Raw genomic sequence first — 144,179 nt, 5'->3', positions numbered from 1 at the left:
GTTCAAGGACACAGTTGTCAGGTGGCTAGCAGTTTTGTTGTGCACACCGAAGAAGAAAATGCTGCTAGATTTACAAAATATACATACAAAGATTTCTTAACACAGAAAAACTGCGTTCACTTCCAAAGTAAGAATAAACACTACTGTATCATTGGTATTCATTTCAGAGCTTTGTGAGGTTAGGATACATTCACCACTTAGGGAGAAAAATGCATGAATGAACACGGAGACACCAAATAAATAAATTACATAAATAAGTTTGATCAGTTAAGGCATTTTCAGCAGGAGATTCAAGGCTTTTTGAGGGGAGAATATACTTTATCTGAACGCAAGGGTAATAGAGAATTAGAATATTTAATATTGTGACCAGGTTTCTTGTCTAGTAAATGTGTGTAAAGAAATATTGCTGTTCAATGCATAGAAGACTGCATTTACTAAGGGTTTAAATGCTTAATTTTACAGTAAATTAGAATTTCCACAACCAGAAAAATCAACACATTGCAATTTGCCGCATAGCTTATGACGTTCTTGAGTCAAAGTCACTTGCGTGCAAGTAAGAAAAATTACATTTGGGATATTAATTGTTCCTGAAAGCAACTGTGACTCCTGAAGAGACAAGACAACGTTTTGAACTGAGTAATGGCTTGCCTTTTCTGGCATGGGAGCTGCTTTGGAGAAACATCAAGGAAAGGCATAAGAGCATTGACTGTTACTTTTTGCGTGTATGCTAACTTGCTTGTAGTGTAAGCCACAGCCTGGTACCTGATCTAGTGTGCATAGAGGAAGTTCTCCTGCCCACAAACGTTTTCTTGCTCACTTCAATGGAAGGGCAGCCCTACATGTGCAAAGAGCTGTGCCTGTGGACCTGCTACTTGCTTTGAAGTGAATGGGGCATCCTTCAGAATCTCCTCCTGTACATTGTACGTAGTGGATTGGGACACACTTTAGCTTTCTATAAAAGCGTGCCAAATCTTAATAGCAAACATGTTAAAACACTGGATGGGATGAACTTGAAGCCCAAATAAGTCATGGATAACCTGGGACTGGAGTGGAGAAAAGAAAGGAGTGACAAATTATTTTTTAAAAAATAGCTGGATAAAAGAAATGTTAGGGTAGGTGCCACAGCATTCAGCCTCAAGACCTAGGAAGCTGCCTTTTACTGAGTCAGAAAATACCGGCTCAAATAACTGTGTATTAGCTACACTGAGTGACAGCAGCTCCCCAGGGCTTCAGTCAGTCATCTTTCCAAACCCTATGCTGGGGATTGACCTCTGGGCCTTTTGCATATAAAAAGCATGAGAGCAAATACTGACCTACATGGCTCTTCCACAATGGCATCCCAGCTGCTGCTCTACAGGAGGTTTCCAACAAGAAGTTTTATCCCATGCAAATGCAAACACTGAGGCAACGTGAGAACACAGCAAGCACACTTCAAGTATTTAAAAAATCTGCACCTAGGGTACTGAAGGCAGCACACTAAATGAGTGGAAATGAATCGTTTGTGATTTTTAGCAGCTGATATGAGAAGGCACGGTTTTGTATTCTCTAGCTCAGGCTGATCTTCCTCCTAAAAACAATATAATACCACTGATAATAAACGGCAAATTGCCTAGACTTACTAAGCTACGTCTGTAAATTACGTCATATGACTCAGTGTGTGGTGATGCGGAGAAATTGGTGCGATTCTACCACAGATGCAGCAGGGACCACTGGGGGGAAAAATTCGTGCAAGGTTAGTACCCTTACTGGAAACAAAGTTTAAAGACTACAGAATTTATCCTGTATTATATTTTGCTATTTTAAATCCTTATCCAGTGTTCCGTCTAGAAAATAGCTAGTGGTTTCTTATCTGCAACACGCCATTAAACCAGCAGCTGAAAATTGTGCTTTAGTGCTCAGCTTTGCATAAATGCATCTATTCTGCTTGCTCAAATACATATTTGCACGTGTGTGTTGGCTATCTGGCATACATTCCTTTGTCTTACTGGAATTAGGCTTGAAAGAAGTCTTCTCTTGTAGTGTGGTGTGTGGATGGTGCCCACAATGATTTGCCCACATGGCAAATGTGTTCATGGACCACCCAAAAGGTTAGCACAGCCTTTTTAAGGGTAGAATAGCAATTAGTCTTTAATGTCGGTGATCACTTTGGCAGATGTTTTGAAGCACCTGACACTCAGATGCTTCTAAATTGTAGTTCTAATTCTTGCCACAGTGGAAGTATGACAATGAGGATGTATCCACACGAGATGTGGCTTTTTACTATTGGCAAGCAACGTCTGTGGTGCCAGATCTGGGCCAATGCTCCCAGGTGCGACTGACATTACAAATAATTTATAACCACTCAGAAATACTAATAAAACTATTCTCCGTCTCTAGCCTGTGGTAGCATCAAATTATTTCTTTAAAAAGTAGCACTGATTCCCCCCCCCCCGCTCCCAATATTAGTAGTGTCTTTCTTAAAAAGAGGTAAAGTGCAATAAAAGTGCTAAATTTAAAAGTAGCAATTTAAGAATTTATGTCTGTCATGCAAGTAAGGGTTAAGAGTTGGCCAAGGAAACCTGTTCCTATGCACTATGCATGGGAAATATTTTAACAGCCCAGGAAAAGACAATGACATTCCACTGAACTAGTAGTGGAAATAGTTATATTGCTAACTCTTCCCTATTGCTGCCTTTCTTCTCCCAACTATTTCCTTCGGCCAAACTGATGGGCTCCCTATATGGAGTGAGCTTTCAGAGCATTTCAAGATGAAGAATTGGGGGGCTAATTCAAAGAAGCAGAATTGCACAGAATATAGCCTGTATTTCATGTATTAGTCATGTGAAGGGGTTCTGTGAGATTAGCCCCTGATACTGCACAGCTTACCCACACTGGCATCCACACACTGAGCATGGGTGGGTTGCTTGGGGGAGCCTACACATGTAGAGGCTTCCCCACTTACATGCCTGTGTTCAGTGTCTGGGACAGGAAAGCTGTGCAATGTTGGGTGAGCGGGGCCAGCGGTACAGCCTGCTACTCCTTCAGTCAAGGCGAGTCCTTTCCTATGACTGTGTGAAGTAAGCCATAGTGCCTCCTAGGAAAATGAATACCCTGCAGTAGTTCAGAACAAACGGGAAACTGAAAAACAGTTTTGATAAAACGATGCTGTAACAATGATGGAGAAGACTTGTTTGGCAAATGTTTTCCTACAGAGGCTTTTGACTAAAGCTGTGCCAACTGTTCTCCCATTATTACTATTTATTTATTTTTAATAACTGTTTATGGCCCCAGTGTAGTTTTTTGGCCCTCTTGTCTTGACTTGGAGCCTATTCTGCTTCCTTTTAATTTATCAGGCAATTGATATCAAGCCCACTATAAAATTAAACAAAAGCAGCTAATACTTATTGAGAGAAAAGTGACATAAAAATCCACCCCCCCCAAATGTTACTGAAACATCCACACAAGCTATAGCTTTGTCATTCTAAAAGCAAGGTTTTTACCCTTTAAAAACGGCGTAGTATTGCAAATTTAGTAAACCTGATTCCTTCAGCTATCCTGCAGAAAAGGAACAATAAAACACAAGTTATTCCTGCTTTATCAGTATATCAGTAGAGGTCACAGTCAATTAAGCTTTGGAGGTACATTGAAGCCCTGAGGTCTGGAACAGTATTCTCAAATTTACATTCCAGCTTTCATGAAACAGCACATGGAAGGGATTCTATCCGCTCTTATATTAGAAAGGTAAATTTGGCTGCTGTCCTGTTTTGGGGGGGATAGCCAGCATCTTTGTCACTAGGAAGAACATTCAAAATGAAATGCAAAACTCAAACAAACTCCTTAGACCTCAAGGGCACTGGCCTGTACCATGCAGGGAACCCCACATGAGGCTGCCAAAATATATTTTGGTCAACGTAATGACAAGTCTGTCCGGTGCAGCCTCCCTCTGTATTATAATTTCGCATTCAGTTGTGAGACAATGACCATGAGCACCTGTGATTTGTGGAGTATGAAATACCTTTCTTTCTTTTTGCCTAATGAAACAGCACAGCCCACCAAGATGTTATATTTACCACTGTGAAGGGCTACTTCAGGGCCAACTGTACGCCATTTGTGAAGAAAGTGCATCCTGAGATGGCATCCCAATGTTGGGTCAGCATGGCTGATGCACTGCAACATTCAAGACTGATTATCTGCCTGCTGCCCTACTGCAGAATGCACACTACACACGGTCAGAAAACATTCAAGACACAAAGCTTGTCCCACTGCAGCTCTATGTTGGACTAGCTTTGGCTCAGTCATTAGGAAGAAGGAAAGCGGAAGCTGATGTGTTTATAATTCAGGAGAAGTCTGAATAGAGGAAAATGTCATGGAGGGCGAGGTATGGAAACAATGAGACTCATATCTTATTTTTAGCAGATGTGAAGAGCTGGTTGGCAGCAACAAGGTGAATTGAGAAAGAAGGGGGCAAAAGGCAACATAACCATGGTTCAAGCACTGAAAGATGTTGACAATCTAACTGTAGAGAGAAAAGGAGCAGACTGGGAAACACTCCTGACTCCTAGTAAATTTTCAGATCTTGGGGATTACAGAAGCCTGGCCCAAGTCCCAGACAAAGTACATACCTTGAGGGGTTGAGTCCACTGTGGATTCCTAGTTATCTCTCTTAGGACATATTTCAAAAGACAATAGGGTCCGGGAGCAACTGGTTCTTCCTGAGCACTGAATGCCTGGTCTTGATCAGTGGGAAACAGATTGTCTAGCCTTTATGGCAAGCACAATCTGCCCTGCTCTTGCTCCCACAGCTGGCTGTGTAGCGGAATGCCAACTAGCTGGACCTTGTGACAAGAAATGCACTCCCGTATCTGAATTTTTAAAAACTTATTTGGTTTGGTTTTTAAGGTCATGGATTAAACATTTTTAAAGCCCTTTTTTATGATTGTCAGTTATATATATTTCAATAGTTTTACAATTATTCTAATATTTCAAAACTCAACTTCCTTCCTCCTCTTTCTGAGATACCTTAATTTTATTTTTATCATTCCCTGCATATTCTAAGTTAACTTATTCTTTTACTCATCTACTTTAAATATATACTCTTATGAAACTGCAGGTTATTACAATAATCCTGCCAATGCCCTTATCTGTTTACAATTACGAAGTCATTTCTTGAAGAGGTTATGCTGACGAAGATCTGTGTTGGAATCAGGATCAAGCAGATAAGGTTTAAAAAAGAGGAATGAAGCCACAGCAGAAAAAAAAAACCCCAGGCTCAGTCCTGAACGGAGGTCCATTCATCTTGTGAGCCAGGATATTCTTCATTTGATTCTTTACCTTAATGCTCCGAATTTTATCCATTACCCTCTTTCCTGCTGTATTGCTGAATACACTCTCTAATTATCTTGCTTTATGCTGGTGAACAAGGGTGTTATCAAAGGACCTCACTCCTGAAGAAAGATATAATTTTTTCTCCCCCATCCCACTATTATGAGTTTTACATAGATGGTTACAGCAATCTTTATCTGCTCTACAGCTGCCATGGGGTTAATGATTGCTCCTCATTTAAATATACAGGCCTTGCGCTTTGATATTTCTGGTACAAGGCAAGGGCTGCAATGATTGATGGAAGACTAATAATGTGATTAAGAGCAGGCTGTGAGTATTGCGTATGGGATATAGTAGGTGGTCTGAGCTTAACAAGCCCAGGACAATGAACAGCAGTGAGCACAAAATGGTTATGAAAGGCTGTAGTGGAAAGAATTCCTTTGGAGGGAACAGAAACTCCCAAATGCAAAACTTTAATTAAAGCTGTGAAAAAATGTTGCTGTGGGATGTTTACTAAATGAGATGGTAGCCCTGTGCAACCATGTCACAAAAGGTTTTTTCCAACATTCAAGTGCTGACTGACTTCTAGTGATCGCCAGCAAGAAGATCCAGTATCCAAAGAGGGGACAGCAAAGGATACATGTACACACACCCATCAGTCACTTCTGGGCAGCAAGAGAGGAGGCAAGGTGGGTCTGGTACATGCACCGCAGGCATATATTATAGGGGTGTGTGTGTATACACACACAAAATGGTGTGTCCTTTTGTGCACCTTGTTAGCACTGTTGCTGTATAATTACAGGCTTGCACTCTGCATACTGACCCATCTCTTTCATTCTAACAGATTTGTCTTTTAATAATAATGAATTTTATTTATACCCCGCCCTCCCCAGCCAAAGCTGGGCTCAGGGCGGCTAACAACAATCAAAATAATCCAACATTCTAAAAACCTTCCATTATAAAAATTAATTAAAATCAATTTGATGGCAACCATTAAGCAAGATTCTGGGCAGATTGCCAGAGGAGGGGGTCAGGCTGCGCCCTGACCAAAGGCCTGGTGGAACAGCTTTGTCTTACAGGCCCTGCGGAAAGATGTCAAGTCCCGCAGGGCCCTAGTCTCTTGTGACAGAGCGTTCCACCAGATTGGAACCACAGCCGAGAAAGCCCTGGCTCTAGTTGAGGCCAGCCTAACCTCTCTGAGGCCTGGGACCTTCAGGATGTTTTTATTTGCAGACCGTAGGTTTCTCTGTGGGGCATACCAGGAGAGGCGGTCCTGTAGGATGTACAGCAGGGGTGGCTAACCCGTAGTCCTCCTTTTTTTTGTTTGTTTGTTTGTTTGGGGGCAACAGCTCCCCCTCATTCCCAGTCACAGCAATTAGGGCTGGAGTCCAACAACATCTGGAAGGCCTCAGGTTAGCCACCCATGATCTATAACTCTCTACAAGGGTGTGAAACACCCTAGCAGTAATCAAAACTATGTTAAGAGTGTGCAGACAGAAAAGGACTAAATCAAATGATATATTGGGTGGAGAACTGCCTGTGCATTGTTCCTCAATGGTAATACCCGATTCTCTCTCTTATTTTGCCACAATATGACAATAATATAATAGAGTCAGGCCACTGTTGTTGACTATAATGGTCAGCAGAATTTAAATCCTGCTCTCCACTGTTTTAGGAAATTGTGGGTTTTTCCTGCTGTGGTGCGTTACTTTACAGAAGTGTGTTTAGAATGGAGGAATGCACTCGCAGGCTGCAGCTGTTCATTCATATCAACCTATGAGCAGGGAACAAGATTCCTGTTGACTTCTGAACATTCAAAGAGCGATTCCACGAGGCGGGGAGTGGGGAAGGGAGAGAGAATGTTACACTGCAGCTTGGCCACAGAGGCTTGTCATCAACTGTTTCCTAGCCAGAGATGCCTGAGACTAAAACCTGTACATATTTGATATGTGGGATTGAAAACATTCAAAAATTGCACTTCTCATCGAGCTACGGTCCTTATACAAAAGGTGATTTTACATGTTACAGTAGGTGAAAGAACAGCAAAGGTGAAAATTTCTTCCACATGCGTAAAGTGAAAATCAACCCCATCAGAAGGATAAAGTATACATTTTCTGAAATCATTTTTTTCAGAATCCTTTGGAGAAATACTCAAGTATTCAGGAACATTATTGCACTGATATGTTTACAATGGCAGGGGCACTGTGGGTTCTGTGACTGGAGACATTTTTCAGATTTTTGGCAGACGTTGCTGTTTCCTGCATAATTGAAGCTTAGTGTGGCAAGCGATGAGACTGGACAGTGACCAGCTGTTGGACAACGGGCCCAAAGCCCTCCTCCACTGCTTTCTACCTCCACTTCTACCACAACTTCTAACACAACTATTCCAAATTCCTTGCAAAAAGAATGAAGCAAATTCTGAAATTAGGATTACATATAATCGAACACATTTGCCTACTTCCCTTAATATACATCATATATTCTGGGTACCGAATCTGGGATTTCTACCTCAAGGATTAGGTTCCTTGCTGCACGTGCCCAAATGATCCTTTGACATGCAGCTTTTGCAAAGAAATCAAGCTTCTGAATGATACCTGTCAGCGAGCCAGCGCCATGATGAGACTGGCACACATTTCAAAGAAATCCATGGTGTGGCTACCGAGACGAGGTGTCACAGAGGTCATGCTCCCAGTCAAGGAGCCCATGAGAGACCCAGGAAGTGACTGGCAATCAGCGGTGGCGGAATCGAGACTCAGCCTCGGTCTATGCAAGCGGGCTGCGGAGCAGGAGCGCTGAGGTGTAGAAGAGCCTGACCTTTGCTCCATGACATCATCTTGAAGGCACAAACAGAAGACAAAGGTTTTAAACATCTGCTCAGGCTGTTCCTTTCTCCGGCAACTGACTTTGCTTCTATGCTTTATGGCAGCCTCTCTTCAGAAAGTGTGGCTTGCAAGAAGAGTCTGAGATAAGCTTGATACGTGGAAGACATTTCAGGAAACATACAATAAACTACAGCAAAACCCATGCAAGCATTGCTCACCCATCTCCCCCATCCTTGGGCCATGGCTCTCTCATATTAAGTTTGGGGAGTGGGAATGAGCCACAATGCAGGAGTTCCTGTGCCACAAAGATCGCATGAGAAGTTTAGGATCATAAAATTGTAGAGTTGGAAGGGACCCCAAGAGACATTTAGTCCACCCCCTGAAATGCAGGAATCTCAGCTCAAGCATCCATGACAGATGGCCATCCAACCTCTGCTTAAAGACCTCCAAGGAGAGTCCACCACCTCTCATGGGAGTCTGTTCCACTGCTTAACAGCTCTTGCTGTCAGAAAGTTATTCCTGATGTTTAGTTGGAATCTTGTTTTTTGTAACTTGAATCCATTGGTTTGGTTCCGAGCCTCTGGACCAGGAGAAAACAAGCCATTTCTGCCTATCTCCTTCAAACCACACTTTCTCTGCAAACTCTTGACGAGGCTGCCATTGCCTCTCCTTTTGTGCTCTGTACACTGCCAGCTGAGACTCTCTCTTGCTGCATCTTTTTAAGTATTCTTAATCAAGCCTAAGACTATCCTTTCACTCTGTTCCAACTGCCTCTCTTGTGTCCCTAAGGTTGTAGCCTATTTCAATGGAATTTAGTGCTATTCAAGCTTCCATCCTGCTGGCTTTAAAAGGACGCTGCTGTTGGACAGCTGCGTTCCATGTGTATTCACTCAGAAGTAAGTCCCACTGTGTTAAATGGGCCTCGCTCCCAACCAAGTGTGTATATGATTGCAGCCTAAACTGCACATTAACTTGGGGAAGGGGAAGCTGTGGCCTTCCAGATGTTGGATTTGAATCCCCACTAGCCCAGCCATCATAGCCAAAGAGCAGGTGGGAGTTGCAGACTTTTTCTTTGGAATGCACACTTAATAGTTCATATTTGCATCGTTTTATTGAATTTTTAAGGCCCTTTGTATTTTACTGTAAATCGCTTTGGGATGCCTCTGTATGTGGGAAGCAATTTAGAAATATAACAAACATATAGAGAGCCACAGATTGACTATCCCATATTTAACCAGGCTAGTGGCAAGGAAGAGACTGTACCACTTCTGAGTTCTGAGGGGGGGAAAGCACTGGTAGTAATTAGCTGAATATTCACAAGCTTTGACTGTCGTGTTGAAATGTGCAGCTTTGATGACGAAGAACTTTACGTAAAACAGCTAAGAAAATTGCATAAACAACTACAGTATTATTTTGGATACAATGAATAACTGAAGTGATTCTTAGCTGTAATGAAAGTGAAATTTAATGTACTGTAAGATTGCAATGCCCCCAATGGCGCAATGGGTCAGTGCATCCGGCTGCTAACCAGAAGGTTGGTGGTTTGAGCCCACCCAGGGATGGCTGTGGGCAGGATTTCTGCATTACATGGGGTTGGACTAGATGACCCTTAAGGTACCTTCCAACTCTACAATTCTATGATTTTATGAATTCTTAACTGGGTAAAAGTCCAGGGGGCTTACTTCTGAGTATGTAAGGGACTCCATTGTAAAAAATATATATTGTGTCTCAACTAGTAGCAGCAATTGTAACAATTCTACAGAGGTGGGGAAGAATTTCACTGCAAAAGTTCATTATTTGGAACTCCAAAATGGTTTATGGTCAGAAAAGGTTTGCAACAGAATTATCCATTTAAGCGTTACTGTGAATCCTGCTAGGAGTAGAATTCTCTCTTAACCTACCCAACTGCAATTAAATTGTCACAGTTAAGATTAGAGGTGACAAAAAGATTAAGGTAGTGCTGCTGGAACAGCAGTCCTCACTAGGAGATATCATAAAGTAAAATAAAAATAAAAAGAGTAGATGGGGAAAGCGGGTTTAAAAAAACAAGAAAAAAAACTTCCTTCGCGCTTGTGGTTTTATTCTGCAACATTTCCTGCTTACCATCAATGCTTTTAAAGTCCAACAGATAGCTGCGATTGTCAACCTGATAAAGCTGCAAACTCATTTTCACGTAATTTCCCGTCACTGGATTCTTTCTACGGACTCTAAGATGATAGGCATTCACCACCTAAAACATGTAATTGTCTTTCAGGAAAAATGGGTTTATGGCACAGGAGAAACAGTCTTTTTTCTTTCTCTCTTTTTTTGCAATTTCACATTTCAAGAAAACAACTCTGCCTTAAGCATAGGCTGGCAGTGCAATCCTACACGGGTTTGCTCCCAGGTTTGCAGGTCAACGGATGGCATTCCAGCAAAGGTTTACTCAAGAGCAGACCCACTGAAATTCATGAACATGACTATGTTAGGTCTACTCAGAATAAACCTTAGTTGATTATTACCATCAGTGTCCTTTAAGAAAAGAAAATATATTTTCAAAGCACTTCATAACCATCTATCATACCCAGAAATGCTTTTTGTGCAAGGATATCAGATGCAGCCCCTCTTTCCACTTCTGGGTAATCAAGGTTAGGTTTGTCTCACCTAATACACATTTGTAGACTGGGTAGGGGGGGCAGGCTGGACACCAGTCTAGCCCACTTCAGTTCTGTTCTGTGATGAGCCATTTATCGCTACTCCAGTTTATAAGAGACCTGCAAATCCTCCCTTCAATACAATGGTTTTGTTCATTCATGGAATTGTCTTTACCTCCTTGTTACGAAGCATGCGTGAGTTCAGATTAGAAAGGCTCCATCAAATAAATATTTGGCCCTGAAGTCATCCCCAAAGCAATCACTTGGTTAAATAAGCCTATATGAATAACGGGCCCTAACTACAGACTCAGACTTTTAAGTTTTCCAGTAACGCAGCACATAGTATTACTACAAAACGGACAGAAAGGAAGTAAAATGCCAGATCGATCAAGGTGTTCCCTTCTGGGTGACTGTGATTGTGTGTAGGTAGACAGTGGAGTCTCGCCTGCCGGCCCCTCCCCATTGCCCCTTCCCCATCACAGAGGATGGAGCCTATACACATGCACCCAGAAACATTTCTCTCCATCACACCACACTGTTCAGATAGGGCATGAACCTCAGGGGTGTAGCTAGCAGGCTTTCTATTCAGAAAGTCCCAACTGGGCTTCTGCATTGCATGCTAAACCCTTGTTATGTTCAGGCACGAATGGATAACCTGCAACCCTTTGAATGTAGTTGGACTATAAATCCCCTAAGCCCCAGCCAGCATAGCAGGGCCCTTAATGTGCTAGTTAACCCATCCCACTCTCTGATGCTGGTTCTTAGTTTTAAAAGAGACGTTCTCTGAGGGGAAGGCATTCCTGGAAAAGCTCAGGCATGGAACACGGCAGGCTGTTACAGACTCTCTTCCACATGCTCCATTCCTTCTTGTGTTTTTCTTCTAAATATCCTTCATGGAAACTCATCTCAAGCCTTCTTCCCTCCATCGTGAAAGGGAGGGTTTTCAACATGAGGAGTCAGGTAATCAGAGCAGCAGTCCTAGTCCCGCCATCCATAATATAATATATAATAATATTTATTATTTATACCCCACCCATCTGGCTGAGTTTCCCCAGCCACTCTGGGCGGCTCCCAATCGAGTATTAAAAACAATACAGCATTAAGTATTAAAAACTTCCCTAAACAGGGATGCCTTCAGATGTCTTTTAAAAATAGGATAGTTGCTTATTTCCTTGATATCTGATGGGAGGGCGTTCCACAGGGTGGGCACCACTACCAAGAAGACCCTCTGTCTGGTTCCTTGTAACCTCACTTCTTGCAGTGAGGGAACCTCCAGAAGGCCCTTGGCGTTGGACCTCAGTGTCCGGGCAGAACGATGGAGGTGAAAACAATTACAAGCTTCTCTCCTATTGGGCTTCTAGTTAGCAGGGCTGTGTATTAGTGAATGAGAAAACCAACTGTACAAATGCGGAAACTGGCATTGACCACATTATTGGGGGGCGCAGTGTCCCACTGACTATTTCTATAAGCAACAATTTTCTAGTCATTATGGCTCTAACAACAGACAACGTATGGGACAGCTGAATTGTGATGATTAGGAGGCAAGGTTTTCTCTACCTACGTAGCTCTGTGCCCTAACAATGACTAGAAGTATTATTCCAAATAAGCAAATTGTTAGATTATTTCAAAATAAGCAAAGACATGCAATTTTGCCTTCGTTTTAAAATGTATAGGTCAGAGAATTCTCTTTCCTTGGCATGGAATGTTGGTTCAGTTTGTACAGGATATTGGAAGCAATCCTATGCACACGTACCTGGGACTGAGCCCGACTGAAGACAGTGAGACTTACTTTCAAGCATACATACAGAGCATTCACTGAACATTAATTCATTTTAGAACACCTGTACCTTGCTTTTCTCATTCAGCAACAGGCAAAGCAGCCAAGAGAAACAAAGAATCAAAATGCACGCAACAAAACGTAATAAAGGCAGTAACAAAACAACAGCAGCAGGGAAATAATCAACATCTAAGCAAGCAGAACAGGCAAGGAGCACAGGTTCCTTAAATTAAAATTTGTATGTATTTATCTTTAGTGCATACGCGGTTTGTTTTTTAAGCAGCTGCTTCAGTAAACATATCAAATGTAGCATATGTCAGTAAGCAAGGCAGCAGAAGACTGCATTTCCATTTCTTACTGAGGACTTGAAGTTAAATCAGAACAACGAAAGAAAGTGAATCTAATGATGCATCAACACTAATTCTTGCTCATAAACCACTAGCTCAAAAAGGTGGGGTGGAGGCATACATAGGAAAACAGAAAACCTCACGAAGATAACCATTAATCCTCAAGATCAAGCTCACCCCCCAAATGTGGCTGGAAGTGACTGACATTAGGATTGTGAAATGAAGGCACCTTATGTACAGGGAAATACTGTGGAAACCAGCAACTACCATAATCCTGTGGCAAAAAGAAGACTCAGCTAATACCAAGTTATTTAAGACAGATTTAAGGGAACAATATTGCTTTTTTCCCCCTTACCACACGGTTCTTGGATACCATGTAGAAATAACATCTATTTATTAGGAGCTTTCAGTAAGATTATTTACCCAGAAGGGAATTAGCTACTATAATTAGAAATGTGGAGCTCCTGTTATCCCTACCTCTGTGCAAGGCAGAATTATCTGCCTATCCTCAAGCTTAGGAAGCTTAAAAAAGAAAGTATGTTTTGTTCCCCGCCCCCTTTAGGTCAGTAATTAAAAATATACATTATTTAACCGCTTTGAAGGTGCTAATATTCACAAAGAGGATGATGTGAGAGTAAGCTAATAATAATTAACGATGAGACATGGCGAATACTATCATGGCCATTGGAAGACTGCTCATCTATAGTGCAATTCTAACTCCCAGGTGCTGATGGTTGGAAGAGGCTAGAATGGCTTTCGGATGCTTCACTGCCAGCCACTGAACCAGAGGTTCCGGCTGAGCTGGGCAGAAAGCTGCAGACAGCAGTTGTCCCAATGGTGGTAAGGCAGCCAGATCCAAAGTCCTGCACAGACTCAGAGGGGACCTAACCTCAGGCCCCTCTGCTGTACCAGCCTGGGTCTGAAGTACTGAGAAAGTAAGAAAATAAAAAACCATGTGTGTGTGTGTGTGTGTGTATGTAGGCCTTCCACCTTGGGCAGTGTGAGCTAGAAAGGCTTGGGTTGCAGTGGTAGATCTGCTGCTCCACTTGTCCTCCTCAACCCCATTTAGGATTGCTATGCCTGTTATTATTAATACAGCTGGAGACCTGGAGATTGCCTACTTGCCCATGTTCTGATAGTCACTGGTGGCCCTCTTTTAGGTGTTCCCACCACCAGGTGAGGCAGGTGGTCACTGGGCCTCCTTGCTTGTCGTGGCCCGGTCCTGAAACTGCCTCCCTGGGCAGTCTGGCCTGGTGCCTATTCTGCTGTCCTTTCTGCACCAGGCGAAGACCTTTACACTCTACCAGGCTGCGAACCTTTTAACTCTGATTGAATCTTCCTGCTCGCTTTATCCACTGTTTAAATTCCGTAAATATTTCTTGTGCGTTTTATTTGTCCTGTTCTCTTGATCTAAGCTGCTCTGAGAATAATTATATTGAGGGGGCAGCATTTGAATGCATTAGCAAATACATAAAAAAAGCCAGTTAACTGAGAACTTACCAGAGGTATTAATTAATTAATGCATTATTAAATATTATTAATAATGCATCAATGCACAATTAATTAATGCATTGTTTAATCTGAATGTCATTTAATGCAAAAATGGGCTTCTAAGTTGTTTACAAAGTATAAAAAAAACCTGGTATGAAAATAGTAAAATATAAACTTCCATTATCAAACGTTGAATAGCATTCAGAGCATTCGTATTCCTTACCTTCCACTCAAAATCTAGCTGTTTCATAGCACGGTACACTTCAGCCATGATGTCATAAGGCCTGCTTTGACTCCGTATTCCTAAATGCCACTTGGCTTTTTTCACAGTCAACGGCTTTGGCTTAGTAGTATTCAGTGCATCCAAGGGACACTTTCCTTTGGGAGTATCTGCTACGAGAGGAGGCATCCGTTCCGGGTGGGGCTTCACCCCCGGAGGGATGTGCATAGTGTCATCCATGAAAGAGCCAGTGGGAGGGCTGGAAGCAAGGTAGAACTCACTGGCTTGGTTCATGATTCTCCGATTGTCAATAATAAGGTGATAAGCAACCGCAAGCTGGTCTTGAGGATCCCCACTGTACAAGCTGGTCATCACCTCTGACTCAGTGCACTCGAATTTTTCACAAACTTCCCGCACGGCATCGTCGTCAATAACATTGGCGTCGTAAGAAGGATCCTCTGGAAACAAGTAACTGGGCAGTTCTTGTTTGAACCACTCGTGTTCTCTAAAAGGAATCATTAATAATACTGTTGATGCAACATCCCAGATCTGACTCATCATAAAAGACCAAGCATGACACTAAAATGTTAAATGATAAGTGTCAAGCTGGTGTACGTATTCCTGTTTAACCCTTCTGAGTTCAAAGGGCTGAGGTTTCGAAATGCACTGCTCTGGGAAACTACGGACCCCGAGAGTTTAGCAGGAGTAAAACAAGCTGATTAAAGGAGGAACTATAAATTATTTGTCCCTTATAGCACATGGTGTAGTGACCTATGTGCTGTAAGGGACAAAGCAGTCTCAACCACATTCTTTAGTCATATACTACACTGCATGTTCACACAATGGCTCCCAAGGCTTCAGGATATGGCATTCCTGGTGATACTGGGTTGAGCTGGAAACAGGAGATGAAAGAAACACAGACAATACTATGGTGGGTTGTACTTTTGGGCCATATAAATAGTTTGACATGTACTGCTTAGTTGAGGGATTTGGGCCATCCTTGTGACACTTCTGATTATTCAAATGCCCTTGCTATTTCAACAACTGAGGTTGCATTAGGTGATGTTTCATCTTGCTTTCTCCCAGTCACTCCTTATGAAATACTGTAAAGAACATAGCAATAAAGAGAATGTAGCAATAATGTAAGCTGGTTAGATTAGATGTTTTCAAGCCTGTCAGCTCCGTTCCCTGTTCAGCCAATTTCTTTTTTTATTATTATTTCTAAAGGACATATTGGCTGATTTTCTCTGATGATATTCTCAGAGATCATCAAAAAAATATTAGTATGGAACGAGTTATAATTTTGGCACCAGACCTTACCGGATGTCCTTGATAGTTGCTCGTTTGAGTGGATCCACCTGCAGCATGTGCATAAGGAGGGTGGCAACTGAACGGTTGAGGTATTCGGGAATGTAGAAGACACCTCCACGGATCTTTTTAAAGAGGGTTGGGACATGCTCATCATCAAAAGGAAGAGTCCCACAGAGGAGAGCATAGAGAATAACACCACAGCTCCAGATATCAACCTCTGGGCCAGCATACAATCTGAACAAAAGGAAGGTGCCATTAACCAGTTCCTTAAGACATTGCAGTATCTTGCCTGAAGTTCCAAAGGACACCCTAAGCAGCTGGGAGAGGGAAAAAGGAAGCAATGCTAAACAGTCGCCTTGAATCCAAGTGACAACTGGAAGAGCATCTGATTACAATAACATCCTCCCTGAACTTATTTCATAGCCTGTTCGTCATACTGGAACTGCTCAAGCCTCTTCTCTTTGATTGCTCTCCCCTACATTCTCCAAAAATCCTTAACATTTCTCTCGAGTGTTGCTTAGAAGTGTCCACTCTCTTTGGACTTGCCTTGGTGCAGTCAACAGAAATAACCTCGGTGGTCAATTCCTGGTATCTACTTTAAATCCTTTTGGTGCTATTGTTTCTTGCTTAAAAACAAACTGTGCAACCAGAAGGACAGAATGCTGCCATACGAACACTACCTAAGCACATATAAATGACCACGAACTACTCAGCTATATGAATGAATCCCATGTCAAAAACATGCCTCTGATCAAAAGGGTATCCATTGGTCTTTAATGTTCTACCTTCCAGAGATGACTTCTGGGGCTGCATAGTTGGGCGAGCCACAGCTGGTTCGCAGGAATTCGCCATCTGACATCATGTTGGACAGTCCTAAAAGGTTGTGGAGGGGAGAGAGAAAGAGAGACTCATTTGTTGACATTGCTAGAAGAGAGAGAAGGGTGTTTATGTGTGAAATAGCAAGGGAGGCAGAAGGGAAAGATATAGATTAAAAAATTTAAAAAGGCTCTTAGAACTGTGTTGCATTATTCGCTTAAAAAACAATTCCTTACAGGTAGAAAGGTCTTTGTAAAGATCTACTTCAAACTGAAAGCTAGATTCTCAAAGCTTATTCTAAGCATTTCCCCTGGAGAGAATTCAATGGACCATCTTTCCTCAGGTTCCTTCATCTAGGTTACTCAAGAGCTGGAGTAAACTCTGTGCAATGGAGGCCTAGAGAGGGAAGGCATCTGTACACCCCAAGAGGAAGAGAGGAGGACCTCATGTTTCTATATGTCTAGCATGAAGCTGAATATCCGTGCTATACAATCAGTCCTGTCCTGTCTGCTTTAAGGGGCAGTATTATAGTCAATGGGACAAAAATAAATAAATGAAACCTGATAGTATAAGAAGCCACACGGAACTGCATGAAATATTCAGAGGAAATGTTAAAGGTGGCAAAGATCCAAAATAATTTTGTAAATGATTTCTATTATATATCTATAATCACAATGGCAACACCATAACAAGAAAAGCCTGCTTTCCCTAGAGGTGATAAGTGAATGCATGAATTGTATTGTTTCAGTCTGCAGGTGAAGGTTCATATGGCTGAGTGTTCCACCATATAAGATAAAGAAAAAGATGTAGAAAACTAGATGCCAGGGAAATGGCAAGGCTAGGACCCTTCTCCCTGAAATCAACTTATTATGTGCCAGGATTTTTTTAAAACTTTCAATATGGAGAAGCATCCAGTTATGTAAGCGTCCACCTTCAGGTTTAATACTCAGTGAAGAGGAGACTAATGTTTTCGACCTGGGAAGTTTATCACAGTAGCAAAGAAACTGCTAATGGTGATGAAAACTGATGCTGGGTTCTTTGAAGGATGTTAGCCCTGAGACAGTTCAGCAATTGGCATAGAGCTGGTCACATTTCTGGAATACTGCTGGGGTCACATACCAAAATCAGCTATCTTGGCATTCATGTTTGCATCCAGCAGCACATTCTCTGGTTTCAGGTCTCTGTGAACTACCATATGCCGATGACAGTAATCTACAGCTGACAGAATTTGCTGGAAAAGACGCCTGGCTTCGTGCTCTTCAACCTAGAAAAATGCACAGGAAGGGAAACAAGGCTCAGTGTTTTGTGTTTTTTGTCCTGAAAGGATACTCAGCGAGGCAAAATGTGCCCCCTTAATGGGCCACAAGAGACAGAATTACAGTAAGCAACACTAAGCAAACAAGTAAACAGAGGCGAGCCATTCCAAGGAGACATTCCATTGCACTATTCTCTTATAATTAAGTGTGTCAAATAATTAAAGGCCTTTAAGCTTTAAAACTGTGCTGCTCTAACCAATCAATTGTTCAGCTCTGAAAAATTTCTCTGCTACAGATTGCAGCCCATGGCAGTAATTTTCCAAAGGCCTCTGCAAACTGAAGAAACTAGATTGCCCTTGTTACTTTTGCCTTCTACTCCTTGACTGCACCCAATTTGGAAAAACCAAACATGGGGGCCAGAGACAGCAAAGTAGAAGGCCCTGCCTCTTCATCTCACACTTTTGAAATGAGGACTGACCTCTAAGGGTGCCCATACTTGGGCATTGGCCAAAGCCCAAGACTTGGCCCTGTTGTTGCTCCTCTCCATTGCTGCAACTGGTTTGTTTGTTTACTTTTCGTTTTGGACTGGAGGGGGATGAGGAAATAAGTGATGGTGGCAGTAATAATTAGGATCAGCAGGTGCTGCCACCTGCTTGCTAGCTCTTTTACTGGCAAGTCAGCAAAGTGTGGAGGACAAAGCCCACTCAAGGAAACTTGCCCAGGCCAGAACCTTAAACCTAAAGCCAGCACAGTTTAAGATCCGCTCCCCAGCCCCAAGCTATTGGGGATGGATCTACAGTAGAACGAAATAGAAATGTGCCAGAGAGGGGTCACATTTTCACCTTGTCCCACAGCTCCATAACGTACAGTGGTACCTCAGGTTACAGACGTTTCAGGTTACAGACTCCGCTAACCCAGAAACAGTACCTCGGGTTAAGAATTTTGCTTCAGGATGAGAACAGAAATCATGCTCCAGCGGTGCGGCAGCAGCAGGAGGCCCCATTAGCTAAAGTGGTACCTCAGGTTAGGAACGGACCTCCAGAATGAATTAAGTTCTTAACCCGAGGTACCACTGTACTAGTGTTGTTGAAATGAGCCTCATGGTCCCCTGCTCTTATCCCTCATGCATATGAGGAGAGCACCAACTAACTACAGTTTCCTGTCATGCCTGAACTTGAGAAACTATGGTTTATTCAAACTATGGTTTGTTAACAAAGCGGGATATCATATCATGGTATGATCCTGGTTTGTTTAAACTAAACACAGAACAAATCACAGTTCCTTCAGTTCAGACATCACAAACTAAAGCGAAAGTGGAAGTTTTTAATTTCTTCTTCTTTGTGCATATCTTAAGGGAAAGAGAGTAGAATGAGCTATATCAGACCAAGTGAGGGAGATCGTATTTTTTATGGCACCTACCAGGGCCAGATTTAGGTTTGATGAGGCCCTAAGCTACTGAAGGTAATAGGGCCCTTTATATGTCCAGCTGTCCTTTGTAAACAACAAATCGTCACTGTTTTTTTGTGTTGAATATATTATATATGGTAATTTATGGACCTAATAGGTATCTAAAACCATTTGCACATGTTGCCACGCAACCAGTCCATGCAGAATGTAGGCACCCTATATATAGAAATGACCAAACCAGTGATATTTTAGGGAGCAGGCTAGCAGGCGGGGCCCATTACTTACATCATAGGAAACACAACACAAAACACTGTTGCTGTATGTAGGTTTTATTTTATTTGTTTTTTTATCTTATATTTTGGAAATGTACATCCAATTTTTCCTTTAATTTTTTTTTGGGGGGGCCAAGAAAGTGGGGCCCTAAGCTATAGCTTGTTTAGCTTATACGTAAATCTGGCACTGGCACCTACCGATACACCCCGCAAGGAAAAAAACCCCTAGGACAACAAAGACTATTCCATGCTAGACTCTTCCTGATATCCTAGTTTTTATACTTGCAGGAAAGTCTCCCCCTCCCCATTAGAGAGCATTCAAAAATGGCACCCCTAGCTGCAGTCTCAGTCTGTAAGATCCTAGCAGTTGTTGTGAAACAGCCTGAGTTGACTAGGTCTGTTAATAGAAACTCTATTTTTAAACTGAATTCAGGCCATTAATGGATGCGCCTCACCACTTAATCAAAGTGGTAAAACAATGGTAATGATAGTACATACTTAACATTTTACATATTTCTATAACAAGTATAATTATATAGCAGATTATAATATCCTCTCAATAAATTATGAACAAGGGATCAAATTAGGAAATATTATGACTACAGGGTACAAAAATTCAAATACTGAATTTTATGCAGTCCAAGTGGTGAGGTGACAATCACATAGCATGCAGCAGGGAGCATTTCAATTCTGCTAATAGCTTCCGAAGGATTAAAGAAAAAATAGATATGAGATCCTCTCTAACCTGTGAATTGGCGCTATGGAAAGAGCACAATCCTAAGCACGTCTATTCAGAACTAAGTCCTGCTGAGTTAAAATAGACTTATGTACATGTGTACAGGAGTGCAGTCGAAATCTGTTTATTATTACTGCTTTTGCATAGAATTTAGATTCTATGTTTTAAAAAGCATTTAATAATTTCTATTTCAGGGAAAATCTGGGCAACAAAAATAAAACACTGTTCAACCATGAATTGTGCTGATTGGCTGTAAAATGTAAATTTACAGAGGCAAGCACTTCTGTCTTGCTTCTGAGCTTGAACTATCACCTAGACTCTAGGAAATTCTGTGGCTCATTGTCTTTTCTGGGCAATTATATAGTAAACTGATAGTTGCGTGCTGAGGTCCCCCAAAACACCCTTCCCCAATAACTCACACATCACACATGATTTTTGTTTAAGGTTTTTGGCATAAATTTTGGCCACAACTTTATTATCATACAAATTATGAGTGGTTGCTTAGGCATTGGTTATGACTATCTGTCCCCCCCGCCTGGGGACAGCACTGACTCCCGGATTCCAGCGGAAGCCAGTGTGGAGGAACAAGATCAGGGATAACTGGAGCTGCGGCACAGACCCTCAGCTTCTCCCCGCATGCTCCTAGGGGCTTACACGGCCCAAACCCGATTCCAGGGGTTTGGACGAAAGGATGGTAAGCCCCTGAATTCCTTTAACGGAATTCCCGTGCAGCAGCAGCTTTTGAGGGGCAGGCACAGCCAATCCATACCCCTCCACCAACCAATTTAAACCAATGCCTAACCGCCAACCTTACAAGTTGTGACGATTTGCTACGTAGTAGGCAAAACCCGAAAGGCACACGCTAATCAGCCAATCAGGAAAATTCCTACTATGCCCCCGCACCAATGCGGACGACCCCTAGACAGGCGATAGCAAGGTCAAAAGCGCAAGCCCAAACAAGGGAGGGCGGGCGGGTGATCCGATGTCCACAGCGAAAGAGAAAGTAGCTTGCTGTGGACCCTGCTTAAATACCCTCTGATCCCACCCCTAAATTGGCAACATCTATTTTGCCCCAGCAACAGAATCCAAACAGGCCCATTAATACCAACCTGCCTACTTACCACAGAGTGTTTTGACCGTCCCCATCCACAACACGTGCTCTCCTTTATTGAGAACACGCTTTGCGTGCTGAGGTCCCCCAAAACACCCTTCCCCAATAACTCACACATCACACATGATTTTTGTTTAAGGTTTTTGGCATAAATTTTGGCCACAACTTTATTATCATACAAATTATGAGTGGTTGCTTAGGCATTGGTTATGACTATCTGTCCCCCCCGCCTGGGGACAGCACTGACTCCCGGATTCCAGCGGAAGCCAGTGTGGAGGAACAAGATCAGGGATAACTGGAGCTGCGGCACAGACCCTCAGCTTCTCCCCGCATGCTCCTAGGGGCTTACACGGCCCAAACCCGATTCCAGGGGTTTGGACGAAAGGATGGTAAGCCCCTGAATTCCTTTAACGGAATTCCCGTGCAGCAGCAGCTTTTGAGGGGCAGGCACAGCCAATCCATACCCCTCCACCAACCAATTTAAACCAATGCCTAACCGCCACTCGAGCTCTTACGCTCGCCGCCAACCACTCACAAACCCAACCATTCCTTCAACTTGGCCACCACCGAATTCAACCAAATGTCATTCCCAACTGAGGAAAGATGAACCCCATCCATCCTATAAAATTCAACAGCCTTAAATGTAAGGAGAGGGTGAGGAATCACAAGCCCACCCAACTCAACCACCAATTTGCTCACCGCGGAGTTAATCCGCTTCCTAACCCGTTCGGTGGCAGCCGGGCAGGGACTACCCCGCCAAATGCGACGTTGAAGCAACTGTGACCAAACTATTTTAGTATTGGGCAGCAAGGCAGCCAAATCCCTCACATCTTGTAACATAACCGCACGTAGAACAAAACAGGAGGAGGAGACCATATCATTCTCTCCCAGCTGTACCACCATCGCCGTAGGAGGGCCATCCAAGGAAGCACGCCTCTTTATAAGCGGTAAAAGTTCTTTCCACAGCATCCCCCGTCTGGAGATCCAAGACACCCGTACGTGCTGCGGAAGACCAAGGCCGGCACCCAATCCGGACTGTCGAGCTCTGCTAGCCGCCCAATGCACAATACTGTGCCCCACAATCCAGATGCGTATAGCCACAGGGCCTAGGGTGGAAACAGAAAACGTAAGCACACGAAAACACATCATTTTCGAACGTAACCCCTAAAGGCATCCGACTTCCAACGGCCCAGATTCTTAATCCTTTCTGCCGTTAGACCCCAATGAGCGGCTGTCGTAGCTGCCCCAATCCGGAAGGAATGAGGAGCGAACTCAGAAGCCGTAAGGTCGCATGCTGCAATAGCTTTGCGTAATACCTTAGTGAACTGGTGTCTTGTCAACGATTGCCCATTCTCGTGTAGCAACAAGGGGCCCTCACCTGGAGGTCGTACAGCCAAAAACTTTTGGAGATCTTTGACAGGGCAAGGGCCCACCTCTCCAGTTGCCGGGAGCCGAATAACCGCTCCCCTTCCCAGCTGATCAGTTTTTGAGCTTCTGACATTAACTTGCAGTTCGGACGGAGACACCCTCACGTCCTGCAACAATAAACCCCTCGAACCTCCATCCCGTCTAGGTTCAAGGACCACCTCCCCTACCCTTAGGGCCCCAAAAAATGCTAACGAAAAGGCTGCGGAAAATAGCCGAGCCTCAAATTTAGTCCAACAAATACTCCTCAGTTTGCTGCGTATCCTTGTTAGCAAATCAAACGTGATGGGCCGCCTGGAAGTTGGCCTAGATGGACGAAGTCGTCCCCAGCCCTCCAGAGCTTTCCTCACTACAAACTTCCGACAGGGATCCTTATTAAAAAATGCCTTGCTAAAGAAGGAAATCGCTGCCACATGAATTCTCATTGTCCTAGCTGCACGATGCATCTGATACAGATGCGCCAAATACTGCAGTACCTGAGAGGTAGAGTGGGGGGTACTGACCGCCCCAGCAACGGACCGCCCCGTAAACTGCAAGAAATCAGTCCAGGCCTTCTTATAAGACCGCAAAGTGGAGGGAGCGACAGATGCAGCTACTCCCTGTAAAACTAAGTGCTGCCAAGGTTCCAGAGATGATCCGGGAAAAATTCCGGACGGTCTCGAGCCCCTGGCGCCAGGGACCTGAAGCGCTCCATCTGAAAACGGGACAGAGCATCAGCAATCTTGTTAGATACACCAGGCACAAAACGGGCAGAAAACACGATATTGAAACGCAGGCAATGTAAAACAAAAGCCCGTAACAGGGCAGATACCCTAGGAGATCGTGAAGACTGCTTAGCTAGCACGTTCACCACCGCCTGGTTATCAGACCAAAAGCAAACTCGACGGTCCCTGAAATGCTCGACCCACAGATGCACGGCCACTACAATGGGAAAAAACTCAAGAAAAGTTAGGTCCCGAGTTATAGCTTCCCCACGCCATGCCGGCGGCCAGTGCTCAGCGCACCACCTACCGTCCCAAAACAGGCCAAACCCCAACGACCCCGCGGCATCCGAATGCACCTGAAAATCATTCTGCAAGTTCAGAGTGTCCTGCCACAGAGACACCCCATTGAATTCCGCTAGGAATTCCAGCCAAATGCGGAGGTCAGCCCGCACCTGACTAGAGAGGCGCACCCTATGCTGCGGGGCTTTCAAGCCCGACATAAGTCTGGCCAAGCGAGAGCAGAATGGTCGTCCTGGAGCCACCACCTTACAGGCGAAGTTCAGGTGTCCCAGCAACGACTGCAGCTGACGCAAGGTAACCTTTCTCAAAGGAAGCATCTCCTCAATGACCGCCTGTAAGGTGAATATCTTATCTACCGGCAAACTGGAAGTTTGAGCCACGGTATCCAGCAAGATACCCAAATACGTCAGTTGCGTGGAAGGACCCTCAGTCTTTTCAGCCGCCAATGGCACACCCAGCTCCTCCGTTAGAGCCGCGAAGGCCTGCAATAACACCACGCAGTCTCCCGTATCACTGGCTGAGACCAATAAAAAAATCATCCAAATAATGCGTGACTCCTCCCAGCCCCGTCCTTTTACGCAATGCCCAATCCAGGAATGAACTAAAACACTCAAAGGCGGCACAGGCCACCGAGCAGCCCATGGGCATGGCCTTGTCAATATAATATCCCCCATCAAAATGGAAACCCAGCAACCAGAAGTCGTCGGGATGAATTGGAAGCAGGCGAAATGCAGATTCAATGTCGCATTTGGCCATAAGGGCACCAGGCCCAAACCTCCGAATCATCTTGATCGCATGATCAAGAGTAGCATACTTCACCGAGCAAAGCTCCGGGGGAATAACATCATTTACTGATGTGCCCCTAGGGTGTGAAAGGTTATGGATTAGGCGAAATTCCCCAGGAGCCTTCTTAGGAACTATACCCAAAGGGGAGACATGCAAATTAGGAAATGGGGGAACCACGAAGGGGCCAGCCATACGACGTAAGGCCAGCTCCTTCCCTATCTTCTTGCGCGCCACATCTGGCATATCTCTGACAGACTTCTGGTTCGCAGGGTTCCTTGCTACTGGGGCTGAAACTACCGGGATTCTAAAACCGAACAAAAAACCATCACTCAAATAGGCCGCTGCATCCCGGTCCGGGTAGGATTGCAACAAGTTAAGCAATGGCTGAAGCCGGACCGGGGTATCGGCCAACGTAAGGAGAACACTACTTTCCTGCCCCAACCACTGGGGCTTGTGGAGCAGACTTTGAGGGCTGCTGAGCGCCCCCGCCTTTACGAAAAGGCCGCCGTCCCCCAGCACAAGCGGAGGCCGGGTGGCTACCGGAACACTTCTCACAAACATGGGAGTATCTGCAAAATTGCCGTTGGCAAGTGCCCTTATTAAAATCCCAGCAAAACAACTTGCGACCTGGCCGCACAGGGCCAGCCTTAGGTTTCTGCGGTTCCGGTGTCTTTTTGTCGATACTCGGAGCCACATAGGTGGTCCAGACATCCAGATCTTTCCGGTCCCAACGGGCCGTTGGGATCTTAGCAGCCCTGCGCCTAAAGTTCTCATCATAAGATATCGCGGCGGATTGTCCAGCCATCGTAAAGGCCGAACGGACTATAGTCTGATACACCCATAAGTGCAGAGACCTCCTAGGATAATCTGCTGACACCACTCCAGCGAAGACCTGGAAGCTGTCCAACCAGCGTTCAAATGTCCTATCCGCCTTAGCCACAGTCACCCGCTTCCTAGACGAGGCCATGGCCTTCTCCTGCGAGTCCTGACCCTCCGATGAGGGGGCCAGGCTAAATATATCCACATAACGGCCATCCAAAATCCTGGAGCGCCACTTGGCGGACAAGTGCGCGCCAGGAATAATATCTCTGGCTGAATTGGTGGAGACCTTCACTTCAGGCACCAGGACCCCTTCCCGGCATTCCTGCACCGCCCCATACTTTGCCCTGTGTGAATTTGCCCTACGCTCCCACGCCCATTTCGGGAGCCCTGAAGCCTCTCCAAAACCCCAATAAAGCTTAAGAGAGGCTTCCTCATCGCTACTAGAGCTCTGGGACGAAGTACCTGAGGAAGAAGAAGAGGTGTCCCTCCGCCTCCTCTTGGCGCGTCTTCTGGCACTCCTTCTATGGCGCCGACGCCCGCCGGAAGAGGCCTTTGGCGGTGGGGGAAGGCTGTCCTCGACTGATGACTCCGAACCATCGTCATGCCGGGCAGAGCCTGAAACCGACTGAAAGGAGACAACTTGTGAATGACCCGGCACCGACCTCAGGGCTGTTAAAGACTGCGTTGAGGGGTTCCGTATAGCCCTGGCCCGGGCGGAGGCTCTTCGCCTGAGTGCCCTTCTGACTCCCCTCCGCGCCCTTGTCGGGGCTGCCTGGGTCACCGGTAAGACCGGGGACTGAGTCAGTTGGGTATCAGGTAAGAAACCCTCATCCGAAGGATTCCCTCCTTCATCTTCGCTGGAGAACAATGCCGGGAACGATGCGTCCACAGGATGAGCTGGCGTTGCGGAAGGGGCCGGTGACGTTGAACAGCGTTGCACCAGGCCTTCCATCTCAGCCTCCACGTGCGCCAAAGCCACTGGGTCGTCAGCCAGATCAGTGACCATGGATTGAAGACGCCTCAAAGACGGACTTGTTTCCGGAGAACGCAAGGCCTGGGATGGGCCTCTGATAGGTCGCTTCGCTGAGGACAGTGGTCCGGGCCACCCTGAGGCCGCCTTTCTCTTGGGAGCCATTCCTACTACTGTTATAGAAAAATAAAGGAATAAGTCAAATTATGAAATTAACAAATTAAATAAACAGAATTAATAAATAAATAAAACTGTAGCAGAAGCGGCAAACCCAACTGCCCCAGCAATGAGCAGCCAAAACACCACACAGTGATGTAAACTAGTAATAAATGCTTTCCAGGTATCAGCCACCAACAATTGCCCCAAAAACAATATAATGCGGTTCAAAAACGGCCACAGGCAGCCACTACCAATACTGAATTGGCCTGCACTTACACAGAACGGCCACTAAGGGAACCGTTCAAATTCAAAACTCCCTGCCTTTACCCAAAATGGCCGCCAAAGGCCGACGCCACCAAAATATGGGGCAAAATGGCGCTCCCGCCAAAAATGCCCCCCAAAATGGCGCCTCTTCGATGCAGGCTTGTAGGCCCAACCGCGCTCAAGCGCGCCGAAACGCAATCCGCTAAGCGGAGGCGCCCCACAGGCCCTCCTGCTGCAAAACAGCCCTCTGGATGGTCGCCGCGTGGCGCAAAAAACCCCCGCGCCCCAGCCGCCGCCGCAGCGACCGGGGAGCGGCCTGAAAGCCCCCTTCCCACCGACCCTGGTAAGTTCGGGTGGCGAGCTGCCTCCCCAGGCGCCAGGGAACGGGGGTGGGGTGGGGGGGGAGGGGGGGGGAAAGGAGGGAAGCGCAGCCGCGAGGGGGCCCGCTACGGGGGGCGGCCAAACCGCCGCGATTAAGCCGCCGACGCGGTCCGATCCGCTCCCTGCGCCGCGCGGCCCCCCGAGCCGCCCACGCCGCCCCCGCTAAAAGGTGGGCCTCGGTGCACGCTAGCCCAACCAAGGCCCAAAAGGGCCGGGAGACTCCCCGACGCGAGCCTGCGACACGCGGCCGCTAAGCGGGCCGAAAACGGGGCCGGGAAGTTGCCCTGGTGCCCCCCCCCAGCAAGCCCCTAGGCCCGCGGGCCCCCAACTCCTCACGGTAGGCCCAAACTTGAGGGCACGAGCCAGGCCTGAAGCCTCTCCAAAGAAAATAAAATTAACAGAACCGGGTAGAAAAAGGTAGAATAACAATAAAGACAAAAGGAAGGAAAAGGGAAATAAAAGGGGGAACAAGGTGGGGGGGGAAGCGAAATCAAGGGGTTGTATACAACCGATCTCCAGCTGACTGCTCGGTACTGATCCGATGTCCACAGCGAAAGAGAAAGTAGCTTGCTGTGGACCCTGCTTAAATACCCTCTGATCCCACCCCTAAATTGGCAACATCTATTTTGCCCCAGCAACAGAATCCAAACAGGCCCATTAATACCAACCTGCCTACTTACCACAGAGTGTTTTGACCGTCCCCATCCGCAACACGTGCTCTCCTTTATTGAGAACACGCTTTATCGCTAAATTATACTGCAACGGCAAATAAATGCTGAGCATCGTCTGAAACGGCTGTTCTACCAGTGCAGTGTCACCCAAAAAATTGCACCACCATTACAAGCACACATGTCAGAACATATTTAGGACTGGATCACTATCACCAAACTGCTTTCATTTGCCAGAACGCATTCAAATATAAAGAGCCATGGAAGCTGCTACTGGTTATTGCCTTGTTTCTTACATGTTTATTCAAATGATATGCAATTCAAGGCAAGATGGATCAGCAAAATGTTTGCACTCTAAGACTGTGTAGGACACCACAGTGCCATCAGGCCAGTTGCAAGTCATTTCAGATAGGTCTGTGATGAAGCCAGTTCTATTTTTGGCCTTAATAACCTTAAAAAGAACCCTCATTTAGCAAAGATATTATAGATCGGTAGAATTCACTTCCCTCCCGCCCACACATTTATCCTTAATGGAAAAAGTCACTTACATGTCCATGTTTACAGATGTAATCAAACAATTCCCCACCAGACACATATTCCATTACCATGAAAAAATCTGTTGGTGTGCTGATGACCTGGTACCTAACAAAAAGACGCACAAAAATTATGTTGTTTTTTATCTGCATCTTTTTCAATAGTGAGACAAGAGCTGGTGCTTACTTAATCTTACTAAATTAACATTTCCCTTAAAATTAGCACTTCACGCATAACTGCTTTCCACTTCTGAAGGTGAATTTTATTATATTCTTTATGATAAAAGCATATATAAACTGTTTCTGGGCTCTGACGGATTTACCTTTCTTCTTTCGTAAGCTTATTGAATCTCTTGGAATCTTTGCACAATAATTATACCTCACTTATGACTAACCCTCTTTTCAAATTTCCATTGTGGCTACAGATGTTCAAGAATGTTTGAAAAGATGGGAGATAATACTCAGACTCGAGTAATATGGTAAAACTGAATCGTAGTGGCAAGAGGATAGGGAAGTCCAAGTATAATAGTCAAAATATTTTACTTTTCAGAAATCCATTTTTGAACAGAACCACAATATCCCAGAGAGTGAGATGCACATCTAACAAGCAGACTCAGTTGTTTCGCCCAAGAAATTGCTCAAATGCGCATCAAACTCTTCCATAAAATCCAGGAATTTACTTCAAATCCATCAGCAAGTCCAAGTTTATTTCTGTCCCTCAGTGAGCACAGAGTATAATCCAGCCATTGTATGTTACTATCACAAGCTCCCAGGTGACGAGATAAACGTTCTACAATAATATTTTATAACTTTCCCTCTACCCTAGTCTGGTAGTCATAAATTAAAGGAATCCCAATAGAGATCCTGTTTACTGTGCTTCAGAAAAGCAAAGGCTGTAGTTCTAAGTATAAGTAAAGGTAAAGGGACCCCTGACCATTAGGTCCAGTCGTGACCGACTCTGGGGTTGCAAGCGCTCATCTCGCTTTATTGGCCGAGGGAGCTGGCGTAGAGCTTCCGGATCATGTGGCCAGCATGATTAAGCCACTTCTGGCGAACCAGAGCAGCGCACAGAAACGCTGTTTACCTTCCCGCCAGAGCGGTACCTATTTATCTACTTGCACTTTGACATGCTTTCGAACTGCTAGGTTGGCAGGAGCAGGGACCGAGCAACGGGAGCTCACCCCGTCGCAGGGATTCGAACCGCCGACCTTCTGATCAGCAAGTCCTAGGCTCTGTGGTTTAACCCACAGCGCCACCCGTGTCTAGGAAGTAAACTCAGTGGAGTTCAGTGGAATTTACTCCAGAATAAATGTGCCTGGAATTGCATTGCAGGTTACCTTTGAAAATATTAATTCAACACACAGTAAAGTAACAGGAGCACACAGGGTCCCTGAGGGCAGTATCCCCATTTCATGCAACACGCAACAATGGGATTAGTGGCAGCAATACTTACAATTTGATAATATGGGGGTGTCGGAAAAGCTTCAGATTTTGGATTTCTCGTTTGATCTTCCCAACCACATCCAAACTGCGAATTTTTTGCCTATTTAAAATTTTGACCGCTACTTTGTGCCGTGTGAGCTGGTGTTCTCCAACTAAACGAAAGAAAGAAAAGTTTCATGCTTTATTGAAGTACGTCTAATGTATACTGGATAATAATGACAGACTGTCATGAGGGGGTATTTGGCCCTGAACAGAAACAAAAATAACAAAAGGTAATAATATAATTTTAAGTCTAAGGTGAAATGTTCTCCCCACCCCAATTTCATCATCCTCTTCGTGGGTTGTGAAGAGGGATGTTAGCTGCCAGTGATTTAATTTTTTATTTTTATTTTTGCCAACAAGGGCAAATGGTTCACTCCAGTGAGCAAATATGCTCCCGCTGCAGTTGAAAGCCACTTTCTCTCTTTTTTCTCACAAGACACAAATTTGAGATCAGAAATGGCAATATTTCAACCTCACAGAATATGTGTCTGTGACATTAGAGTGGCCAACTTGGGGGCAGAGGAACTTTAAAGGGAGACTGCAACTTGAAACAGTTGGATTACAATGCATCAAGAGTTCAGTGCTATTATTTATGGACTGCATTAAGACAAAGGATTATTTTTTTTTTTTTAGTAAAGTCATGTGTTAATTGGCTTACAAATGCCAGCATGTCTGAATTAACATTTTATGAATCACTGCTGCTAATTACATAATTATCACTGTCTGTGCTTTTCTGCATTTCATTTCCTCTGACCTTACTGTTTACAGCCCTCCCCACAAACATATCTGTAACTCAGAAAAGTGTGTGTCATGTTGCAAGAGACCAACGTGGCCACCCCCTCTGGAAACGAAAAACAAACAAGCGTGAGTTTTATAGAACGTCCCAAGCTGTAAGGTTCTAGTAGAAGCCATTATGCTTGTTACAGCAAACAATGAAATGCCATTTAAGATACAATTCACTGAACTCTCACACAGCTTAGCATTCTAATTTAAAAGTCATGGAATGTTAAAACTAGGCAAGAGACTATCTGTGACAGCGACTGTGGCCCCGACTAAAGAACGGAGCAGAGTCGTAAAAGCAGTAGCTGTATAGGGTGAGCAAGTCGCTATTATTAGCAGAGATAAGAGCAGTCTGAAATTCTTTCCTCAATATGAGTGTTCTAAAAATAAAGTGCTTTGCCACACTTCCAAATAAAAACACTTGGGCTTGTTTCCTTTTTATGTACTTGGCTAGGCTAGGAAATGTTAACAGGATGCTATGCTCTGCATTGCACAAGTGTATTTATTTATTTTACCATATTTTTATCCTGCCCTAATAATGAAGTAAACTACAAAGCGTAGATTAAAATCCATATAACAAAAAGGTTTCAGCAACAAGAAATAAATGAATCAGGTTTTAGATTTAAAAATCAAGAGGTTACATTTTTTTTACTTGTCACCAAAAAGACTGCATGCTCTCTGCAGAGAGCATTCCACAGCTAGGGTACCACTGAAAAAGGGTTTTCCCTCTAGCTATATGACCTATGGAGCAGTGAGCATTTATTCTGATTTGTTTGCAGGGAGGCTAGACAACGGTACATGAAGGCAGCATTATCCACCCTTTCTAGTGCATTTCCCCATTGCGTTCCTTTTTGCAAGAAGTCTGGAATTTGGGGAAGAGGGTTTGTTTCACAAAGGCACTAAATCAAACCAACCATAACTCTGCAACATGAATATGCCCGTATATGGTTGAATCCCACTTGACAATGGGTGCCTCTAGTGAAAATCTATGCCTCTATCTCGACCTTTCTCTGGCAAACATAAACCCTAGGAAATGTTCCCAACCGATTGCTGTGAAACAACAAGAGGGCTAAATAAGAATTATCATTCCTTTTCCTGTTATGGAAATTCACTCTGCTCCATATCCCTCGATTGCCTGCTGCAGCCACTATGCTATTTCATAAACAGCCAAACACAGAGTGAAACCAAGTCCTTCAATATGTTTCTGTGCAAACTTGAGGTATTTGCTTCAACAAAATGGGTGCACATCATATAGCTTTTCATGCCTTGGGTGACCAAGGGTGAAAGAGGATTTGGCTTTTGTGCTTTATGCAGCTGCATAAAGGGGGGGGGAATCTTTTCTTACCATTGCTGCAATATGATGCAGATGCCAAAATAAGAATATTTTTCTTATATCTACACAAACACTAAAACATGCAGGGCCATGTCAGCTTTAGCATCTGGACACCCCTTCATATTCCAGGTTGCAACTATGCTCCCAGGATCCTAGCAAACCCATGTTTAGTAACTTTTGTTCCAGCACTCTATTGCAGTGCCACAGCCAAAAAAATATGGGCCACAAATTAGTCTAGTAACAGTTATCCTAGTTTGATCATTCCTATACCTCTAAGCAGCTTGTTCTGCATACATCTTTACCTGCTACTTCCTGAATGCTACATTTGTATTGTACAGGAGTAAAGCACGACATGTTTCCTGACAACTGTACTGCTAATATTTTGCTCTGGGAGATGAAACAACAAAGATGCCAGCTGTATATACACATGCATGAAATAATCTGGGCCTTAGAAGTAGTGGGAACAGCACTCACTGAGTTCACAGCTTGCTCCTGCAGCTGAACTCACACACATTACACTTTCTTTTGAGGATGCAGCTAAGGCTTGTGTTTTTATACATGGGGGGGGGGGGCAGAGTGAGGGCCTAATCATCCCTTGATATTTTAGGGAATAACTGAGTGGGAAAGAGACTAAGCACATGATAGCAATGCTGGTGATCACTGAGTGAATGGGTGATAGCCAACGTTAGTCATACTCAAAGTAGACCTATTGAAATCAGCAAGCAAATTACTTAAACTTATTGGATTTCAGCGGGACTACTCTATAATTAAGGCTGAATATCACCCAGCGGGTATGAAACATCCTTGAAATTGGAATTTTCTCTCTGCTATTTCTGTCAGAAGGAAGTCTATCATCTTATGCCAGTGTGGTGTAATGGTTAGAGTATTGGGCTACGACCTGGGAGAGCAGGGTTCAAATCTCAACTCAGCCTTGAAGCTCACTGGGTGACCTTGGGCCAGTCACCATCCCATGGATGGTCTAGCCTACCTCACAGGGTTGTGATGAGGACAAAATGGGCGGGAGGGAACCACGTACACCACATTAAGATCCTTGGAAGATAAAAGGTAGTACTGTACATAAATGTAATAAATAAATGCTTATCTGGCATCTCCCAGATCAACAATGCAAATATGTTCCAATGGGACAAAGTCCCAGTTGTATGCTTTGGTGACCACTTTAGGATGATCTATTCTACGACCTGCTGTAGTTCACACAGAACATTTGCTAAACTCCAAACCAGCAAAGCAAACAAACCAAAGCATTAAGCTGCAACTGAGTAGCCCATCTTTCATTTGTTATCAATAAAAAAAACCTCTACATGTGTCTGTTTGTGGTTTTCTTAGTGAGGATACATTAATAATTAATAATAAACAAGTCTGCTTTGTAATCCATCGTTTGCTTACAGCAAGGAACTGATACAGAGATATTATTGTTTCGCTCCCTTGGGACTTGTTAAGCCTACTTGAATGTCTTAAGAGATGCAAGCAAGAGAGACAGTATTATTTGTTGTGTAGTGCGGTAACTCAGGTTCCTAATATAACCATGAAGCAGAGGCACAACTCCCTATGATACACTATTTAACACATTACTCTCTCTCTCTGTGTGTGTGTGTGTGTGTGTGTGTGTGTGTACGCATCTGTGTTTTAATTAAATGGTATAAGGCAGGAATGCTGAAAGACAGTATTTCCCTCTGAGTAGGTCTACTCAGAGGGTGTCCTTAGCAACATTATAGGAAATGGTTCAGCTCAATTATTACAATGGTTCTTAAGAAAGTTAGATACTAGCTACTGTGTGCTGCGCCCTAAGCTTTCATACCCACTGAAAAACAGTGTTTTTCAACCTTGCAAATGAGCCCATTAAAGTTACTAGTCCTAAAAAATGTTTTACTAGCCCACCCACGTTAGTAGTCTGTAGCACACCAATGAATGATGACAACAATCCTATACATATTTATTTAAGACTAAGCCTCACTGAGCTCAGTGGGACTAATTTCTGAGTAAAATATGCATAGGATCAGGCTGTTAAGGGGAAAAGAATAAAAATAATTTCTTGCTTGGGAGCAAATCTTGCTCCCTACAGGCAACTTGGCAAGTGGCAATTGACAAGCCTGGACTTTATTTTGCAATGATTGGGATATGATTTGGGCAGAGTATGACAGATGGGAGGGTCTGTGTGATTAAGAAATCAGTGTGGTTCTGGACTTAAACTGAGGAAACTCAGGTTCAATCCTCATCCAGCGACTGAGTGGCCTTGGGCAGTTCACTACTTTTCCGCTTCAAGCTTTTTGCAACGATAAAATGGGTAGAATTAACCATGTATGTCATCTGAGCTCCTTTAAAAAAATGTAACAAATATGGCTGCAATCCTGTGCATATTTACCTGGGGAAAAACCCAACTGAACACAAAGGGACTTATATCTGAATAAATATGCACAGAATTGTGTTGCATTAACTTCATGCTAACCTTGGAAAAAATACTTCACGATGTGGAGATTCTCCATGGATTTGCAAAGAATCAGACTCATGTATGAATGACATTTTCTGCCATTCAACACTGGAAAATATCTCACAAATATCTCACAACAACAACTTCATAAATAGTAATAATAATAGAAATAGCTTCTAATAGCTTAGCATCTCTTTGGTGATAAAACAAGCTTTTGTGGACTACAGTTCACTTCAGCTTTAACACCTCAAAGTCTGTTGAATTTATAACAGTATAAGCTTTCATGAAGTACAGTCCATTTCAACTGATGATGCCATAATTAAACTGTTAGCCAGGAGTTTTGTGACCTAACACAGCTATTCCTCTTGAAACTGTTTCTTTGGTGACAGCATGCCCATGAAGTTTATTCTAAAAGGCTACTATAGGGCAGCCAAAGACCAAGGTTATGTGAGCTGAAGATGTCCAATGTTGTTGCACCTTGTGCAAATGCTGGAGGGAGCAAGATGTGTACATGCCAGAGCAGCCAGAGGCAGGGCTCACAATGCAGTGCACATCTTACAGGAAGGAAGGGAGGAAAGGCTGTGTGATTCATTAACTGGAGGCCAAGAAGTGTGGGTAACCGCATTCGGCTTTGCCTCTATTTATCCCCTCCTGTCCTTTCCACAGTGTCACGTTCCCTTCTCATCACCCCTGTCCCTGACACTTTTATTTTGCTGAAGCATATATACACAGCTCATGTGTACTGTCAGCACTGACTGAAAGAGAAAAGAGGAAGGTATGTGTGCTGGAGGCTTGCCAGGTGCTCCCGATTTCAAGCCATGAGCTTTTTGTCTTCTAACCCTAGGAGAACTTCCAAATATATCAGTCGGTAGAGCATGAGATGCTTAATCTCAGCATTGGCCAAAAGATTCCTGCATTTCAAGGGGCTAGACTAGATGACCCTCTTGGTCCCTTCCAATTCTACAATTCACGAGTCTTTGAAAAAGACCCTAACGCTCTAAGCCCCTGTCATCATTCGCCAGCATCCTGAAGGCAGCAGGGAGGAGAGTGCTAAGGTGTTTATGGGAGGAGCTGAGGGGGAATTCTGGACTGGGTGCCTGGCTGAATGGAAGGTCAGATGAAAATGCAAAGCAGGGGTGCCAACTTGAATGAAATATTGGGGGGGGGGGCAGGTAAGCCCTGCCACACATAACTGATCACATTCCACGACATAATTGATCACATATACACGTGTGTTTGTGTCTGAATGGCATTACCAGGGGTGCCAACTTGACTAAAATATTGGGGGGCCCAGGTAAGCCCCACATAACCGATCACATGACATGGATGCCATTTGAAGGGCAATGCCCATGAACTTTGAAACGGGAGGGGGGGGGCTCAAACATTTTATTGTGAGTTGGCTCCTATGCCGGTGGCTGCCTCTGATAAAAAGGGATATACTGTGGGGTGGGGGGCACCGGGGTGGGGGAGGTGTTCGCTTCAGGGGGTGGGGAGGGGGCTCTGGGGAGGAAAGGTGCAGGATGGAGACGGAGGGATAACTGAGCGCGGGGCTGTCGCCTGGTGCCTGCGGCGCGTGTGCGTATATGGGGGGGGGGGGGTGCGCGCTGCGCCTTGGAGAGGCGCTTCCTCGCGCGCGCGCTCCATCTCTCTCCCTCCCCTCCTCGGCTGCAGCCCCGAGCCCGCCCCTCCCGCGCCCCATACTCAGCTCTTGACTTTGCCGAAGGTGCCGACCCCCAGCGTGTCCCCCAGCACGTAGTGGCCGATCTTCACCCGCCCGTCGTGCTTCTGCGGCTGCTTCTCAGCCATCTTCGCTCGGCGCTGCTGCTGCCGCCGCCGCCGGCCGGGCCGGACCACAATGCAGCAGGGCAGGGCCGGGAGGGGAGGCGAGGCGGAGGCAGGCTGGCTGGCAGGCGGCGCGGAGAGGGAGGGCAGGAGAGGGAGGGGGCCAGGTAAGGGACGGGGGGCGCTGAGCTTCTGGAGGCGCCGGGTGGCCCCCAAGGGAAGGAACTTATTCTATAAAATGGCATCGAAAGGAGAAAGGGCTCGTGCCCCCCCCCCACACCCCTGCAAGCTTCGCTGGACTAGACTGTGGGTACGGCCTTGCACTCGACACATGCTCAGAGACAGTCTTGCGGTTTTAGGTTCTTTCCTGATCGTAGAAGCGCAGAATCCAGGATCATCTAAGTCCACCCTCCCCTGCAGTGTAGGAATATGAGGCTGCGTTATCAGCACCACGCTCTAACCAAGTGAGCTATCCAGGCTCTCCCTTCCTTATCGTACTGTTACTGTTTTATTTTCGTAAGCCGCCTTGTGAAAGAATCATAGAATTGGAAAGGAGCACAGTGATCATCTAGTCCAACCCCCTACCTTGCAGGAATCTTTGGCACAATGTGACCCTGAGATTGAGAGTCTCGTGCTCTACCTACTGAAAGGAGGTCTATCAATTTGTCACCGATATTGCAGAAGGAACATTTTGTCCACCTTGATCTTGTGCAAGGGAACACAAGCAGAGCTGTCCTTCCATTGTTCCTTGAATAATTGCCAAAGGAGGAGCTCATTCTAAGTCTCCATGCTTGGGTGTTTTTCTTTTCTCGATAACTTCCTGAGCTGAAACTTTGCAATGCAAACCATTTTAGGCTGCAATCCAGTTACACACACTTAAATGGAAGTAAGTCCCGTTGAACTCAAAAGAGGCCTATTTCTGGGTAGACGTGTGTAGCATTGCACTGTTAGACCCTCACGTTAACCCTTGACCAGAAGAACAGTGGTATGTATATATAGTTTTACCACCTTTTGAAAAATATGTTTGGCACGCTGCTGGAGAGGAGTGGTGGCTGCCAAATGTGTGGTTTTGGAAGCATCCATAGGAAGTTGAGTGAGACGGCTTCTGGCGGGGAAAAGGCAAGCTGGCGGAAGTAGATAAAAATCTGAAACGACATTAAATGTGCCAGGCATCTATTTTCGTTCCTCAGGTTTGCTAGTTTTTAGCATTGGTGATCAAGGACGACTGTTGGCTGCATTTCAAAATTTCATTTTTCATTTTCATTTCACTTTTAATTTGTATACCGTCTTTCTCTTTCACAATACCCAAGGCGGTTTCCAAGCTGAAGAAACAAAGAATGTACACCTTATAACAATCTAATCAAATACAAAAATGTGATAATAAAAAAACCCTTTAAAATAAACAACTTATATCAAATAAAGTAATATTCAAAAATCCGTTAGAATAGCATGGAATATTAAATATCAGCATATAAAAATTGGAAATTATTATAATTAAGAGTGGATTTCTGTTTAAACTAATCAATAAAACAACGGCAAGTTGCAGTGCATAAAGTAATACAGTACAATACAAATTGAGAAGCAGAGACTGGAGGGTGGGGCAAGGCAGGTGGAAGAAAGCCTTCCCTGATGAAGTCTCTCCCCTCATAGTTCTAGATCCAAAGATTCAAAAATTGTTCAGAATCTCATTCTTCAGTAGAGGAAACATATAGGCTTGTCTGAAGGCAGCAGTTGATATCCTGTCATTTAGAAAAATGGGATAAAAGCTTAATTGGTTGGTTGGGGGGGGGGGCAGCAGTAAGAGCAAGTGAAGCAGCAAGGGAGTGTAAATGGCAATAAATGTCAGCCCTCCCGAGTTAGTATTAAGCACAGGGACTTTGCAATTTAGAAAGAATGACTGCTACTTGTTGGGATATTGTTAAACACTCTGGTCTAGAGGGAGATAGTAGGTAGCAGAAGACAACAACTGTGTGTTCTCAGTTTGCCTATTTTGGCTCTGTTGCCTATTTGGGCACTCAACACCTGAATTCACTGTTATGGGTAGTGCTATCAGATGACTTGCTTGGAGCACAAAGTTCTTAGACAAATGAATAGAGGGAAAGGTCAGGTGGCTAAGCAGAGTTGGTGCCTTTCCTTTTTAAAAAACAGCTTTGCCTACAGGCATGCGATGTTGTTGGTTACCAAATATCCTCTATTAATCAAGGGAGAGTTTAATATTTCTTTATTTATTTCCCAGCTACCTAGCACCCACGACTCGTAAGTTGCAATTGAACAGAAGTCTGTCTGTTACATTGCAAGGGGTCATAAGTATATTGGCAATATAAGGTGCATTATTTTTTTAAAACACTGTTTCTAGTTCAGCCTGAAACCAAATTCAGATTAAGCACATAACTTTCTTCCTCAAATATAACTTCAATGCATTTTTTGGGTCCTTTGCCTTAAACGTTTTAGGTTTGATTGTTCCTTCTTATACTCCCATCAAGATCTTGTCACTATCTCTTCACACACTTTTTGTTAGTTCCTTGAACAGATTTCCTCGTAGATGATCTTATGCAGAGGTTGTTTTATGCCCCCACCATTTTCAATTATTCTCTTGAAGAATGCTGATCCATCTTCATAAATAATTCTTTGACATGTCCAGAATGCACAGTGACACACATGAGCCCTCTCATTCTTTGATTACTTCATAACCTATTTGTATTGTTTACATTTTTATCCCACCTTTCATCCGAGAATTCCAAGGTGATGTACATTGTTCTGTTCCTCTGTGAAGTATGTTAGCTGAGTGATTGTGATTGACCCAAGGTCACCCAGGAAGTGTCATGGCTGAGTGGGGATTTGAGCCCTTACCTCCCAGCTGCCAGTCCAGCACTCTAACCACGTTTTAATTTTTGTGAAGCACCTTGAAGCCATTGATATAAGCCAGTATATAAATAACTCTGAAGGGAACAAATGCTTTGCAGCAATGCCTTCTTTCCCAAGCTACTATACTTGCAGGGGCAGACTTTGGTAATATGGCACCCTGAGCAAGGACAAATCCCCACCCCACCCCAATATTTCTCATTTTCACAATAATTCATTTTTGTATATTTGAATTTTTTATGGATTTTCTCAGTAAAGGTAAAGGTACCCCTGCCCGTACGGGCCAGTCTTGACAGACTCTAGGGTTGTGCGCCCATCTCACTCAAGAGGCCGGGGGCCAGTGCTGTCCGGAGACACTTCCGGGTCACATGGCCAGCGTGACACCGCTGCTCTGGCGAGCCAGAGCCGCACACAGAAACGCCGTTTACCTTCCCGCTAGTAAGTGGTCCCTATTTATCTACTTGCCCTCGGGGGTGCTTTCAAACTGCTAGGTTGGCAGGCACTGGGACCGAGCAACGGGAGCGCACCCCGCTGCGGGGATTCGAACCGCCGACCTTTCGATCGGCAAGGCCTAGGCACTGAGGCTTTTACCCACAGCGCCACCCACATCCCGGATTTTCTCAGTAGGTACCCATATAATATAAGGTGGGTGGGTTGGTTGGTGCCCCCTCTGCTCAGCACCATGTGCAGGGGAATCACCCACACTGCCCTAAATCTGGCGATGATACTTGCACCTCCTTTTAAAAGGAAATTGAGAGACATAAGGGGGTTGTGAATAACCAGCTATTAAACTTTCAGTCCAGGTTCTTATCTATTGTTTTCCAGACAGGCAGTGTACGTTACTGATGTATTATCTTGGTTCACACACAATTAAGGCATAGGTAACCCACAAAAATTGCAACGGTTTCATTTTTTCCTGGTCCTTCTGCTGCCGCACTACCTATGGCTAGGGACGTATCTGGCACTGTGGTCTAAACTACTCAGTCACTTGGGCTTGCTGATCAGAAAGTCGGTGGTTCAAATCCTCACAATGGGGTGAGCTCCCATTGCTCTGTCCCAGCTCCTGCCAACCTAGCAGTTCGAAAGCATGCCAGTGCAAGTAGATAAATAGGTACCGATGCTGCTGGAAGGTAAACTGCGTTTCCGTGCGCTCTGGTTTCCGTCACAGTGTCCTGTTGCCCCAGAAGCAGTTTAGCCATGCTGGCCACATGACCTGGAAAGCTGTCTGCAGACAAACACTGGCTCCCTTGGCTGAAAGCGAGATGAGCACTGCAACCCCATAGTCGCCTTTGACTGGACTTAACCGTCCAGGGGTCCTTTACCTTTTTTTACCTTACCTATAGCTAAGCCATCATTTGGCTTAGCAGTATGTCTGAACCCGGGATTGTGGTTTGTCTTACTCCAGACAAACTACAAACTATAGCCAGCATCTATAGGTTTTGTTATTTGTTTCTTAAAATATGATCTTAACAGATTGGAGAAATGGGCGCAACAAAATGAGTTTCCATAGGGAAAAATGTAAGGTTCTACACTTAGGCAGGGCGAACCAGTTGATTAAGGGATGTAATAGTCCCACTGTGGTCTGCCTTGGTCAAACCACACCTGGAATACTGTGCCAGTTCTGGGTGGCACAATTTAAGAAGGATGTTGACAAGCTGCAATATGTGCAGAGGAGGACAACCAAGGTACTAAAGGATCTGGAAACCAAGCCTTATGAGGAACAGTTGAGGGAGTTGGGTATGTTTAATCTGGAAAAGAGGAAACAGAGGAGGAGATCTGATAGCCATCTTCAGATATCTAAAGGGCTGTCACATGAAGGATGGAGCAAGTTTGTTTCCCTCCTGCTCTAGAGGGTCGGACCCAAACCAATGGCTTCAAAGTACAAGAAAGGAGATTCTGACTGAACATCAGGAAGAACCTTTTGATGTAAGAGCTCTTCGACATTGGAACAGACTCTCTCAGAATGTGAGAGACGCGTATAAAATTATGCATGCATTTTAAAAGGGATTAAACTACTTCGTGGAGGATAAAGCTATCAGTGACCATGATGGCTGTTTTACGTCCCTCTGTCAGAGGAGTATGCCTATGAGTACCTGTTGCTTGCAAGCACAACAGAAAAAGTGCTGTTGTGTTCATGTCATGTTTGTGGGCTTCCCATAGGCATCTGGTTGAACACCATGAGACAAGGATGCTGGACTAGAGGGCTTCTAGTTCCGCTCTGCCTTAATGGAGGCAGCACCCATGACGGCGGGATATCATTGGCAAAGGAAAAACAGGAATGATTGTGGGTAATCATCCTTACAAATTCCCCCCAGGGATGGGGGGGGGGATGGGCTTCACTCACAGTTCGTCTCGGTACCTGGCTCTTGCTTTGGCATGGAATGGGACGGGGAGGCGCTGAGTGCAAAAGCACATTGCCTGTTGAAAACCTTCCAATGCCGCCATTCAGAAGCAGAGGTTCTGTTAATTAGAGCTTAATTGGGCTAAAGTACAGGTGTGTGCTTGAAGAGATGAGGTCAAAAACTGCAGAACAAACTTAACTGCAAGGACTTTTAGGTTTGAACTTGAGATAAGACTTCATTCGGTGCAAAATATGGTTGGAGGGAGGGGAAGCTATGGTTTATTTAAAGTTTTCTTCTCTACGTTTATGATTTTGTAACCCTCCTCTGAATGTTAGTTCAAATTATATTTGTACAAGCGAGTATGGAAGAAATGGGATTATAAATATGGAATATAACATCAAATGAAACTGTGTGTAAAAAAAGGAAAAAGGAAGGGAAGCTCTATTTTGCAAAAGGTTAATGATGGAAACTTAGAGCTGACTCTTCCCTGGCCTTTATTATTTACGAAGTGACCTGAATAACTCTAAGAAGACTTGGAATTTAATTTAATTAGAAGTATAATTGCTCATATATGTTCAGCTGGATGGAAGGATGAAAGGAGTCTGTGAACTGCCAAGGAACTGAAGGTTCTTTATCGAGTCATCTGCAGTTTCTTCCCAGGCTGAGAGGGAAAATAGTGACAACAGTTTATTTACTGGGACAGAGTGACTTTTGCAGTTGTTGTTAAAGTTCTTGGTGCAAAACAACGAAGCACGGGATGGAGTGATGGAGAAATTTCTGGGACAAAAATGGGATATCAGCTCCGCCCAAAGCATGACAGATAACACTAACAATTGGGGGAAAGACATAACATCTTACAAGGACAGGACGAAACACCACGGACAGAATAATTGTCACACAGAGGAAGAACAAAGATATAGTTTGAGTTCCTCACTTTCAGTTTTACAAATCATTTAAAGTGTCAACACAAATAGAAGTTATGGTATTAATATTGCAGTTGTATAAGGGATTACTATTATGACTGGAATGTAATCAAAACTAATAAGATTTTGGGACACAGAAATAAAGAAAACCATCAAATCTAGCATGTGGGAGGTCACTTAACTAAATTATATAATTTGGTATTTGAATGATTGGTATTCATAATTGTATTATAAATTGGTATTGCTATAATGATGCTTATTATTGGACTGTCATTGAAAACTAATAAAAATTTCTTACAAAAAAGGGATGCTGGACTAGACAAGCCTTTGATCTGGTCCAGCAAGGATCTTATGCTCTATGTTCTTGTATCAACATTGACTAAATATTAAGCGAAAGCCCAGTGACTATTCAAGATCACAATTTGCAAAGTAGAATTTTGAAGAGATATTTTTTTTGGGGGGGGGCCAACTTCATTTCACCAAAAGTTTATAGCAAAAAATTTCTCCCACATTTTAAAAAATACAGTCATGGGAGCAGGGCAACTGTTTATCCCTACCCGCTATCGCCCATTCAAGCAGCATGCACTGTCTCATGTTTCCTTCTCTTTAGGATTAATACAAAAGCTTCAGAAGGAGCACACATGTTCACCACAAACTGAAACCTGTTTTATAGCCATTCGCTCTTCACAGGGAGGCCTCCGGACTGACATTCTGTGAGAGGTGCTGTCAACAAAGAATTATCCGCCCTCTTGCCAAATGACAACTCCTGGGTTTCTTTGAGGGAAGCCGTTGCAGTTAAACTGGTAATAAAAATCAATAAATATTTGTAATAGAGATCTGCCCCGAAAGTACAGGAAGTCTTGTACAATGTCTATCTTAGGCGTTTCAGAAATAGAGTGGGGTGGGAATATTCTTAGGAAATAATCTTGTGAACAGGGCCAGATTTAGGTTTGATGAAGCCCTAAGCTACTGAAGGTAATGGGGCCCTTTATATGGCCAGCTGTCCTTTGTCAACAACAAATTGTCGCTGTTTTTTGTGTTGAATATATGCTATACGGTAATTTATGGACCTAATAGGTATCGAAAGCCATTTGCACATAACTAAATATGTATTTTATCAAAGTAATTGATGTAGAAATGAGCAAACCAGTGATATTTTAGGGAGCAGGCGGGGCCCATTACTTACATCATAGGAGTCTACACAACACCAAACACTCTTGCTGTATGTAGGTTTTATTTTATTTTTATCTTATGTTTTGGAAATGTACATCCAGGTTTTTTTTCCTTTAATTTTTTTTTTAGCCCCCCAGAGAGTGGGGCTCTAACCTACAGCTTGTTTAGCTTATATGTAAATCCGGCACTGCTTGTGAACATACCTTAACTGGTTCACACCTACCTTATTTAAACTTTTTCCTTTTTCTTTTGTGATGCTAAATTCAATTGTCTTGTAAAACCCTATTTCAAGCTGATTTAGCCAACTCAAATTACTGTTTGTTAGCTGTTAATTGTCTGGATCCCTTTCATTTTTTGCCCCAGCACAATTGTGACACTGCTTTCTCTAGTAAAATAATAATAATTTTTTTTAATGAGTCCTTTTAAACGCAGTGTCTCTCTGCTGATTATTTTAAGTGCCATTCCCCCTTACTCTCTCAAAAGAAGTAGTTCTTAAAAAAAAAGTTCACCTTTAGTCAATGGGGTGAAAAAGGATTTATGAATTAAATAAAAATAATACACATTCCTCCTGGAAAGACACATTCCAACTTTTCCCTCTTTGCTCAATAAAGCAGCATTTTTGTGGCAGAATGCCAGCATTTTTATGAATAGAAGCCTTACTTTCTTCATCTGCAAGGAACAGCTCTGAAATATTAATTAAAATGAAAGCCCCACATGAGACGCTCCATAGCTGTGCTATTTTTAGTCAAGGATAAGGCGTTTTTGCAATGAGAGTATTTCTTTGAATGATTTCTTCCAAATATTTTTTTTTAAATACAGGGAAACTGAAGTATAATTTACAGTAATATGCTTACTATTGTTCTCATTATTTCTGGTATCAACTCAACCCCCTCAAAGGATTGTTCTCACAGCATCCAATATAAAGAACATTAGTTGCCTGTTTAAATCCTCAGTGAATATTTCACAGCTAAAGTGAATGGAGGGGGTGCAGGGAAGCAAGCAATAAACATGTCAGTCTAGAAACTAGCTTTTTAAATAAAAAGGTTGAATATAGTGACATTCAGTAGACTGGAAATGGGTGGGAAGATTGTTTTCATATGTAAACAATTCCCAGCAACCTTTTATTCTGTATGACAGTGTATTCACTATCTTACATTGGAAGACAAAGTAGCATCAATTCTTAGTAAAATTGTGGTTTCTCTTATAGGATTTGGAACAGATACCTACATTATTACTCTTCCCTCTGCATCAATAATAACCACGTGCAAGAAACCACTGTTTTCAAGGCAAGATTTCTCAAGCGCAACATTATCTTTCCAACAGTGAAGAAACCATGTGATGACACAACTTGGTTTTCTGGTTTCCACTTTTTATTTTTAAAGGTTGTTGGATTTATCACCGATAGTACATATAGGATAGTAAAATGATATATTTTTTTTTAAAGGAACCCTGTTATACCATTTGAAACAAACATACCTAAATAGGAACAACTCAACAAAGTAACTAAATGCACTAAAGAGATTATGTACAAGTGTGTCCATTGGTTTATCAGCTTAACGAAACCCCGGCCTACCTGGTGGCAAGTCAACATGTCAGGTCCCAAGTCCAGGATCAATCCACATATCCAAAGTCCTGCAGAGAACCTGGTGCATCCAAGCTGAGGACCACCAACGGGCAGTTGAGCAGACACAGCATCTCAGCTCAGCTGCCCTTTTATACATTGCCTGATGAGGCAAGTGACCCTCACCTGTTTGGAGCCTACTCAAACTGAGGAATCACAAACTTCCTCACCAAGCTAGTGATCCCCAGCTGGCCAGCTAGGGAGCTAGGCTGTGGACCTTTGCCTGCCTCAGCCTCCTAAAGCAACCCCTCTTGCTGCTCCCTATGCCTCAGAGCCTGCTGTGTTCATGGAGACAGGGGCCCTTCTGGCTCTGGCGATGGGTCCTGCTTCTCTGGTTCCTGTGCATTGACCTCCATCCCCTCACCATCCTCTGTCACCCCATGAGTACTTCCTACACCAGCCCAGTCCCCAGCTTGCCCCGGTGTGTTTCAGTCCCGGCTAAACCCCTTGCCAGGATCCTCTTCCTTCTCTTCCAACTCCCCATCATCCTGCCAGTTCAGGGCATGCAACTTATATTTGTCCTATATCCTGCTGCAGTCTTCTTGTGAAAGCCCAGTTTGCAATGAATTCTACCTCCAGTCTGACTTTCCTGTGCTAGGTTTATATGCCCTTGCTTTCTCAGTTCTTTTCTTGTCTCTCCTGTGGTTGCTTAGCATGATTTTTTTTTAAAAAAAATTAAGAACATTTTATGTAGTTTGATTGCAGGCATTATATATCTATGCATGTATTTCATACGATCACACATCAATAAATGTACCCTGGGTAGCTTACAAAGAATACAAAATAGAATATAAAATACAATTGTGATGGCTACCATTCTAAGCTTCCTATTTTATACACAACAACCTACCCCAGCCTGATGCTCTCCCATAGTTTTGTACTATATCTCCCATTAGCCCTAATCATCACACCATCAATGCAAGCCAACATAGTTATCCTGGCTGGGAGCTGAAGTCTGAAACATCAGAAGGGGAATATTGCTACAGCCAGCTACCATTGAACTCAAGGGGATTTCTTGCATAGGGTTGCACTGTGAATGCCACTTGATGATAATAAATGAAATATTTGATTAAGGTTCCTTGATTTAATGCCTTTTCCCCCTTCAAAAGATGGTGACTATTGATTTTTTTAAAAAGAAACAGGCTGTCTATCTCCTCAACAGCTCATAAATCATAACAGGGTATATTTGGACAGTGTAGTTATTGTGCCCTAATAGGAAAGGGAGAGCCTATTATCTCTGACACTTGGTGTTAGCTGACATGAATGGAAAAAGAGGATGGTTGTTTTGTTTCCCCCCTGTAAGCAAGAGTGACTAAGGAGGACTAAAAGACAGCAACTTGTCTTACTGCAAAGTCAAGGACAGCTGTGTCACTCTGGATTCGCAGCCTTCATGCTGCACAAGATTGATGTGTCCTGACATTCCAGAGATAAATGAGTATACACTTAGATTATCTCAAGCATCTGTACAGCAATTCTGGACAAACGTTCGTGCTCTGATAGAATTCTTTGACTCATTGAAACTTGCATCATGGTGAACATGTTACTGAACCATGAATGATGAACACTAGATGGAGCATCCCCCACACTATAATTTAAAAGAGCCTGAATAGAGTTTTTTGGGTGGATTTAATTTGTAAGAGCATGACTAATGTAACAGAAGAATGCATCCTGTCCCCCCCCACTTTTTGCCCTACTACACTATCTACATCTGTCCCTTGCTGTCTTAGTTTTTTCAGTTCAGTTTTCCACATTTCCACATCAATTTTCAATTTTTAAAAAGTTGTCATGTAAATTCACCAGCTTTTTAGTTTGAACTTTACCTAATGTGCACATTTGTGCAAAGCGATTTCCATATATATATATATATATATATGCGCATTTCAATGCATACTTTATTCCCCACCCCCAGTATATCCATTTTTCTCTACTTTGCGCAACCATAGAATTGCATTGCCAAATTTGGAGAAATATTACGTGCCATGGGAAATAAATTTCCCATGGTTCCTAGTTGCCCTGGATGTCAGCACACCTGCGTCTAGGGCTTAATAGAAGCTCCATCATGAGCCCCTGCTGCCATGTAAAGGAAGGGGAAATATGATGGGGGCAGTGCTGTCAGTGGAGATGGTTCATGCCAGGTCTGAGCCTAGAGGCAGTTTGCTTTTTTGACTCTGCCCTGAAGTCAACAATTCTCTATAAACATCTAAACTTACCAAAATTTCCTGCTGCTTGTGTGCATGGGAGATCACAGCTCATATATGTGCAGTACTAGGAAAGATAGTTGGTGGAGACTGACCTGGTCTCGAAGCAGGTACAAACTATAGGCTGGTTTATTTTTTAGGACCAAGGTAAGGCATCAAGGGACGCGGGTGGCGCTGTGGGTTAAAGCCTCAGTGCCTAGGGCTTGCCGATCGAAAGGTCGGCGGTTCGAATCCCCGCGGCGGGGTGCGCTCCCGCTGTTCGGTCCCAGCGCCTGCCAACCTAGCAGTTCGAAAGCACCCTTAAGTGCAAGTAGATAAATAGGTACCACTTTATAGCGGGAAGGTAAACGGCGTTTCCGTGTGCGGCTCTGGCTCGCCAGAGCAGCGATGTCACGCTGGCCACGTGACCCGGAAGTGGGCGCACAACCCTAGAGTCTGTCAAGACTGGCCCATACGGGCAGGGGTACCTTTACCTTTACCTTTACTTTGACATGCTTTCGAACTGCTAGGTTGGCAGGAGCAGGGACCGAGCAACGCTGCTCTGGCGAGCCAGAGCCGCACACGGAAACGCCATTTACCTTCCCGCTAGTAAGCGGTCCCTATTTATCTACTTGCACCCGGGAGTGCTTTCGAACTGCTAGGTTGGCAGGCGCTGGGACCGAACAGCGGGAGCGCACCCCGCCGCAGGGATTCGAACCGCCGACCTTTCGATCGGCAAGCCCTAGGCGCTGAGGCTTTTACCCACAGCGCCACCCGCGTCCCATCATGTCAAAGTGCAAGTAGATAAATAGGTACCACTCTGGCGGGAAGGTAAATGGCGTTTCCGTGCGCTGCTCTGGTTCGCCAGAAGCGGCTTAGTCATGCTGGCCACATGACCCGGAAGCTGTATGCTGGCTCCCTCGGCCAATAAAGCAAGATGAGCGCTGCAACCTCAGAGCTGGTCAGGACTAAACCTAATGGTCAGGGGTCCCTTTACCTTTAAAGCATCACATAGCAAAGCACTGATTCAAGTCTCGTCATCTCCCCACCCCAATGTTGCAAGAGAGATGCATAACTTGGAGAGTTACTTCCACAGTCTAGCATACAGCACTCCACCTAGGGCCTTTACTGAACTGAGATTGCAGACAAAACCATCTCAATATCTATCTGGTCATTACTCTGAGGTTCCAGTAAACCAACATTTTATGTTTTGGGGAGATATCTGTCATTATTTGTTTCATTGCTCTATTTATTCAGCCCCAATGATACATGTGTTGTCAGGTCTGCTAGTGAGAACAGCAGAGGCAAATGACTTTTTGAGGAAAGTAAACCATCTGTTGTGCAACCATGGAAAATAGATTACCTATAGGGGAGCTCAATTTGCTACTGCAGCACAAAAGCTGAGAAGAGCCTTCATAAGAGGGGGAGGGGGAGGGGTGGGTTGTCACAAAGATTGACTTTCTTCTATTTATGTTACTACTGCCTACCATTTTCATGGTATTTCCACAGTCTTATTTTCCTGAAACTCTTGCAATGGCTATGCTTCAACTTTTCTTTCTTTCTTTTTTGCTGTTATTAATGATGTCACCCATCATTAAAATAAAAGTGAGCTGCATGATGGAATGGTTGTGAAGACACTTTACATGCTAATGTGCTGTAGAAACAATGGTTCCGAAATTAACAAATCAGAATTCTGCAGACTCAGCTTGCAATGGGCACTATAACTAGAGGAATACACCAGGGATATGTAGTTCAATCGGAGGTGCCTTCAAATCTCAGGCTTTTTAAAGCACAGCCAGAGGCACATGTGTTTTGGTTACATGCCCTGACTAGCATGGAGTTGGAAAAGGAGTTAGCCCTTCAAGAATCGGAAAGGATTCCAGCAGTTCTTTGGACCAGGAATGGGGAATTGGATTTGGCTGGTGGGCCAGATACTTATCTCCCTGCACCTGCCATAGACCAAACATGGCAGGTGGTTGGGGTCGCCCACCTGTCAATCATGCCATGATGTCAGGTGGCCTGTTTTTGCCTGCAGCAGCCATCGGCTGACCATCTGCACTTGCAAGCCTCAACAATCAGCTGCTTGTCAGAGCTTGGGTGCTTTGCACACAGAGCTGTCAGCTGAACATTGGGGCTCTGGAGTCTTGGAGGCTAAACATCCAGAACCAATTCTTGTTCTGCTTTTCTTTGACAGCTTCCTATGAGGTATGGTCATCTATTTAAAACCACTCACGTTCCTGCCCCTAAACATTGTGTCTCCTGCCCCATTACAAATCACTGGGCAACAATTTTTTACTTTTTGAATGTTGTCTAGATTTCTACAACTGATTCAGGGTATTTTTGCACTGCTGAATCAGGAAATGGCATCCGTTTCTCTCCATCAGGTCAGGTTTACTGTAAACTAAATGGTGGGCATTGATAAAGGTAAGTACACGTAAATTGCATGTTGCTTCACCATTTTTCAAACTTCAGGGCTTGAACTTCCGTTTCTTGGAACTCCTGGAATGCTCAGCAGCACGGAGGTCTCTCTTCAGAGTCCAACAGTAGTCAGTCATCATGACTGCGTCCCAGCAACCCTGATACCTGGTCTCCATCTCTTTCATGTCCTGATGGAATCTCTCCCCCTGCTCGTCACTCATTGAACCCAGGTTCTCAGGAAACCGGTCCATATGTGAAAATACCGTAGGTAGTGCATCTTGATGCTCATGTTGCAGCCCAGGTTTCTGAAAGCAGTCAGCATGTTGTGGACAAGTTTTGCATAGTTTCTGGCCTTACTGTTGCCAAGAAAGTTCTTCACTACCAGAACAAATGCCTTCCGCGTTTCCAGTTCCACTTCGTTCATTGAGTTTCCGAACTCTGGATCTCTGATGAGCTGACGGATCTGAGGACCGTCAAAGATGCCAGCTTCCAACTTCTCCATGGTCAATCCTGGAAAAGCCTGGCACAAGTAAGTGAAGCAGTCACCATCCTTGTCCAGAGCCTTGGTGAACTGCTTGATTAAGCCGAGCTTGATGTGCAGCGGTGGGAAGAGTATTCTGTCTCTGTCCACCAGAGGGTCGTTGATGACATTCCTTTCTTTGCAAGGCACCAGTTCCTCCCGCACAGGCCAGTCCTTCTTTGTGTAATGCTGAGCACGGTCCCTACTATCCCACATGCGCAGAAAACATGGGTACTTGGTGAAGCCAGACTGTTGTCCCAACAAAAAGTTCACCATCTTCAGGTCAACACAAATAAACCACTTATGCTGATCATAACCAATTTTCTCCAGCACATACTTCACCGCTTCATAGTTCTCCTTCAGTGTACTCGAGTGAGCCAGGGGTATAGAGGCAAACTGGTTGCCGTTGTGTAGCAGAACACATTTCAGTGATTGCTTGCTGCTGTCAATGAACAGTCTCCAATCTTTGGGTTCGGACTGTGGCACTCCAAGCTTGAGCAGAAGCTGCGCAATATCTGCACAGTACACCAAGTCCTTCTCTTCCAAGAAAAAACGGAGGTACTCTTGATGCCTGTTGTGGAAGAAGCTGATGTGAGCACTGTCAGAGAGGAGGTTTTTTTCCTTCAATCTGGATGCCAACAGTTCGGCAGAGTCCTTTGACAAGCTGAGGTCGCGAACTAGATCATTCAACTCCTTTTGGGAAAATGGATGTGGAGCATCATCTTCAAGAACCACTTCTTCTTCATGTCCTTCAACACTGGAGGCATCTTCGTCACTAATGTCAGGAAGTTCTCTGAAGACTGCCACTGGAATTTCATCACAATGAGCTACAGGATGACGTGCTGATTGAAGATCAGGATACTTAAGGCTGCTCCGGTTCTTTCTGTTGATCCCACCAATTTATGGAGCCGCACCAATTTATGGAAGATTTCGAGGTTTTATGACTTCAAACTGATCCCTTTTCGACATAATCACCCAGAACTATCGGACCTGAATACTTCTTGTCATTAAAATAAAAATTTCCAATCAAAACAATTATTCGACATGGTATTTTACCCCCACCAACTTCTTCTAAAATGCTCCACACAAGCGTACATGTGAACAAAAACGTAAAAAAACGACATGTGGCCATAGCTCAAAAACTAGACCTGATTGAGCAAAACCAATGTGATTTTTGGATTCAGCGCATCAGATTCGTCCTAAATCAACTGAAAAAATGCAGACAACAAATTTGTTGTTGACCAATTGATAGAGGAGGTGGTATTGACAGCACAGGATTGGGCAGTCTTTAGAAAGCCTAAAGACCTATTGGTGTAAATATTGTACATATAAATTCCTTCAGTAGAAAGTAACTAGTGAAGCAGCACTGCTTTGTGGGGGAGCCATACCTTAGTGGTAGAGCATCTGAGCTACACTGGTAGAGAAAATCAGGACATGCCAGGATCAGATCAGAAGCCAGGATGGCTTTTGTAATTCTGGGACTGTCTCTAGAAAATTGGGACACTTGGAGAGTACAGTGATACCTCGGGTTACAGACACTTCAGGTTACATACGCTTCAGGTTACAGACTCCACTAACCCAGAAATATTACCTCAGGTTAAGAACTTTGCTTCAGGATGAGAACAGAAATCGTGCTCCGGCGGCGCGGCAGCAGCAGGAGGCCCCATTAGCTAAAGTGGTACTTCAGGTTAAGAACAGTTTCAGGTTAAGAACGGACCTCCAAAACAAATTAAGTACTTAACCTGAGGTACCACTGCATGTCCTTTAGCAGGTGTTGGCATTGGCCAGTTTGATGTTTTAATTAGGGACTAAAAAGCTGTCTTATACCTAGTCAGACCAGTGCTGGATTAAACCCTGTGGAAGTCCCTAGGTAGTTGAAATCTTGGCGGCTCCCTTGCAAATTATCTCAAATATTATACTAGGATATGGAGTCGGCAGGAACCCACAACCCTCTAACTCAAAGAAAGCTTCGTATCTGGAGCTTTCATGTGCGCTTGCTCTAGTGGGATAACATTGAACTAAGAAAGCTTGATTGGAATTTTCTTTCAAGTGAAAATCAATATTATTTTGATGCATTGTTGCGGGGGCCCTAAATGGCATGAGGGCCCATAGGCCAAGGCTTACTCTGCCTATTTGGTAATCCAGAACTGAATCAGATCTTTGGTCCAGCTAGCTCAGTATGGTGTACACTGACTGGCAAGCGGGGTTTCATACGGGAGACATTCCCAGCCCTGCTTGTCCAATGTGAGGGATTGAACCTTCTACATGTACAGCAGATGCTCTGCCTCTGAGCTACAGCCCTCCAGTAAAGTCTGTTTTCAAACAATTCCCTGGCAAGATTGCAAGGTACCAGGCTATCCTTACAGTGACCTGAAAATGCGGCCTCCGCATCCCACTTTACTCGCTTTCCAAACTTTACTCCTGGAAACCGGCCAGCCTGTAGCACAAAGTCGGAATTTACCAGCCTTTATATAGTCTCTTGCACACATACTATTTCTTTCATTGCCAGCTTACTCCAAAAATGCCTGCTTTGTGTACATAACACATAGGGTAGTATACACACAGCTCTCTAAGGTGAGCTATAGCCACATGAAAAAGAGTTTGAAAATATATACATATGGCAATGTTGTGATTTTGAAAAACTGTTGTTTATCTTCTGCTGGAATGTCTAATAATTACTCTCCTTTTTGCTTTACTTAATAGCCTGCCACACTTACTCTAATTTTGCTCCAGACACTTACATTTGACAGTTAAGCCATTTTGGAAGCCACAAGATAATAATTTCAACTTTTATATCCCATCTTTCTATCAACGTTGAAGCTCAAGTTGTATATATAACTTTAGGTGATTTAAGTCTGCATTTATGAAGAACTGCTAAGACCTACTGTTAAAGTCTGCTGTTTTATATATATATAACAAATCAACCTTTCCCAGATACTCAAAAGCTATGCTCAAACCACACATTTGCCAAAATAAATATATTTTAACCCTAGTCTAGCTTGAGCGTGAGGATTTGAATCAAACAGAATTTAGAAGCACTAGGCTAGGGAAAATGGCAAGAGATTATTTAAGGGCAGGGTAGGGAATTTGCAGTCCTCTAGAGGTTTGGGCGATTCCCAGCTCCCAACACCCCCAGCCAGCCTGCCTAATATTCAGGGATGATAGGAGCCATAGCCTGGAAAAGAGGAGACTAAGAGAATATATGATAGCCATCTTCCAGTAACTCAAGGGCTCTCACATGGAAGATGGAGCAAGCTTGTTTTCTCCTGTTCTGGAGGGTAGGACACAAACCAATGGCTTCAAGTTCAAAAAAGATTCCAGCTAAACACTGGGAAGAACATTGTGACAGTAAGAATTGTTTGACCATGAAACAGACTCCCTCAGGAGATTGTGGACTCGCTTTCCTTGGAGGTTTTTAAGGAAAGTTTGGGTGGCCCATCTGTCAGGGATGATTTAGCTGAGATTCCCGCATTGCAGCGGGTTGGACTAGATAACACTCAGAGACCCTTCCAACTCTGAAATTCTATGATTCTAATATCTGGAGGGCCACGGTTTCCCCACCCTTGATTGAATGTCAACTTTTATTGACTTTTTCAATGGCTTTCAAAGCAAGAGGCTCACATTCATGTGAGTGTTGCCACACCTAGGAACTGACACCTCTCGTTTAGAATCCTAAAGTCATGAATAAATATGAGAAGGTTTCATAATCTGGCCCACTTTTCCTCTGGCCCTGTCAACATCCCTCTCATCTGTTGAAATGAACGGACGCCTCTGCAGGCAGGAACTGAGAGTAGGTGATGGAGCTGAGAAAGGATCAAGAACAATGCTTGCTTTTTTTAATTAATAATAACAAATGTGGATAGTTTTACAGGTTATAGTCTGATGCCCCTACATTTTATGGAGGTGAAAAGATTCTTCACTTTTTCCAGTATTATCTCATGCTTGAGCAGCACAGCTTTCCATTTTATCAATGCAGCTTGAAGATTGTCTGTAGCAGGGATGGCAAACCTGTGTACCCCTCCCCAGGTGTTATTGGGCTACAACTCCCACCATCTCTAACCATTAGGTATGCTGGTTGGGGCTGATGGGAGTCCAGATTTGGTTCCCCACCACTGACATGTACCAGGAACTCCACACACAACTGCCTATATTCCAAATACTCTTTCCTGTTCTTCACTGAAAGCTCCCACCCTGCTTTTCCCTGATTGGTGTGTGGAGATGTGCTGTACAGTGTACAACAGTTTACACACGCAGATTCACACACGCACAACCTGCTGAGATTTCAAGACGTGGGTTTGATATGCACATGAAGCCGCTCATCTGGAGTTTGTTTTTAATCAGAAGGATACAGACAGAAAACACAGTATCACATAGCACTGAAAACCTGAGCACACCATTGTACTGGCATAAAAAAGCATAATACATTTTACAAGATGAGGTGCCATATGTTTGAAAACCCTTAACATTTTGTTTGTTTGCAATACCTGCCGGAGACACTAGATGGTAGCATCTGCTTCTGTTTGAAAATGCAGAAACCTCAACCCTCTAAGAAAGTGGAATCAAATCTGATTTACTTTGTCAGGCAGATTATCAGGGAAACAGCTCAATAACTTTCCAATTACCTAACTATTTATGAAGAGTCATTTTTCACATTGCTAATCCCACAGGCAGCTTGGCTATCTTTCTGGTAACAATAGGTGTGCTTTGCTGCACTTCGACAAACTTTAAAAATAAAATGTACAAAGGAAACCAGTAAAATGTTATTTCAGGTTTTTTGAGGAGAGAGAGGACAGCATTGGCATCTGGGTGCTGTTCTATCAATGTGACTTCAGAAGATGGCAGACAAAGATATTCCTTGCAAGTCTGGCCTCCCTAGAACAGAGAAAGTAAAACTGCAGGTCTCTAGGTGTTGTTGGACTACAATCCCCATCAGTCAGTGCAATCAATGATCAGGGATGATAGGGGCTTTCATCTAACAATATCCAGAGGGCCACAGGTTTCCTAATGCTGCTTTGTTGTTTGTTGTTGTTTAGTCGTTTAGTTGTGTCCGACTCTTCATGACCCCATCGACTAGAGCACGCCAGGCATTTCTGTCTCCTACTCCCTCCCGCAGTTTGGTCAGACTCATATTTGTAGCTTCGAGAACACTGTCCAACCATCTCGTCCTCTGCCGTCCCCTTCTCCTTGTGCCCTCCATCTTTCCCAACATCAGGGTCTTTTCCAGTGAGTCTTCTCTTCTCATGAGGTGGCCAAAGTATTGGAGCCTCAGCTTCAGGATCTGTCCTTCCAGTGAGCACTCAGGGCTGATTTCCTTAAGAATGGATAGATTGGATCTTCTTGCAGTCCATGGGACTCTCAAGAGTCTCCTCCAGCACCATAATTCAAAAAATTATGCTGCTTAGAGGATACTAAATCTTGTATGCAATTTCTGAGCATGTGAAGTAACAGCTTCTGTTAAAAAGGGCAGATTTGAACAAGTGAAAATTGGATTGGCTTGTCCAGGCATGATTGTATATCTCTAATCCTATCCAAATTCACTCAGATTTAATGCTAATTGGGTAGTAATTCCTACTGGACTGAGGGACTTACTTCTGAGTAAACACAACCATGCTGTGAGTCCCACTTTCTTCACAAGCCTTTGCTCCGTGTAAGTTTGCCTAGGGTTACAGCCGTGCAGCATGGTCCCACACATTCTGTTTATGTCCAAGCAAATACTACCGAGTTCCATAGGATTTTACTTACTAATGAGATTGGGACTGCAGAGGGTCTGATCAACTGCCCACTTACTGGGCCAGTAGCCACAGCAGAAGACATACATCCCAATGAAAACAGAAAGTGGATTAAACATTTTGGGTTTAAGCAAACTGTGCCAACAGCACAAGGATTCCTTCTTATACAATGGAAAATCATCTCCCGTGGGTCCTAAATCTCTTCTGGGTTCCCCCCAAAGCAGATTTTAACCAGCAATGGCAGCAGCTTGCCCATGTCCTTCTGGTCCTAATTTAATGTGCTGGTAGTAATGGCTTTCTAATCCCTAAATCGTTGCAACCAGATTAGTTAAAGGACAACATACTTTCATATATGTCAGGCTGTAACTTGAAGACTGTTTGGAAGCTCTGTTGAGATGCCCACTAGTGACAGAAGTTAGGCATGGGCTTAGAGTTTTGTTTTTCTGTCTGTGGTCCCACAGTTGTGGAATATGATCCCATGGGCCACCACACCACATCTCTTTTGCCTTTATGACACTTGTTGAAGGCTTTTCTCTTTCAGCTAATTGTTTTATATGTAATTCTGTTGGTTTTGTCTAATTGCATTAGATATTTTCATCATTGTATTGCAAATCGCTTTGAGATGCCGCAGAAGAAATGATTCATAAATGATATAAATGATTCATCACCTTGATTCTATAATTCTATAGCAGGCTGCATCCCAGAATATCTTCAAATAGGCATTAAGAACTAAGGATTGAATCCAGCGTTTGACTTACTCAAAGTAGACTCCCAAGAAAGTAGGTATTCGTTTGTGATCAGATCCCTCCATTTTTCTGTTGTTTTCTGTAGAAAGTGAGAGGAGGGCATTGTTTCAATAAGAATCCAGGACAAATACAAATGGAAGCCTCAACTCAAAGGGAGCACTAACCTTCGATTCAGAATCAGTTGTGGACTGTCACTCACCTAACATCCAGTGCGATGCAGGATTGATTCTTAGGTAGAGGACGTCCGCCCCATTCTTTCAGACATGGTGGACCTTGGCTTTGCTGACAAGGGTGAAACTTGCATTAACTTCAAAGGGAATGCAAGCCCAGCAGAAATTCAGAGCCTGCCATGTGGATCGGAAAACAATATTTTCATGTATGAACATGCTATGGCACAGAAAGACATATTATAGGGAAGAGTGGCAGCAGCTGCTTCCTTAGGTTCAAGTCCCTTCTTTCCCAACAATCTCTTATTTCCTTGATAGTAAGATTTTTATTTTATTTTTTAAAATAAGAAATAGTACTCCATACCAGAAATGAGTGAAGGAGAAATGGATCTGCAGAACCACTCTATTGACATTCCATTGGGCTCTGTCCTCTCTCGTTCAGTTATCTAACAGCAGCCATTCCATCAAGCTGTGGCAAAGGGAGAGATGGGACATGAGTGAAATAAACACGGAAAAGCTCATTGTTTCTCCACTGAGATATTGTAGTGTTTATACAGATTCAGTGCCACCCTGCCTTAAGTTCTGAAAGCATGATGGTCCCCTAGATGACTTGTCCATCAGATTAGGATGAATCCTGAGTCAAACTGGGTAACTTTGTTGGCGTTGGGTGGATTTTATAGGCAGGATAGGACATATTTTACAATTTTTCTTTCTCATTACTCACATATGTGAGCAGAACATTTAAACTTAGTTAGCAGAGTTTAAAACGCCATCTCTTGCAGCACTGAAGTGGAAACTTTGGGACTAGGCTATGTAGTAGTGTTATTACGATTAATACAGGCTGTGGTAAGAGAGTGATTTCTGAGGTAGGGGGAAGTAGAAAGGCTTAAACCCATTTCGTCTTTTTCCAGGTCAGAAAACTCAAGGGAAGTGACATCACACAGTGCCCTCTTTAGTCATCTTGAACTCTCCATCCCTTCATATTCTTATTTAGCAAACACACATTGTTAGATTTTGGCAGCAAAATATATACAATGAATGGATGACAGAGAGCTACATGGGATTTGTTGCATTTTACTAGATAGAAAGGGAGGAGGGTCAGGAGTTGGCACCAGACAGCTGTTTTACAGTGGCAGACATATGTCAGTCATCACTGTGATAGGGAATTATGTAAAACAGGGTGGGTGAGCATATGCACTTTGGCACGAGAGAAGGGCTATATAGAGCCTGAGAAGACATTAATATTAGTCATACCCATAGCAGACTCAATGAAATCCATGGGTCTTCTGTGACTATGACTAATGTTGGGTATGAGTGTGACTAATATTGAATATCACCCATAATTCTTTACAAATATTTCCTGACATAAAGAGGGGTTTTTTTTCTGCAGGGAGGAAAGAGGGTCAATCACTGGTGTTTCCCTAGAACTCTTGCCCAACTCACTTTCACATTAATGATGCTTAAATACAAGATGCTATAGAACCCTTTGTGTGTGAGCAACTCTCGTTTGTAGGGGGGGGGGCTTTTCCCTGTGTGTTGACACAAGGGTGCATAAAATCACTGCAGGATTCTGTTCTGTTTTCTAAACACATAGTTGTACTTTTTGACTTTGTGCATTTTAAAATTTCTCAGTTGAACTGGACATTGCATTCCCAAAGAGTTTTTGCAAATGCAAGCATCAGAACTTCCTTTGTTGGCTTTGGTTTTTTCCTCTTCAAGGACAGGTAAACTGCTTCTTTTCCCTTTGTTGTGATCATAATAAGAGTTTTTAAACAAAACATAATAAAAAGGCAATTGAATGTAGCCTATCATGGCTTTAAGTACCAGAATTGGCAAAAGCTGGGACACTTGGAAGTCAAATATGAATCACCATAGATAGCTCTGCCGGTTCAGCATGAGCCTCTTAATCTCAGGGTCTGAGACCCACATAGGGCAAAAGCTTCCTGCATTGCAGGGGGTTGGACTAGATGATTCTCATGACCCCTTCCAACTCTATGATCCCAAACCCACAATTCCTTAAGAGGCAGCGCCAACTGGATTATCTAGCAAAGTGGATCTCTAAAGCCTTTCCTCTACCTACAGACTACAGTTTGAGTCCCAAAGTTAGTCACATCCATTTTCTTCAAGTATGCATAAAAAGGAGTGGCCTGATCCAGTATATTCATGATCCAGAAGCCTTTCCCATTCGTTTCAATGAAAGGGGCTGATCTTTTTGAATGAAGACAGATCTCTCCACAGGAACACAAAACCTGTGTGTGAATTCGAGTACATACAGATTAGTGCCAATGTGAATGAATGCACTGCACTACATTATGCAAACCATCTGACATATCTCATCCTGGAGCTTCCATAACCACTGTATCTGTCTGGCTAGCACAGGATGTTCTGATTTCCCTGGTTACTGGGACTTACCTCTCAGAATTCTCTAATTTGTGCTGAATTCTGAAATTCCAAGTTTCAGCAATTTAGAAGCATGGTCGTTTATGACGTTGACGACAACAACAACAACAACATGGCAGTACCTGTCTTCCCAACTTGATAGCACTCTCCAGCTGCCTTGAAGCCCAACTCCCATCAGACCCAGCCCCAGTGCCGGATTACCAGTAGGCAGAGTAGGCACTGGCCTATGGGCCCCATGCCTTTTAGGGGACCTGAAACAACGGGTTGAAATAATATTGATTTGATCGTGAAAGAAAATTACAATCAAGTTTTCTTAGTTCAATGTTATCCCACTAGAGCACGCACACAAGGGCCCCTCTAAGATTTTGACTGCCTAGGGGCCTCCACAGGGTTTAATCCAGCACTGCCCAGCCAGCATAGCCAATGGTCAGAAGCAAAGGGAGTTGCTGTCCTTCAGTATCTGAAAGGCCCCAACTCAAGGAAGGTTGGTCTGCGCACATCTTTGGCACTTATAAGGTTGGCTCATGCAAAAAAAAAAAAAAAGGTTGGTTCATGGAAAAACCCACACTATTTATTTATTTAGGCTTGTGGTGGGAAAATCCCCCATTCCTGTACCAATGATGCAAACAGTTGTATTTCTTAAAAATTCAAAGCCATAAGTGGTCAGTTACACGGAAGCAGAGTGACTATAATGATAAGGGGATTTTTAAAAAAAATCAAAAAAATCTCTGTAATTTCCCAATAACTGATAAAAGCTGTTCCAGGACAAAAGATAAATCAATCAATCACATATTAACAGTCTCAAGCTATGACAACATTAGGGAAGTGTTTCTGTTAATAACCCCACTCTTATAATAATCAATCATTCATGCAGCATTTACAAGGTATTTAGAAGATATCCCAGTTGTGGTCCTCTTGTTAAGGGCGAGTCAAGGCTGACCCACCCATGAGGCAAGGTAAGGAGACCACCTCAGGTGGCTGGAGAACCACAGGGGTAGAAGATTCTGAGGTAAATCTTTATCCCCCCACGCTTGTTTCTCATGTAGATCTTCACTCACCCCAACTTCCCTGGCGGGGAGGGTGATGCCAGACTGTTTTGGGCCAGCCCTGGGCGAGTCTTCTGAATCACATTTCACCATTATAATGGCTGGGGCAGTATGTTCTATGGCTTAGAGTTCGAAAAAGACTCAGCCAATTGACTTGAAATTTGGCATTGTAGGAGAGGAAGGCTTGAGGGCGGTCTGTGCTGAATTAGGGATACAAAAGATTTTGATCAAGTTAAATGTTTGATGAGAGACTCTGGCACGTTGACAGGTGCTGTGTGTTCTTCTTCCATCGACTTTGCTGAGGTGGTTTTTCTGAAAACATTTCCCAGTTTGTCCTGCATGTTTTAAGAAACGCAGCCTCTACTTTAGGTCAAAGGGGAACACTTAGTATAAGATTTTTACCCAGGAGTCGTGTAACAGTGGTAGCCGTATGAGACTTTTACTCTGCTGTGGCCATGCAACCATTTCTGGTTGTTGTTTGGAACCTTGCTATTGCTAGGCAGGATTCTCACAGACCAAAGCTTAGTTTGAAAGCTGAAGGAATTGGTTGGCACCTGGCACCTTTAAAGAAATAGCGATGTGGCCACTCCTACAAATAAAAGCTCTGTGTGGACCCTGAGTACTTAACAACTACCGTTCATCCACAAACGCTCCTTTTTGGGGATAAGGTGCTCAGAAGGATGGTACCAGGCCAGCTACAGATACTTTAAGAGGTTATTGTGGCTCTCCCTCTCTCTCAAACTGTTTATTAAAAAATAAAAGATATAATATTGTTCTACTGTTTTTATGCTTGTATCTGTGTTTTCATTATACTGTTTTACTGAGGGTTTTGTATACCATTTAAATATTTTTTTAAATATTGAGCTGTTTAGAAATATGAATAAATAAATAAATGTACAAATTCCTCACTGCTGCTCATGTAGGCTGAGAAAAGTTAGGTATTAAAGGAGATGGGGAGAAGAAACCAGAGATGAGTACAAATAGTTTGAGACATGGGCATAGCCAAGGGGGGGCAGAGGGGCAGCTGCCCCCCCCCAATAATACAAATCTGATGTTCTGCTCCCCCCCAACAAAAGTCTGCCCCTAACAAAAATACCTGGCTACACCCATGGTTTGTGAAGTGTAGGGGGAGGGAAGGTAAAATATCTCAGAAGTACACAGCAGCTGGACTTCTGATGGCCAGATTTTAAAGGAACAAGAAAGCATTCAGGAGAATGAAAGTGGGAAGAGTGTCTTAGGGGGCGATTTTGTGGCAGTGTGTGCTTTATCTGTTGAATTTCCCAAAGCTACCCACAAGAACTTCATTCTGTGACTCATTCCACAGAATGACTTAATCTGAAGACAGTTGCTACTTGTCAATGTGACCTCACTTGTACGCAGGGGCATTGCTTAATAGACTTCGTGCTCGGGCCCATGACACAATTTACCACCAGACAAATTAAGACAACAAATGGCTGGGGTCTCATCAGGACTGTACTTTACAGAGCACGTAGCCACTCTGTTAGTAAAGGAAAAAATGGTTTGAAAAGAATGGAAGGGGCAAGAGATACGTGGCGGTGCAAAAGACCCAGGGCCATTTCTGCCCTGGATGGATTTAACTTTATGTTGGTATGCCCAGGGCAAGTGTTCAGTTGCTGGTGGGGCATAAACAAAGAGCACAATAACCTAATTTCTTGGGACAAGGAGTTCCTCAAATGAGGTGCCTGTACACTATCACTGACTAACATTGTATGTTTACCCATGTTTTGATCACTTGCTGCAGCGTGCCATTGGAGGGATGGGAATCTGGAGTGTCAGAAAGGCAGGCAGGGAAAGTGTTGAGCACCAATCTCCCAAGTGGCTTCATCCTTATTGCTAAACCATACTGAACAGCCACTTCTTCCAGTTGCCCCCCAAGTCAATCAAAATCAATACAAATCTGAGGTTCTGCCGCCCCCTACCAAAAGCCTGCCCCCCTAACAAAAATCCTGGCTATGCCCATGTCCTGGCCCTCTTCATTTAGCAAGATAAACTCTTAGGTGGAAAATAAAAAGAGGGATGGATAAGGGAACTATAACCCATGCAAGAGTTTACAATGCCATAGACAAAGAGTATTCTCCTAAGCAAGGAGGCAAAAACTAACTGCATACTGTATCTGAAAATTATGAGTCATGAATCACATGAATTTTGTGCAGCTAACCCCATGATTTTGGAATAGACCATAACCGGCATATCTTCACAAATTGGCAGCTATACTATGCTTAGAGGTCAATTTCTAAAGACAGGGTTAGTGAGTTGGTCTAAAAGTCTTCTCCTCTCAAGAGAAATTCATTCACCTTAAAATCCCAGATATATGTGTGTGTGTGTGTTGTGTGTGCCTGCAGATTGGCTGTAGTGGTTAGGGAACGGAATTCTGCACATGCTCAAAGGCTCATATATGTCCCGGGGATGAGCTCTATGAAAAACAGGGCTGAGTCCTACCAAACCTGATATTTTCGCAAACTCTGTTTCACTCTTAAGGCTTCGAAGAGTGTTATCTGCAGGAGCCCACTAAGAATTAAATCCCACGCTCCGTCCAGGATATACCAAAAGGCAGCGGAAGTTTTCAAAGCAAACTTTTCCAGCTTTGCTTCCAAGCAAAGACTGGGAGTGGGGAGGGCGAGGGCGGGGGGAGAGAGAGGAAGAGAGGGCAAATCCAACCTTAGCAAGATTTGCGTCCTCACTGAGCTCAGCAGGCTTGTTTTGAACGCAAGGGGCGCTAGGGGCATGTGGAGGATTTTCTTTTCATTGGGGGGGGGGATGTGGGGTTAATTATCATATGTATATGTCAGTTTCAGGAAAGGGGTTGTACTTGGATAGCCCGTAGCAACCTTTAAAAAAAGAGGGGAAAGAGAGAGGAGTGGAAAAGGATCAGAGGAATTAAAAGTGCAGAAGTAACCCCGTCGGATCACACAAGCTCAGCCGGAGACTGACTTTCGACGCGGCCGGGTGTGCAAGTTGCTTGCCTCTCTCTCCTCATTCATTGGCAAGGGACTGGCCGAGTTGCAAGCTCCGCTCCTGCCGCCAGCCGGGATTGGTTGGCTTCCCGATCACGCTGCGCCAAACTTTCCCAACTTTTTAAAAACTTTCGCTTCCCTCCGTGTTGTGCTCTTTTTGCATGGTCTTCGCAGCCGACGAGGGAGCTGCTACTCGCGCGCTTTCTGCTGCTTGAGAAGAGGAGAAAAACTTCCCTGCGGACGCCGAAGGGCCCTGGCCGAGGCAGCCACAAGGACAAAAGTCTGCAGCCGCCTGCAAATCCCCTTCCTCCTGCTCGCTCTTCCGACGTGAGCAGGCAGCGAGCAGCCCCAGCCTCGGCGCCCGGATTCCCCTGCTGCTCCCGGCCCAGCGCGACCCCCGAGCGGCGAGAAGGAGACGCAGCTGGGAAAGGCGATTCCCCTGCCTGCCATGCAGAACTACAAGTACGACAAGGCGATGGCTCCCGAGAGCAAGAACGGCGGCAGCCCTGCCTTGAATAACAACCCCAGCAAAAGCCCCAGCAAGAAAGCTTTGCTCATTTGCCTCGACCTCTTCTGCCTCTTCATGGGTGAGATTTAAAACTTGAGCGACTCTCTCTCCCCCCTTCTCCCCCATCTTAATTCACTTTCTTCGGATTTTATAAGAAGCCGTTCCAGAGGGTTGCACAACTATTTTTTCCCCTCCTTCCAGCAGTCTCTCTGCTAAAACTAACCAGTCTCCTATTCTTCTTTCCACTCTTGGTCTTTACTCTTTTGGTTGCTCACTTTTGCTCTCTCCTTTCTTGCTTTTTTTCTGTTAAAGAAACCCAAACACCACAAAACTTTGTGACTGGGACATAACAGATCTTCTGGAGCCGCTCTCTGCTTTGCAAGAAGACAGTTCTTCGGAATAGATTCCTCTCCTCTCCCCATCTTGCATCCTGCAAGCTTTTTTTTTTTCATTTCTCCTGACCTTTTCTGCTTTCATGATGGGTTATGATGCCAAAGGATAAAAATGTGGGAGGAAAAAGCAAGCAGAAACAAAGCAAAGCGCTCCACTGCGTTGCAAAAGAGCTCTTAAGTAGCAATATATGCCGTACTGTGTGTACAAAATGCACTAGCTAGGGCAGCCGGGCATTGTTGATGCCAAGAAGTTTTTTGTTTTTTTTTAAGGGCTTCATTTTACTCTAGGAAAGCACCCAGCGAAACCACAGAAACGTATGGAAACCCAGAGCAGCCCTGGTGCCCGTCCAAATAAAATGGATGTCCCAGCAAATGAGCTGAGCCTCATATGTAAACAAAGCATCTCCCATCCCAGCTGGCCCCTGAGGAGCAGCCAGGGAAACAAGGCATGCTTTTCACTTGGCTGCTCCTGGTTAAAGAATAGGCTTCAAAGGTGCCCTCCAAAGGATTTTCTGTAGTGGGAAAGGGAGCGAGGGAGTGTTTTGTGTGCCTTTCAAAAGAAAAAGGAGAAAGGAACTGCAATGATCTCAAGAAAAGATCCAGTTAGCAGCAGTTGTCCTGAAGCTGATTTTGCTCTCACACCAGTTTGTGGCTGAAAGGTCCCCAGTTTTCCCAGGGAAGGGGTAAAAATGTGGCTTGCAGAAAAGCGAGGAGAGGTGAAGTTTGGCTGTGCTGTTTGGTACACACACACAGAGAGGAACACACATCTGTGACCTGTCAGTGTTAAGAGTGGAAAGCATGTGCTGCAGTACTTGATCTGCTTTGAATTCTACCTTGTGGAGTTCCAGGGAAGTGTGTCTTGATTAAAACGGGGGTGCTCCTTCAAACGAGGGTTCCTGTAGTTGTCTGAAAGGGTATAGGAAACAAAGAAAGAGCAAACTTTTCCTCTCTGTTAGGGCTCTTGTTTCTTTTACCCAACAGGAAAGCCAGCAGCGCTAGCTCTCCATGCCTGGAAAGGCTTCACCTCTGACATTTCTGTCTACCATTCAGCTGTTAATGGCACAGAAACCCTGCCTGAGGAAATGTTAAAAGGTGACAATCCTAGCATGTAGCTATGGTGTCTTAGCTAGCTTATGGTGGCTTTCATGCCACCATTCTTGATCGGAGGCATAGAGTATTCCAAAAAGGTGGCAAGTGTGCAGAAGCTTGGGCTGAGACACTCAGGTGGATCAACCAACCTTGTGCCCTTCAGATGTTTGGGACAGCATTTCCACAGGCTGTGCTGGCTGGGGCTGATGGGAATTGTAGTGCAAAGGGCGTGTTAAAGGATGTCTGGATATCTGACAAATATCTGTCTGCTTTAGGAACACTGCAAACCATCCAGGGCAGAAAGATGCTCTCTCGCTGAAAAGATTGTTCCTTTCTTCAGACTGTCAGTGCTCCAAAGAACTTTACAAAACAAACAGTGCTGTTGTCATATGGCGCCCGTTTTCTCTTGATAGTGAAGATACAGTGCTGAATTGCCCCTTTAAATAGATCGCCATAGGGAAAAGTAAAAATGCATGTCTCAAACTTCTTACTCTAAGTAAGCTTGGAGACACTGAAAGGATTACTCCCTTTTGAAGTTCTCTGAGTGTCCTGGCTCCAGTGATTTATTATGCTTGAGGGGTTGTGATGTTTAGAGAAAGAACAAAATAGGGATGTCTGTTCACCTGACTGAATCCAGATCAGGGCCATTTCACATTCAAGACAAAGGTTTTCTAATGAGTGACTTTACGTGTTTTCAAAGCCTTCCTCCTGCTTCAAATGTTTAGGTACCCTTAAAAGTGCAACGTGAGAAGCAACATAGCCATTGGCATTAAGAGGCTGTGGAAGGGAATCCCAGCTGGTACAGAATGGAATGAGACACTGTAGTTTACACTAGTAGCATCTGGCTTTGTTGGGATCTGTAATAATGCTGACTGCTGTCCAATCTGCACAATTTGATGTGTATATAATAACAGTGCGTGTTCAGAGCAATTAAATCCCAAGAGCTGAATAGCTCTACTATAGAAGAACTTCAGTGTAAGTGGAATATTGGCGTGTTCTGCGGCACTTGAGATGCTGCATAGGTGTAAGGCTTTGTTTTGGGAAAAGAGAATCTTCTCTCATTGTTCTCTTATGTATCGTATGATGAACATTTAGTGAACCAGAATCTTTAAAAGAACTTTGTGTCTGCTGCTCATTTCTCTTGAGTAGAAATCCATTGTGTTTGGTGAACCAATCAATAACCACTCTGTATCACTTAAGAAATTCTAAGAGTTTTTGAATGTGGAAATCTTCTTGATGGGTTCACGGTCATACTATTTCAGTTCACGTTAGTTGGTGTTTTGTCATTAACTTTAAAAGACACAATATGAAGAGGGATTGTGCTCAATGAACATTTTCTAACACAAATTTTTTTTCTCCTCTGTCATCATAATGACCTGTTTATAGGGCAAAGTGCAAAAAAGAAAAGGGATATATCTGTAAACAGAGTCTAGGGGGCACTGTGGTGTAGTGGATGGCGTGTAATTCACCAAGGCAATTCATGATGGTACATTGAGTCAAGGACTTGAGTTCCAATCCTGAGCATTAGTTATTGGGAGAGTAACCTAACATTTGTGTGCTATACCAGCTATGCATTGTAAACAACAATGCTTATTAATTTTTGAAGCATTAAAAAAGAGGAAACAGTATTGTGGTAACAGCAGAGGGGGCGAATCACAGTTATAGGAAAAAGTGCATAAGAAACAGTAAGCTGAGTTTGATAGCTGGATTACATCATTTATAGTCCAGGGACGACTCTGAAAGATATAACAGATCTTTTTCTTGGGCCACTCTACTCAATGAAATATGGACATAGATGGTGCATCTTTGTACAGGTATATTACAATGAGATGACTATGGAGTGGCACCTTAGCGGCTAATTAGTTTACGTGATACAAGCATCTATAGGCAATACTTACTTGGATGTCTGAAGATCACTGAGAAAATGCTAGGGAGGTAAAACTCACAAGGATCAATTTAACAAGGTGAGAGCTAACAACAATAACAAATCTCTTGACTACTAGAGCTCTCCATGTATCTACTATTGAATATTTTTAGTGCTTCAGTAATCCTATATTGTCATGAAAGCTTATGCCATAATCAATTTCTTAAAAAGAGTTGAGATCTTCTGGAAAACAAGAGAAAGATAAAAACAAGATACCACAAGACTATGGTTTTTGAAGGCAGCCGCCCCTCTGGAAACACATTAAGCTTACTACAAATTTCACAAAGTGAAATTTTATGCACACTTGCTTGGAAGTAATGAATTCTGGGAGCTTTACTGATTTACTTACCCAAATAGGATCAGGCTGTGAGTTTTAACACTGTGAAAATTAAAGAGAGTTGGGTCTTCTCCTGTGCTTCCAATGAGGCACTTGCCTCAGTTGTTAAACCAATGCACCATATCTTGTCATTCTGCCCCTGTACTCCCAAGTAGCTACCCAAGTAGCTATTGTGAATATTTAGTTGTAACATTGTATGAACATCTAGTATTGGAAGAAAGCTACAGGACTGCAAACAACTTTTTCTATGAATGGTTTACATGCTGAAGAATCTTTCAGTTACACTAATGTCACAAAATGAATGGATTTCCAAGAAAGAAAAGAAGAACACAACAGCATGTGACTTTAATTATCCAGATACCACAGCCTTTTAACACTGATTGTTTCTGCTTAGAGCACATTTTTCTTCATACTGTCAGTTTGGTTTAATTTTTGCATTTTGTCATTCATCTGTTCTTTATTATCAGGCACAAATATATTAGGCAGAGAGAGAGAGAATAATAGCTTTTTGCTTTATAATCCCACATGAATATGGACCTGTGGAAAAAGTTTCATCCTCTAGTGTCTGGAGGAAATGAACTATTTGATATGTACAGCATAAAAGTGATTAGTAGAAACATAGGATCCTTTATCCTAAGAACGTAAGAGGAGTCCTACAAAAGCAGACCAATGGCATATCTATTCCAGAATTCTGTTCCCACAGTGGCCAACCAGATGCCCGTGGGAAACCCTTGAGGAACTGGTATTTTGCCTCTTATACTGGAATTAAAAGCCTTATCATGCATGAAATTGTCTAATTTGCTTTTAGATCTTTCCAAATTTTGGTGGCCATCGATACATGCTGCGGTAGTGAATTCCTTAGTTCAATTAAGGTGCTACACGAAAAAGTACCCCTTTATCTCCCTGCTTCATCTTTTCTCCAGATTAAAAGCCCCAAAAGTTGTAGCCTTCAACCCCCTTGGTTACCCCTTTCTGCATCTTTTCCAGCTCCTTTTTTGAGGTGCAAAGAGAGCATGCAAGGGATCAGACTGCATGACTTAACTCTATTTATCCTTGCCTAGGGATAGCCTTGTCAGCTTTCCAGGAATGCACAAATCATAGAATTGTAGAGTCGGAAGGGACCACGAGGGTCTTCTGTTCCAACCTCCTGCAATGCAGCAATCTTTTGCCCAATATATGGGGCTCAAACCCACAACCTTGAGATGAAGAATCTGTTGCTCTACCGTGGTGTTTCCCAAACTTGGGTCTCCAGCTGTTGTTGGACTACATCATCCCTAACTAGCAAGACCTGTGGTCAGGCATGATGGGAACTGTAGTCCAAAAACAGCTAGAGACCCAAGTTTGGGAAACACTGCTGTGCCAAATGAGTTATCCCAACTGCCATCAATATGGTGTGGGGACCAGGTGTGAGAACCTGCTGGCAGATATTCACAGCTCTGTAGCCAGTGCCTTGTGGTCCCCGTCCCCCTCACTTCACTTGTTCACCGTGCTATAACAGTCACTGTAGGCCTCGACATATCAAACAACATCTTCAGAGTGGTAGTGATGCATGTGCACATGTGAGAAGAACAAGGGAATTTACCACCTGCCCTACGTTTAACTATGCCATTAGCACCTAACGCAGGCAACTGCGTATCTTCTGAGAGATGCACATGTTATTCTTGCATTGGGAGACTGCCAACACTCTTTCACACATCGACAATCCCAGGATGTGCGGAATGTATGCTACTTTGCTTTTAGGAATGTTTCTAAGAGCATTTAGCCAAGCATGCAGACGCTCCCTTCAGACCTCTGCACTCAGCGCAGGAGGATGGATGGACTGGGTTCCCCTAGCGCACCTGGAGACATTGGGGGTTGGGCCAGCATGCACACTGCCATTCCTCTCCCTACTTTGAGCTCTCCATTCCTTTTGAACACTTGAAGAAGACTCAACTCATTCAGTCATCCAGATATGTGTAGCAAGTGCACTACAATTACATAGTGTACGATCAGTGATGGGAATGAATGAGCTTCTTAAATACCTGCTGTGTGGCAAAATTATTCTGTGCTTCAGACTTTAATCCCATGGACACTGACATGGAGTAAGTCCCCTTGAAGGTTTTTGGATTGATTTCTAGATAAACATGGGTAGGATTGTGCTATCAGCTGCATGTCAAGAACAAAGGTTCTTGGGAGCTTTTCAGATGATGAATTGTTAGAAGTGCATTTTCTCCTCAGTGCAGGTTACATATTGGAGATATTCCTGCAGGATTGCAAAAGCACTTGATTCTGATCTAATCCTAACTTGACACTTCGCTTTTCACATGGCTGGTTGAAGCAACAAGTGCTTTTTAGTTAAGGAAAACCAGAGCTTGTTGGAGAAGATCTAGTGTTATGTTAAATAACTTTTGTTCAGAGTTAATGGATTATTGAAAGTTCCATCTGAGTCATAATACTGAGTGGCAAGTTGCTGTTCCTCAGCCTCCAATATCTAAAACAGGAACAATAATGTTGTGAAAATTAAGTAAAGATGGTAAAAGACTTTGCATATTCAAATTAGTTCTCTTTTATTACTTAGCTAGAACATATTTAGCTTTCAGATAGAAACCAGGTATAGAGGCTGGTTGAATATAAGGAATTTACAGTGAAATCTTCTACACATGTACTTAGAATCCGACAGATATTTTACCTGGGAGTCAATCCTGAGCAAACATGTATGAATTGCACAATTATACTTACAAATTTGGAATGATGGGTCTGGTTTGTATACGTCTTCTTCTCCTTGCCATCTTAGTAATAATTCATTTTCTATGTCTCACAAAAGCACCTGAATGTTCCATTTTATTATTCACAGATGCAGAAGAAAAAAAGAAAAAATAATGATTATAAAAATAAATCCTGTGTTGGACTATTGTTTTGCATAGACTACCTGGAGCCAACTAATAGCAGGAAAAACTGAGTCTTAAATTTCTTATGATTGGATGTCAGAAATAAATGGCTACAACTGGTACTTACAAACTTCTCCTAGTGTGAATTAATGTTTCTTCTCATGTTCTACTCCTAATCATTACGAAAACTGTTTAACTGAATGGAAAAGTTGGATTTTGATTAAGAATAATTAAAGTCATTAATAAATCTCCAGGCAAGGAATTTATTTACTTTCTATTGATGAATTGGTTGAATATCTTTTGTTTCTGAAGACCTTGTTTCCTACCAGGATTATTCTTCAAATAGACCTCATCATAGAAATGTTTGCCCATTTGGTTTAGGACTGTTTACAACCTTGTGAGAAGTTACGTCAGAGATGGTTGATTAGATTAAACTTTATTTTTTCCACAGTTTTGCTTTTATTTATATCCTGAATAACTTGAGGTATTAATGGTGGCATTAGATATTCTCCAGGCTTTTTACAACTCTTTGTAATATAAAGCATCTTGCTTGATTTTGTCTGAGGCTTGCTGAAACACTTTCAATGCCCTCTTAGAAGGGCAGTATTTGGACTGGCAGCTTTGTATATCCATGTCACTGTTGCCATCCAGATTCAGCTACTGAGCTTTATTTTATTATACCAGCCAATTACTCAACAAGAGGAGGGATAACGAGCTGATAATGTGCTTGCTATCTCTTCTGCTTGTGTGAGCTCTGCTGGACTTAGTGGTTTGTAAGAATAACTTCCAAAGTAAATGTCATCCTAAAGTGTTGGTGCCTGGAACAGAGGACAAATGCTATATGGGGGATGTTGAGAAATAACAGGTCTCCTTTAAGAATTTTGGATTCCTGAATTGATTTAATAGCCAAAAGAGAAAGAATAGTCTGCAACCTGAAGTATATAAGATCTCATGAAATCAATAATTCACTAATCTAGCTTGTTTTCTATTACATAATAAATCCATTGCTCATAGTTGGTACTGGAGCATATGAAATATTAGTTCTGCTTAGCCCCTTTCTATGTTTCATCATTAACTGCATCGCACCCTAAGGCATAAGAAATGTTCTTCTATTGAGACAGCCGTTTGGTTACTCCAAGGCTGGGGAGCCTATGGCCCTCCAGAAGTTGGACTCTAATTCCCATCAGCCTCAGCTAGAAGGGCCCCTTCTCTATGCTCCATGGAATAGAATGGACTCCCCACTTGCTACTGATGTTGTTATAGCGTTCTTGGGATTGTGTTGCCTGCAGCTGTACTTCCCTACTGTCAGTTATTCAAGCTGTGATCAACCTGGAGAAGCACTGGCAGCCTCAGTCTAAGATTATGACAGATTTGGTATGTTTGATTCAGCATTGATTGCTGGTTCCATTTACATCAGCAAATGCTTGTTCTGTATCATAATAAAACAAGCTTTTTAATATAGATATTGGTTATTCCTGAGAAGTAAGGCTTGTGAAGGACAGGAAACAGTCTCAAAACAGTAAGGAGGAGTTGTGCAGCCCCTGGCAATGTTTCCCAGTTTCCCTTTTTTCCTGCCATTGCCATTTTTCCAGTGCCTTTTCACCCTTCTGTGTACCAGATATAGTGGAACCACAGGATATAAATAGCCCATGCTCCCAGTATTCACTCATGATGTAAGGGAAAGGACTTACCCTCTAGGTAAGCCTGGGAAACCAATCCTGAAATGCTGGCGAGCTTTGCCAATCCTAGCAAACAATACAAATTTCCCAGTTGGATCAATGGTCTGAATTGTTTTAAGGCAGGTTCCTATTGGCACTGTGTTTCCAAGGTGACAGGATATTTGCATGCCTGATTTGAAACCACACCTTATAATAGGTTCTGATAACATCCCAGTGGGCAATCCATTATCAACATTTCCATTTTTACAGGTTGGAAGAAGGTGTTAAAAGACAGGTGTGTTTGAGTGCTCATGAAACAGACTTTATACTTCTGTCAACCAGCTTAATTCTCTACACATATTGCATTGCCACCTTTGAACCCTGAATGGTGTGCCAATATGGTTGCCACTAGGAGAAAATAAAGTCCTTCTTGTTTCAGAAGCTCTGATGCAGTAAAACCTTATATGGGAATGATGACAGCTCCCCAATCATCCAGATTTTCCTTTTTTGCTGGAAGGAGAATGGACCACTGAAACACTGGGGAGAATGCTTTAACACCCAGGGTAGTTTATGTTTGCATATTTGAAGGCGATATCATGAAATAATCTTATGTACTTACATGAACTTTTGAGGAAGGGTCCTGCAAATTCACTGTTGTCGAAATTGATCTGGTGAAATGGGATCAGCACCTGAAGGCCTACATTGCAGAGGCACCGCATTGTGCCGTATTTCAAACATGCTTTCATTTCATTCTGTTTTTTAATCCCTTGCATATCTTGCAACTTTCAGCATACCAGAGTTTATACATTCCCACAAAGTGTAGGCTCTTTTGCTGGTGGGAAACTAAGCCCCTTAATCAGGCTTCTGTGCATGAGGCTTTTGTTTTGACAGCTGTCAAAAGAAATTCAGAAGGTATAGCTTTCACTTGATTGGTGGATGATTCAACTAGTTACAAGTCTAAGGACTCTAATCAGCAGGAGAAGCATGTGAAATTGCCAGAAGTTGTGTGATTGCTTTGAAAAAGTAGGCAAGTGATAAAACAGAGAGTTAAGCCACCTTTAGATGGATTTGGCTGACAGTTTTTATGCTCATGGTTAAGGGAGAAAAAACCCCCCTCTAGTGACAACTTGTAATTAAAAAGAAAATCAAACTGGAGTAGATCAAATGAATCAGTCACTTTCTCAGTCTTGAGCCCCATAAAACTCTACTTCTTATGTTATCCAATAAGCTTTTTTTAAAGATGCTTGTTTGACTGGGTATTAGGCCTGTCAGTGGAAGCTAACCCCAAAAGCCAAACTCAGTCTCCATTTTGAGATTTTTTTTCAGAGCTAGAGCTGATGGAAATTGTAGTCCAAAATGAATGGACTGCACCAGGTTGGCGGGTTGACTCCTTTAGCTCATACCTTGGGCTGGAGTGTAACTATTAGGAATGTATATAGCTATTATTATGTTCTGATTGTGAACCTGCCTTAGGCATCTTGTCTGATCTTTTGTCAATAAGTTTTATGGACCATTGATATATGCCTCAGCCTGAAAATTCTTACTTTACTTGTTCTTGATTTTGCTGGGGAAGTTAATTGATTCAACTTGCAAAATAATGAGCTGTGTGTGTATATTGTATATGATTTCATCACAGAGTGTTTGCTTAGCAAGAGGACTTCCTCAATAAATTATCTTGGGACAATTCGAATTAGCTCTCCTCTGCATTATCAGTGCCTACAGGCAATGTGCTGCTGACAAGGTTTAGCAACATCTGACAAGTGAATCAGTGCATGATTGTGTTATCATTGCGTTAAAAGTTGCATTGTGTTAAAAGGAGTGTTAGTGAAGTAACAGAGTGCTTCTAAAATGATGGAATCAGAACCTATTGGTTAAACGGCAGAAACCTGTGGCTGACATTAGTGGATGATGCAAACCTCTCCCTTTCTTTTCATTACATTCATACCAGACACCAAAGATCAGATGAGTCTTTTATGTACCTTTTGGCCGAGTTTTAAGAAGCAGCATGGCGCAGCCTGCAAGGAATAACAATTTTGATGAGACTGGAAAGAGGCGACCGTTTGGATATCATTGCAGAGTGGGCAGTAGAAGCAGGAAGGAAAGGAGTAGGGTAACTCACCCTTTACAATGTTGTATGGAAGGTCCTATATTTTGAAGACTTTGTCAGCTGTAGTCCTGATGAATCCTGGGAAATAAAATGGATGATGGAATGTTGAGGAGGGCACAGATAGGCAGGGAAATGACAGAGACCCTGGACTGGTGAATTCAGGGACCTCACAAATGAAGTCTATTTTCACCCTGGTGCATTTGACCTGATGCTTGTTTTTAATGAACTAGCCTGCCATGTTAAGTTAGCAGGTGCCTAAAAGGGATGGGTAAGCTAAAATGGTGAGTAGGTGGGCAATTGTTTTGATTCTGAGGGACACTTGCAGCAGTGGGCAGTCAGTTGGAAACTACATGCCAGTGGGCACTGCCTAGCAGTACCCCTCACCACCACATCCTCTCTCTCTCTCTCTCTCTCTCTCTCTCTCAAACACACATGTCTTTGTATGCCTCATACACAGATACACACCCTCCCTGCCTCTGTCACACACTTAAGAGACACGTAACCCCACTCTCTCATACACAAACACAACTCACCCCCACATATGTGCACTGTAACCCATCCCCAGCTGCATTGGAATTGCTAGAAAGGGCGCTGCAGGTGAAAGAAAATAATTGTCACAGCCATCTTGTGTCACTGATGCAGCTAACCATCGCTGCATTGCTTAGCATCTAGTTCACACCTGGGCAACTTGTGGTCCTTGCCCTAATTACTGGACAAAACAGCAGACCTAGTGCTAGACAAAACAGTGTGTCCTATCCCCTCCCATGCCTCTCTCTGTAGAGAAAAGGGAGTGTAGTTCCAGCCTTTAGTAACATTTTTCAAAGTTTCAAGCACATTTATGCTTATCTACGTTCTCTTGTATTACAGTCTGACACCAGGAATGGAAGGGTGCAAAGTGTTATGACGTCCCTATATTGCAGGGAGTACCAGAATAAAATTTAAAAACCACCCCCAAAACCAACAACTGAGCTTATTAGTACATCTCTAACCTTCCTCTGATAGCACGGAGAATGGGCTCAGTTGTTTTGTCTGCCTTCAAGGATCTCTGCATGCTTTGCTGTGGAACAGGGTGGCCCTGGGTTGTGTGAGGAGGGCAGAAAGTAGAAGGCAGTCAAGGTCACAGAGTCCGAGAAACTTGTCTAGAGAGGATCCTGTATTAGTGGTGGTTCAGAGAGATCACCTTCCATTCCTTTCCAAGTTTCCCCTCTAAAATAAATAAATAATACAGACACCTGTCAGTTGGAACTTCAAGAGAAAACAGTGGTTCTTCAGAAGCTAATTTTGTGTTATTTGGTGCAATCAGCTGCCTAGACTGCTGTGCTTCTGTTGATCACCAACTTGAGGTTTTGTGGACCGTGGCTTTAGGAACTCTTTGCCTTGTAATATACTAGTATTTTGACAGATTGCTGCACACACACACCTTTTAGCTACCCACTGCACTATACAACAAGTGAGTGGCAAAACTGTATCCCATGTTTAAATCCCAAAATGTTGTTCTTCTAAACTGGTCCTTAGTGCAATCATGTTGAAAACCTTTTTTCTTTTTTCTTTTTAAAGAAAACCATTGAGTTGCCCAAGGGTCTGATTCTGCCTGTGCTAAAATAGTGTCCAAAGCATGCAAATTAATTCTGTTTCCAGACCTAATGGAGGCAGATTCCCCCTCCTTTTAATGAATTTGGTTAAGCATTTAATTCAAAAAGGGCTGAAAAACGGACAGAACGTGAAGTATGTGTGTGCTCCAGCTCTTTGAAATTTGTTTCAGTCCTGGGGAGGGGAGGCATTCCCCAACCCCACCCCACCCCAGCCGCAAAAGTTGTTAGCAGAGGTCAGTCCCTGCTGTCCGTAATTTGCACAGAAGCCGAGCTCGCTGTCTTTCCCACTGTTGCTTTTCAGTGCAGGCATTGTATAAGCCTGGTATCCATGGCAACCGGCCAAGAACTTCAAGCTAAGATCTCCTTAGCAAAAGAGAGTCTGTCGCCATGGTTTTGAGGAAAGCATTGAGAAAAGAATACCATAATCCCAGAAGGTTTTGGTAAACTGGTCATTTGAATGCAGTTAACAGTATTTCTCGCTCAGGCAGCCCTCATAGATCCTTAGAGGATAAATGCTTCGTTCCCTGAAAGTCTCCCCCCTCATAAAAGGGGGGGGGAGAAAGAATTTTAATTGATTACAGATAAATGATGCGACTCACTAAATCACTTGGGAGTAGTCTCACATCAATCATCAGTGGACTTTGTTCCATTGGAAAAAAATCTGTGGATCCAAGCCAAGTATTTGCCAGTTTTACTTGAGGTCCACTGAGGCCTGTGTGGAAATCCTTCTCCCGCATAATCTCACACCCCCAATTATTGGAAAGACATATGAAGACTCTAGCAGAAGATGGCAGGGAGTGGTTAGTTGGTTGGTTAGTTAGTTAGTTAGTTAGTTAGTTAGTTAGTTAGTTAGTTTGTGGCAATTAAGCATCTAGAAAAGTTCAAACCCTGCCATACCTTACATCCGTCCAGTTCACTACTTCAGTCATTTCTGCCCATTTGTAGCTCACTTCTGGTATTGGGGCCAGGAATGGTGGAAACCTGGCTGGAGCAATCAGCTATCAGGAGGTAAGGCATGAGAGGCGAAAGGTTAATGGCCCCTTTTGCCAGCTCTGTCCCCTACTTTCCATTTGAATAGGGTGGACACATGAATGATAGTCATGTCCAATTTGGCCCACTGAAGATTTGGGTTAAAACTCTGCTAAACTCAGGAAATGCACCAAGACTGCAGTCACACATTTTTTGCCCTGGTTCAAAGAAAGAGGGAAATTGCTTTTCCCTCTCCTTACATTCTGATTGGCACTAATTTGATCAATGCATGCACACTGAGCAATAGGGAAAAGAAGACAGACTCATCACATCTTGGAAAGCCGCTTATCAAAAAACAAGTAAGAGAGAAGGAGAATGGGAAGTTTGGAGGTGGCATAGAGTCTGCTACCTCAAGTACTTCCTATTTTAACAAGACAGACAAACCACAAGCCACAAGTCACCAAAGGTAACTGAGGCACAAACCACTCTGACAACTTGGTGAGCTGAATCTTTTTAGTGCCTGAACTTTCTTCTTTGTTGTGGGTTTGTTTTCTGTTCCTCTTTTACTGAAGTATATGATGGTCTGAGAAGAATGGTAAGGTAGGACAGAGGTTTAGCTTGGTCCTGCTGGTGGACCTTGTTCTTTGAATCTTGCTCATGGTTCTATGTAGAATCCATCTGCCCTTAGTAAGATTGGATGGTGACACTGGTTTGTTCCCGTATTTTGCCTTTTGACATGGATTTCCTGACAGAATGATTTGGGTGTATCATAATAACTCTCACTTCTGTTCCTGGCACACTTTGTACCACCTGGTGTTTGATTAAGATAGACCAACTAATGCATTCCTTGTAGTTAATGAAAGTGGGCATAAGCAACATGGTGCCCCCCATATGTTTTGGATGACAGCCCCCATAATTCCTGACCATGGGCTATGCTGGCTGGGGCTGATGGGAGTTATTGTCCAACAAAGTCTGAAGGGCACAATATTGGCTACCCCTATAGGCACTATCGCTGATGGTGGGAGGCTAAAGTGATAACTAATCTGAAAGACACGGAAGCCCTAGTTTCACTCTAGGATCCCTAAAGACTGTCTTGTTAGCATTGCTCTTATTGAAGGTTTCACTCTACCACCTATGAGACAACACTTTTCAGATCTTGGAAAAGCCAGTGCTCAATTAAATAAATATTGTGAAGTTTACAAGTCCAATTTTGTCTCATTATGATGTTTATGCTTCTTCAGTCAAGTAGAGGAAGGGCCCCCAGAGACCAGGTAAATAATCACATTAATGACTGTCTCATGAAAAAGTAGAACCAAGGATTGAGGGCCAAATTAGACATCAATAAGATAAAATGCTGTTTTCCTCCTGCACTTACAATTGTCACAATACGGAACAAAAACTTGTACACCATCTGTGAAGAATGCACATTGCTATATGTCTATTTTGTCACAGGTACACATTACTGTGTAAAACCTTGTGTGCAGTTCTTCCTTCCTACACAGAGCTGGTACCTATTGAGGACAAAAGTCTTGTGTGTGAAGGAGCGCTTGGTTCTGTGTATTTCAAGGCCTTTGTTGAAATGCCATTAGGGGTTAGAGTAGCGTGTGAGCCAGCTTCTGAGAAAGAATACTTGCTCTCACCCTCCTTTCCCCTAAAAGGATAAGTTTTGTGACGTCCTTTTTGGGGTTTTTTTTAACTCATTTGGCATGAATCTTTCACAAACACAAACCCATGGAAAAGTCAAATAGAATTTTGGAGGGAGCCCATTTAAGGGGAGAGAGAAATATCCTCACACGTTTTAAGGTTACAAAGAAGCTTTCTGAAGATTTGGCTATGTCTGTCCTAGGCAATGTATTCCAAAACCCAGCCTTTTCTTTTTCTGGCATCACAGAGCAGACTGCACACCAGCAAGCATCGTCTTCAACTAATTCCCTGGCATGTGCATGATTAGCCTTTAAAGGTGATCAGTCCGAGGGCCAAATTAGGCATTAAATCAGGCTTTGCATTTAACCCACATGGTTGTTGTTGTTTTTTAATGCAGATAATAGCTGGGGGAGAGCTAATAATTATCAGGATAGCAGCCAGTGGGGAAAGGGATTTTTAACCCTTTCATTTCATGCTGCTTCCCCATAGAAAATCTTTCATCTGGAGGTACTATTTGCATTGGGAGACACTGTCCTCTTGGCGCCAAGACTTAAATCGCACCCCCCCTGCAATACGGATAATTATCACTGCCTGCCACATGATGCTATTTTGAATCTTACCTCTTGTTTAAATGAACCACATAATTCCTGTTTATTTGGATCCTGGAAAAGGGCCTCTGCAGTTGGTCACAAACCAGTGAGTCTTCACCACTGCAAAATTGGCAGTATGGTGTGGATACCAAGAGCGATAAAAACTGTTGGATGTGACTTGGATTTTTCCCCTTGGCTGCGGTTGTTCCTGATTCTCTGAAATTATTAGAGCAGGGAGATTCAAAAGCACAATTCTTTGCAGTGAGAACTGGTATGTGACATCAATAGGCTTTGCATCAGCTGATAAATTAGTTTCAGTGGGAGTAGGAAATGCTTGGAGAGTGTGGTTCCGATGAACTGGTTCAGCACATCCACTGGGGTGCATAGCTCACATCGCTCCCCCAATAGTTTTGATAGCAGAGTGGAAGCATCAGGAGATTAGTGTGGCCTGCTTGTACTTAGAAGGATCTGTTTATAAACCCACTTTAATGTGCCCTAGCTTAGCTTGGACAATTGTTTACATTTAACCATTAGTAAAAATGATGTTAGTGCTGCTTTTGTTTACAAAACCATCATAGCAGACTCCAGCCATCACCTGTGAATGCTTCTTCCTGATTTTGATCTTCCACTTGTGTCACTGGGACCAAAGTTGTTGTAGTTTTGTTAAAGGGTTCCTAGATAGTTGGATCAATGGTTCAACTTCTTTAAGGACTTTTCATATGCAGGAGAGTGACAGGTGCCCTTCCATGTGCAGCCCCACCCAGTAGGAGCAGGTGGCTGGAATGGAAGCAGGTAGTGTTTATGCATGTAGTGTTACAAGTGTGTACCTGGACTCACACGTGAGCATCCGGCACTCGTGTATGTTCATATACATGCTGTTGTGTATTGTAGAATTTGCTGCCTGCTTAGATTGCAACTTTGCTGTCTGAAGCAGCATTTTAATATATTCTGTCACTCCTATTTCATATAATAAACCAAGCTTTCCTTATTCCTCTGTGTGAGAGCTTCCTGTGGGCATAACAAGCACACTCCAGCAAAAGATCCTAAATCTCTTTCAGTATATGGACATACATGAGTGCTGGCTGCACATATCTGAGTCCAGTACAGACTTAGAAGAGTAATTCAGCAGAGTTCCAAGCTGAAAGCATATGTTGAGCTTTTTATTGTTGTTGTTTAGTCGTTTAGTCGTGTCCGACTCTTCGAGACCCCATGGACCAGAGCATGCCAGTCACTCCTGTCTTCCACTGCCTCCCGCAGTTTGGTCAAGCTCATGTTGGTAGCTTCGAGAACACTGTCCAACCATCTTGTCCTCTGTCATCCCCTTCTCCTTGCACCCTCCATCTTTCCCAACATTCGGGTCTTTTACAGGGAGTCTTGTCTTCTCATGAGGTGGCCAAAGTATTGAAGCCTCAGCTTCAGGATCTGTCCTTCCAGTGAGTACTCAGGGCTGATTTCCTTAAGAATGGATAGGTTTGATCTTCTTGCAGTCCATGGGACTCTCAAGAGTCTCCTCCAGCAACATAATTCAAAAGTATCAATTCTTTGGCGATCAGCCTTCTTTATGGTCCATCTCTCACTTCCATACATCACTACTGGAAAAACCATACCTTTAACTATACAGACCTTTGTCGGCAACGTGATGTCTCTGCTAGTTGACTTTAATTAATCCTCATATTTAGTTTCCTATAAAAGAAGATGACATTTCATGTTTGTGACCATTTCTTGGCCTGCACTCACTCTGTGATAGTCAAACCCAGTAATGCAAAAGACCATTTAGAAATGACAACTTTAGTAACTCATGGGAAATTTGAACTGTGTGTTGTTTGGATTTCAAACCCTAAAGCATGTATTTATCAGGTTTGCAAGAAATGATAAGGACTTGAAAATTACTTCAGAAAAAAAAGCAAAGCAAAGGACTTCAGCACAAAGATCTTGGGCCAAACATATGGTTGCTACCCAACGTGGCATCTTTAAAGAAACAAAACAAACTGTTTCCATCTTTATGTTGCATCTTCAACAGATGCTGCTAGAGGCTGATTACCTCTTATCATTTAACCTGGGGTGAAAATGCCTTTAGATCTCTGGTAGTAATTAAGGATAAAAGTTTTTGAAGTTGTTCTGTAATATTGTCTCTTTCTTCCTACTCTGTTAATTTTTCTGTTCTCCCTGCCTGCACACCCTGTCCCCCGCCTCTCACCGGAAAGAGTTCCTTAATAGTAAATATACTCCAGCATTGAAGTTTGGAAAGCTATTATGGGAACCATAGACCTGCTAGCAGACTCTCCAGCTGCCAAGGCCTGTGAGTATTATACTGTACTGCAGGGTTCAGTCACAGGATATGCTGAATTGGAAAGAGATGGCAAACAAAGAAGCTTTTCAGTGGCAAAGTTGAGGTTTGGCTTTGCTCAAGAGCAGTTTTGGGTCGAAGAGGCATCCGGAGCTCTGGGAGAGGAGCAGAAATATATTGGATAGATGCAATGAAGTAGTACTCAGAACAGCATGGTTTTGTTTGAAAGCTTACAGAATCAGCTTTAGCGGTTTTTCTCTCTATTCTTTTTACAGTTTAGCTTCTCTCTTCTCTGCTTTTTGGTGCAGATCCTTCCTTCTTCCAAACACATGCTAGTTTTCAATAAAAAAATTGTTGACTCATTGCATTCTGGGCACATTTCAGCAAACGTTAGACATGATTAACTTACACAGAAATAGTTGGCTTTAGGTTACTCTTGACTAAGCCCCATTCTGTTGATTGCAGAGGGACAGGCTAAGGTCTGCTACATCATGGCAAATGCATTTGCCTTTCTTTTCAATCTGAATCCAGGTAGCAGAACTTGGAAGTACGGTGGATGTAAGCAGGGAGGGAGAAGTTTAATTGTGTTGGGGAGGAGCTAGTAACTAAATTGCAATCAATGATTATGGGAGGAAAGCACCACTCTGTTTTGATTTTTTGTTTGAGAAGGGATGGGGAAACTATTCCCCTCCAGATGTTGTTGGACTCTCATCCCCAGCTAACGTGACCAGTGGTTGGGTTAATAGCAGTTGCGTCCAACAACATAAATTCCTCATCCCTGATTTGGGTATACAGCAGTTATATTATTCTAAAGTTCTGTACTCATGGCAAAATGGTTTGTAGAACATGCAACATAACATATATCTGATCTACTGTATCTGGTACCCTCCAGATGTTTGGGACTGGCTGAGGCTGATGGTACTTACAGTGCAAAACATTTGAAGGACACCAGATAAGCAAAATCTGCCAGAAATTCATAATATGGCACTTGGCATGACATGAGCTTAACAATTTTACTTGTAGAGATTAGCAAGACTACAATTTAGAGAAAACTGCAAGCTATCAAAAAAAGAAAAGGAAAAAAAAGCCAGCAATAAAATGCCAGGCTCATATTTCCCTATTTCTTCCTAGTTTATTTTAGCAAATCTTAATGGTGAACAAAACTCTTTTAAGACTGGTTAAGACTTGCTTCTTTTCAAGCACGCGGAAATGTTAATTTAAATCAAAAGAGAAAAGACGGAAGGGTGTATTGCTCTGAAGGTGTTATGAGGTCAACAAACCATGCAGTGCAAGCTGTTTCTGCGATTTTAATTTATTTTAGAATGTGCAGCTTTAACTGCCCTCCTCCTGGAGCATCTAAGGAATGAAATGAACAAACATACAGATATTAAGTGTTATCTTTGGCAGAAATTTTCAAGGTCTGTAAAGATTTGTTCTTTGTTCAGTCTGAACTCTTCTGAAGGTATTTATATTTATTCACAATTCTGTGTAGTGTTCTGAGTTAGACAGGGGCCAGGCATATGTGATCCCAACAATCTTGCCAAGACTCTTAGAACTGTAGAGTTGGAAGGGGTCCTGAGGGTCGTCTAGCCCCTCCCCCCCGGCAGTGCAAAAATCCTGCCCACATTTTCACAGATGTTTCACCTGAAAAGGACCCTGAATTAACATGTTTACTAGAAACTCAGGACTGCACTGCTGTTCACCCTCTGGGACCTCATCATATATTCCACTCTAGCTATAGCTGCAACTAGGACAGGAGTCACCCCTGTGGCACCCATGGGTGCAGGGCACCCACAGAAGCCTTCCAGGACATGGTCCCCACTCTCTGCTGAATTAGGTTAAAAAGAAGCATTGTACTGTAACCACTAGAATGGATAGCAGTGTGTGCTTGACTGATGTGTGTGCATGCACGCATGTAGTGCCCATGACAGTTTGCACACGGGCTTTAAAAGACTGCTGACCCCTATACTAGGATAAAAGTTGTCAAGTGATGTTACATTGTTTGGAAGTCCCCAGTTGAGCAACTGCCTTCTTTTTCTTTTTCTTCTTTTTCTTTTTGCTGCTGGATAGATGCTGACAGGTTGCACAATTTCACTTAGTCATGTGGATTTTGAGTCCACTGGATAAAGGGAAAACGAACTCAATATGAATTTCTGTTCTGTCTTAATGTTGGAAAAGCAGTTAGAAGTGAATCATAGAATTGTAGAGTCGGGTCCTGAGAGTCATCTATTCCAGCCCCCAGCAATGCAGGAAGCTGATGCCCTGTGCACGGTTTAAAAACTTTTTGTATCAGGAGATGGCCTAGCTGCCCTCACCCCTTATTTTCAGCTTCTGTTGACGCTAAAGATGGGGCAAGGAACCTTTCTCAGACTCAGGGCTGCATTGCCCTAGTGTGGAGCTTTCCAGGGGCCACGTACCTGTGGTGCATGGGTCCAGAGGCAGCAAAAGTGGGTGGAACAACAGATGTGGCTCTTTCATCTTTGTACAATAGGCTGCCGTTCAGTCACACATGTCCGAGGTTTCAGAACATGCCATCACATACCTCTCCGTCCACCCATTCTAGGTAGGCAAAAGCACTCAAGGATGGAACAGAGCAAGGCAGGCGAGTGGTACAGCCTGGGGAGGCAGCATGGCTTAGTCTGATTAAAGGTAAAGGGACCCCTGACCATTAGGTCCAGTTGTGGCCGACTCTAGGGTTGCAGCGCTCATCTCGCTTTATTGGCCGAGGGAGCCGGCGTACAGCTTCCGGGTCATGTGGCCAGCATGACTAAGCTGCTTCTGGTGAACCAGAGCAGCACACGGAAACACCATTTAGCTTCCCACCGGAGCAGTACCTATTTATCTACTTGCACTTTGACGTGCTTTCGAACTGCTAGGTTGGCAGGAGCAGGGACCGAGCAACGGGAGCTCACCTCGTCATGGGGATTCGAACCGCTGACCTTCTGATCGGCAACTCCTAAGCTCTGTGGTTTAACCCACAGCGCCACCCGCATCCCTTAGTCTGATTAGAGAGGCTTAAAAGGCCACATTCAGCCCCCTGGCCTGAGGTTCTCCACCCTGTTCTAAAGATCATTTAGATCCTCAAAATATTGGACTATAGTTTAAAACTATGACCAAACCAGAGTGTCAGATGTGAAAGACTATAAGTTTTTAATGTTTTACTGAGTGTCTTTGGTCAGGATAGTCATTCTTATCCTCTACTAGAGGCAGAAGTTCATAAGACAGGAAGACTATAACAAATCACAAACAGAATAAAGACGACAAGTTCCTTGACTATTTTAACAATTATCTGCCTTATTAAAAAAAAAAAAAAGAGTAGTGACCTCCACACAAGTGGTTTGCCCTGCTATATTACATAGGCACTCTTTCTTCGCTTCCTTGACTGCAGAACATCTGCAAGATTGTTTGAATTGTTTGCTCAATGTTAGGGCTAGCAAACATTCTAACCCGTGCTGAGCTTCCATTGATCTGTCTAATGGCACCCCCTCCAACTCCACTGGGAGTCCAAGGTCCTGTCTATAGCAACACTAATCTGTAGAGAGATACACGTTATCACACATCCATTCTCTTGCTCCCTATCTCCCATGGTATTTTTGTTTACAGGCTTCAAGAATAGTCTGCCTCTCTTAGCTCCGAGGCTGGTCCAATTCCAAGATAGCAGTGGAACTATTCACCAACCAGGCTGATTGGAGTACTGCGGAAGGACAATGGCAGTGTGACCTGTCAGCACGCAGTTCTCATGACTTACAGCTCACAAGCCAGATAGCAGATTTCCTTGCTGTATTTCTCTTTCATCATTGGGTTGATGATCCCTGTTGAAGTGGTTGGTAAATGCAGCATATGGATTGATACGGGTTATCAGAAGAATGCATTTGATGTAGGTCAGCTGCAGAAATACTATACACTTGTTCAGAGAGCATCTGATAAGGAAGAAGATCCTTTGACTTCCCCCTAGGTGGAAACTCTCCTAGAAAATGCACAATTCAGACAGCATAAAAACTAATGGACAGATTTGTGCAGGGTTGGATTTGGCTTTGGCTTTGAACTTTATACTTTCCCAACTCAAATGTTTCAAGGATTCATATATTGTGTATTATGAAGATGGAAAGTTCAGGGCAGAATCCTTTGTTTCAGATTTCTGCCATCGATAACAGCTACATTTACTGTTGTACATATTTTTCTAGGCCATCAACACAGTGTATATATAGTAGATATGCTACGTTATTAATAAAATGCTGTACGAGTCTTGGGTCACTCAACCTCATTACATCCCTCTAAAGAAAGGCATTTATATTCCTGTTTTGCCAATGGGATGTTGAAACTCACTTTTAGGGACTTTCCCAAGCCACATCCCCCCTTTACTTCTTTTTGGATGTACAGAGAAAAGTTCAGTGTGTACGCCTAAGAATGTAAAACCTGTGTGCATCAGAAAGGCATTTACAAAGATATGTACCATGCATGGGGAGTTGCTTTATGATTTAAATAATATTTTGCATTTCCACCCCCATCATTCAGCCCAGACACTGAGGTCCAGCTCTGAGGGTGGTTCCCTCATTGCAAGAAGTGCGGTAACAGGGAACCAGGCAGAGGGCCTTCTTGGTAGTGGTGCCCACCCTGTGGAACACCCTCCCGTCAGATGTGAAGAAAATAAACAACAATCTGACTTTTAGAAGACATCTGAAAGCAGCCATGTTTAGGGAAGTTTTTAATATTTGATGTTTTATGTGTTTTTAAAATTCTGTTGAGAGCCGCCCAGAGTGGCTGGGGCAACCCAGTCAGATGGGCGACATATAAAATTATCATCATCATTATTAAACTGTGATTTTTATAATCTGCTGTGGAGCCACTCTGTGAAAGGCAGGCTACAAGTACAAATAAATAAGTAAAACAAGTGCATCTTTTGGGGACCCATTATTAGCCAATGCTTCCCCATATGTACACACTGAATATACTTGGGGGTCTTGGGTGGTCTAGATGAGACCTAGATCTTCTTAGCTTTAGCAAGGTGGCTGCATCATGTGCCCTTAGATCATGCTTTCTCTCAGTAGAAATCTATGCTTGCTATAATATAATGGTGCAAAGGAGTCTTGTGTTTGTGATAAGAGATTTGAACCTAGCTCTAAATATAGCACTCCCTCCACTTTCTATAATGGGGAAGAACATGTTCAGCATATCAGCATTTAAGGTAAAGGTAAAGGGACCCCTGACCATTAGGTGACCGACTCTGGGGTTGCGGCACTCATCTCGCTTTATTGGCCAAGGGAGCCAGCGTACAGCTTCTGGGTCATGTGGCCAGCATGACTAAGCCGCTTCTGGCGAACCAGAGCAGCACATGGAAACGCCGTTTACCTTCCCGCCGGAGCGGTACCTATTTATCTACTTGCACTTTGACATGCTTTCTAACTGCTAGGTTGGCAGGAGCTGGGACTGAGCAACGGGAGCTCACCCCGTCACGGGGATCTGGAAGTCCTAACCCACAGTGCCACCCGCGTCCCTATATAACAACATTTAACTGTTCTTAAATCTGGGATTTCCGAGGGATTTGTCAAGTATATTCTTCAGAGGGTCCTGTGTTTCAGCTCTTGCCCATTCTGCCAACTAGCCCCTCACTAGTGTCTGTGTCCCCTTCCCAGTTAGAGTCTCACCATCCACAGGGCTTTATCAGCGCTCTTTCTGCACCCCACTGACTATTGGCTGATTCCTGGTGCTTCAGAACAGCTTGCAGCTACAGTATCCTCCAATATCACTGTTCCTCCTCTGAGGCTTGTATGTCCTGCTTTGGTGTTGCAAAGCATATTTTTCCCAGTGTCGGAAATTCATAGCTCCATAATGAATTAATTCCCACAGTATCCCACATGTCACAATTTGCCTGAAGCCTCAAACTGAAAACCTGCTGGGGACGGGGGAGACCATCTGCCTTCTCAGTGGGGGAGGTGGCAATTAACACTGGGAAATGAATTAAAGAAACAATTGGATTAACAAACACACAAGTTTGGTTTGGGAAGGGGGGAAATATTGTTTGAACTTGTGAGAAAACAAAGCCGAGTAGAGAATAATACAACTTCCTGTGTTCTTAAAGTCTGTGTGGTTGAGCCTGGAAGCATAGGGTTTCAATATGGTATTTCATTGAAGTGGTCACTAACTTAGATAACTTAAAAAAATGGATTACATAAAACCAGAGAAGATAGGCCTATCAATGGCTGTTGGTCATGTTCAGAGGGAGTGCGCCATTGAATACAGCTGGTGGAGAATAAAAGCCAGAAAAGCCAGGAATGCACACCAACATAAGAAACTACATTATACCACTGGATCATCCAGCTCAGTCTTGTGTACACTGGCAGCAGATTTCCAGGGTTTCAGGCAGAGATCTCCTCCCAGTCCTAACTGGAGATGCCAGTGACTGAACCTTCTGGGACCTTCTGTAGGCTATGCAGATGGTCTACCCCTGAGCTAGGACTCTTCACATCTCTTTTCCATCATGTCTGGTTTAGTGGCTTTTCCAGACCCATTTGGAAATCAGGGTGTTTGGTTAGACACATCTTTAGTCGGATCTAGTAGGGCTTTTCATATGTTCTTAGAAGAGAGAACAAATGTAGCAATTGTCATTCTTCCGATTAGTCATTTCATTGGGATTTACCGTAGATTGATTGTATCCAAAGATATATCACACTGAAGCAAAAAAAAATTTGCTTACTCGGGTGTCTCAAAATCTCAGATGGTGTAGTATATATCCCCGTGGAGCACTAGGAATTCATATATATATATATATATATATATATATATATGGGACGCGGGTGGCGCTGTGGGTAAAACTTCAGCGCCTAGGACTTGCCAATCGCATGGTCGGTGGTTTGAATCCCCACGGTGGGGTGAGCTCCCGTCGTTTGGTCCCAGCTCCTGCCCACCTAGCAGTTCGAAAGCACCCTTAAGTGCAAGTAGATAAATAGGTGCCGCTTACTAGCGAGAAGGTAAACGGTGTTTCCGTGTGCTGCGCTGGTGCTGGCTCGCCCGAGCAGCTTCGTCACGCTGGCCACGTGACCCGGAAGTGTCTGCGGACAGCGCTGGCCCCCGGCCTCTTAAGCGAGATGGGCGCGCAACCCCAGAGTCTGTCAAGACTGGCCCGTACGGGCAGGGGTACCTTTACCTTTATATATATATATATATATATATATATATAGGGTGTTGGGCAGGCTGCTTCCATAAATGTCAAAACTTATCTACCTGTGAATCTATGAGCAGCAGCTTTCGTTGGTGTTCCCTTTGAAGATTAGAATCTGGCAGCAGATTCTACGCTTAATTAAGAGCCATCCATGGAAAGACATAGGCAGCTAATGAACTTCTGCCAAAGAGAGAGAGACCCCTGCTCGGTTTGTGAAGTTTGACAGGCTTAAAAAAAAGAGAAAAAGAAGCATATTGAAGAGTGACAAAAAGCTCACTTTGGCAGGATTTTAAAAGGGACTAGTTTCCTGGGTTGCACTCGGAGAACTAAATATGCATGTGTATATTCTGAAGTAAAGCAACAGCGGCGGACCTTGGTGTCTCAAATATCAGCGACACCCTGTGCGACACTAAAATTCAGCGGCGGCATCCCCACCCCCCTCACGTTGCATTCAATAACTTAGTTGTGGCTCCCCTGCAGTGCTCCTGAGACTCTCTGGAACTTCCCTAAATTTGCCTCTGCAAAACAGCTTTTAAGCTTAGCTAGGGAGTGGGGAAGTAGAAATAGATGACAGTGATCTGTCATCCATCCATCCATCCATCCATCCATCTCTCGGTCTCTCTCTCTCACACACACATGCACATGTATATCTTAGGTTGCTCTGTGTCTTGGAAGAGAGGACTGCTGAAGCTTTCAGATCAGCATCAGTTGAACCAATTTATTCAGTGATGTGGAAAACGTTCTTTGATTAAGCTCTTGGGGCTCTTGTTGTAAAGTTATTTACGGTTCTTGCTCTATATCGGATAGGTTTATAATGTTGGCAGTGTTATAAGGTAGGCCGTGAGAAATTTCAGAGTGTTACTGCCTGCGAAAGGGATCACACACGTACTTTAATGAACCCGGAGAGCTATATCATGCACTACCCACTTAAGCCGCTACTTGGGCTCCTCTCAGTGGCATTTGCCCAGTACCATGTTCCCAGTTCTGATGATTAGATTTCATCTGAGCGCTTCTCCCTTTTCATGTCTATTTTAACAAAGGGAGTTGTTGAGTGAAAACCATTTCCATGAAAAACCTGCGATTTTCAGGCAAACATACCAGCCTACTCTCATGGCAGTACCATGGTGAAGGGGAATAACGTTATTTGGCACCAAGCCCTGAAGGAGGAAAAAAGTGCAGAGAACAGGGGTGCCTTTGTCGAAAACCTACCGCAATAAAGTGCAAAAGTGGGGGGTGGGGGGTGGAAGGAATGAAAGTGAGAAAAAGAGGCTGCTATTCCCTTAGGTTTCTTTAACCTTTTTTCTCCAATTTATTCACACATTGCCTGACAGCAGGGCACTGCATTGTTACAAGAGCTCTGAAAAGGGAAGCTGGGACTTCTCCATTTTTATTTGTGAACGAACACTATACACATTGTGCCCCAAGAGAACAAATGAACTGTAGCTCTGCTACTGCCTGCTCCATTGAGGATTTATTAATAGGGTCCAGATTGGAACTGCATCTCTGAAAAGCACATACAAGGAATAGCAAAGGATAGTTACTGGAGACTCCGTGAAACCTTTATTTGGTGACAATTCAAGGCTTGTAAATGTTTCCCTGCCCTGGGTTACAAGTACGACAACAAGATGGGATGAGCCTGCCTTAAGAGGCATTACTGTAGAGACTCAGACATGGAAACCCAACAGACAAGAGACTGGCTTTCCACCTAATTGCTTTCAGGCTACTTCCACTCTTCTCAAGATGTGAACCATGAGGAAACATTCTTCAATATTCTGGTATCTTTGTGGGGAGGGCAGCTTAGGGAAAGTCTTTGGAAGCTCTAGGAGTTTGCAAGGCGTAAAAAGTTACTGTTGTGAGTTGGGAAAAGGATTAGAGTTAGCATTTTGTAGAAAAATAAATAAATGTTCAGCTTCTGTTCCTAAGCCCCAAAATGAAATAGCCTGTCTAAGAGGAAATGATCTTTTAAGCATCTTTTGTCTTGATCCAAGAAGCAGATGTATGTGTACATAGAAGAAAAACTCATGTGCATTTTAGCTACGGATTCAGGTGTCATTTGGATGTTCATCTGAGCCCCTTGAGTTGGCAAGATGCATCTTTTGTTGCTATGGGGATGTACAGTGCACACAACTAACCACAGCTGCTAGTTGTTCTTCATGAGAGCTGGATTGGGGTTTCTATTTGGATTCTTAGGGTTAAGACTTTGTTGGAAGCTAATGAAAAAGCAAGTGACTCCTGGGTGGTAGTGGAATCTGGGTAGCTGTGGGGGAAACAACATTTCATTGGGGGTAGCCAGCATGGTGCCCTTTAGATCTTGTTGGACTGCAACTTCCATCATCTCTCCTGGTTGGCCATGCTGGCTGGGTTGATGGGAGTTGCCCATTGGCTTCCCCAGTTTACCTGAATAAGTTTCGAACTATTCATAGCTAACATGGAGAGCAGTGAAAAATTGTGGCTTTACTGGTAGGATAATTACAAAATCAAGAAAGAAATCCCCTCGCCTTAGAATGGAAATAAATGTAGGATCCTTCATGCTTCTTTTTTTAAAAAGGAGCCTGGATTTAACATGCCCGGCCATATTGCTGCTTTGGACCCATACCCCTCTGTTCTAGTGTATGAAGACACACACATACACACACACACACACACACACACACACACTCTCTCTCTCTCTCTCAATATATAAGCACCACAATTTTCTTAGAATGTCAAGAATTGAAACTGTAGCGTGCATGTTAATAAAAAGTGCATAAATAGGGACTTAATGTCCCATCTTGAGAACATTTCACTTACTCAGTAGTCCACTTTGCTTGCCCAAACAGAACAGCCCCCCCAAAAAAAAAACAGTAGAAAGGAAAACCATAAGAAGAAGTTGATTTCGTTAACACCATAGAGCAAATAAGGCTCAGGTACTCCCAAGGTCCTTATTCTTGTTGCAAATTACACGTCACTCAAACATCTGCAGTGAGTACTTGGAGTGAAAAAATCTGGAATGTTGCTTAAGCCAACCAAAATAATATTTTTGTAACAAAAGACCATTGGTTCAGATTTCTGCTAGATACCCCTGATCAGAGCTGAGACTCTCATTTTAAATTCCTAGGCTGCAGCATCATATTTTAAGAGCCAAATCTGCAAAAATATCAAACTGTGAAGGTACCAATGGTAAGTTTATTGTGATGGTTTTAGGAGCCTAGACAGTCAACCAAGACTTTTTCAGCCTTAGCTGTACTCAGTGCAATAAGTTTGGTAGCTATTTTTTCATGACACAGACCAGTTGCTGATGTATGTGAATTCATAAAGGCCAGTGTAGTTTTCCGCAGAACTTGTTCGTTTCATAGAAGGTTATGGATAGTGCTATTTTTCTAGAGGTACCGGAACTCACTATGAATGCCTCCCTCGTTCTCGTAGAATGGCAGGTGGCCACCTGAGAAGTGCCAGAACCAAGTTCCGTTGAGTTCTAGCTCAACTCTAGGGTGAATGGTCAGTACATACTGAGCACTGGTTAGAATCTAGCATGAAGTGCTGCTGAGTTGCAGGAAAATTGCATGGTGATAATCACCTTTATTAACAGTGATGGTTCACAAAATACAGTAGTTGACAACACATAGACATACTGGCTTTGGTAAGCCAGTAGCCACATGTAATGTGATAAAAATCCATTGTGTCAATTTAGTCCACAATGGATAGCACTGAATCTCTTGATGCATTGTAATTCAATGGTTTTACATTGCCAGCTTCCCTTTGAAGTTCCTTTTTTCACAGATAGACAACATAAGGTCAGTCACGGAGTTGCCAGTGCCAAGTTGTCTGTTCTTTTATTAGTGGCCACTGTTAATAGGGTACTTATTTCCATCTGTACTTCTCTGAATTTCATTTCCTTTTGACCTCACGATTTACAGTATTTTGGTCCCTTCCATCTCCACAGTTCTATGATTTTATACCAAGGTGTGACAAAATTGTTCCTTGCTTTACTAAACATGTACACACAACCCTCCCTCCCAAGAATTTCTGCTTGATTCCAATCTTGTCTATATGCAGAGTTGAGCACGGTGCAGAATGGTTTCAGAGGTTTGTTCCCTTGGCTTCTCAACCCAAATTGACAGCATTACCTTGGGTATGTTTGCACAAGCAAGAACTCTGTGTGATTTTAACCACCAACTTTGCATACCGCTCAACTTTGCAGAGCACTCAATCCTTGTTTTAAATGATGAGTTGTACTCACATCTGCCCTACTGTACAGTCAGTTGCCTCACGGTAAAAACAGAGATAATGCAAAAGTATTTTTTCCTCAGTGGAATACTCTTTCTTCTGTTTAACTCGTTGTCTCCCATTTGTAAAACAAAGCAATATATGAATTATATGCTGGGCACATCTGCCCCAACTCTGCCCTGGGGTCACTCAGAGGGTGTGTAAATATTGAACCCCTCTCCACCAAATGGGTCAGTTTAGGATACAAGCCCTGCTTTCCCCAGAAATGGCATTAAGATTGCTCCCTTAGTTAACAAAGCTTAGAGACCACACAACAGAGTAGTAGCAGTTACTGAAAATTAGCTGAGGTGGTTTTGCTGGGCTGTAGTTCTTTCCGTCTTAATATGTCTACAAGGGGCTGAAGAGGCTGGTTCTTCAGTGCTTCATTCCAAAACAAAAAGAAGAAACTTGAAAGTGGGAGAGGCAACTGTGTTTAATTTAGTGCAAAGGTGAAACTTCAGCTGGGAAGATCAGAGCTGCCTGTTTGGGTCACCACAGTAACATATCCCACATGACTTTATCAATGGGTGGCCAATGAAAGCTTATCCTGTCTTATATCCTCCACGCTCCCCAAATCTGCCCAACTCTTAGGTTTTCAAAGGTTCAATGTTTCAAAGCATTGAATTCAGCACAAGAGGCCTTTGATTTTCTATCAATTGCAAGCTGCTCAGTCAATGCTCCCCCCACCTTTTAAATCACCTCCTGTGTCTCTGAGGTTGTTAGGTTTCCTAGGAGGTAAAGAAAAATTAATTGATTGTTAATAAAACAATGTTGCTTCTTTTACATTTAACGTTCAAAGCCTGCCAAGTTCCAGCCCAGCTGCAGTAGCCCTTATTAAAATGTAAAGCAAAATGCAATGTCAGCTCTCCCCTGAAGCAGCTTTGCATAGGACACCAGCCGCGAGGAGTCAGAAAGTCATTTTGACTTCCTCCAAAGAAAAGCAGCATCCTTTTCTTTTTCCTTCCCTTCCTCCTCCAGTGTATGCTGCAGCAAAAGCAGTTCCTATAGGGCCTAGCTGAACTCCTTAGTGCCCACAACCTGTGTAGTCCAGCTACTTATTAATTGATTCATTGGAAATGCTTCTAAACCAGCGTTCACCAACTTGGCGATCTCCAGATATTTTGGGCTGCAGCTATTTTGGACAGCATATCTGTACTTGCTAGAGCTGGCAAGAGTGTGCGGAGCACATCTGGAGGACATCAGGTTGGTGAAGACTGCTTCAGACTGCCCTTCATCCAGATAAAGAGAAATAAAACACTCAACTCCATATAATACAATTAAGGATGAAACAGCATCATTGTCTTTTATATAATGAGTGAGGCAGGATGCTCCTCAGTTTTCAGGTTTTGGAGTTTAAAACATCTGGGCAAATAAGTTTTGACCTGGCACTGAAGCGAAAAGCCATTTCTATCGTTTGTTTACTTATTCAAAGCATTTCGTACCTGCTCTTTGTTGCAAATGTAATTCTAAAATTACAGATTAAAGCAAATCTGGATACGTCATTCAAATACTAAAGAAGAGTCAGATAGTTAAAAACAGCCAAATGGAGAAGGTGTTGTTGTTGTTTAGTCATTTAGTCGTGTCCGACTCTTCGTGACCCCATGGACCAGAGCACGCCAGGCACTCCTGTCTTCCACTGCCTCCCGTAGTTTGGTCAGACTCATGTTTGTAGCTTCGAGAACACTATCCAACCATCTCGTCCTCTGTCGTCCCCTTTTCCTTGTGCCCTCCATCTTTCCCAACATCAGGGTCTTTTCCAGGGAGTCTTCTCTTCTCATGAGGTGGCCAAAGTATTGGAGCCTCAGCTTCACGATCTGTCCTTCCAGTGAGCACTCAGGGCTGATTTCCTTAAGAATGGATGCGTTTGATCTTCTTGCAGTCCATGGGACTCTTAACAGTCTCCTCCAGCAACATAATTCAAAAGCATCCATTCTTCGGCGATCAGCCTTCTTTATGGTCCAGCTCTCTGGAGCAGGTACCACTTCCTTTAACACTGCCTTACTATAACAGGAAAGCCTTCCTACAACCCTTATTCAAGCTGCTGAATCTGGCTCTCCAACGGCATGCTTTAGTAAGGACTTGAGCAGACACTTTAGAAACACAGAAAGAGGCCAAACTGGAATTGGAGTTACAGAAGTAAATGAAATCATGGGTTTATCAATTGTGGCTATATGGGAGCTTTTTGTCCCAAGGCATTTATCCACTGAATACCCAGAGGATGTCCTGAACTTCGTCTGGTTGGCCACTGTGGCAAACAAGATGCCGGACAGGGGGACTCTGGTCTGGTCCATGGGGCTGCTGTTTTGACTTTTGCATGTAAAAGGTCCAGAGTTATCCCAGGTTCCTTGTGCCATTACAGAGGCAAAGGGATACACTGGGAAACTAAGCAAGCATCTCTTCTTAGCTGTATCTTTCATGGAGGAGAAAGGCTGGGAATTATAGGATCCTATAATTCCCATGTCTGCTCATCCCATGCCCACCACCCACATGTTAGCTGAGCTTGTCTGTGAGGATCCTGCAGGCCTGTAAATCACAAGGGGGGTCTTTCAGGTATAAAGCAGGCAGGCACCCCACACTGGTTATGCACCCCAACATTTGAATCTCACCAAACAATTACAAATGTGCGGAGAATAATGCCCAGAACCGGCCTAAAGAGATTAAGTCTCAGAGATAAGCTTCTGAAATGGGTACAGCTGAAAAATCCAGGGTCACATTTCTCCCAAACTCAGATTACTAAACTTTAGCCCAGAGACTGATATTTCAACCACCAAATCCAGCGGGGAACTAGAATGCCCGGGAAATCCATCTTTTCCAATTTTGTTGGAACTTTGTTTTGTTTTTTCCTATCAAAAACTGACACCATCATTTATACTGAAACACTGTCAAGTCTTGTTGAAGTTTGGTTTCAGCAGTGTTGGCAGTGAGTCTGAGTGAATGATTTTTGCCTGACTAGAACCTGATGTCTCGCTGTACGACCATAGTAGGTTGTTGCTGGCCTGGGAAACTGATTGTGGTGGGTTATAGTATGAGGTGTTGAACTGCCACAGACACTTCATATTTACCATTTTGGTGTAAATGAAATTAAGGCCTGGAGCCTTTCCTGTAAACAGTCACGCAGCTAGAGCTATTTCCATTTTGTTGTTCCTTCCCTCCCCTCCATCCTTGATTTTCATCTGTGGCATTCCCACCCCCTTTAAGATTTCTAGTAGTATCTTTTGTAAACCCCTTTTCAGGGTGGCCATTGGCACCAGCCCATGCTGGAACCTCAGCGCCAACCGTTTCCAGAAGATGGGGTTTGTGCCAGAAGTTGTGGGTGGTGACACAATTCCTCAAAACAATCTGTGCTCCAAGAGATCTTCCTTGGAAACAAGGCTACCTTAGCAAGGGCTCTGACACCACAGTGCTCATTTTGACGGCAATGTGTGCCCTGGCCTGGACGGTGACCTTGGTGAAGCATGGCCTCCAGCCCAGTCCTCAGAGTCTAGGCATGCCGCGGGTTTTGTGAGCAATATCCGTTCAGCTCCTGAGGGTATGTTTATGTTTCTCATATGAAAATAGGGAATCTGAGGTTACTGTTGTGCTGGAAAAATGTCAAGACTCAATTGGCAATATCCCACTAAACCACAAGTTTGCAGGAGAAAAAAACAAAACCCTCACATTTTCAAAACCATGTCTGTATGCTTTTAAAGAAAATATATACAATCTTGGTCAAGTCTTGCTCGTATTATGGTGGTGGCAGTCCTGAAAATAATTGAAATGTGGAAATACTACTCCCATGCTGTTCGGTGAATGAAGGGGGAAACAAATCTTTATTATTCCAGAGTTCACATAATTTATAGGAACACTATTGTCTATTTCTTTCTTTTTCTTTTTTTAAAAAGCCCGATTTAGCTCTCAGATATGTTTTATTGTTTGAGGGAACATGTGTTTTACAGACTTGTCATATGAAAACAATTAAAAAGAGGAACTGGAGCAATAACAATAAGTCACGTAACCATGGTATGGTTAATCCCCAAAGTTTGACTATTAAACTGCTGCTTCTAGTGGATGTGAAACCAGATCTCATCATGCAGTGTTAGCTTTTTGGCCGCAATTTTTTATTGGGATGCAAAGGATTTTTTTTTGTTCTTTTCTTTTTTCTAAAAAGGCTATTCATATCATATATTGTTGGCTCAGAAAACAGATTCTGTATCCAAATTGACTCTGTTCCAACAGGTTTTAGGTAGTGGAATGAGGATGGCCTGGGTCTGTACAAATATGCTAAATTCTGAGTTGCAAAATCAGAGGTTTCTTGATGCCTCTTGACACATTTATTCACTATTTTATGAATGTGTTGCAAAACATACACTTCTGTGTACAATGAGTCAAGCATTTGACTAGGCTTGTGAAGGCAGCAGTGCATCAGTTCCCTTTATGAAGGTGCCAGTAGTAGAAGATGATCTCACTAACTATGTATGCTGCAGTTCAGCAAAAAGGAAAACGTAAAGTTATGTTTTAAAATTTGACTTTTTGCATAGGGTCGTTCCACTTGCCAATTCATTGTGGACTCAGTGCTGCTTTGTGTAGTGTTCTCATGACACCTTTAGGAAATCAAAATGCCACCCCCTATGTCCCCCCCCCCATTTAATTTGCATTTAGTGTTTCAACAGGTTTTTTTAAAAAAAATACTTCTCTACATTAATAGTAAATGGGGAAAAAATATGGGGCATCATTTTGATGAGGACAATGTTAAGAGGACACTGTGCAAAACATACATGCATGACAAGCACCAAGACCACAATTAATAGCTATATGGAAACATATATAGTATTAGGCAGCTAGAAATAATATCAAATCCTTAATTACCTTTGGTAATGAAAATATTTTCAGTGATTGAAATTTAGCTTTTTAAAAAAATAATGATGTGGCTTTGAAATTTGTTACAAGTAATTGAACCAAAGAGTGCAGTTGGTTTCATCCTGTGTTCCTATTATTGTGCTTTGCCTCTGTCCTCTATCTGCTTTGGGAGATTTAGGGTTGTGACATTTTAAACAAGTTGAATCAGAGAATCTTGTGAACTTGACTGATTTTAAATGCATGTATTTTTTCTTTTGGGGGAGGGGAGGTGGCTAAAGTATAGTTCAGTGTTGAATAAGTTTATGCAACCCCACCCCCACCCCTAGTATCTGTATGTGATTTCCCAGTGCAAGTCCCAATAAATAGCATTTCCCAGTGTGCCATAATCATGACTACTAAGGTCCTTGTTTAATTCTTACTTGTGTTTCTGACCACACTCTTTTTCTTTTGTTCCCCTTCCTTTTCTCCCTCTAGCTGGCCTGCCATTTCTGATAATCGAAACAAGCACAATCCCACCCTATAAGCGGGGATTTTACTGTAACGATGAAAGCATTCGCTACCCTCTGAAAAGTGGAGAGACCATCAACGATGCTGTCCTTTGTGCTGCAGGCATTCTTATAGCCATACTTGCTGTAAGTAGGACAAAACAACTGCGGTTTTATTTCAGCTCCCTGTACTATAAAAATAAACACCCAGTACCAAACAACATGCCTATTTTTTTCTGTTCTGTTTTTGTTTTATTGATTTTTCATAAATAAAAGTTAGGATGTTGGTTAGTCAACATTAGTGGTTCTAAATACTTTGTTACTGAAAAACGTTGATGTCTTTGTGGAATTAACACAAACCAGATCATACCTTAAGTGGCAGCTCTTAAACTGAAATCTTCAAACAACTTATTATGGAATAGTTCCCTAAACCCACTGCAGCGGGGACCTGCCTTTTGTTTGTTACCCCATCAGGGTCATGTGCACGGCTGATAATACAGCATTGACAAGGATAAACTTTTGAAGGGAGGGGCTTGTGGATTCACTGGCTTTGACAAAATAGCTTTCAGTATAGCCACCACTCAAATCACAATGCAGACCAAATTAATCTGTATATCAGTTGATTCAAGAAGCTATGATATTATCCAGTGATAGAAATTAGCCAGGTGCTAGGTGCATTTTGTGACTGGCACAAGTCCAATTGCAAGCACATGGAGATCTCTGGATGCCAGTTTGGCGACTGACATCTTCATTTGGCTGGGCCCTCCAGCTTTCTTAAGCAGATAAGAAGAAGAGCTCATTTATTGTATTTATATCCCAACCTACAGGGTACAACTCCTCCTCAGTTAATCTGTACAACAGCCCTGTGAGGTAGGTTAAGAGCCTGTGGCTGACTCCAAGGTCACCCAGTGAGCTTCATGACTGAGTGGGGGATTTGAACCCAGGTCCTAGTCCAGCACTCTAACCACCCCACCACATTGGCTTCCTAGAGTTCTGCTATGGGGCAGCTCTATAAATTATGTAAATAAATACAGGGAAAGCAAAATGTCGCTTAAAGAAGGATATGAAATATTTTCCTGGAAGCTTGAATTTGTTTTATACTGGATTGGTGTTTTTTTTAAAATGTTTCAATGTGTTGTAAACTGCTTAGAGATTTTTTCTTTAAAATGTAAAGTGGTGTAGAAATGAGATAATAATAAGAACCACAATAATAGTAACAAACACCAGAATGGCGCCTAGACATACCATTGTGGCGACCATAACCCAGATTTAAGGTGCCATTTGGCGATTAGCTTATATATCTGAGTTTCTAACACTGCACCCATCACATGCTTATCATGGTGTGAGTGGGGAGGCTGTGCTTGCTCCCACTACCGCCTTGGCCATGACCCTGGTGGTTTGACCTTGCTGCTGCCTATGCATTGCTCTGAAAGTTTGAAGCAGGCAGCCTGCTTACATGCGTAGGCCCTGTGCATAGTTTAGAATGCCTGAATGATCAGGACAGTAAATTGTGTGAAGAGACTATTCATATACACCAGGTGCCATAGTTTAGGCAGTGTGAATGACAACAAGGCTGCACCAGGCAGTTAGAAATGCAGGGATCAGGCCACTGGGGCCTAACCCTGCTCTCCCAGTCCCTAAAATTAACTGTGTGGGCCATAATATCTGAAGAGGGCTCTTCAGCACAGATGTTGTGAACTACAGCTCCCTTCAGTGCCAGCCAACAGGACCAATGGTCAGGGACGGCCAGAGTTGTGGCGTGCAACATCTGGAGAACACAACAGTTGTTAGGCAGTCTCTACTGTATGACGAGCATGATTAGTTATCTAATCCAGAAGTACGCTAGAAACAAACTCCGAGTTGGGGACAAAACGTTCCTTCCAAAACCATACAAGTAAGCCAAATCCCATAAATTTCATTGAACAACCAATGTAGGAGACATTTTCCAGCTCAGCAACTACGTGCTTGTTCGGCAAAAAATTAGCGTCTTGAAGGATTTGGTGTACATTGTCTGCATTCTGGTACGCTTTGTGGTATTTACATATCCCGTATTTCATGTTGGGTTGTGAAGTATGTTCTGCTTTGCAGTCAGCCACTGACTGCCTGGAAATGTTTTGCAGACAGTATTAGGTTCTGATATCTACTAAGGAGGCAGATTTTGAAAGGAAATTTGAAACTTGGGAGGCCGAAGGGAAGGGGCAATGTCTGTGTTCCCAGTATCCTTTGCATTAAGATAGATAATTCTGTTTGCATGTTCTTTTCTTTTGGATCTCTGAAACATTTTCTCATTATTGAAAAAGATGCTGCTTCATGTAGAGGGGGCAACTGGGTATTTCTTTGTCAGTAAATGGAAGCATATTCTCAGCCCAGGCTTATGAATGGAGGATGCTCATATGATTGCATTGATGACCACTTTACGAACTGAGTAGTTCAGTTCAAATATGATGCCAAACTATGATTTGGTGCTAAGAAAACAAATCTAGAGGAACCTTATGTTTGTGCGTTGGGCTGAAAACTGTGGTTTGTTGTTACCTCCAGCCTGACAAACTCTCGTATTTTCTCGACAAACTAGGAATAAACCCTGGTTTGCATGAAGCTACGGTGTGGTTGTATTGGCAAACTATGGAGAGAGGAGACCGTTCTTGAGCTTCCCAAATGAAGAGTGGGAATAATAATAAATGCCAGCAAGTATTTCAGTTGACAACTTCTCTTGTTTGAACATGGCCTACTCCTGCCAGTTGTAGGTTCTGTTCTTCAGGACTTTGAGGACATTCTTCAAAATGCTAAGTTGTATAGCAGGCCAAGACCATACGTAAGGCCCGGCGTGTTAAGAAAAGTAAATTTCATCAGTCACATAATTTTAACATGCAGATCGCATATACTTTTGATTGTGACTTTTAGCCTAGCCCCACTCATTTCTCCGTCTTGTCTACAAGCCAAGTTCCTGCTCCTTGAAGTGATGTAAAATAAAATAAAAACAAAATGAAACACAATGAAAGAGGGCAATCTATAGCAAAACCCTTGTTTGTAGCGTCCAAGAGTTTTGTGTGCTTGGGTTGGCCAACCATTGTGTTAGGTCTGCCCAACCTTTATGTGACACCCCAACCCCCACATCCATTCTGGGTTTCTTTGCTTCACGGCTATTAAAACTTCCTCCTGCCATTATTTGTCAACAAAGTCTGTTCCTACTAAGTGCTCTATCAACTAAATAGCCCCAATAACCAGTTATTTTTGCATTCAAAGAGAAAATGAATAAACCTATAAACAAGAAGGAATTTTATCCTGCAGGGGAACTTTCCCATTATAGAAAGGCCATAAATGAAAGTGAAAAAGCTTTTCATTTCCATGTTATTGCCTAACATACCGTCATTTGGGCTCCTTGCAGAATCTGCTTCTGATCAGGAGCAAGCCAGTGGTGTGTATTATTAGTGCTGAAAATGTGGCTGGAAACATAATCAGCTGACTATATAATCCGTCAACTTTCTAACACAAAATGGCAGGCTAATTAAAAACTGGGGGTGGGGGAGAGAGAAAGAAAACCCCGGCCACTCTGACGTAAAATAGCTGATTCTCTGCCATATTTGCAGCTTTCCCAACAAAAGCAAGCGGGTGTGGAAAATACAAAACAATACAGCACTTTTATTGTGGAGGATTGCCAGTCTTATCAAGCATGCAAAGAAATGGATTTAGAATTTTTATTTTTTATATATGATGGGAGAAGATAGAGAAAATTTGTTGTATTTTTAGTATTATATCAATAAATATACATGTAAAATTGCCACACACCAACTGCTACATCATGCAGGCATACACGCAGACCTAGAAACAACAAGAAAACACCACACATGAAGTAAACATTCACTTTCTCTCTATCAGAAGTGGGGAACTTCTGTCCCCCCCCCAACATGTTTTTGAACTCCAACTTCCATCAGCACTAATCAGGATTGGTCAGGGGTGATGGGAGTTGTAGTCCAGCAACATCTGGAGGGGCACAACATCCTCATTCCTACTCTATTCCATAATACCAACAATTTTCAGTTTATAAAGCTGTTTAAATCCATATATACCATACCATCTAGGAAAAGAGTTTTCTACCAGGTCGTGACCAGTGGTGAGATTTTAACTCTCATTCTGCACATACAGTACATATATTTCCCACCACCACCCAGAATGCATGACTTAGATGCCAGGATTATTGTAGCACAACTGGAATTCACCCTAAATTCACTGAGTACTAATTATCCCCTTTAAATTTGATGTATTTGCTTTCCAAACACTCCATAGCTGGCATAAGGGCATTGGGGGACAATAAGCAAGACAATCATTTTCACACTGCTAACCCTTTATTTTATATAGTGTCATCAATAGACTCCCTCATCTAGAGCAAAAGGTCTAGGTCATGTTTTATGGGGCTTGCAAGGCCCACAAAGTTCTTGTTAAGTAAATACCAGAGGCTGTGACCTTTGTCTCCATCAGTACATGGGAGGATATGAATGCACAAGACCCTTGAGATACTAATTGCCTTAGGGGATTGTGCTTTCCAGACCTCCCCTAAATATTCCCAAATCTTACCCCACATTGTATTTCTTTTACTTTAGAAAATATGGCTTGGTTTGACCTTTCAGGACCTCATGTTATCCACAAGTCATGGCTGCAAACCTCTATGCAAACTTCTACTTACTGGCCATCTAGTAAAGTCTCACATTTGTGACTGATGGCCCTTCTCTCTGCCCGTTTCAGTAAATAAGCAATTCCTGGTCCCCTATTGACATCTATAACCGACTTCGTCTCCTGTAAGAAAAGTTCACCTTGTACAAAGGAGACATGTGACCTTTTGCTACTTAAGAACACAAATCCTATGCATTCTTACATGGGAATGTATCCTGTTATACATAGTAGGACTTGTTTCTACGTAAACATGTATCTCCTCAATTATACAGAGCCTTTTCTGTTCTCTAAAGAGGTGAATTTCACCTTAGCAGAGGAAAAGGCACTACCAGTCCACCGTAAATTTGAACCAGTGACCTAGTTAAAGTGAGAGTTAGCCTACTTCCTCGTGTCTCTCTTTGCATGCACTTGCATAGCATCTTAAAAGTTTTGTTTAAAGCAAAAAGAGAAACAGTTGCACTTAGTAGAGTCAAAACCAGTGCAAACAAAACAGAGAGAAGTGTGTTTAATTTATTTAAATCTCCCCATCCTATTAGATGCTTGGGGGGGGGGGCGTTTCACAGTAACTTGGAAATGAAGCATGGTTGGTGGTGGTCAGGAGAGATTGCAAGGGTGACTGAATAATAGAAACTAATTGCACAGAGACCTTTCAAGGATTTGATGAAAACGGATTTGCAGCCATGCTTTCCAAATACCGGGCCATTTTGCACTTTGTCCCTTACCAGCTTTGCTCCCCTTTAAGCGTTTCCAGCAGTTCACACCACATGGATACTACTTGCTGGAGACACAAGTCAGAAGAGGAGCTTAATATCTTTAAGACTTGTTTATTCAGGATGAAGTTTCAGCTTTTGCACATCTGTGCTGAATTAGTTGCTTGAGCTTTCTCCCCCCCCCTTTTTTTTAATCAGGGACAGCGTTGCCAAAAGAACAAGTTTATCCTACTTCAGCTTCTCATTAAAGGTCCGGCCCTGATTTCAGCTAAAGCAGGACGGGTCATGGCTACACACTGTTGTGCTGGTGGGGGGCTGAAGTCTCCAATTTACAGTCTGCTACATCTGTGCAATTACCAGGACCACCAGCAGCGAGAGAAAATATTAATCCCTAGACTTTGTTGGCCCTGGTCAAAATATTCCCATGTCTATCTCAGGACAGGCACCTAGGGTTTAAGAGGCTCCATGTGTTAGGAATAAAATGGTGGAGCACTTATTGTTACGCTCTTTCCTTAATTCAGTTTCTTATGCTGACCCACGTTTGTATGGAGCGAAAGGCTCAACCACTGTAAAATGCAGATTTCCAGTGGTTGTTTTTTGTTTTTACATTGATCATTTGCATCCCCATCCCAGGACAGCTGGGAAGCATAGAATCTCCTCTGAAGCAGCTGAACACATGTGCATCTCCCTTATACATATTTGTACTTTTTGAATGTAGTGCTCCTACAGGCCATTTTTGCTCGTGCATATGTGGTGGAAATGCATTCCCAAGTGTCCACAAAAGCCACAGGGGATTTGTAAGAGACTCATCCTCCAGTAAATGAGCAATAGGGAAAAGAAACTGATGCTACGGTTGTCGGAGAGAGGCCCTGGCTGTAAATAACCATTAGAGGCCATCTGGCAAATTAATTGCGTTCTGCCAAAGGAGGAGATGCTGAGATTCAGATGCTTTTATTCGCCCCACATGCAAACGTAGACTCTGGCCGATCGCCTGCATTTGAAGATGGTCCAACAGTCGAGATAAGCCATCAGCTGTGCAGCACTTGTGTTCTCCAGGGTTTGCATGTGATTCTGGAACAGGTTAGCTCCTAAACCTAGACAGCCTGGGTGAAGCCCCAGGGACCGCAATATTAATTTCCGGTGGGGGGTGGGGATGTGACAACGCAGCCCTTCAGTATGTGCCGTTTTTCTGCCGACTAAACAAAAGAAACTAAACTAGCAAGCCCACACATTTTCCAGACACTCTTCCATGAAGTAGCTATGAATGCTTGTAATTTCAGTGAAACCATGTCCCTTTCTCCTCTTTCCCATCCCCACCCAACTGTCTCATTCTACCTCCATTTCTGAATATTCATTCAGTTTCAGGTTTTGCACCTTACAATACAAACCTTCCCAAACCAGGAAACCCAGTTTCCTGTAGCTTGTCTCCTCAGTACCTCTTATGTCTGCAGCCTTTAAACTTTGCAATTTTTTTGTCCTGTAAATTGGATTGCTTGCCACCCTCTAGGGTCTTCCTTTGCCTCACCCCCATAGGGTTCTAAGCAAAATACCCAGAATACTACACTTACAGCTTGTGGCACATTGTTAATAACACTTATTCTTGTAAATCTTATAATCAACAAAACAGACATCCCCCTTCCATGAAACATCTATATGAGAGCTAGCCATTTCCTTCTCTCTTTTGTGGATAAACCTGCAAGGAAGCTGTTTGGTGGTGTGACATGTGAAAAGCAATTCTTTCTGAACCTTCTAAGCATCCTTATATTAGCATGTTGCCGGCATGCCATTTGTAGCTGGGCAACAATCTTGGGGGGGGGGGGGACAATACACCATCCCCCAGAAGCATTACAATATAAAAAATTGTGTTTCCATATCTAGTGAAGCAGGCTTTGTTGCTCTTAATAGTTATTTCCTTGTTTTGCTTAATTAGTATATTACGCTAAATAGCTTTATAGATTCATTTTAGTGATAGTTGGTACACAAAGACTGTGGTGAAGGGGAGAAAAGTAAATTAGAAAGAATTTGTGTGTGTGTTTGTGTGTGTGTGTGTGTGTGTCTGTATGTAATTGGCAATGTTTCCATGCTGAGAGTAATATTATTGGCTGTTTCAGAGATTGATTTGCATGAAGGCATTTTTCTGGCCATTGAATGTGTATATTCTTCTATTGGCCAGAATAAAAAAAAACATGTAGAGGGAGAGGGAGGAAAGGAACCTATTTTATTACAGAGGTATAAAAACAGTGAAGTAATTAATAAAATCCTAAAAATGTAAAACCAGAGCTCAAAAAATCTACTTGGGTAACGTGACAAAGAACAATTTAAGCTTTTTGCCTCTTTCCTGGAGGTGTGACATTTGGAATTGATTTCACAGCCTGATTTTCATTAAACTGCCTTTAAAAGCTTGAGATTATAAGAAGCCAGGAAACCAAGTTCATAATGATGATTGATAGCATTAGTGTCAAGTCTAGAACATTCCCTCTAGATGTGGCACAGGAAATACTTACAGTGTATGGTTCAAGGGTTCTTGGGTCGTGCTCCCAGAAACATGCTGCATTGTAGGAAGAGCAACAGAAAAGTGTGTGCAGGTATGAACTGTGTTTCCCACAATTTTAAGAAATTATAATGAGAACCATTTTGCACTTTATGGGAGCATGCAGTCAAGCAAGGAGCTACAGCTAATCCTGGAATCTGGCCAATTGTACCTATGTTGATCACATGAGAAAGGTGTACATTTAGACAATTTAGGGTGACATCTAAAATGTAATAGCTGAAGCAGAAAATGTGTACTTATTCCCACCCTCAGCAACCTAGAAAAAGGTAAAGCAACCCAGTTTCTTCCTTGCTCACTGCCTAGTGCCCTGCACACAACCTGGGATAACTGGTCCTGTAGCAGTTAGCAGCTTGTGACCATCCTTTTCCCCCTTTGAATGATCCCAGTGGAGTCACAACAGAAATAAGTTTGCTATCTGTGAGACCCACAAAACTGTTTGCTCCATCTACCAGAATCCAATGCTTAACAAGCTGAGGATCACTGATGTATTGGAGAGCAACCTGTGCTCCCCCAGGAATGTATATGCAATAGTTGAGAAGGAGCCTATTCTTCCATCCATCCAGAGATTAAATGAGAAACTTGGCTCTGAAAAGTGTGATATAAATTAACAAAATATTATTGGACAGTGGCCAGATATAGACACATCAAAGAAGTGTTTCAGTTAAACACGCCGTAAACTTTGTATGAGAAATCGGGTTGGCGAAAACGGAACTCCACAGCGCTGTCTGGTGCCACCATGTTATAATGCATATACAACACATATAAAGCACTTTTTCTTTGCCAGTATAGCTGAGACTAATGTTTCAAAGATCATACAGGGCTAAGAGGGAAATCTAAATCCATGGTCACCAGTGACAGGGTTTAATGGAGCATCATGGTCACCACTGCACCACAGCCCTATCACTTGTGCTGACCAGGAGCAAAGAACCACCACCTCACCTCAAAAAAATGTTTTCTTGCTGTGCCAGCTCTCAGGCTAATACAACAAATTGGGCCTGTTGCTGTCACATGATGGCACCAGGACTGGCTCTCCCAACCCCTCATGATGTGTTTATCCCAAAGAAGCCATGAATGTCAGTCAAAGAGGAAAACGTTGGTCTCCGCTTGTGGTTTATCTGGAGAGAAACTACGAGACTGGCATCAGATGACACAAGCTAGACCATCGCTTGCTTCCCAGGAAGATTGGGGAAGAAGCAAAGCATCTGTGATTTCAGGAGCGCCCCTCTCATTAAACCATAGTTTATTTTAACTGTGGTTTAATGTGACATGTGAAATATCTCAGTTTAAATAGAGAGAGGGGAAAGTGCCTTTGTAGTGACTTCCTTTTCAAAAACATGTGTCTTGGATCGCTTAAGGTTTTGCTGCAATTACTAGAGCAGAATTTTTAGAGCTCTCCATTCAGGTGACAGACTTGGAAAAGCTCAGCTTAGGAACTGTTGTCCTTGTGGAATTACCTGCTATTTTTGGCTACACCTGCAGCTTATTTCCAGCTTTGTCTGAGGTGCAATTGCCCAATGACTCATATATATAAAGATGCCAAAAGCACCCACATCACTTAGATTTGATTCTGTTCCTTGGGTGTTTAGAAGTAGATAGGATCATCCAATGAAAGCAGCTAGGCAAGTTCTTTCTAATGATATCACTGGGCTTGTCATCATTGCCTGTAAGCTAAGGCATGGAATAACAGTTACTATGATTGCTCTCATTTTGCAGCCTTTGCAATTGTAAGAGATTCCCCCAAAGCCTTCTGATTTATTATTGCATTCCAAGTTGTACTTATAAGATAGTCTCTAGTAATAACTTTGGGACGTGTAAATTGTTTGGGGAATGTTGTCTGTCTCTATACTAATAAGTACCTTCCTTGTCATTTTGGCTGCATTCACAGGGGAGTTACTAAGTGCCATTTGAATGTTTTTCTCAAATAAAGACCCTAAATAATTACCGGGGGAAGAGGAGGGAATCACAGAAACTTGGCCCAGCATTACAAAGCAAGTCCAAGAACTTCAGCAAGCAGACGCAATGGAACTCAAGTGTATATGTTGCGCCCATTTCAACAGTGGGTGGAGACGGAGAGGGGCCATGATGTTCTGTCTCCCCCAGATTAATCATACAGTGAAGTGGGATTGTTTCTGAGGGGAGAAATGGGATAACTAAAAAAGCTACACCTGTACGCTCTGTTCCGATAAAATTGTATTGACATGTGGCCTGCTCATGAAGGATGCACAATTCCTTATCTTACTTAAACATATACGTCTCTTTCCCTTACAGATCATAATAGGAGAGTTTTATCGGATCCATTGTTTAAAGGAAACATCTCGATCCTTCATCCAGAACCCGTATGTGGCAGCTCTGTACAAGCAAGTGGGTTGCTTTGCCTTTGGGTGTGCCATCAGCCAGTCTTTCACAGACATCGCCAAAGTATCTGTTGGACGTTTGAGGCCCAATTTTATTGCGGTTTGCCGGCCGAATTTTACACTAATCAACTGCTCTCAGGGTTATATCCAAGAGTACCAGTGCTTTAACGATGACGAAAGCAAAGTTCAGGAAGCCAGGTGAGAACTTTTTCTCTCTCTTTCCATCAGAAATAGTGTGTTGTGACTTGAATAAAAATGATACCCTTGTTTGCCTACATAATCACCTTGAAAAATGGCAGAGGAACCTGAATGAATGAGCAAGCGGGTTGACTTTCTTAACCGCAAATTTAAAGACGTAATAGCTCTCCTTTAGTCTTGATACCTCCACGCGAGTTTGCAAGTCGTTTGTCCAATTTTTATTCCCTTGCACTGGGTGTAGTAATATCACTGTAAGTCCTGTTTCAATGGTAGATTTGCAAGTATATTTCCTTAAACAAACAATGGATAATTGTCCAAGGGAAGAATGTAAGAATGGAAAGGTGAGAAAGATTATAAAAAGCTGCTGGGTGGTGGGGGGGGACAACTAAAAGAATTTGATACACTTAACATTATAAAAATCACTGCTCCTTACAAAGGAAGCATTTTTTGAGGAAGGTGTAACTTAACTCAGATAAGCTATGTAGCCTTGTAGCAAATAGATCTGGCTACACAGGCTTGCAAATATCTGAGTCCATTTATAAAGATGAGCACCTATAGTTTTGTCACTAATAACCAAAAAAAAAAAAAAAAGTAAAGGAATTTCAGAAAGCTTTTCATATCAAGAAAGACAGATTAAATTATAACTTTTTTTAAAAAAACTTGCTGTTCCAAACTGCCTCAAGAAGATAGGCGAGACCAACTGATTATGCATTAGGAGATGTAAAACCTGCTATGTAAGTGCCCTGGGCCGCATGGCTGCATGCCAGAATTTTATTTAAAATTGCCATCTCTATGAGTGTATATGTGCAGGGAGGAGGAGACATCTTAGAGACATAAAAATAAGTAAATATAGACAGGCAGTGTGGACTGTTTAATTTCATATCCTTAAGTAATTTTAAACTGCTGTTCCTGTTTTGGTATTTTAGGGGTTGAGAGTTATACTTGATTTTATTGATGACTGTGCAAAGGTGTTGTTCAGAAAACCAAAGCATTTGGCCATTTGCTCCAGGAACAAAACAAGTGTGCTATTTTGCTTCTTTTGTTTTGCAGGAAATCATTCTTTTCTGGACATGCTTCCTTCTCCCTCTATACCATGCTTTATTTGGTGGTAAGTAGGAGGTCATGCATCTTTAAGAAATCATGTTTTATCAATGTTTCTTAAGGCAATGTGAGAAATGAGAAAATACTTATGCTGGGCCAAAGTTTTCAGCCCAGCTTTGTTTTTTGACATTACATTGGGTGGTAGTGTTCAGGTGACAGCCCCCGCCCCAGACCAAAGAAATCAGATATATATGGGGGCAATTCTAAGAGCTTTTTTGTACACCTGGCCATGTGGCTTACCTTAATGAAAGGTGACTGAGAGGTTTTAAAAAATTCTTTTTCTTTTCTCTTTAAACCCCTTTTCCCAAAATGTGAAAATTGCTGGGCCGAATACTACTGCCCAACATTAGCATAGACCATGGTTATGAACAGGGCTGTCTTAAGCATATGCGGTACCGGGCTGCAAGGATCCGCCCGGCGCCCCACCCCTCAGGTTGCCCAGTCCCAGGCGCAGGAGGGCAGAGCTGGCCGGCCGCCTCAGCGTCTCGCTGGCTCGGTCGCCCCCTAACTCGTGGCGCAGAGCCGCCTGCAGCAGAAGAGCCCACCGTGGTGCTCTGACCGATGGGTGGGCTCTTCCTCGGACTCAACTCTGGGGCTCCATACTGGCGCCCCTGAGAGCCCAGTGCCTAGGTGCCCCACACCCCGAGCACCTATGGGTAAGACAGCCCTATTTAAGAAGGTAGCAATGTGTACTAAATGTGCATCAGAGAGTAACATCAGACATCAGCCTGATTTGTTCCTCATCTTCAAGTTGGGAATTATGACCTATGGAATGGGATTATGACCTATAAAACAGGTGTGCTACAGAGGCATTTGGATGCTGTGGTTTTAAGAATTTGGCCATAGCTGAGAGGTAGGAAGAGCATCTGCCTTGGAAGCAAAGGGGAGCAAATTGAATTCCCCAGCCTCTCTAGGTACAGTTGGAAAAGACTCCTAGGCAGTGTAAGCAATAATGAGCTAGATAGACCAGCAGTTTCTTGTTCCTTTGCAATGTTTATCCTGCCCAAAAAGAACCACATCTGCATTACTTGTTTCGCTCTCAGTTTCACTAGAAAAAGCACAAGAGCAAGCAAAGCTCAAGGAATGTAAGCCTGCGTGTATTTCATTTTGCCAAGAAACATAATTGAGATAATGTTAGGCTGCTTTATTTGTCATTTACCTACATTGATTCAAAATCATAATTATCTGTTGCATTAGGTTTTTTTTTAAAAAAGTAATCTGCTTTCTGAGTGGCTCTTCAGGAAGCAGGGCAGGTGGACTTACTAGCCCACATAGTTTCATCCAAAACTATGGGGCTGGTCTTGTTTTTCTTTGTCAATGAAAAATGGCTCTGCCCTTCCTTTCCTCAGCTTGTTATGCCAGAGTATTTCCTGACTGTAGCTGCTGGAAGCATGCTTGATAGAGCTTGTGAAAAGAGCACGGCACAGGTCAATTATGGGTGGAACTACCCTAAGCTCTTTGGAAGGAAAAGGGAGAGAGATTTAGGGAGTGATTTGTGGTAAATGTAATTAAGGGAAAGCTTTTTCTTCTTCTGAGACTATTTCAAAAGATCTGTGGGCCCTGAGTCTCCTGTAACCTTAGATATGAAATTTGGGGGCAGGTGGGGGAGGAGAACCCAGACCTGAACTTATATAAACATTAAACATAAGTAGATATATATGTGTAGGCTTTCTGCAACACAATTCCTTCTCTTTGCTGCCCCAAAAGATAAATTAACACACAGCTCCCTGCTGTTTCCCCTCCCCTTTCCCTTTTACTCTTTATGATGGAAGCAGCCTCCATAATTTAATTACCATGCCTTTCAGACTTTTTGGGAGTCTGCATGAATTTATTTCCCCATATTTTTCTCTCACTTTTCTTTAAATGTTTCAAAGTTATTCCGTAAACATTTACACCATTTCCTCTCAGCAATAGTAAAATAACATTGGAGGCGGGTGGATTTGCAACATGAAAAAGGCTAAAGCTCATTTTTGGTTCCCCCTCTTCCTTCTTCTTAAAAAAAATAAGAATAATCATAGCAGTAGTGAGTGAGTGTGTGTCCTAGCTCTGGTTATAGAATGGAGCTGGTCTCGAGGACTTCAGAATAAATGGTTTGTTTTACCTATCACCACTTCCATTTGCCATGAAATGGTTCCACCATTTCCCACCCTGTATGTCTACACCCTGCTAAACTCTCCAGGACCTCTTTAGAGGCCATTTATGTTCACTGATTTTAAAATTGGAGGAACAGTATGAAGACCTTCTGTACTGTTTGGACTGAGGTGAAAACAAAATAGTGATTTTATGGCACTTTGGTATAGTAACCAAAGCAATTCATGGAGAATTCACAAAATGGTAGAATTATATTAATGTATTGGACTGAGCTGAATGTTCTGCAGCAGGGAGCCTATCCTGTGGCCCTGCAAATATTGTTGGACTACAACTTCCAGCAATCCCAAACAACATGGCCGGTAGTCCGAGATAATGGCAGTTGCAGGTCAACAGTAATCTAACCTAGAAGGTGCTCTGATAAGATCTAGCTTAGATTACTGCAATGCCTTACACATGGGGCTGCCTTTGAAGACAGTTCAGAACTGCAGCCAGTGTAGAATCCACCAGCCAAATTGTTGACGGGGAGTAAGATGTTTGATCATATAACCAGTGGCGTAGCGTGGGGGGTGCAGGGGGGGCCGGCCGCACCGGGCGCAACATCTGGGGGTTAGGGTTAGGGTCACAAATCCACGGGTTAGGGGGCGCAAATCCACGGGTTAGGGGGTGCAAATTACTTGCCTTGCCCCAGGTGCTGACAACCCACGCTACGCCACTGCATATAACACCAATCCTGATCCGCCTTCATTCACTGCCAGTTACTTTCTACACTCAATTCAGAGTGCTGGTTTAGACCTATAAAGCCTTATGCAGCTCATGACCCAAATACCTTCTGGACCACATCTCCTCACATGAACCTATCTGGACCCTGCCATCATCATCTTGAGTCCCTTCTTCGTGCCCCTACTCCTAGCAAAGAATGGCTAGACAAGAACAAGTCTTTTTTGTGGTTGTTCCCCAATTGTGGAATGCTCTCCTCAGAGATATTACACTTGGCGCTGTCATTATATGCATTTAGCACCTGAGGGTGTTGAGGTGAGGGGACATAGCATCTTTTGTGCTATGCTTCTTTGCTTATATTCACAGTGCTACTCAGTTGCTTATTTGGCACCATTTCCCCCCTCCCCCAATGTATTCAGTGAGAATTAGCTAGTTGGTGATGTCATTCAGGACAAACAAATCTAACACAAATTTTTATTTTTATTTTTAAAAATGTCCTCACTCTGAATTTGCTTCACTGGTAATATCATCACATAGCCAATTCTCACTGGCTAAATGGTAGCTTCACTGCTCAGTTAGAGGATGACTGATACAAGAGCCACTGGGATTATGAAGAGTTCTTTCCCCCTTTTTTTCTGAGTGTATTGTGACCTGAGGAGATAGGATGGGCACCACATCTGCCCAAAATGTACTTGGAAGAGGCTCTTTTTATTTTTGGCTGTACTGGGAAGGGGTACTTGTCAGGGGAGAGCATGGTAGTCCTGAGTACATTTGGGGGGTTTTGCAATCATTTAAACACCTTTCACTCTCCTTCCACCGAATAACGGTCAAAGAAAGGGAGGGGCGCAGGCAATAGGGGGAAAGGTGTTCGTGAAATGTGCCCAGCTAGTTTGGCTCATAAATGTTCAAATTTGATTCTTGGAAATGGTGCTGGAGAAAGTCGGAGGCTAGAACGTGGCAGGGAGCTCCCCAAACATTCAGAGAACTCACCTTTGACTTAGATGAGTCACTATTAGTTTTGGATTCATTAAAGAAAATGGCATGTACAGACAAGCATGTAATTTCTGCAAAACTGGAGGCTGTCTGTGTGAGTTTCAACTTACTGAAAATTGGACTCTTTCTCTGCCCCTACCGCTGTACGCTACTGCCCCCACCCAGGCAACTGCTGATTCTGAACCTGCAGAGAAGCAATTTTACAGGCTTTGTGGGCCTGGCACACCATATCATAAAAACCTGCTCTGCTGCTTTCGTACAAAAAACAAAATGAAAACCACCTTGAAGTGCTGACTAATGTCAAACTCTCCCACAAGGTGCTAATTTTCCTCTACTCTCATTTGACTTCAGGTAGAAGAAGCTGTCATGGTTGATCCAGTTTTGCCTGTAGGGTTCTCCCTCTTGCACTCCAGTCCTGTAGGGAGTGGATCTTCATTAAATTTGTCAGGGTTGCATTTTTTGGATCCTACAAGTTCAGCATTGTGCTCTTCATACTGCTTGATACATTTGGGGTTTGTTTGTTTTTTGAACGAGTCTATTATAGACTCATGTTTTGTTCCAGTTAAAACTGTAACATTTGAAGCATATGCATTGTGCATCTATTTTAAGTCTCATATATTATTTGGAGAGCCGTGGGTTGGTCTCTTGTTGCTCAATGCATGGTTAGTTCACAGGAGGTAAGAAAAGGTGTGTGTTGTGGTTTTAGTTGGTTTGCAACAGGAATCTGCATTGTGTACTAGGAGTGTGCATTGGATTCAGCTGAATCCTGAATTCCAAAGGAAAATCCACAATGGCATAGCGAAGCTTCTTCGCAGCAGTGTTCAGATGTGCTGGGCCAAAGCTCATTCTTGACTTAATGACATTCCATTAAGCAATTGCATTAGTTTCCTGCTGCTGCTCTCTCTGCCCAGTTCAGACACTACTAAGGCCAGTCCAACAATACCCACACATTTACTCTCTCCTCTTTATGTGGAAGAACACCAGCTACCATCTAGGTCAGGCTTCCTCAGCCTCAGCCCTCCAGATGTTTTGAGACTACAATTCCCATCATCCCTGACCGCTGGTCCTGTTAGCTAGGGATCATGGGAGTTGTAGGCCAAAAATGTCTGGAGGGCCGAGGTTGAGGAAGCCTGATTTAGGTAGTATTTAGCTTTCTAAATAAATGTGTCCCGACTCCAGGGGTTGTTAGAGTAAGCCAGGTAATGTTGCCCACAGGGTGTTGCATTGTGCCAGCCAAATCTGAAAACAGCTGCTGGATTAATGTCTTATATAACTTCACTGACATTTATGTCGTTGTGCCATGCGGGGTTAGGAAATAAACTCCTGAGGTGGCCACCTTAAATGCTACTTGTTTTAGTTCCCAGGGTTGTGCTATACGTACTCTAACAGCCAGATGAACAGTGGAGTTCATGTCTGCAAGAACGCCAAATAGCAAACTTCTGACTCTATTTCAGTGGGATCATGGCCAATCTGTTAGTCATTAGATAAATATCAGTGACTGATTTCAAAGCCCCAGACTCAACAAAAGGGAATGATTTCCCCCCTTTACTCTCTTTTGTGTGTCTCTAACCCATCTGCTCAAATGAGGCCAGATGCAGGTACTCATTCATTTGAAAATTTCCTACAGTACTTCAGAAACTGTTAAACATTAATGTAAGCATTTCTCAATCAGCAGTGTACTCTACAGTGTGTTCTTACTCATCCCCACAGCAATTTTTGACGTAGGTTAGGCAACCCTGACAGCTTTAGAGCTAACACTTTAGAGTTTGAATATGGGTCACGGTTACAGTTGTGTCAAACAGAGCTTACCTTTCAAGCGCTTATGAGGGAAGTGTGTATGGTTGACCACATCTTCTCCCACCCAAAACACATTGTCCAGTAGCTTCTCCATCTTTCAAAGAACGCAAAATCACTCCAGAGCAGTACTATGAAGTAACAAAGATGCCTTCACACAGCTGGTACTGGTAGCATGAGTTTACTTGTGTAAACTTCATGACACGCAGAGCTTTTCCCCCCAGTTGGAACTCACTGGAACTCAGTTCCGGCACATCTCAGGTGGGCGCCATTGCTATTATAAGAGAACAAGGGAGTCGTTCATGGTGAGTTCCAGAACCTCTTTCTAGAAAAACGGCACTGATGACAAATGGATTCATTCACGCATGATATAAACGTTGAAAATGGTGGATTTAGCTGCTTTGAGCCACTGTCTGAAAATGGAATGAAAGCCCTTCTTACAACAAACATATGTTGCATGTGATATTATTATTATTATTATTATTATTATTATTATTATTATAGCCAAGCCTTCTGAAAAGTAACAAAAATGTAAGCAACTATTAATATTTTTCTCCTCCTCACTTGTTAAGGGAACATGAGCCCCTCGTTTTTATTTGCTTGGGATCCCTGACTAACCACAGACATTCCCACTAACATCACTGGAAGTCCCCTCGCCGCAGAACTGCTTCACATTGCCCTGAGAGCGGTCTGTTCTGTGGTGATGTTGCCACTGCCAGATTTCTTATATGTGAGAGGTTTTCCAGCAACCCTGGCTACATATGGCCACGAGGTCATTGCTGTCTTCCCTCCCTCTTTGGTTTTGTCACACTTATCTCCTCTGTGCTATTGGCCGCCACTTTTCCCACTGCAGCTTATTGGTCTGCAAGTGGCAGTTGTTCATTTCATGTTACTATATAAACACCACACTGGCGCCTCCGTAAACCTCCCACGACTGAGTTAGCAGTATATAGAGACTTGAGTAAAAACCACTTGTAATTCGCTTTTTGTCTGCTGTAAAAACAACTTCAGTTCAGTTGGGTTGTTCGTTTTTGTTTTTTGTTTTTTTACATTAAGTGTTTGTTTTCTTTAGCTTGGTTTCACTTTATAATGAAAACCTTTCGGATGTAAAGAGGGCAGAAGATGACAGCACAGGGTTGGTTTTGTGAAAAAGAACACAAGATAGTTAACCTTCCACATGCTGCAACTAAATTTTGTTCAGCAAATATGGTGATTTAAAGTTTCGTTGAAAGAGAAATAATTGATATTATGTTGAAGGATGATTCTAAACTGTTTAATGACTGAATGGGCTCTTATACCTTCAGGCTTAGATAAAACAATTCTATGATTCTGTGAGAAGGGAGAATTCCAATAGGTACAGCCTCTTTCAGAACTGAAATGCCATGGTAGAGACAGCTGTATCTGGTAAAATTCTGCCTTGCTTGCAGTTCTTGCTTGCAGGAGCTCTCTTAAGTTTAGACCTGACCTTTCTTCTCTCAGACTACTGGCATGCACTGTTTTCTTCTGAAAATATACTGATTGGCTTGTACCAGTGCTTGTGCATTGTACCAATGGCAGGTTCAACAAAGCAACTACATAAAAATGTCCCAGTCCAGACATAAAAATATTGGACTGAGAAACCATGGTTTCTTGGCTTAAGAATGAGCCCATCCTAATTCATGTCTTGATTTGTAAGCAGTGATCAGACTACAGTGCCTCGCTTTTCCTCCAACTGTAAACTTTTACTGCATCAATTATACAAGCAGGCATTGCTGTGACCTTGTCACGTTCATCTCCCTGCCTTGTGTTATGGGAAGGCAGCCATAATGGGAGGACTTGGCCATTTTTCAGACTCCCCTCGCCCTGCATTTCAGATTGGGTTGGCCTCCAGCTCCTTTGATTTGTGGGCAAACGTTTCTGCCTTTCCTGCTGCCTCTTCCTCTCTCTTTTTGGCTTCCCAAGGTTCCCACAGGAACTCGAGGAATAGGTTGTGCCCACAACTTTCAAGAGGAAACCGGACCAGGATAAGTGGGGAGGGGTGAGGCAGGAGACAATACCCGTTTGACATCATTTCAGCTACTTCATTTCAGGTCAAGTCCTTGGTTGGCTGTTGATTTGTTTGCTCGTTTTCCCTGGCTGAAGCAAAAGTATCATTTTGAACACTGTATTTTAGGTCCAAGGCATTTTAAAAGTTCAAGTCACAAAGTGGTCACAAACACTGCTAGGATTTAAAAGCAAATTAGGAAAAAACCATAAGATGGTCTGAATCTTAATGCTATGATCCATGCTGCAGCTGCACTTGCAATAATATTCAGCAGTAATATTCCAGTTACCTCATCTCAAAAAGGGGGTTGCAGATCTGGAAAATGTTCAGAAGTGGGGAAGCCAAAATCTGAGAATGGTGTGCTTTCTTTATCAATTTTTAGCACACTATTTATAATTGTACAAACCTTTCTTACCAGGTAGAAAAAATGATCAAGGAAAGACATAAGAAAGGTTTATACAATTATAAATAGTGTGTTAAAAATTGATAAAGAAAGCACACCATTCCCCAGTAATTATAATCATAGGACTGTGGGTCGCTCATTAAAGTTGGATGGCATGACAGACAAAAGAAGTTACAAAGACTGAGCTGAAAGTTTGAACTTGGGGCCCAAATTTGGTCGACAAGGTGGGGGTTGATATTCATCTACCACTACCACCTCTTGCCTACTGCTGGCACCTGTTTCACAGTGCTGGTAGTTAAAATAGAGATCCTCCCTGCCACACAACGCTTCTTTTTTCGGCTGCTATTTTGCTCTGCCCTGAAGATAGGTTTGTTTTCTGTTTGCCGTATTGTAAACCTGGCACCAATTCTGTTCCACTGCAATCTGGTGCCAACTGTTACGAGGACAGCATCCTAATGCCTTTCACCTTCCTTTTTTTTCCTTTGTAGCTGTACCTGCAAGCCAGGTTCACTTGGAGAGGAGCCCGTCTGCTGCGTCCCCTGCTGCAGTTCACACTGATTATGATGGCCTTTTACACAGGGCTTTCTCGTGTGTCTGACCACAAACATCATCCAACAGACGTCTTGGCTGGTTTCGTACAAGGGGCCCTGGTGGCTTACTGCATAGTAAGTGACATGTCATACCATAGAATTGTTTCACTAAACAACCACATGCACCTTATCCATAAGACAGTGATGCACTATTCGAGTGTTAAAGCCCATCCTAAGGGCAGAGAAAAGCTTTACCCTGGCACCAGAAATGTAGTATCAGTGCTAGGTGGACCTCACTGGGGAGAGTGTTGCTGGCATTGTGCAGGAGTTGGTAAAACCAAGGAAGGATAGACTTAAACAAAGAAGGGAAAAAGGGATGGAGACTTAAATAAGGAAAACAAATGTGCAACGCAGTGTTAGAAACCTAAAAGATAAACACACAGGAAACAGTAACCTTTCACATGTAACATGTGAAGTTCATGTGAAACAATTTCCCTCTAAGGATTAGATTGGTGATGTTTAGTGCATGGAAAAGAGTTCTCCTTGAATGCATACAAGACTGGGCACATTAGCAGGGTGGTACACACAGGTGAATGTGTAAACTGTTACAGCAGCCCCCCACCCATCCTGAGTTTTAAACACCTCAAAAGGCAGCTGAATATATATGTATTTTCTTTCTTCTCCACTGATTCCATTGCTAACCAAACCACTGTTTGAATTCTGTGAGGAATGTAGTCTCTCAGTACCCAAGTACAGATTGAAAAGCTAAGCAGAAATGTTTTTAGCTCCAGAAAACATGCCCAGATCAACGTGTCTTTTTGAGACATCACAACCTTCAGGAGAAAGCTATCAGAGCATAGAGATAAAGGGTCACAACTCCACAATCAGCACCATGCAGTGCTCTGAATCAAGGCCAGCTGCATTTTGTGAAGTAAATAAACCTGGGATTTTCCAAGCACTGAGTTCCCACATAAGATGCAGTTTGACTATGCAATTACAGGAATAGCACTTATATGGGAGATTTGCCAGGCAGGTGCTTACTCCTTCCCAAAACCACCAGTTTTCCCCTACAAATGACTTGCCCTCCTCACTTCCAATTTCACAATCTAGCTGGAAAGAAAAATAATAATAAAACTGCCAGAGAATTGGGGGGGGGGGGAGAGAATGCATAAGCACCCTCCATGCCCCCAGGCCATCAGTTTGTTTTCCAGCAAGCGCTTCTTCCCCAGTCCTGCATCTCCCACATACACATTGAACCTCAATTGTAATTTCAGTGGGTGAACATCTCCTGCTTGCATTTTACTTAGTAGCAGAAGTGATAGTCTCCACTAAGTTGCAGAGACAGCGCAACAAGATTCTTCAAAGCTTCTGTGGCATTTTTATTCTTATTTATTTATGTCACCGGTTAAACAAACAAAAGATCACCCTGGAAGGAGCTCTTGGATATATTCAGAAAATACTTTGGGCAACTTTTTCACACAACGAAACAGTTTCTTTTCAGCTCAGGGGCTTCAATTTGGGTCATGTGGCTTTGTCTAGAATCGCCCGGTTTTAGAGATAGCTATATGGAAGGCTTTGACTAAGCTCTCCTGTTAGTTACTCTAAAAACTTTGCCAAAGGGTGGAAGAGGACAGAGAGAAGAAGAAGAATGCAATGCTAGGGTGCAGTAGGATGCAGATGAACTCAATGCGTTGCAGCAAAAACGCTTCTGAGAGACAATAAGGGTCTCGATGCATGAGCAGGACACTTTTCACCATTTCCTGTCCAATGACAAGTTACAAATCTGACCCCGCTTTCCTGACCTGTAAACAGATGGCATGTTTTACTGGGCCAGAGGAGGGGTGAGAGTTCGGCTGCTATAGGCTGACTTTCCTGTGACGAGATAAAGGCCACGGAGGAAGCAGCTGCCTGAGAAACACCACACACATGTACATCACTTCCTTTTTAACCCTCTCCCTCCGTGGCTGCTGCCCTTTCAGTCCTTCATCAGGATGCGCAGAGGGTATTGGTCACTTTTAGTCTGGCCCTTGTGCAGCCATGGGGGGTGGGGAAACAGACATGGCTGTAGAAAAGGAAATGAAGAGAGGGGTGACTACTGCTCCCCTACGTCTTCCCATAATTTCCAGCTCCTAAGGAATGGCCTAAATGTTCATAAGCAAGTTGAGTGTTGCTTATGAGACTTAGATTTAGAAAAGCCCTAGCCTCGCCTTTTTCACTGTGCTTTATATACTTTTATGAATTTATTTAAAATTTATGTCCTGTCCTTTGACCCAGAATTCTTGCAGTTTAGTTCTCCTGATTATTGGCAATAGCTTAGAGGCTAGCTGAGGCTAGCCTCTAAGGGGGTTGCAGTACTTGTTTCATCCAGGACCATACAAGATCTTGTTTTGTTTGGAATTCAGATGCAATCAGAATGGCTAGAATCAAAATGTCTTTTATGAATCACTTTGTGGTGGCTATAATTGTGTTGTAGCAAATTGTGGGAAAATGCAAATCTTAGGGGCCATTTCCTTCTCCTATTCACCTAACCTCATGTTAAGCTGTTTGCTAAAATGTTCTGGATCCAAGTAAAGTCTTTTCTAATATAATGAATTTAAGAAGGGCATCGATCAGTTGAAATGGTGAGCTGGCAGCTTACAGCATCATATAGCACATTCCCTGTCGTCTGCTGTTGAGTTTTCTTTATGGGTGGAGAGCACCTTCCACAGGAAGTGGCATAAATCCAAGCAAAAACACTCTGTGCATTTACCCCTCTCTCTTTTTGTGTTAAGCAGCTGAAGCATTAGGAAGGTTTAACACACTGTTCTAACCTTAGGAGATCACGTTTCATGATTTCTCAAAGTGTTTTTATAACCTCAAACCTTGCTAAAAGTGAAATACAGTTTAAATGGGAATTAACGCCACTACCCAAATATCTGATTTAAAGCCACACACGCCATGAACTGCAGAGCAAAGGCTAAGAAAGCCAAGATGACACTCCATCCATAACTTATCCAGTTAGAAAATACAGGCCAGATTGAACCTAATCCCCCATCTGCCACTTCCACCGTGCAACCGCTACTCACTCCTGCCACAAATTGATTTGTCATGGAGCTCTTGGTATAGAATGTGGACATCGCCGTGATTGAATCCAGTCTTAGGAAGTGGGTACATGAGAGGCATGGCGTCAAAATCGCCTTCCAACTCTTGCTGCTGCCATACTACAGAAATGGATGAATGGGTACAGACATTTAGCAGTTGTGTTCAAATTAAATCAAGATTTAAATATTTCCAAAATCTAGAAGACACACAGAGAACACCAAGTATGCCTATTCCCCCCCCCAAAAAAAAAATCAAAGGGACGCTTACAATTCTCCACCACAAGTTTCTTGAAGTAGTGATAGAATACAAGCATGAACCACAAGTACTGCACACTGTCCAACAAAAGCAAGTAATCAGAAGTGGTCTTGACTAATTTAAATCTCATTGATTTGAGTAGGACAGTCAGAGACAGCATTTGCTGTCAGGAGTTCACAGCTCTTTTTCCTCTCGTTATGAAGGGCTAGTGTTATAATGGGTAAGAAACCTTTTTCTCCAGAACCAAAAGAAAGTCTAGAATGCCTATCCATCTCTAATATAGCTTCATTTGAAACAGGAGACTTAATATGCTGACAGTCAGAAAAAAGGAACTGTAGTTTTGGTTCAGGAACCCTAGTGTTGCCTTCAAAGAGAACATGAAATTTAAATAAGCCAGGGAAAGAGGTTGGTACTACTATTTATTTTTCTTTGGTTGCAGCCAACCATCTATTTTTTCCCTGAGTGGAGTTCTGTTTCCTCAGAGAAATAACTGTTTGCTTCAATGCTAATATTTAGATGTCAAACTAACTGATCTGGGAACATAGCAAGACAATTGGAAGCCTGAATGCAAACATCTGCATCCAGTAAAACAAGCAGTCTCTTTAAACAATCAAATGCTTTGTGATTTCGCACTCTGAAAAGCCTAGTAGCCTAACTAATGGAAGTCTCGGGAAGTTGAATTAAGAGCACAACTTCTCTAACCCTGCTAGAGCTTCAAAGCAGTATAAAAGCAATGCTTTTGGTCATAACATATGAACAATAATGCTCTTCCTGGACACATTCGCTGGTGGAATAAGAGCCTCTCACACATTGGTTACTTCAACTGCAGAACAGAGTGATGGGTTTTCGTGGAATTACATTTCTCAATAGATGGGCATATTTCATGGATCAGCTGTTTTATTTAACCCCATTATCTTTTCTGTACCTTGTTTTTTGGGGATTCCTGGTAGGCAGGATGAAGAGGTAGTTGTTAATGGGGCACCTTGCACCAAGGGAACATTTTGCACAAACTATTCCATCACAAACTTCCCACCTGTAAAGTCAGCTATGGGTCTAGAGTTATGTAGCCACACGTTCTGCTTTTCAAATGTGCAGTCTATGTTCTGGGGAGGTGCGCTGCTCTTGTTTGAGTCGTGAGTAGCTCTTGGGTTAATTGGAATCCCATTCTGCAGCCCCTGTGTAACTGCAGGTAAGGTGGGAATAAATTGCCTTGGGCTTTCCATTGACTCCCGTCAACATACACAGTATTTAGACGGCAGTCCAAAGCTCCAGTCTGCCTACCAAATGACACTGGCATCATTTGTTCCACTCACTCAAAGTATTACCAATATATTTACACTGGCAGTAGCCTGCAGAACAGGATATTTTGGGGGTGGCGATGAGCGAGCCCACATCTCACTGTATCCTCAACCATCCCATGGCTGTCACTTCTTGACACTGGGCCCAGTTACCACAATGCTCACGAAATTGGAAATTTAGTAGTAAACCAATTGTCATCCAGCCAGTGAACAAGTCTGTAGCAGCTTGTGTGATTGTTGTTGTATGTAAATATATGTGTTTAATAGCTGGGATTTGTTTGTACCAAGCCTCTAGCATTGAATAGCAGAGATGAGCCTTATTCTCCTGTCAGCAGAGCCTGCATTCTGTCTGACCCTTTTCCTTTCTGGCTTCAGAGTTACATTTTGCAAGGGAGAAAGTACATCAGTCATGCTGGACTTGATACGATTTTGGCGGAGGGAGGATGTCAAAGTTTCCTCCCAGGGCTTTCCTATTGTGTGGCTGCCTCTCTGAATTGTCAAGTGGGAGACTTTTCACATCCGTAAGAGCGGATACGTCATTGATTATTTCAGGGAAAGGTGGTTGGGAATATCTCTTCCTTGACACTATTTCTTTAAAATGACAGGACAGTCATCCTGAGTAAGCTTTAATTTTCTAGCTGTGAGGAAAGGGCAGTAGGGAAGGGGATGCGGGTGGGTGGGAAGGCAAGGAAATATCAAGCTACCCTGACTGACTAAGAATTACAGAGAATTGACTCCAAAGGGAAGTTTAATTTTAGTCCATTTAAATCACCAGAGGAAGCGAAGCCGTGTGAACTCTTGGTATGGATGTTGACAGCTTCTTGATTGTGTGCCGGGTTGTTGTTGTTTTTTAACTGTAAATAACATTTTTCAAGACTTCTGTATTAAGAAAATTCCCATCCCCTCAGTACATCTCTCTTCCACACACACAGTGAATGTATTTGAATTAAAATAGTGAAAGAAACCAATGGGTGCTGGGTGAGATCCAGTGGAAAAGGAAAGGCAGGGAAAGACATTTTCCATATCAGTAAAAAGTAGGTGAGAATTAATCAGGATTTTCTTTCCTGTTGGGCACTCTTAAGAGGGGCATCCCAGGCACCCCAAGTTCCAGATATTTCTTGCAGATTCCAGATAGATCTCTTGTCCCTTTCCCCCTTTTTGAAAGCATAATTTATTTTTCTTTGCTCACAATGCCAGGGCATGCTGCAAATTTGATACCAGTGAGATCCCCGCCAGGGCCACTAGACATTTATGCAAAGTTGTGCCTTGGGCCTTTGTCCCTGCTAGGTATCTAGCAGTGCTTGACGCCTGTGAAATAATTGTTTGCTTTTTTATGGACCAGTCTAGAAGACCTTCAGTCTGGTTCTCATTATAGCAGGATAGTGTAACTTTAGAACTGTTTTGCTTATTAATGGAGGATTTAGATTTCCTTTACATAAACCGGAGCAGGTATAAAAATCTGAATATTTATATTGAATGCATATATTCATTTTATTTACAGGTGTTCTATGTCTCAGACCTCTTCAAGGAGAAAACAAAGATTTCTCTGCCCCCACCTCCAATCCGGAAGGAGTTACTTTCACCTGTGGATATCCTTGATCGGAACAATCATCACAACATGGTGTAGACATTTGACAAATATATATTTTTTGTTTTTGTTTTGTTTTTGCAAAATGACTGCTGACAGCAACTACCTGCTGCTCTCAATCTCATCAGACAGTAGAATGTAGGGAGAGACTCTTGCCTGACCAATGAGGTCTGACTCTGTGGCCTTTTTTACACTCACAACATTTGCATAAAATGGGTGTTGTTCAAGTAAGTCAAAGGCAACAATTACGAAATAAATCAAAACACGATGCAGGAATTCTAAATGTGCAATTGGCTGAGTGTTCATGTTGTAGTGAATGCTGAATTGTTCATAGCTTAATGAACACTAAATGATTTCTAGGAAACTGGCCATCTCTGCTTCTGCTTCTTTTATTTGCCATGACAGTTTTCAATTCCTATTAAGTGAGAGAGGGGAGAGAAAAATCCTTGCCAACTAGATTATAGCACTATCTATGAAAAATAAGCACTGATTCATGATTTGTGATCACTTTCTAAGTGTAACCTCTTATTTTATTGGTTTCTTTATCTCCATTCCAATTCGGAACTTACTTTTGGCTTCGGAGATGTATACCCAGTAAAATGTTAGAAAAGTGCCTATTTCCACTACACAATTCTGTAAGACAGTATTTTTCTATTTCCAGTTAGGTGTAGAATCCACTTTCTAAATGCAACCCAGCCTGCTTCACCAGTATCCCTGGTTGTAAAGAGTCATTCCATATTTGTTTTCACCTATCCCTCACTTTCTGTATGACATTCTCCATGTTCACAATTATTATCATGACTAATACTTTGGAGAGCAGGTTGGAGGTGCAAATAAGGGACAACACATGAAATATGGGACCCATGCCTCTAATATCTAATGTCAACAGTACTGTATGAATTGTCCAGCCTGCATAGTATTATACTTGGTGGCCTAGTTTTTTAATTAAAAAAATCCCCTTTTACCATTGACTCAAATAACATACGGAGGATACCTTGTTTGTGGTCAGCCTTGTTGATCTATGTTAGCACTATTGGCTCTGGGGTTGAGACTCAGAACGCAACTCCTCCAGCTATCGGGCGGACTGCTGGGCGGGACCGTCTTAGCCTGATGTTCAGTCAAATCCCTTTTGTAATTCCCATGGCTTGAAAAGGGATCATTTTCGACTATTCATTACAGACTAGGCTAAATGCTGCTCTCAGCAACACCAAGGGCATGCGAAGAAAGTAAACCGGAAGAGACCCGCTTCTAGGCTTTCAGGTGTAATTCCAAAACACAGTTCTTAAAAACCTTAAAAGGACTGAACTGCTGATGCTAACCAGGGCAGACTGACCTTTGCACATCTTTGCCATGCAAACTCCGTCCTATCATTTCAATTCTAGCAAGCTATGATTTTTTTTTATAAATATAAATATATATAAATATTATATAAATAATGTATAAAACATTAAAAATTAACTATGTAAAATATTATTTCTGAAACAATTTTAGATATATCCACTATGATCATAAACTGTGTTTTGACCTGTGTTATTTACATGTTGCTGCTTAAAACAAAAAGCATTGACTTAATTTTTTATAGTCGACTAAAATATTGTAGTTCTGTGGTAGCAATATTTTAATGAAAGTAACAACTAAAGACAATTGTATAAAAACCATATTAAATTGTCTGTATTTTTGTAATGTTTCTTTTTTTGTAAAAAGAGGAATATGCAAGACTTTTTGTAGAGTACAAAATTAAAGTTTGTATTTGCAAAAGAAAAAAACACAAAAAAATGCTGTATAAATGTGCTTTATAAATAAATGTTTCAGGCACAAATTAATAATGCTGTGCACCCATATTCTCCATTTTGACTATTCCTTGGAGCCTAAATGAAATGGAAGATTATAGCAAGACTGATATTTCCTTGGAAATGTTTACACAAAAAGGGTTTAGTGTTCTGTGCATATCTACATACCAATGGTGATGAGAGCTTATGTAGAATACAGCTCAGTAGTACCTGTTGAATATTTTACAAAGCTGTTAACATATAGCCCAAATGATGTTCTGTTTTGAGCATTGATCTCAACAGCATGGAGTCAGGTGAGCCAATTCTTTAGTGGTACACTGGACAGCACCATGCAAGGTTGAATGAATGAATGAATGAAACTTTATTTGCATCAGCCGTCGGCCATAGCAACAAAAAAACATTGCAATATACATAGAACAAAATAAAAGTCAGTTATATAAAGCACGGTTTAGGGTCCTGAATCAGCACCATGCAAGGTTTGTGCGGAAGACTCCATAAGAGAAGAGCTCAACTTTTATACTATTCACATGGTTGCAGGGTGGGTTACAAAAGTATCACAATTCAAATGTCATTAAAATCATAAAGTCACAATGACAGAATAGCAGAAATGGAGTGCAGGAACATGCACTCAAAGAGGTACATCTTGAGCAATCATTGAAAAGCATATGTCGATTGTGCTAGATGCACCTCCACAACCACAGAGAAGACCTCATGCACCACTGTCCCTCACACCACAGAATTGGGGGGGGGGGTGTCCAACACAATAGGAGCTCTCCTAATGATCAACTTCCAGATAAGTCAATGTAGATGGAGCTGCTTCTTCAAACATTGGAGGACCAAGTCAGTGAGCACTTCATATGCCAGTGTTAACATCTTAAATTGGGTTCAGTAGCAAATTCAAGAACTTTCAAGAGTGCATAGTATGTGTCTGGCAGAGGTACCCACAAGCAGCCTCATGGCTTCATTCTGCTCTAGTTGCAGCTTCCAGATTGTCTTCAAAAGTAGCTCTCATGTAGTCCAATCTGAACATTATCAGAACATGGATTGCTATGGTAAAAATATCCCTATCTAGCAAAGGGCATAATTGATGAACTAACCAAAGCTGGTCACAGAGGCCACCTGGGGCTCAACTGATATAGATGGATCAAGGAGTAGCTCCTGAGCTACACACCTGTTTCTTCCAAAGGCCTGCAATGCCATCCAGAACTGGACTTCTCCCTACTTCCCAGACTTGAGATGGAATGGAGAGAGAGGTTTGGGTGTCATCACTATAATGATAACACCACACACCAAATCCCTGGTGACATGCCTCATTTAAACATTAAAAAGCACAGAGGACAAGATTACCCCCAGGGAACCCCACAAGATAGCTCGCATGATGCTGAACAGTAGTCTCCCATTGCTACTCTTGAAATTGGCCTTGGAGGTGGGAGTGGAACCATGGTAAAACCCAACTCCGAACCCTCAAAGACACTCTGGGAGGACACAGTGGTCAAAGGTATCAAACGTTGAGAGGTTAAGGAGAAACAAAAAGGTTGTCCTTCCTCTGTCGCTCTCCTAACAAAGGTCAACCAGGGTAAGTGAGGCAGTTTTGTTGCTGAACTTGAGCCCAAAGCTGGATTGAAATGGGGCCAGATAGTCTGTTTCCCCCAAGCATGCCTGCAATTGGAGTGTCCCTTGCTTCTTCAGCACCTTCTACGTCCATCATTGTATACATTGGTTGATACTGATTAGTCCAATGATTAGTTTTTAGTCCAATGTTTAGCAATACTTTATTTTAAACTAGCAAAAGAAAATTAACTTGCTATGTTCCTGTTGCATTTGGAGTAGAAATCATTAGGAAATCCTCAGCAAGGAGGTGGATCACTGTTGTCTCTGCAAGCTGGAGCAGAATAATATGTCATTGTATACCTTTTGTGATCATTGTTCAACACTGAGGCTATAAGGCACTAATGTAATTGCTGTTGTTAGCTCCAAACCAGGGAATAACGGTAGATGATTTCATTAAATGAAAGGACACTAATCAACCCTGGAATGCTTAAGCAAAAGAAGAAAGGAAGGCTGAGCCACCGGCTGCCCCATCCATTACAGGTGCTCCAAATAACGCTAGAAGTTGGTGCCTTGTTTATTGTTCTGTTACTCATCTGGAGACTGTTGCAAATATCTGCAAATCCAGTCTCTCAACCACAAACAGGCATTAAGAATGCAAGAGTCAAAAGCTAGGAGGCATCCAAGAAAACTTCTATATAAAAATCAAGATTCAAACTCATGGTTTCCGGTTTCCTGGCACACAGATACACGCAAGGGGTGGTCTCCTCCATCAGCCTGCCAGATATGTATATGTTACATTGAACCTATAGAAGTGAAAACTGACATTATTTTGGTTTTGGTTTCAAGATCATTTCCAACAACTGCCCTACAGGAAACTTGATTTTGTATTAATACTTGCACCAGATTTGCGCCAAAGCAATATTATAACAGTAAAGTGAAATGACTATCTGGTCTGATCGAGATCTGAAACAAGTAAGATTGCAAAAACAAACAGTTCTATTAAGGCTAAAACCTTTAATCATTTTGATTTCTTATAGTCATTAATGCAAACAGTCAAAATGTGAGGTTGGCATGCAGTAGTATTACCCTAGAAATTAAAGAGCACCCATTTTATCCCCAAACACTTTTCCATGTATACAAACTGGATGAGTGTGGGGAAATCACACACAATTAAAAACATGGGCAGTTATGGGTACCAATGTACCTCCAAAATACATTTTTAAATATGTTTCAAAATGTGCCATTGCTCAGAGATTGCAATACTGTCATAAGAAAAGCTACTGGATTAAGCTAGATATTTTCTTCCAATTACTTTTGGACTGTCACTAGGGCCTGTATTGCTTCAAATTGCAGAAGGAAGATGCTAGCTTTAATGTTCCATTCAATAAAAAAAATTCAATAGAAAACAAGCATAGCAAGAGGTGGAATCACAAACGCATTATCTCTCCCACATAGACACTAAACTGGCTGCAACAGATCTAGGGCTCACAATGAACACTCACTGAAAACTTTAGTGTTGGGAAAATTCAATTTAGAAAACAGGAAGGTAAAGAAAGGAACGGAAAGTAAAGCAGCAGGTATCAAAACGTCATTCTATTAACCATTGGTATATCACTTGTGGAATACCAAGTGTGGTTCTTATCCCCACCTTGCTGAAAAGATATTGCTGAGCTACAGATATATAAAAGGGAGGCTAAGATGTAAAGCAGGGACACGGGTGGTGCTGTGGATTAAACCACAGAGCCTAGGACTTGCTGATCAGAAGGTCGGCGGTTCGAATCCCCGCGATGGGGTGAGCTCCCGTTGCTTGGTCCCTGCTCCTGCCAACCTAGCAATTCAAAAGCACGTCAAAGTGCAAGTAGATAAATAGGTACCGCTCCGGCGGGAAGGTAAACGACATTTCCGTGCACTGCTCTGGTTCGCCAGAAGCGGCGTAGTCATGCTGGCCACATGACCCGGAAGCTGTACGCCGGCTCCCTCGGCCAGTAAAGCGAGATGAGCACCGCAACCCCAGAGTCGGCCACGACTGGACCTAATGGTCAGGGGTCCCTTTACCTTTACTTATGTAAAGCACTCGAACATCTTTCCTGTGTGGAGGATATATTTAAGAGGTAGGACTACTTGAGGAAAGAATTACAAAGGAGAGAGGCGCATACAGAAGCTATATTATTATCATGGATAGTGTGAGAAATGTGAAAATGATGTTGCCTCTCCTAAAATCGAACCTGATTGGCAGCAGGTTTAGAGCAGACAAAGGCAGAAAGTTATTCACACAGTGCAAAAATGGTGATGGCTATGCAATAGATAGGGACTTAAGGTATAAAAACACATTCGTTCCATAACATTTTGCAATATTTTGAGGTTGGGCCCAAGGTGAAGCAAAGTTATTGAAACCAGGGGACAGATTTTAGTTTGTCACCATCTTCAGAATGATTGCCTTTGAAGATGCATCTGTCTGTACTCTTCCCACAGAATGGGTCCTTGCTGATTACCCTCTTCAGCTGTAACCTTGAAGATGAACTGTGTAGTTAAATAAAGTAGAAGGCAGTTGGGAGTGAGAATGACGACCATAGTTATAGAGCACAAATAGCAAAGGAAATCAAGATGAACATTAAGATGTTCTTTAAATACCTATGAAGGAACTGACAAGGAGTCAGCAGGTCTACTTGGAAACAGAGATAGAGACTAATGACAGACAATGTTGTTATTGTGAAGAAGCTTAACAAATTGTTTACTGTTGCAAGTGAGACCGTCACATCCTAGATAGTAGATATAACTCCATGGGAGAAGAGGAAATGCTAGAAGACTTTTAATATCTTTTGACTGTTCAGGGTAGGCAATGGACCTAAAATTCCCTAGGATTTCCATACCAGAATTCTAAAGGAAGTAAACAGAAACAAAAGAAGGATACTATTTTGGTAGATTGCTAAGCACAAAGGAAATACGTTAAAGGTTAATAAGAGCACTGTTATTAATTCTCAGTAACAGGTTTAGGAACAAAGCCAGGTAAAGAGATACTTTTGCAATTATACACTTTTAACAGGCAATCATAGACCTCTTGAAGGTGGGAATGCTGAAGATGGATTGAATCTCATGGCCTCTTAGGCATAGGAGGACACTTAATCCAAATACCCCATTACCACAACTAGGAGAGCAATCCTAACTGTGGGAAGCCAGCATAATTTATGCCACTTTAAGTTAAGACAATATAAAGTATGCCAGATCCGAACCCCATTCAGGAGTGAGATTACTGCTTGCTGAGCCAGTCCAAGCTTGTCAGAGGGGGAACAAACCTTTAAAACAGAGTTTAACTTATACCACCCTTTTGGGCCAGCATTAAGTTCTGCTGGGTTTCCAGGTTGTGTGATGGAGCAGAATGGAGCTAGGATCCAGCTGAGCTGGGATGACAGACTGTGCCAGAGATTCATCACATCCTAACATGCTCATCCTGGCAGATCTTTGGTTTGGAACATCCCCATAGTTCTTATTTGCACCATCGTTTTGGTAAAACTAAAACTGAGACAAAACAGTCAACCTCTAATCCAACGCACAATAGGAGCCAACAGAAAAACAATGGCTAACTACAGGTAGCTGTCATTTTTCATTTGTTAATGAGGCACATTCCATTTCTTCAAGCTTCTCAATTACAACTCACTTTCTTAGCTGTTCCCCAAATCCTTTCCCTCTCATAAATAATTTCCTTGGACTGTAGCATCTGGAAGAAAAAATAATAATAGAAAAGAATGTTTGAGCCTAGTTAAACCAGCCTTGTTAATTTTCAGATCATGGAAAATGCTGTGGTGTGGTGTAGTGGTTAAGAGCGGTAGTCACATAATCTGGGTAACCGGGTTCGCGTCTCCGCTCCTCCACATGCAGCTGCTGGGTGACCTTGGGCCAGTCACAGTCTCTCAGCCCCACTCACCTCACAGAGTGTTTGTTGTGGGGGAGGAAGGGAAAGGAGAATGTTAGCCGCTTTGAGACTCCTTAAAGGGAGTGAAAGGCGGGATATCAAATCCAAACTCTTCTTCTTCTTCTTCTGTTAATTCATCCTTAACTGCTCTTCCCTGCCATAGAAATACAGATCAGAGAAGATTAACAAACCTTCTGTTGCCAGCTATCTCCATCTTAAGCTTATGAATGTAGGTTTTTTGTTACACAACAATGAAACTTAAAATGTATATGGTTAGATTCAAAGGTTCCCTTCCTCTTGAAGACAGGGTCTTTTTATTTCAAGGTCTTAAAACATCTGACATTTAAATCAGGACAAAAAGAGATGTTAAAAATCGTATTTTCCCAAGATTCACCTCTATGATCCTTATTTCTGCTTTTGGGACCTAGTGCCAATAGGACCATGAAGCTGCCTCAAAGTGACTATTTTGCCATTATTCCTAATGAGCATGATGGATTTGCCTGTGTGCAGGTAGGACAGGCAGGTATGGGGAACCTGTTGCCCTCCGGAGCTCATACAACTACAATTAGTTGCGGAATAAACCTTCCACCAACTCTGACCATTGGCCAAGCTGGCAGGGCTGGATGGAAGCTGAAATCATTTGAAGCGCCATAGGCAAAAGTCTTTCCCAGCCATATGTGAAGAACCTGGCAGTGGCATCTGACCGAGCTGTGTGGGTGGGGCTGTGTTGCTCTCTCGACTTTACAACGCTATGGGTCGCTGCTGGTTACTAAGAGAGAGGCAATTGAGTGGGGTGCTCAGCCTGATGTGGGGTCTTAGGTGCAAACAATCTGACACTCCCAGCACTGCACCCACACCAGGCTGAGCTCCCTGCTGTCTCCCCATCTCCATCCCAGCAAATAGCAGTGAGGTACAACAGTGAAAAGTCAGGACGGCAATGAAGGTCCACCTGCACAGCCCCGCGAGTCACTCCTGGAGCTTGAATCTTTTGCATTTAGAACATGCACTCTGCCACTGGGCAGTCAAGCTAGCAGTCAATATGTGCAGCCCTGGAGAAGATATTGCCATATGGAGGGTGGATGCAAAACTCCCATGGCAGTGTAGTACAGGTCAACAGGGAAGGGCAGCCTCTGCCTCACGCACTGCAATGTTGCCCAGGCAGTTCCTGACCCTATGCTTGCACAACCACATAATCACAAGTTTCACTAAAGAGCAGAAACAGCTCAGTGACAGAGCACATGTTATGCCTGCAGAAGGTCAGAAGTTGAACCACTAGTTTATCAGTATTAAGGATCAGGTGAGCAGGTTCTAGGAAACACCTCTGCCCATGACCCCAGAAAGCTACTTCCAGTCAGGGCAAGTCATGCGAGGTCAAATGGACTGATTTCGTATCAGCCCAGAAGCACATGTTTAAATCTCTGGGATTCTTTCCAGTGTCCACTTGTTGAAAATGAAAGGAGGCATTGTGAAAGTAACGCAAAGTGGTTGTTCCTGCTGCTAGGACCTTTGGAACAATGGTAAAGAACTTCAATTCTTGAAAAAAGAAATCTATAGAAATATATGCTGAAGGCATCTTTTCAGTGACACACAAACATATCAATAAACTGTACATTTTTGCTTCAAACCACTTCATGTTTTATCGGAGATCAAGATCAATCCAATTTATACAAGAAACAACAGAAGTATGGGAGAACAAGACAACACAGTTAAAAACATTTTGTGGATAGTTCTCAGATTAGCGTTGGAGATAGTTTATAATGTGAGATTTTTAGTTTGGGTTTTGTTGTGTGCTGTGTTTCTTCCTGTGTAGGGGTATCTGATTAAGCAAAAAATAACAGAAGCATAAAGAAGATTTGGGATTTGTAAAAAGGTGGGGAGTGATTTTCAATATTGGGATCTCAACTGCTAATCCCAACTGCTGTTGGGTGGATTTTGCAGTCAAATCCACATTTGTCTCATGTTGTCAATCTCACAGTGACCACACAGTGGTTGTAATGGAAGACCTGATAAAAATGTTGTGCGTCTGGAAGTTAAGAAAGCATTAAATTGATGCAATGAACAACCTGGAAAGCCTCAGACTGGTTGAGCTCATATTACCATGAAGCAGCATATAGGTTTCTAGTACACCAAGGCAGTCTAAATATTTATGTTATTTTGACAGTATATCATTATAATTAGTAAGCAAAAACATATGTACCCAGAAGAGAAAGCAAGAATAAGTTTAATTAAGGGTGTTATGAAACTGAACATTGTGTTTCTAGATATTTCTTCATCAGCTGCAAGACTCATGCTGCTAACACTGAAAGCTAATGGAGCACAGTGGTTGCTTTTTAATAATATCACCCACTGGTGTGCATTTTACTCCAAAACCATTTTTGGTTTTGTCAGTGTTGCTTAATTTCTATGTCATCCTATAGAAATAGAGGAACAATGTGTTTGTTTTCTGAACTGCATTTCAACTCAACTCTTTCTTGCTTTCTGTGGGGCTGTGGGTTCTCCCAAAATGTCCGTGATCCAGTGATTTTACAATCTGAAATTTAAACCAAGACAAAGGGAGAGGAAGAAAGGAAGGAGCAATGGTGACTAGGGATGAATGCAAGCAAGCAAGCAAGCAAGCAAGCACAGAAACACTTCCCTCTCTCTCTCTTACAGATTATTTAATCATTCTGTCTGTTGCCTTTCAAAATCAAATATTTTCTCAAGGCAATGTTACAATAAAAAATGGTGCCATTATAAACAGGATCAGTAGGATCACAACATCCACTTCAGCAAACTACCAGACTAATTTCACTCGCTCTGTGCAGCCACCCTTCAGCTTACAAGAGGGATGGGGTGGGGGAGTTGGCACATGTTCCCCCATGAGTTGCTTTCCCCAGTTCCTGAATGAGTGAATAGGGCTATACTTCCAGTTCGATCCAAAGCATGTTTACTCAGAACTAACGGTGAAATTCAATGTTGTGCAATGATGGCTGTGGAATGATTCCCCCTCTCCTACCCCATGCATTGCACTGGGGGGTCTCCTGAGCCCCCAGATCCAATTGTTGGGCGTGCACATTGGACATGTAGAGTGGGTAAAGCCCTGTTTTGCAAGTGGAAGTCCCTGAGCAGTGCTTCTGCTGATGGTTTTTATTAAGTGAATCCCGTCCTAAGCTCCATTGAGTTCACTGGGTCTTACTTCCTTGCAACTATGTTTAGGATTCCACTTAGAAATTTGTTTGAGTTGCATCTCTGTCCTAGCAGGAAACAGCCTCCTGTCCGCTTTGCTTTCCTTCAGTACTGCCAGATTTAACTGGATGTGCTGTAATTGGATTTCAGAAAGAAACTACATGTTGCTTTCCCTAGATCACTGGAGCACATAGAACAAGCCCTGAGCCGTGGGGTTAGGAGTCAAATCCGGGATCTTTTCTTCTTCTTCTTCCCTCTTTTCTTCTCAGCATCTGAAGATCACAGAAGAGAGTCATTCAAGACAAGCCTGATTTTGATTTTAATGCAAATGTGCCATAAAACTTGATCAATGTCACAGAATTCCTTGTGTTAAAGCAGGAGGAGGAGGGTGAAAGAAAAATACTACAAGGGAAATAGACAGACTTTTCTTTTCTTTTTAAAGTGAAAAACAAATAGCATCATACCAAAGATGGAAAGTTTCCAAATGTAATGAGGGAACTGCATTTCAGAGGGCTGGGAAAGGTTCTTCTGTCAAATGAGGTAATGTAGTAAACAGAGACTTTTCTTGGAGTAATCCAAAATGATGTAACATATATTTGATTTTTAAATGCACTGAACGCTATGTACCTTAGGCTGGCCTGCTTGGAAGAGAAACCATTTTGGGAGAAAGCACCATGTTTTGGCTTTTGTCCTGGAATCATTTGAAAGCTGTCTCTGCAAGTTTCCAGTTAAGATACAATCTAATAAGCCAGGGTGGTTCTCACCAACTCAGGAGAGATAACCTCCCTGGAATGGCCTCCTTTTCCAATAGAACAAGGCTTTGCAAAATGCATTGTTACCTGCATGCCACAATATTTTGTGGGGGGGGGGAGGGAGGGGTAATGCAAAACACATGGCTAGGAATGGAGGAGAAATTTGATCCAGTCCCCATTTAAAGGCAAAGCAACATAATTTGCACTTTCTGAAACAAGGCATTAGCTGCCCCTCTCAGTTTGGTATTATCTGCAAATTTGATGAGCATCCCCTCAATTCCTTCACCCGAATCGTTTAGAAAGATGTTGAACAACAACAGGCCCAGGCTAGAACCCTGAACCCTGTGGCACCCCACTTGTCACTTTCCCTCCAGGATGAATTGGGACATAGCCATCTTTGAAATTTGCACTTCTTTGAATTTTGCAATGCAGTTTTCCAGCCAAGCAATGTGCATTAAAAATGCATATATTTGCAGAAATCACATAACACACATTACATGGGATAGAAATCTTTTGCAAAAATGTGTCTTTTGGATTGCATAGAAAAATGTGCATATGAGGATAAATGTTTGTGAAGACTTTAAAAAAAAGTGAACTGACGTGGAAATGAACTTAAGAGTGGAAAAAAGAGAAAGCAAAATTTTGGGAGAAATCAAAATTGGCAGCCAAATGAACACATCACAGCATTATCGTCTTCTCAGTGACCTAATGAGTTTGCTCTGATGGAACCTTCATACCCAAATCCAGCAATGGCAAGAGGCATAATTGCGACTAATTTTTATCCCATAGATTTCAGTGGATATTTGTGGCCACTAAGTTTTGCCACATTGTGCTCCTCCTATTTATATTGCTTGACCACACACATGGCTATATGGACTGAGGTGGTTACACCTCGGTCTCCCATTTCCCATAAACATTCCAGATTTGTCGAAAGGAAGCTGGGCGTAGTTTGGTTTAATTTTTATTTTTTTTTAGCCAACAAACTTTATGGCTGGGAAGATTTCTTCTCCTGTTTCCATTACTGGGAAACATATAAGCAAGGAAGTAATATTTATAACAGTCGAGGAAAACACTGCTTCCTTCTTCAGCAGGAAATGGTAGTTATTCTCAGGGCTTTCGCAGTGGAAGGAGAAATTAAATAAAGAACTGTTGGCCTGCGTTAGGTTTATTCCTGGGGATTTATCACCTCCAAGTCAAAACAAACACCTTTTGCAATGCTGGGAGAGGTATAGGATAGCAAGACCGGGTGGTGGGAGAAGGACTGTTTACAAGTTTCAGGGGAATATCAGAGTAGGTGCCAGCAGCATTTAACATCTTCCAGGAGACATTATCAGATTCTCTGGAATGTAGGGGGAAAGTCTCAAGGACTCAGGTGCTTGATACTGCCACTAGATCAAGGAGAGTGCAAAGTAACCTACTGGAAAAGAAACTGGATCATGGTGGAGTGTGTGAAGGGGCACATGGGGTCAGTGAGGCTAAGTTCCTGGAGTCTACCGACAGCTGATGCTATGGGGGCTCATGTTTATTCTCTGCGGCACAATGGATCAATTTGTCTGACTGTTAACCAGAAGGTTGGTGGTTCAAGCCCACGCAGGGATGGCAGTGAGCAGGATTCCTGCATTTCAGGGGTTTGGACTAGATGGCCCTTGGGGAACCCCTTTCGACTCTACAATTCTGTGATTCGTCCATCTTACTTTGCTTGTACAAAGCTTACATTGTGGTTACTATGTGCGTAGTATTAAGCATTCATTCCGATTTGTTTACAGGGCAGTTATACAACAATGAACACTCACACTTTACATTGTGGGTGCCCTTTGCAGGATCGTGCGTGGTGCTACAGTTCCCAGGGAGCTTACTGGCAAACAGGGGCTGTAATTTTTGGAAGTTTCTTGCTGGGAGGTGGGGTCAGCCCCATTTATCAATAGGGGGTGGAGCCCACAACACCACGAGTTGGTGGTCTCAGGTGGCGGTTTTGGCCTTGGATGGAATCCTTTAGTCTTTTCTTCCCTATATGGGGAGGGGGGCCGTGAAGTGGTGTCTCATCCCCCTGTGGCAGTGATACCAGGGTCCCCCTCTTAAAGGGGTTATATATATGGGTGTCACTGGCCATACACTGAAAGGTTGTCAGTGAACTACCTTGCGTGCGGGGATATGGGCTTGGCTGCCTGCTACACTTACACCTCGCAGAGCACCCCCATTTCACATTTACCCTGATGAGCCCCAGTTCCCCCCAGCTGGGGGCTGGGAGGGATACACACCCAAGTCCCAAGCCTTCCTACATTCGGAAGTTTTATAAAGTTGTAGCCAAATTTTAATTCTATATAAAGTTGTCAGAGTCTTTATTCCTACCTTATGGGGGCTGGGGCTGTTGCAGCCTGGTCACGCAATGAGAATTCATCCAGATTTGCTTGTGGGGTGTTTACACATCTTTCTGTTAACCATTCATTCACCTCACACTTCTCAGCACATTTCCCCATCACTTTCTTAACAGCAAAAAGTCAGGGGGGTTCCTTTTGTTTTTTTGGATTGGCTTTGTTGCAGAGCACATTAATCCACTTCAGTTGGGCAAACCTAAATTTCCAGTGTGCGTTTGAATCCTTTCCACAAAAAAAGTGACTGTCTGAAAGCAGCCTGGTTCAGTAAATTCCTTTAACTCAGCAAATTCTAACTGTAATGTTCAGGCTCCTGCTCTGTCCTGCATGATTCCTAGTGGTTCAGGATAGAGAAAAAGCTAGTTTTAGGGGTGGGTCTACATCCCATAAAGTGCTGCATCTAGACAGGATACAGGGCTACTCTCATAACTCCAGCACATAAGGGCTGATTAGCTATGGGCAATTAATTCTCTTTCCTATCTCTCAGTAAGTCCCTTGGACTGCCCACCAGCACCATCAGCAACTTAACATCCAATGGTTACTTCTGTGCAAGGCCTGATGTCTGCCCAGACTATGTGTCACTCTGTCAGAAAAGCAATCACAGGCCCAGCTGCTTGCCTACTTGACTATTGCTTAGCCTGTATATCTCAACACCAACATTCTGGAAAAGTTACGTAGCAGTGTGGAATTAAATCAAGCCCTGTTATTTCCACAACAATCGCCGACACTCTGTTTGTACCCAGATAGCATTCAGGATTTTTGTGTTTGGGGGCCTGTAGATGGTGTTAATTTTGAAGGCCTTAATATAGAATGTATAACGTGGCAAAGTTAATGAGAACCACAGCTTTTTAAGTTTTCAATTTGCTGCATGTTTAAACTCTCAGCCCTTAGGGCGCATTAACGAATAACAGATTTGCACTTTTAATTGCCTTGGGAGGAGCGCAGTTCTCAAAACGAAGTAGAAAACAATAGAAAACTTGGCTCACACACATATGGGTAAAAGCATGAAGTAGAATTCTTTCCATAATTACACCATTCCTAGGCCTCTTTTGAACTCCTCATGGAATTCCAACTCCCCTGGAAAACAGTGGACGGTTAAGTTGACAGGATCCATGTTTTTCAGCAATTTCTAGTTGAATGCGCTCATATTTCTGACGTTTTGGTAATGTAGCAAATTTTCTCTTCCTAGTTGCTGTTTCTCAATGAACAGTTTGCTTCCGTTAAGTGGTTTAGTATTTGCAGTGAGCATATAATTGTACCAGAATTAATGACAAAATAGAGGGATAAAAGGGACCTGGAATAATGAGCTTCCCTAGGTTGCTTGCCCTAGCAAACACACAAGTACAATTTGCCGCAAGCTGAAAGGGTGTGTCGTGGTTTTCATCTGGACAGGCAGAAGCAGCACTGGATCAAGGGCAGCAGGTTGTTCTGACAAGAAGCTCTGGCAAAAACAGCAAATGAACTCTTGGAGCCTAGCAAGAGTTTCTAAGTTTTAGCACAAGGTGATTTATATACCATGGCTGGCTCTGAACCGAAAGCTCCACCCTTGCCTGATGGGTCTGATTATGGCCAGGAAAGAGAGAGCTTGTTTCTGATAAAACTCAAGAGAACTCGTAGACAGTGTATGACTTTCTTAAAGACACACACAGTTCAAGCTGCTGAACTGATATTTCTCTACCTCTGAATCAACTTGCACCTGACCTTTGGGTGGCAGTCTCTTGGGAAGCTACAAGAGAGAACTTGGAGGCAACTGGGAATTCTGTGAATGAGGAGTCAGTGATACCAGTGAGGGTGGGTAGCTTTTCCCCTGTGGTCACTGTGGGCCAAGCAAAGTAAGAAGAGGGCTGGGGAGGGCAAATGAAACTGCATTAGTCCACTCCCAAAATACCTATTTATGGAACACTTGTTTGTACAAAGTTTGTGGACTGGATGACACCAGCTGACTAGGGAGTATCCATTCTGATTTGTTTCTAGGAAGCTTTTCCGGTCTTGTGTGAAACAATTGTAATCCTACATGCCAGCACATTTTCACAAAAAGTTGCTCCTCTCATAGTTTCAGCAAGCTGGGGTCCACAGCAGCAGCCAGTCATGGCCCCTGGTCTGTCGGTGCAGCCTCCACCCACCAGTGCCACGTTCCTCCTTCTTGTTCCCAGAATGCCTTGCCAAACACAACCCCCCCTTCTATCCGATCACATGCCCTCCCAGCTCCAGACCTTTGTTTTTTAACAGGGCAACATTTTTTTTGATTCACAGACTCAAACATCTTCATCAACACCTTTGTCACATCCCCCAGGTGATGCCCTGGTCTGGGAGACAAGCTTAACCTGCATTTTTTACACTACAAAGCTGTCTCTTTCCCAAGTGAAGACTCCAAGCATTTAGTAATTCCTAACATTGACATACTGCAATTATGGGTGCTTTTGCACCCACAAATTCTGGTACCCCAAATCTGTAACAATATAACAAGATAGCAGAAACAAGGGGGGAGGTGTACACATCATGAATTTAAATCACACCCTCCCATAAAATTCTGTGAACTGTGGTTTGTTGAGGGTGCTGAGAATTGTAGCTTTGTGAGGGGTAAATGTCAGTTTCTGTTATTCTTTCAGGGGGTGGTATGCATCCTGCCTAGATGTCTCCTGCTCACTGGTTCTTGAGCTGCTCTTTGACAACAGCTGAAGGAAGAAAAGGCTACTTCACCATGAACATCAGGAGCTAGATAGTGGGCAGCTCTCCAGCTGCCTTCATGCTTGGAGTTTTCTGCACAGAACCAATATTATCCAGACCAGGTGAATTCACCTAGAGCTTGGTGTGCTTCACTGAATCGAAAAAGACTGGAATCTCCTGTCTAGGACAGCACAGTGTACCTCTGTAATTTGAAAAGGGAAAGATCAGGCACTGGGAATTTCATAGTGGAGCACGCAAGGAAGCTAGCGGAATTAGCAGGCTCAGGAAGCAGCTTATACTTTTGCACATGTGATGGGATAACAGTGCCTGATATTGATATCAGATGTTCTATACAATGGTGGAAAAGAAAAACAGTAATCTCTCCAAGGGTGTCAAGTGGGGGGGGCAGGGCCCCCAATATTTCCAATGAAAGGGCTGCCCCCCAAAGTCCCACAGTGGCCACACACGAATGTCATGGGGCATGCTGATGTTATGTGGCATGCCATGGGGCGTGCTGATGTTGGGCCCCCCTGGGGGCCCCCCTCAATCGCGGGGACAAAACGGCATGTGTGAATCCCTCCCCAAAGTCGCACCTTTGACTGTTTATGATTCAGATTTCAAAACAGAGGGATGAACCAGGTTACCACTGTACAGCAGAGAATAGAGGCAGTGGATGAAGAGGAAAGAGAAACAGTACCAACATGTCAAATAGCGGCAGATTTTGAAGGGAATATGCTAGTTTTTAATCTGTGTTTGGCTTCAGGTTGCCTTTCGTGTGCCAGCCAAGAAGAAGCTGGAGGTAGAATAGTTTAGTAACAGTAACAGAAATGATAGACACCGAACTGATAGGTCAGCCATCATCAACCTGATGCCCTCTAGATCTTTGGAACTATAACTCCCATCAGCCTCAGTCACCACATCTATGGTGACTGGGGCAGTGGGAATTGTAATCCAAGACAATTGGAGAGCCCAGATTAGGAAAGGCTGTGCTAGATCTGGTAGATGCAAAATTCTCAAGAATGTGAGTATATGATCAGAGCTTTACTTCTTTCCTGAAGCTTGGCAAAATTTACTTTCCTCCATTTACTGGCTTGGCATTGTAGCTCTCCCCCCTCCCCCGAATGCTGATTTTTCTTTTTTAAACAAGACTTGAAGAATTCTTTGTTCTCTCATTTTAATGTTATTTTCGTATGCCTTGCCTTCTCAGGGAACAGCCGTGTGAGAAGGAAGAGGCAGAGGATGTGAACTCCCACAGCCAACACAAAGAAAGGGAGGATTATACGTTACAAGCTCTGCTGAAGTGCTTCTCAGGAAAATGGAGTTTGCCATAAAAGTTAAAAATAATATTAGGCGAGTATGGGATGAGGGAGCCTCTCACACCCACACCATAATACCAGTGGCAGCAGAATACAGGGGTTTTGTCCCTTTCCCAGGAGGGGATTTGCACAGGTGATGCAGCTTATCAGGCAGGAATGAGAGGGGAAAAAATTGCCACATTCTTTAAAGAACTTCTGAAAGGTACTGGAGTCTTGTTCTTGGCATGCGGTTAGCCTGTTCAGCATCAACCTTCTGCAGTACTTGCAGACTGTTGCTCTTTTCAGGCGTGATTCAATCGCATACTGGCAAATTCAGGCTGGACAATTACAGCCTACTTGAAGGTCTTGCACAAGAAACCCAAAAGATCAGATTTTTGCAATAAGGAAAGTGATGAGAAAATGTAGTGGAAAGTGTGGGATAACACTTGTTTGGTGCAATGTCATCTAACAAATCAGAACTGCGTGCTTATTAAAGAGTCAGTGTTGTCTAAGATCCCTGCAAACTAATCAGGATGGGCATGAATATACGCAGTGTAAATAAAAAGGTAAAGGTAAAGGTACCCCTGCCCGTTCGGGCCAGTCTTGCCAGACTCTAGGGTTGTGCGCTCATCTCACTCTATAGGCCGGGAGCCAGCGCTGTCCGCAGACACTTCCGGGTCATGTGGCCAGCGTGACAAGCTGCATCTGGCGAGCCAGAGCCGCACATGGAACACCGTTTACCTTCCCGCTGGTAAGCGGTCCCTATTTATCTACTTGCACCCGGAGGTGCTTTCGAACTGCAAGGTTGGCCGGCGCTGGGACTGAATGACGGGAGCGCAGATGACATAAAATGATGACTGTAAAAGATTGTTTTATTTTGTTTTGTTTTTTTGTGGAAAATTTAATAAAAAGCAATTTAAAAAACCAACCAAACTAATCAGGATGGATGCTTGATTAGCAGGTCACCTGGAAGTGCCCCATGAATCAGCTTTTGGCTTTCTGCAAACACTCAAAGTGTTCAGATTCAACAGTTGGAAGGACATGGCACTTTTAATCTCAGGGTCGTGGGTTTGAGCCCCACACTGGGCAAAAAAAAACCTCATGCATTACAGGGGGTTGGACTAGATAACCCCCATGGTCCCTTCAAATTCTACAGTTCCATGATTCTAAAAGCAATAGGTCAACCAGCACTAGCGGTAATCACAAAAATAGCATGCAAATTAATACATGTTATTCATACGCATTTGAAACATTTACAGGACCCTTCCTGTAAATATGGTACATTTCTATTGCGATTCCCCCACCCCAGCACTGAGGACATTGGCAGCCTTGCAACAGAAGGCAGATACGCATTGCCGTTTACAGCACCGTGTCTTTTGCCAATGCCTGAAAATAGGTTTAATGGGGAAACAAGCTGTTAAAAGGGAGGATACAGTGCAGGCCAGAGCTTTCCCAAAGTGCAAGACAAAACAGTTGAGCTCAACACCATGTTTGTTATACACAGAAAAACATTACGTTCTCAGAGTCAGAGCCAGGTTATTCAGGTTCACTCCAGAATTCCTAAGTACAAGGGAAGGCAGCTTGTTCAACTCTTAAGCTGAACCGCAGTGGCCTGCATTATTAGAGGTCTGTGGCTAAGGTCCATGCTTTTGTTTTGGCGTGCAGTATCTCAGGGCTGCTTTGCTGCTTGTTCTACACATTAATTAGGAAATACCTGATTTGGCAATTGCTACATTTTGTGCTATAAGTTGTGATGAAAAGGGGGGTCCCAACTATGTGACAGGCTATTATTATTATTATTATTATTATTATTATTATTAAAGGGTTGCACCTAATAATGATCCTGAAGAGCCTCTGTGTGTGGAGCAAGCAACACTAGGATAGACAGACCAAGGAACAGGCAAACCTGTCAATTTCAGCTTCCAGTTTTCCCAATCTTAAATTCAGCTCACCTCCATTTCCCAATCACTTTGTTTGTTTAAGAAATAACAATAACAGCTGACGGACATGCAGGATTACTTCTCTGACTTAGCTGAAAATAAGTGTAAACTGCTGTAAAAATACATGGTTTCAAGTGTGCATAAATAAATAAAAAGAAAGTAATGTCTGAAAAGGATGCATTGCAAGCAAGGCAGTAGGAGGGCATGGCCTTCCTCACCATCGGAGCTGTCCAGCTCACTGGGATGATCCACTCTG

General features: G+C 43.0%; 2 protein-coding genes and 1 long non-coding RNA gene across 5 annotated transcripts in view; 1 reads left to right on the top strand and 2 right to left on the bottom strand.

Annotated features, from left to right (window-relative positions):
* PRKAA2 (protein kinase AMP-activated catalytic subunit alpha 2) overlaps nucleotides 1-36,941 on the bottom strand; it is a 69,756-nt gene extending 32,815 nt beyond the window's left edge. Inside the window, exons 1-10 of one of the 3 annotated variants that reach the window (XR_014513013.1) lie at nucleotides 36,263-36,941; nucleotides 29,966-30,107; nucleotides 28,528-28,621; nucleotides 17,838-17,982; nucleotides 16,688-16,775; nucleotides 15,912-16,136; nucleotides 14,595-15,096; nucleotides 10,227-10,353; nucleotides 6,571-8,134; nucleotides 1-6,151 (exon numbers count right to left, since the gene is read on the bottom strand). The exon at nucleotides 1-6,151 is cut by the window's left edge and continues 801 nt beyond it. Coding sequence is in view for 2 of the 3 variants with exons in the window: in XM_083448126.1 (XP_083304252.1) it covers nucleotides 7,899-8,134; nucleotides 10,227-10,353; nucleotides 14,595-15,096; nucleotides 15,912-16,136; nucleotides 16,688-16,775; nucleotides 17,838-17,982; nucleotides 28,528-28,621; nucleotides 29,966-30,107; nucleotides 36,263-36,362 (1,659 nt within the window). In the remaining variant the exon portion in view is untranslated. The remainder of the gene's footprint in view (nucleotides 6,152-6,570; nucleotides 8,135-10,226; nucleotides 10,354-14,594; nucleotides 15,097-15,911; nucleotides 16,137-16,687; nucleotides 16,776-17,837; nucleotides 17,983-28,527; nucleotides 28,622-29,965; nucleotides 30,108-36,262) is intronic. The other 2 variants (XM_083448126.1, XM_083448127.1) reach the window with 2 other exon arrangements.
* Nucleotides 36,942-63,332: 26,391 nt separating this feature from the next.
* Nucleotides 63,333-126,307, top strand: PLPP3 (phospholipid phosphatase 3). Its single transcript, XM_083448215.1, has 6 exons — nucleotides 63,333-64,024; nucleotides 98,116-98,273; nucleotides 108,324-108,607; nucleotides 109,658-109,715; nucleotides 118,218-118,394; nucleotides 124,395-126,307. The coding sequence occupies exons 1-6, from the start codon at nucleotides 63,886-63,888 to the stop codon at nucleotides 124,518-124,520; spliced, it is 942 nt and encodes a 313-aa protein (XP_083304341.1). The 5' UTR covers nucleotides 63,333-63,885; the 3' UTR covers nucleotides 124,521-126,307.
* LOC310680999 lies at nucleotides 64,589-86,579 on the bottom strand. Its single transcript, XR_014513059.1, has 2 exons — nucleotides 69,023-86,579; nucleotides 64,589-68,604 (listed from the first exon to the last, which is right to left on the bottom strand). It is a non-coding gene; the product is annotated as an uncharacterized lncRNA (long non-coding RNA).
* Nucleotides 126,308-144,179: the final 17,872 nt, after the last annotated feature.

Source organism: Podarcis tiliguerta (assembly GCF_965153285.1).
Source record: "Podarcis tiliguerta genome assembly, chromosome: 6".
NCBI classification, from domain to species: domain Eukaryota; kingdom Metazoa; phylum Chordata; class Lepidosauria; order Squamata; family Lacertidae; genus Podarcis; species Podarcis tiliguerta.
This window is presented reverse-complemented; position numbering and strand designations above follow the sequence as displayed.

Excerpts from the sequence above, each read along its gene's own strand:
- PLPP3 (XM_083448215.1), top strand. The coding sequence starts at position 63,886 with ATGCAGAACTACAAGTACGACAAGGCGATGGCTCCCGAGAGCAAGAAC. Across the intron at positions 98,274-108,323 it reads TTCTTATAGCCATACTTGCT|ATCATAATAGGAGAGTTTTA; the intron begins GTAAGTAGGACA and ends TTTCCCTTACAG. Across the intron at positions 108,608-109,657 it reads AGCAAAGTTCAGGAAGCCAG|GAAATCATTCTTTTCTGGAC; the intron begins GTGAGAACTTTT and ends TTTGTTTTGCAG.